We start from the raw sequence: 144,179 nt of genomic DNA on the forward strand, positions 1-144,179 counted from the left end.
TGGAAGTGATATTTGAAAAAGTTCCCGCTAAATTGAGTGTGTTGGATTACAAGAATCCATGCAACAAGTTGACTAAAGTAGATTACAAAAATTAAGTCAAATTAAAGGCAAGAGATTACATAAATCTAGACTATTAATAACTAGTCTTAATATTTGTCATTTATTTTGCTATAAAACCCCATATCTTAGAACACTCTTCTTCGTACAAATTGTTGAATGTTTTAATTCATAGAGAGGATGAGAAGTGTTATTCCATATCAGAGATAAGTTATTAACATGATATCGTATCTTATTATTTCTATGCTTTAATACCATGGTTTCATTTGTTTTCCTTAACCTTGAATTCTTGACTTAGATCTAAGTAATTAATTGTCTGAAATTTTCTTTTTTCCAGACTTCAAGCTATGGCAAAGGAGGAGGAAGTCTATAACGAAGACGATTTTGGGATTCATCTAAATTGAATCAATGAGTCACCAAGTTTTTCATGATCACGGATTCCGCTTAGGATTGAATTTGAAGCAAAACAATTAATCTTAAGGCCGGTTTTTCCCTCATATTCAATCCTAAGCGGATTTCCGTGATAAATAACTTGGTGACTTATTAAATCAATTTAGATTTTGGAAGAAGAGCACTGATCTATAATTGAATCGATGAATCAACAAGTTTCTCGTGACTACGGAGTCCACCTAGGATTGAATTTAAGGCATAACAATTAATCTTAAGGCTTGTTGATTCCCTCAAATTCAATCCTAAGCGGATTTCTGTAGCGAATTATAACTTGGTGACTCATTGATTCAATTTAGATTTTGGAAAAAGTGTTGCTTTATAATTGATAAACTTCTATGAGCAACATCTGCCATATTATCATTCCCCTCAATGACTTGGTTGTAATATCAATGTAGGAAAATAAATCTAGCCCAATTACCTCTTTGCCCTTTGTTTCTATGTATTAAAAGTTGTAGTAATATTTTTAGTAGTTGAAAATATAAATAAATAAATAAATTTTGTGTTCTCTAATAATTTTAATTTTTAGATATAATGGTCAGTTGGTCACACAATTCAACATATTATCAAAGAAAAAAGTGCAGCTCAGTGCACGTTATGCGTGGGGTATGGAGAAGGGCCGGATTACAAGGACCATAACATATCATCAAAGAAGGCAGATGTAATTCTAATCTCATTGCCTAAGAATTTTCAGGTACTTGGTCGATGCCAAAAAAAAAAAAAAAAATTGCATGTGTGGGGTTTGTTGAACATACGTAAATAAATAAATAATTAAATGCATGTGTCTCTAATAATTTAAATCTTTAAATAAGATGGTCATACACTGCGATATGAACATGTAACCATGCAGCATATATATATATACACACACATCTCTCAAGCAGTTTATTTAATTTCTATCTGTAATTAAATGCGGATATTGTTACCCATAATATCGCCGGTAAAATAAATATGTTTAATTTTCATTTATAGCTTCTATACATTTTACCAATAAGAAACTGCTAATTTAGCCTGCAGAAATTATTACCTACCAAGTATATATCATCATTTTTATCATTAGATCGTTAACTAAATAGCAGAAATAGTGTAATTAAGTTTAATTAGTTATCACTAAAGCAAGCATGTAAACTGTGATATAAATTAAGTACTGTCTGCTGATTATTTGAAAGAAAAAAAAAAGGTTCGGACTAAGAGAATGTTGTTCAGCTTGACAAAGTAGAAATAGTGTGCAGGAATTAATTTAGAACAAAAAGTAAAACATAAAAACTCATAATTTTTATAGATGGAATTAATGTAGTTTGATGTTTCTCATATTTATTTTTTTATATAATATGTTTTGTATGCTCTAATGGTTAAACACCAACAGAATTCTCTTTAACCTGCAATTTCACCACCAGTGACTTCTATTTACTTAGTGTAAAATTATAAACGAGGCTGGTAAAGGAAATTAATTCATCAAATCACTAAGAGAAGGATGACACTTAGCTGATAAGATATATGTGGTTCATTCAAATTTACTCATATTTTTCCATTTTATGATGTATCAATATTACATGTAAACCACCGTTGCTATATATATGGTCATATAAATAACTTTTATTCGGTTTATTTACTTGCTTAATTATCTTCTATACAATGGCGCGAAGCGCGCGATATATTCACTAGTTTTCTAATAAAAGAGGATATAAGTGATTATAGATAAAAGTTCCCTCTAAATTGAGTCTGTTGGATTACAAGAATCCATGCAACAAGTTGACTAAAGTAGATTACAGAAAATCCAAGTCAAATTTAAAGGCAAGAGATTACATCAGATCCAGGCTATTAATACCTAGTAACTAGTGCTAATTGTGATGACCCAAAAGGTCATCTCGTATTTTAGAACCCAATTCGGGGTTTCGAAGCCTTCAAGACCTCATTTTCTTTCTCCTCGATTTGTGTGCACAGTCATGGCGCGCTTCCGGAAAGCCTTTAGGTGAAAATTTGAGAACCTTTAAAATTGAATTTAAGTTGACTTCGGTCAATATTTTGGGTAAACGGACCCGGACCCGTGATTTGACAGTCCCGGATGGCCCGCGGAAAAATATGGGACTTGGGCGTATGCCCGGAATTGAATTTCGAGGTTCCTAGCCAGAGAAATGAATTTTTAAATAACATTGTTTAACTGAAAAATATAAGAAGTTTGGAAATTGAATAATGTTTGAATATGATGGTATTGGGCTCGTACTTTAGTTTTGTAGCATGGTACAGGGTTAAAATAATGTTTAAGACGAATCTGTAAAATTTGGTAAGAATCGGACTTGATTCGATGTAAATCGGACTCTCGGTTGTTAAAATAGTAACTTTAGGTGTTCTTGAGAATTTCATTGATTTTGATGCTAAATTCGTAGTTGTTGATGTTATTTTGATGATTTGATCATACGAGCAAGTCCGTATGATATTTTTGGACTTGCGTGCATATTTGGTTTGGAGCCCCGAGGGCTTGGGTAAGTTTTGGATAAGCCGTAGAGTATTTTGAGACATAAAGGAAATAGCTGTTGTGTTGCAGATCTGCAGACTTTGCATTTGCGAAGTCTAACTCGCGAGATCCATCGCAATTGCGATCAGCGGGCAGGGAGGGGGACCTTCGCAATTGCGACCCCAGCAGTCACCGCATTTGCGAACAATCGATCGCATTTGCGAAGTTAGCAGCCCAGACCAAGCTTCGCATTTGTGATGCTTTGGTCGCATTTGCGAGTTCGCAATTACGAACCTATTATCGCAAATGTGATAACTCCGACTGTGTAAATTATAACTTAGACCGGATTTCAACCTATTCTTTCAAATTTTCAAACCCTAAGCTCCCATAAGCTATTTTCTAAAGAAACGTTCTTCCCTAAATCATAGATACAAGTGAATTGGAGGTGAATCTAGAGGGAAAGCGATAATTGAGGCTTGATTTGTGGTCGTGGAATCGAGGTAAGTGTTTGGTCTAACCTTAGCTTGAGGGAATAGGTGTTGTGTCTTACTTGCTACGTGTTAGTGTTGTGTACGACATATAGGTGTGGTGACGAGCATCTATACATTGGTGTTGAGCATGCCCGTGAGTCTTATACTGTGATCATTGTGATTCCTATTATGTACTATTCATGCCTAAACCGATGATTATACATGTTGAACAAGACTTGTGATATTTTCCTAGTGATTGATCTTTGTTGAGTATTGGCTTAAGTTGAGATTCATTTTGTGATGTTAACTGTTAGAACGAGATTGATTATAGTTAATTTCCTTGGCGGGGTGTATTTAACTCATTTGTTGATTCCCTTGCCGGGAGGTTGTTGTTTCTAATTCTTGAGTGAGGAAAGAGTGATAAAACACGAAGGGTGATGTCGTGCACATTCATACTTATGTATATGGTAAGGAAGAGTGATAAAGCACGAAGGGTGATGCCGTGCACATTTACATTTATATTGATGCATATGGTAAGGAAGAGAGATAAAGCACGAAGGGTGATGTCGTGTACTCATTGTCTGTTTGCTGTTATTATTTATTGTTATTGGTTCAAGTGCCTTAATTGTTTCATTTCCGTTATTTCCGTACTTCCTTATTCTGGTATCCCCCATAGCATGTTGCCCTTTCCCGTTAATTTCTATTTAGCTTCTATTATTATCATTTTGTTAGATATTGTTTAACTGCACAGGTTATTATATTTGTTGTGTCCTAGCCTAGTCACTACTTCGCCGAGGTTAGGCTCGACACTTACCAGTACATGGGGTCGGTTGTACTGATACTATACTCTATATTTTTTGTGCAGATCACGGTACTGGACCCTACATATCGTAGTTCAAGGTTGTTGCCTTCAATCTAGTGGAGACCCGAGGTAGTCCTCCAGGCTTTGGCGTCCCCTTCTATCATATTTCCATTCTATTTTTTTTATCTATTCTTGAGACAGATGTATACTTTCCTTGTTCAGAGCACTATTTGTAGTATTCGTAGACAGTCCGTGAAATTGTAACACCAGTTCTAGATGGAGTTTTATTATAGTTTCGTGATTGTACTGAGTTAAACTGTTAAATTATGTTCTTCCGTATTTTATTCCACTGTTTTTCTTATATTAACTTGTAAATTGTTAAAAGATAAAGTAAAAAGGTAGGATAATCAGTAACGTTAGTTTGCCTAGCGGGTTCAATATTAGGTGTCATCACGGTCCCGACGGTGGAAAATTCGGGTCGTGACAAGTTGGTATCAGAGCTCTAGGTTTCTTAGGTCTCATAATTCACGGACAAGCTTAGTAGAGTCTGAGGGATCAGTACGGAGATGTCTGTGCTTATCCCTCAAAGGCTACGAAGTTAGGAACAGTTTCACTTCTATTCATCTTTGTCGTGCGGTTTGATTTCTCAATGCTAATTGAACTTCTACTCTGTTCTTTCGCAGATGGCGAGAACACGTACCGCTTCATCAGCTGATCAGCAGCCCGAGCCCCTAGTAGCAGCTTCTACGAAGGGTAGAGGCCGAGGCCGAGGCCATGCCAGATGCCGTGGTAGGGGTAGAGCTCAGCCTAGAGTAGCATCACCAGCGGCGGAGCCTCAGGTAGAGTTTGATTATGAGGTTCCGACCTAGAGAGTTCCAGCGGGCCCAGTCAGGTCCCAGAGGGGTTCATCGCTACCCCGGTACTCTAGGATGCTCTGGTTCGTCTAGTGGGGCTTATGGAGAGTGTCACTCAGGCATGCATACTTCTTGTGGCACTAACCATCTCTCAGGCCGGGGGAGGAGCACAGACTCCCGCTACTCGCACTCCGGAGCAATGGCTCTCCAGTTTCAGACTCAAGTAGCTCAGCCAGTTGGGGTAGTTCCACCGGGTGTTGCAGCTCAAACCGTTGATGGATCAGTTATGTCTTCAAATGCCTTGTGGAGGTTGGACAGGTTCACCAAGCTCTCCACTACTATCTATGGCGGTACATCTTCAGAAGATCCCTAGGATTATTTGGACAGTTGTCATGAGGTTCTTCGGACATGGGGATAGTGCAAACCAATGGGGTAGACTTTGCTACTTTTCGTATGTCAGGTTCTTCTAAGAAATGGTGGAGGGATTATTGTTAAGCCAGACCAGGTGGGTCACCAGCTCTCATTTGGGACTATTTCTCATAGTTATTTCTCGAGAAGTTCATTCCCGTCACTTAGAGAGAGGAGTACCGCAGGCGGTTTGAGCGTCTTCATCAGGGTTCCATAACTGTTGCCCAGTACGAGATGAGGTTTATTGATTTGGCTCGTCATACTCTTCTAATACTCCCCACCGAGAGAGAGAGAGAGAGAGAGAGTAAGGCCGTCAGGGTCAGTTTCAGGGTCAGCAGTCTCAGCAGCCAAAGTCTTGTTATACTTATGGCGATACGAGGCACATTGCTATGTTTTGCCCTCGAGCCTCGAGCAGTTCTCAGCACCAGGGTTCTCGTGTTATGGTTCCAGCAGCAGGTGTTCCATCGTCTGCTCAGCTAGCTAGAGGTAGGGGTCGAGGTGTTAGAGGTGGAGGTCAGGCAACTAGAGGTGGAGGCCAACCAGCAGAAGGTCGTCCTAGGGATGTAGTTCAGAGTGGTGGGTCCCAGCCACGATGTTATGCTATTCCTGCCAGACCTGAGGCTGAGGCCTCCGATGCAGTTATCATAGGTACGGTTTCAGTTTGCAGTAAAAATGCTTCAGTTCTATTTGATCTAGGGTCCACATATTTCTATGTGTCATCTTATTTTGCCCCTTATTTGGTTGTGCCTCGTGATTCTTTGTGTGCTCCTGTATATGTGCCTACGCCGGTGGGTAATTCTATTGTGGTAGATCGTGTTTATCGCGCTTGCGTGGTTGTTATTGGGGGTCTTGAGACCCATGTAGATCTCCTACTTCTCGATATGGTAGACTTCGATGTCATTTTGGGGATGGATTGGTTGTCACCTTATCATGCTATATTGAACTGTTATGCCAAGACCGTGACCTTAGCATTGATGAGGTTGCCTCGTTTAGAGTGGAGAGGTACTCCTGGTCATTCTACCAGCAGGATTACCTCATATATGAAGGCTCGGCGTATGGTTAATAAGGGATGTTTGGCCTATTTGGCGTATGTTCGTGATTCTAGTGCTGAGGTTCCTTTTATGGATTTTGTGTCTGTCGTTCGTGAGTTCCCAAAGGTATTTCCTTCAGACCTTCCAGGGATGCCACCCGACAGGGATATTGACTTTTGCATTGATTTGGCTCCGGGCACTTAGCCCATTTCTATCCCGCCATATCATATGGCCCCACCAGAGTTGAAGGAATTGAAAGAACAGCTGCAAGACTTACTTGATAAAGGTTTTATTAGACCTAGTGTCTCGCCTTGGGGTGCTCCGGTATTGTTTGTTAAGAAGAACGATGGATCGATTAGTATGTGCATAGATTATTGGCAGTTGAACAAGGTCACCATCAAGAACAAGTATCCATTGCCGAGGATTGATGATTTGTTTGATCAGCTTCAGGGTACCAAGGTATTTTCGAAGATTGATTTGAGGTCTGGCTACCATCAATTGAGGGTTAGGGCATCTGATGTCCCTAAAACAGCTTTTCGCACTTGGTACAGGCATTATGAGTTCTTAGTGATGTCATTCGGGTTGACAAATGCCCCAGCAACTTATATAGATTTAATGAACCGAGTGTTCATGCATTATTTGGATTGACGATTCCTTCGTAATCGTCTTTATTGATGATATTTTGATCTACTCCCGCAGCCGAAAGGAGCACGAGCATTACCTTCGAGTCGTTCTTCAGGCTCTGAGAGACAGCTAGTTGTATGCAAAGTTTTCAAAATGTGAGTTTTGGTTGAGTTCAGTAGCATTCCTGGGTCACGTTGTATTAACAGAGGGTATTCAGGTGGATCCTAAGAAGATTGCAGCAGTCAAGGACTGGCCTAGACCCACATTAGCCGCAGAGATCCTGAGTTTCTTGGGTTTGGAGGGCTATTACTGTTGGTTTATGGAGGGGTTTTCATCTATTGCAGCCCTGATGACTAGGTTGACCCAGAAGGGTGCCCAGTTCAGGTGGTCGGACGAGTGTAAGGCGAGCTTCCAGAAGCTCAAGACAGCCTTTACCACGGTGTCGGTGTTGGTTTTGCCTATGGGTTCAGGGCCATATACAGTATATTGTGACGCATCTCGTATTGGACTTGGTTCAGTGTTGATGCAGAATGGCAGGGTTATCGTATATGCTTTACGACAGTTGAAGATTCACGAGAAGAATTACTAGTTCATGATTTGGAGCTAGTAGCAATTGTTCACGTGCTAAAGATTTGGAGGAATTATTTATATGGCGTGTTATATGAAGTGTTTACAGATCACAAGAGTCTGCAGTTTTGTTCAAGCAAAAGGAGCTCAATTTGAGGCAGATGAGGTGGTTGGATGTAACGACCCGGCTAGTTGTTTCATGAGTTACTGCTCTATTTCCCCCATTTCTGCTTCTTTGTGTGTTTTTCAACTGTGTTTCATCGCATCGTGTTGGTTAGTTTGGGTTCAGAGTGGTTTTGTAGAGAAATGAGATACTTAGTCTCTTAAGTTGGCCTTCTAGTTGGAAAGGTCAACTGGAAGTTGACTTTTGAGTAAATGATCTCGGAACTTATTTTTTATGGTTCGGATAGCTTCGTGAGGTGATTTGGGACTTAGGAGCATGATCAGAATGTATTTTGGAGGTTCGGGGTAGATTTAGCCTTGAATTGGCGAAATTGAAATTTTGGCGTTTTTCGGTTGGTGGTGGAAATTTTGATATATGGGTTGGAATGGTATTTCGAAAATTTGAGTAGGTCCATTGTGTCATTTGGGACGTGTGTGCAAAATTTCAGGTCATTCGGACGAGGTTTGATAGACTTTTTGATCGAAAGCGGAATTTGAAAGTTTTGGAATTCTTAGGCTTCAATCTGATAGTGTTTTGATATTTTGATGTTGCTTTGAGTGTTCCGAAGGTTGGAACAAGTTTGAATAGTGGTATGTGACTTGTTGGCATGTTGGGTTGAGATCCCGAGGACCTCGGGATGGATTTGGATGGTTGACGGAGAGTTTTGGGTTTTAGAATTGTGCTGCAGATGTTCTCCTTCTGTCGTTTCCGCACCTGCGGATTGTGGATCGGAGGTGCGATGTCGCAGATGCGCAGAGGAGGTCGCAGAAGCGGTCTGGGGTTAACTGCAGCTTGACCGCAAGTGTAGAGCTTTTTTCTCTCCTGCGGGGCCACAGGTGCGAGTTTTAGCCACGGATGCGGAGTTGGGCCCTTAAGTGAAAATTGCAGATGCAGTTACTTTGACCGCAAAAGTGGTCCGCATATGCGTGTAAAAAGGCCACAGGTGCGGTATCGCTAGGTAGAACATATAAATAGATGCCTTCGCGAATTCTTAGCTTATTTCATCCATTTCTCATTCGGGTTGGAGCTTGTGGGAGCAATTTGAAGAGGGAATTCAAGGGAATTTCACGGAGGTAAGGTTCTTGGAACTAAAACTCGTTTTTATGGTGATATTTTACTGATTAGACATGGAGTTTATGGAAATTAGTGGCTAAAATTTGGGGTCTAGGGTTTGAAATTGGAGACTTTGATTTAGAGATTTGAGGGGTCGTTTGTGGTCGGATTCTGGTGTATTTAGTATGTATGAACTCGTGAGAGTGTAAGGATTCTAGTTTTGTGACTTTTATCGGAATCCGAGACATGGGCCCGAGGGTTGGGTTTCGCCAATTTCAGGATTTGTTTATGTAAATTGGTTATTTTTGAGTGGGCTTTGTGCCTTTTGCGGGTATTAATGATGTGAAACTAATTTTGGTTAGATTCGGAGTAATTGGAGGCCGATTCAATAGGCAAAGGCATCGCGGGTTAGAGTTTGGACCGGTTTGAGGTAAGTGATGATTGTAAATGTTGTCCTAAGGGTATGAAACCCCGAATTTTACATTGTTGCTCTACTTTGAGGTAACACACACGCTAGATGACGAGCATGGGGTCGTGCACTATTGGTGATGGTGACTTGGTCCGTCCCGTACGACTGTTAAGTTGCGTATTTGATTGAAAATTGTTTGATATCATTGTGTTTTGGAAAGTATTACCATGTTTTGGTCTGAATGCCATATTTGAGTCTCTTGCCAATTATTTTGGACCCTTAGGGGTTTTTACTACTATTCCTTACTGTTTTTGACTTCATATTTGTACTCAGTCATGTTGTATTCTATTATTTTCATAACTCAGTCGTATTTACTCCGTTTTGATATTTTAAATGATATTTTGGGCTGAGCATCATGTTCTACTGTTGCCCAAGGGGCTTGAGAGATTTCTGACTGAGTGAGGCCGAGGGCCTGTATTGTGAGGATATCATGGGATCGGGCTACGCGCTACAGCATGTGTACTGATTGTGATATATGAGAGGCCGAGGGCCTGATTTGTTATGCCACGAGATGGCTTGTGCTAGCGTTTGGGCTGTAGGAGCCCCTCCAGAGTTTGAACACCCCAGTGAGCGTGGGTGCATAGTATGAGAGATATGGTATTGCCCGAGGGGCTGTTATTTTTTCATGTTGTTGCCCTAGGGGCTGATTACGAGTGATTTTAAGGTAGCCCGAGGGGCTGGATCTGTTGATATTTTGCCCAAGGGGCATTGTGGTACATGTTTTGCCCGAGGGGCCATTTATGTTTCTATCCTTTTACTCACTGTTTTCCTCACTCGTTTGAAACTATTGAAAGATGTTTTTAAAAGGGTTTTTACTGAACTAGGTTGTTTTTACGAGTTTATTGATTTAGTGTATTGTTTTGGACATATACTGTTTTGATGTAGTGTTATGATGTGAAATTACCTATTTTCTTACTGCTCAATTGCTTTTACTTTTATTACTTACTGAGTTGGCGTAGTCACATTACTCCTTGCTTCTTGTGTGTAGATCCAGGAGTCTCGGGATGCGATAGCGAGCACTGATCAGTCTTCCAGCAGGTCTCCAGAGTTGACTAGGTAGATGTTTGGCGTTCGCAACCCAGTGCTTCTCCTTCCTATCTTATTTAGATTGTCTTAGTAGTTTATTTTCGCACTAAGTCATCCTTTCTTGTTCTTAGACGAGTTTACAGTTGCTCATGACTGGTGACACCCTGATGTCAGGCTTGTGTTAAATTTCCGCACAGCTTATTGTAACTTATATTATGGGATTTTAGCTAATTAATGGCTTAAAAATGACTTATTATGAATTTCTGGTTGGTTTTGGGGTTTGTGTCGGCTGGCCTAGTTTTACGTTAGACGCCATCACGACCAGGTTAGTTTTAGGGTCGTGACATTGAAGCTATTGAAAGACTATGATATCGCCATGTTGTATCATCTGGGGAAGGCCAATGTAGTGGTCGATGCTTTGAGTAGGAAGTCAGCCAGTATGGGTAGCATTGCGTATATTCCGGTCAGCGAGAGACTGCTTGATTTGGATATTCAGGCTTTAACCAATCAGTTCGTGAGGTTGGATGTTTATGAGCCCAACCGTAATCTATCTTGCACAGTCGCTCGTTCTTCATTATTTGAGCGTATCCGAGATCGTCAATATGAAGATCCTCATTTGCTTGTCCTTAGAGACACAGTGCGGCACAGGGGTGCCAAGCAGGTTATAGTTGGAGATGATGGAGTTTTGAGGATGCAGGGTCGTGTTTGTATGCCTAATGTGGATGGACTTCATGAGTTGATTCTAGAAGAGGCCCATAGTTCCTGGTATTCTATTCATCCGGGCGCCGCTAAGATTTAACGGGACTTGCGACAGCATTATTGGTGGAGAAGGATGAAGAAGGATATTATTGCGTATGTAGCTCGGTGTTTGAATTGTCAGCAGGTAAAGTACGAGCATCAGAGACCTGGTGGTTTATTTCAGAAGATTGGGATTCCTGAGTTGAAGTGGGAGCGTATCACTATGGACTTCATTGTTGGACTCCCGCAGACTCAGAGGAAGTTCGATGCAGTATGGGTTATTGTGGATAGGCTGACCAAGTCAGCGCATTTCATTCCTGTGGCGGTTTCCTATTCTTTTGAGGGATTGACAGAGATATATATCTGTGAGATCGTTCATCTTCATGGTGTGCCCGTGTCTATCATTTCTGATCGAGGTACGTAGTTTACCTCGCATTTCTGGAGGGTGGTGCAGCGTGAGTTGGGTATGCGGGTTGAGTTGAGTACAACCTTTCATCCCCGGACGGACGGACAGTCCAAGCGTACAATTCAAATCTGGGGAGATATGCTCCGAGCATGTGTTATTGACTTTAGAGGTTCTTGGGATCAGTTCTTGCCATTAGAAGAGTTTGCCTACAATAACAGTTACTAGTCGAGCATCCATATGGCTCCATATGAGCCATTATACGGTAGACGGTGTCGATCGCCAGTTGGGTGGTTTGAGCCGGGGGAGGCTCAGTTGTTGGGTACAGATTTAGTTCAAGATGTCTTGGAGAAGGTTAAGATCATTCAAGATAGGCTTCATACAGCTCAGTCTAGGTAGAAGAGTTATGTCGACCGTAAGGTTCATGATGTGGCATTCATGATCGGAGAGTGAGTGTTGCTTCGGGTGTCGCCCATGAAGGGCGTGATGAGATTTGGAATAAAGGTCAAGCTAAGCCCTAGGTTCATCGGTCCTTTTGAGATTCTTGATCGAGTGAGAGATGTGGCTTATAGACTTGCGTTGCCGCCGAAGTTATCAGTTGTGCATCCAGTGTTTCAAGTGTCCCTGCTTCGGAAGTATCACAGTGATCCATCCCATGTGTTAGACTTTAGAACTGTCTAGTTGGACAAGGACTTGACCTATGAGGAGGAGCCGGTAGCTATTCTAGACCGGCAGGTTCGTCAGTTGAGATCGAAGAATTTTCCTTCTGTTCATGTGTAGTGTAGAGGTCAGCCTGTTGAGGCAGTGACTTGGGAGTCCGAGTCTGATATGCAAAGCCGATATCCCTATCTTTTCCCGACTCAGGTACTTTTCTATGTCTGTTCGAGGACGAACGGTTATTTTAGATGTGGATAATGTGATGACCCAAAAGGTCATCTCGTCGATTTGCGTGTGCAGTCCGGGCGCGCTTCCGGAGAGCCCTTAGGTGAAAATTTGAGAAAATGCTAATTTTTCCTTTAAAAGTAAATTTAAGTTGACTTCGGTCAATATTTTGGGTAAACGGATCCGAACCCGTGATTTGACGATCCCGGAGAGTCCGTAGAAAAATATGGGACTTGGGCGTGTGCCCGGAATTGAATTTCGAGGTCCCTAGACCAAGAAATAAATTTTTGAAGAAAATTATTTAACTGAAAAATATAAGAAGTTTGGAAATTGAATAATCTTTGAATATGATGGTATCGGGCCTGTATTTTGGTGCCAGAGCCAGGTACAGGTTTAAAATAATGTTTAAGACGAATCTGTGAAATTTGGTAAGAATCGGACTTGATTCGATGTAAATCGGACCCTCGGTTGTGAAAATAGTAACTTTAGGTGTTTTTGAGAATTTCATTGATTTTGATGCTAAATTCATAGTTGTTGATGTTATTTTGATTATTTGATTGCACAAGCAAGTCCGTATGATGTTTTTGGACTTGCGTGCATGTTTGGTTTGGAGCCCCGAGGGCTTGGGTGAGTTTTCGATAGATCGCGGAGTGTTTTGAGACTTAAAGGAAATAGTTATTGTGTTGCAGATCTGCAGACTTCACATTTGCGAAGTCTGGCTCACAAATGCGATCATCGTATTTGCGAAGATCCATCGCAATTGCGATCAGAGGACAGGGAGGGGGACCTTCGCAATTGCGAAGTTCCATGTCGCAATTGCAACCCCAGCAGTCACCGCATTTGCGAACAATTATTCGCATTTGCGAAGTTAGCATCCCAGACCAAGCTTCGCATTTGCGATGCTTTGGTCGCATTTGCAAGTTCGCAATTGCGAACTTGTAATCGCAAATGCGATAACTGCAACTGTATAAATTATAACTTAGATGGGATTTCATCTCATTCTTTCAAATTTTCAAACCAAAGCTCCCATATGCGATTTTCTAAAGAAAAGCTCTTTCCCAAATCATAGATACAAGTGAATTGAAGGTGAAATCTAGAGGGAAAGCGATAATTGAGGCTTGATTTGTGGCCGTGGAATCGAGTTAAGCGTTTGGTCTAACCTTAGCTTGAGGGAATAGGTGTTGTGTCTTATTTGCTACGTGTTAGTGTTGTGTATGACGTATATGTGTGGTGACGAGTATCTATATGTTGGTGTCGATCATGCCCGTGAGTCTTATACTGTGATCGTTGTGATTCCTATTATGTACTATTTATCCCTAAACCGATGATTATCCATGTTGAACAAGACTTGTGGTATTTTCCTAGTGATTGATCTTTGTTGAGTATTAGCTTAAGTTGAGATTCATTTTGTGATGTTAACTATTAAAACGAGATTGGTTATAGTTGATTCCCTTGCCGGGATGTATTTAATTCAATTGTTGATTCCCTTGCCGGGAGGTTGTTGTTTCTAATGTTTGAGTGAGGAAAGAGTGATAAAGCACGAAGGGTGATGCCGTGCACATTCATACTTATGCATATGGTGAGGAAGAGTGATAAAGCACGAAGGGTGATGTCGTGCACATTTATATTTATATTGATGCATATGGTGAGGAAGAGAGATAAAGCACGAAGGGTGATGTCGTGCACATTCCTAATATTCATATGGTGAGGAAGAGTGATAAAGCACGAAGGGTGATGCCGTGCACATTTTCATTATTGATTGCATGGTGAGGGTTGAGAGTAAAAGCACGAAGGGTGATGTCGTCTACTCATTGTCTGTTTGCTGTGATTATTTGTTGTTATCAGTTCAAGTGCCTTAATTGTTTTATTTCCATTATTTCTTTGCTTCCTTATTCTGGTATCCCCCATAGCATGTTTCCCCTTCCCGTTAATTTCTGTTTAGCTTCTATTATTGTTATTTTGTTAGATATTTTTTAACTGTACATGTTATGATGTTTGTTGTGTCCTAGCCTCGTCACTACTTCCGAGGTTAGGCTCGACACTTACCAGTGCATGGGGTCGGTTGTACTGATACTACACTCTGCACTTTTTGTGCAGATCTCAGTACTGGGCCCTACGGACCATAGTTCGAGGTTGCTGCTTTCAGCCCAGTGGAGACCCAAGGTAGTCTTGCAGGCATCCGCGGGCCTTGGTGTCCCCTTCTATCATATTTCCATTCTGTTTTTTTATCTTTTCCTGTGACAGATGTGTACTTTCCTTATTCAGACCACTATTTGTAGTATTCGTAGACAGTTCGTGAAATTGTGACACCAGTTCTGGGTGGAGTTTTATTATAGTTTTGTGATTGTACTGAGTTAAACTGTTAAATTCCGTTCTTCCGCATTTTATTCCGTTCTTTTTCTTATATTAACTTTTAAATTATTAAAAAATAAAGTAAAAAGGTAGGATAATCAGTTAATGTTGGCTTGCCTATCGGGTTCAATGTTAGGTGCCACACGGTCCCGACGGTAGAAAATTCGGGTCGTGACATTAATATTTATCATTTCTTTTGCTATAAAAACCCCTATCCTAAAACTAATCAACCATTAAATTGTTGAACATTGTTTCACTTCATATATAAAGAGGGATGAGAAGTGTTAGTGTCATTGATATGAAGAAGTAGCAAAGGTAACTCAATTTACCTTTATTCCATATCTGAAATAACTTATTAACAAGATATCATATCTTGTTATTTCCATGCTTCAATACCATGGTTTCATTTTTTTTCCCTTAACCTTGATTTCTTGATGTAGATCTGAATTAATTAATTGTCTGAAATCTTTATTTTTAGGACTTCAAGCTATAGCAAGGAGGAGGATTCATCTAAATTGAAAAAATGTATTACCAAGTTTCTCGTGATCACGAAAATTCACTTAGAATTGAATTTGAGGCAAAATAATTAATCTTAAGGCTTGTTAATTCCCTCAGATCCAATCCTAAGTGTATTTCTGTGACGAATTATAACTTGATTTAATTTAGATTCTGGAAGAAGCGTTGCTCTATAATTGAATCAATGAGTCACCAAGTTTCTCATGATCACGAAAATCCATTTAGGATTGAATTTGAGGCAAAATAATTAATGTTAAGGCTTGTTAATTCCCTCAGATTCAATCCTAAGCAAATTTTCGTGACGAGTTATAACTTGGTGACTCATCAATTCAATTTAGATTCCGGAAGAAGCGTTTCTGTATAATTGAATCAATGTGTCACCAAGCTTCTCATGATCACGAAAATCCATTTAGGATTGAATTTGAGGCAAAATAATTAATCTTAAGGCTGGCTAATTCCCTCAGATTCAATCCTAAGTGGATTTCCGTAACAATTATAACTTGATGACTTATCAATTCAATTTAAATTCTCGAAAAAGCGTAGCTCTATAATTGAATCAATAAGTCACCAAGATTCTCATGATCATGGAAACCCATTTAGGATTGAATTTGAGGCAAAATAATTAATCTTAAGGCTTGTTAATTCTCTCAGATTCAATCTTAAGCGTATTTTTGTGACGAAATATAACTTGGTGACTCATCAATTTAATTTAGATTCCGGAAGAAGTATTGCTCTATAATTGAATCAATGAGTCACCAAGTTTCTCATGATCACAGAAATCCATTTAGGATTGAATTTGAGGCAAAATAATTAATCTTATGGCTTGTTGATTCCCTCAGATTCAATCCTAAGTGGATTTTCGTGACGAATTATAACTTGGTGACTGATCAATTCTATTTAGATTCCGGAAGAAGTGTTGCTCTATAATTGAATCAATGAGTTATCAAGTTTCTCATGATCATGGAGAGGATTGAACTTGAGGCAAAATAATTAATATTAAGGCTTATTAATTCCCTCAAGTTCAATCCTAAGCGGATTTCCGTGACGAATTATAACTTGGTGACTCATCATTTCAATTTAGATTCCGGAAGAGGCGTTACTATATAATTGAATCAAGGAGTCACCAAGTTTCTCGCGATCATGGAAATCCATTTAGGATTGAATTTAAGGAAAAATACCTCATCTTAAGTGTCACGACCCCAAATGCACGGTCGTGATGACGCCTATCACATTACTAGGTAAGCCAACCTAACCATATAATCATAACAAATTTCCTTTTACAAATCATTTTTCTAACACGGGTTTGAATACCAATTATCATAAAAAGTGTTTAAAACCACTGAAATATGTGGAAGTCAATAAAACATAAGAAAACACAGCCCAAACATCTGGTGTCACAAGTCTAGAGCCTCTAAATACATAACCGACTGTCTAATACATCATAAGACTAAAAATGCGGAAAAGAACAAGATAGGAAGGAGGAAGCAGGGCTGCGGACGCCATGCAACTACCTTGTAATCTTCGGCAAACTCTAGATAAGCTGAGGACCCTCACTCTACCGCTCGGGCACTTCGATCTGCGCACAAGGTGCAGAGAGTAACGTGAGTACACTAATTCAGTAAGTAACTAAAGTAAATAAGGTCTGAAAGCAGTGACGAGCAGTTAAAAATTATATAAATGAATGAACAACAAGATAACAGATCAAACTCCACATTTTAAAACCAATTTCGCCGTAAAATCATCAATTTCAGTTTAAATACTCGAAATCATATATTTAGCATTTTTTCTAATAGAGGCTTATTTTAAAAGAAGAGTGAAATTAGTGAAAATATCATTACTAGGCCCCTCGGGCAAGGTATCACTCAGAACATGGCCTCTCAGGCAGCCTCTCAGTCACTCGTAACTCAACTCTCGTCACTTAGTACTCACTCTCAACACTCAGGCTCATTAATATCTCATAATAATAGAAATCATAGTAACCGGGCGTGCAGTCGATCCATAGTTTATAGTCGACTACGCTCACTGGGGGTGTACAGACTCCGGAGGGGCTCCTACAGCCCAAGCGTCATATCACTGCGGTGCACAGCCCGATCCAATATATATATATATATATATATATATATATATATATATATATATATATATATATATATATATATATATATATATATATATATATATATATATCACTGCGGCGTGCAACCCGATCCATATAAGTATCGTTGCGGCATGCAGCCCGATCCATAATTCATACATATATAAATATCCTCACCATTAGGTTCTCAACCTCTTTCAGCCATTGACCTCACAACCTCTCGGGCACAACAGTAGAAACTAGGGAACTCAGCCCAAACAGTCCTCACATTTAAGAAGTAGGGTGATAAAACCAATTTTAAACAATAAAAAGGTAAAACATGACTGAGGATATACTTTCAAACAAGTAGAGTGAGGAAAAACAGTAAAAATGCCCCTAAGGGTCTCAACAGGTCGGTACAAGGCCTCAAACATGGCATACAACCCATAATATAGTATAAATGACTAAAGTACGGAATATCATAAGGTTCCAAATTAAATACGCGGCTTAATAGTCGCTACGGGACGGATCAAGTCGCAATCCCAATCGATGCACGCCCACACGCTCGTCACCTAGCATGTGCGTCACCGCATTTATCAAAACAAGTTAAATACCGGGGTGTTGTACCCTCAGTTCCAGTTTTACAATGGTTACTTACCTTAAACCGGTGAAAATACTACTCCGTGATGCCTTTGCCCCTTGAATAGGCCTCCACTCGCATCGAATCTATCCAAAATCAGAATCACGGCGTCAAAATATGCTAAGGGAACGAAGCCCAAGCGAAAATAATCAAATAATACTAAAAATCTCGAAATTTGCCAAACCCGACCCCTGGGCCCACGACTCGAAACTCGATCAAAATCACATCAACGGAATCCTTATCCTCCCACGAGTTCATACATACCAAAAGCATCAAAACCCATCCACAAACGACCCCTCAAATCTCACTTTCTAGGTCTCCAATTTCATGCCCTAGTTCTTCAATTTTAGGCTTAAATTCCATGATTAATTAGGTAGATTGCACATTAGAATCGAGTTTTAAGTCCATGAATCTTACCTCCAAGTGATTCCCCTTGAATCTCTCTTCAATCCTCTTCAAAAATCTCCAAAAACCATCAACAATGGAAGAAATAAACCCCAAAATCAAGGACAAGACAACTATTTAAACCTTCTACCCAGGCCTGAAATCCTTCTTCGCGAACGCGGTCAAAGTCTCGCGTTCCCGAAGCACAAAATAACTCTGACCAAAATTTTCTCTTTCGCAATCACGACCTTCCCATCACGAACGCGATGCTTTACTTAGGCCACCCTTCGCGATCGCGTTACCCCTCTCGCGAATGCGATGAACAAAATACCTCAAACCCAGCTGACCACTTTTCCTCTACGCGAACGCGGTCCACCTCACGCGAACGCGATGACCAAATATCCATCCTTCGCGAACGCATAGCCTTCCTTGCGAACGCGAAGGCTTAAATCCTAGCCTTCATCAACGGACTCTTCGCGAACGCGAGGACCACTCGCGAACGCGAAGGTGTAAACCTTCTACAACACTTAGCAGAAATTTTGCAATTCTAAACTTCATGGAATAGTCCGATTGACCACCTGAAACTCACCCGAGGCCCCCGGGATCTCAACCAAACATACCAACATATCTCATAACCTCATTCAAACTTGTTTCAACCTTCGGAACGCTCAAAACAACAAATTCGCATCGGATTCAAGCTTAAGAATTCCAAAATCTTCTAAATTACACTTTTGATAAAAAAATCCAACCAAACCACATCCGAATGACCTGAAATTTTGCACACACATCCCACATGACACAACGGAACTACTGCAACTCTCGGAATTCCATTCTGACCCCTATATCAAAATCTCATCTATCAACCGGAAATCGCCAAAATCCAATTTCTCCAATTCAAACCTAAATCTACTCCGGACCTCCAAAACTCATTCCGATCACGCTCCTAAGTCCCAAATTACCTCTCGAAGCTAATCGAACCATCGAAACTCACATTCGAGCCCTCTAACACATAAATCAATATCCGATTGACTTTTCCAACTTAAGCTTCTTCAAAAGAGACTAAGTGTCTCAAACCTTACCAAATCCTTTCCGAACCCGAGCCAACCAACCTGATCGCATATAGAACCGATAGATAAAGCAATAAAAAGCAGAAATGAGGAAAACAGAGCGGTAACTCATGAGACGACTGGCCAGATCGTCACATTTAGGCTGATTAATTCCCTCAGATTCAAGTCTAAGTGGATTTCCACGATAAATAACTTGGTGACTCGTTAATTCGCTTTAGATTTTTGGAAGAACCATTGCTTTTTAATTGATAAACTTTTATGAGCAGCATATGTCGTATTATCATTCCTCTCAATGACTTGGCTGCAATATTAATGAAGGGAAAATAGATCTAGCTTGATTAATTAATTAGGGTCAGCTTTTGCCCTTTGTTTCTATGTATAAGATGTTGTACTAATAATTTTAATAATTAAATGTAAGTTGTTATTCTATTATGGGAAACCTTGTAATAGTGCAGCTAATTTTTCTCTGACTATGTAAACATCTGTACTGGCATTAGTGTTGAAAATATAAATAAATAAATAAATAAATGTGTGTTCTTTTTACAACTTGAATTTTTAAATCAGATGGTCATACACTTAAACATGCACATATAAAGATGCAACATATATAGCATTCCTCAACCAGTTTATTTTCTATCTGTAATTAAAGGTGGATGTTGTTACCAAGATATCGCTGATAAAATTGCTATGTTTAATTTTCATTTATAGCTTCTATACATTTTACCAATAAGAAACTGCTAATTTAGACTGCAGCTATTACCTGTCAAGGATATATCATCATTTTGATCATGAGATCGTTAACTAAATAGCAGAAATAAGCAGGAGATACATATATATATATATATATATATATATATATATATATATATATATATATATATATATATATATATATATATATATATATAGGTGTGTACATACTTCATGCACATGTGATATAAATTAAGTGTCCGCTGGTTATTTGAAAAAAGGGTTCGCACAAAGAGAATGTTGTTTACCTTGACAAAGTAGAAATACCGTGTAGGAATTAATTTAGAGCAGAAAGTAAAACGATAAAACTCAAACTCACTCGAACTTATCTACAGTCGATTGTAATATGGGATTTTTACGTATTTATACCATATATCAAACTTTATTACCAAAAATGTTCATAATTTGTTATTTACCTGTGTAGTCCACACTTTTACTACAAATTATATACCAATCCAAAAATATGTAGATTTTGCCATAAAAATCTAGCTAAAATGAAGGCGCTAGATCTGCGTGTGATTCTGTCAACATCAAATTATAATTGCTGCGTAATTCTCTCCTTCCTCAACGGAAAGAGATCTCTCTTCTCTCACTCAACTACAATTCTCAAAAAATGCAAGCTACTGAAGCTCCAGTAATCAAACGAAAAGGAGATTTCTGTAGGAGATTTATGTTCTTCATATGTTCTTCCATATATTTTCCACCATTGATAGCCATTAAAAAGCTTGAAAGCTTTGAATTCAAATTTGGGTTTTCAAAAATCATTATTTGTTTGGATTGGGTGTTGTTGTAAATAATTCGGAATATGTTTAGGAGTTTATATCTCAATTTTGAGGGGTTTTGGTGAAGATTAGACTTGGTTTTGACTGAATTTTAGATTGAAACTCGAAGAAGAAGAAGAAGAAGAAGAAGAAGAAGAAGAAGAAGAAGAAGAAGAAGAAGAAGAAGAAGAAGAAGAAGAAGAAGAAGAAGAAGAAGACGTATTTCCAGAAATTGTAGATAAATTGTAGTTAAATTGTAGAATTGTAGATATATTGTAGATAAATTGTAGATAAATTGTAGATAAATTGTAGATGAATTGTAGATTGGGAAGACTAAAACTTCTACAAATCTTCTACAATTATGTCGAAAATGCCAATTATGCTACAATTGAAATGAGAATTTGGATATTAAAATTCAATGTATCTATTTTGTAGATATCTTGTAGATAAATTGTAGATTATTTGTATTCTGATTGTAGATGCATTATTTTCTGTTTTCACAAATCCAAAACGACTAAAGCTTCTACAAAATCTTCTGCAAAAAACAGTCTACAATTTATCTACAATTTTTCTAATTTGACTACAAAATATCTACAAATTCTGGAAATATGTCTTCTTCTTCTTCTTCTTCGAATTTCAATCGACTGTGTTATAGATAGGTAAAAATCCCTTAATCAAATGGATATACAATTAGTATAAGGTTAGTGTGGATAACAAATTAAAGAAGCAGCAATCGATATGTTTTGCAAGAATGACCACACCACACATGTCGTTTATTTTGGAAAGATTCTGAAGGCTACGTATGCCAAACTGCTTTAATAGGTGGTGTGGGGGGGACCCCTCCAATCACCAATTATTGAGCCAAGCAAATTAAGATGCTTTCTTAATACCAGAAGCTATTTTTTGTTTGTGCTCTTTCTTTGTGACTTTGCCCCCCCCCCAACCATACAGCTACACCTCATTACGCATGTCTTGATTACTTTTATATATGGATCTTTTTATCCGTCATGATTTTGGGTGAAATTCCTAAAGCTTATGTTTTTTAAATTCATTTGATTGAAATGTCATCTTTTAAGCTTAGAGGGTCAAATAGGTGAGTTGTATTATGGTATAGATATGCCTAATATAAATAAACCCTTAATTATATCCCTAATTTGAATTATGGTATAGAAATGGTAATTTGGTATGCTTAAATGTAATAAACACAAACCTTAAACATTGAGGGTAATAAGGTTTGATATATGGTATAAATAGGTAAAAATCTCTTGTAATATACTCCCTCCATTTAAGTTTATATGAGCCTTTTTCGTTTTTAGAGTTAATTTGGCTTGATATGGCATGAATCGGACCCTCGGTTGTTAAAATTTGAACTTAAGAGTTAATGAGTTTTTTCTTTGATTTTGATGCTAAACTCGTAGTTCGAGGCATTATTTTGGCGATTTGATCGCACGAGTAAGTCTGTATGATATTTTTAGGTTAGTGATAAGTCTGTATGATATTTTTAGGTTAGTTTGCATGTTTGGTTTGGAGCCTCGAGGGCTCGATGAGTTTCGGATAGGCCACTGGATGTTTTTACACATAGGAAAATTGCATGTTTGCTGCTTCTCGTGCACAGACCTTTTGTGCATCGCGATCGCATAGTAACTCTCGCTATCACAAAAGGGAAATTGGGACTGGGGTGGAGTTGTTCAACGCGAACGCGTAACCTGGATCGCGAACGCGGAGCACTAGGGGGTTGCTCTATGCGAACGCGACCTGTGGCACGCGAACGCGTATAGTAAATTGGAGGTGGGCTGGGAAGTCGTCGTTCTTCTGCATGAACGCGTACGCAGGTCCGCAAACGTGAAGGTTTGGGGGGCCAACCCTTCGCAACACGTAGGAGAACTCGCAATCGCGTAAGTCCTCAACCGGCAGCCCTTCGCGAACGCGGCAGGCCCATCGCGCGATGAAGGCCTGCCCAGTCTTTTAAAACAGTAGCAAAAATGGGAAGAACCCATTTCCTTCATATTTTCGAACTCCCAAGGCCTAGAGGCAATTTTCTTCACACAAATTCATCCCCAAAGTGTTGGTAATCAATTCTAAACTCTACTTTTTCAATTACCCAACTATTTTCATCACTTTTTAATCAAAAATCAAGAATTTCATGGTAGAAATTAAGAATTTGGGTAGAGTTAGGACTTTTTGAATAATTGGAATTTAGACCTCGATTTGGGATAAAATTTTGAAACTAATTGCATATTCGGGCTTGTGGGTGAATGGATGATCGGGTTTAGGTCCGAACCTCGTGTTTTGACCAAGCAGGCCCGGGGTTGATTTTTGACTTTTTGGAAAAAATGATAGAAAAACCTATAATTAAGCATTGGGTATGAATTCTTTAGCATTTATTGATGTTGTTAAATTAATTTGGGTTAGATACAAGTAAATTGGAGGCAAATTCTAAGGAAAAGCGGTGTTTGAGGCTTGAGTTGGCTGTGGAAGTTCGAGATAAGTGTTTGGTCTAACCTTAGCTTGAGGGAATAGGTATTGTGCTTTATTTTCTATGTGCTAGTGTAGTGTACGACGTATAGGTATGGTGACGAGTATCTATACGTCGGTGTCAAGCATGCCCATAATTCTTAAATTATAATTATTGTGTTCTTAATAAGTACTACAAACGCCTAAATTGTTGATTCTCTGTGTTGAGCAAGAGTTATGATTATCTTCGTGGTATTTGTTTATTGTTGAGCATTGGCTCAAGTTGAGGTTTTATTTGTGAAGTTAATTGTTGGTACAAGTTTGGTTATAGTTGATTCCCTTGCCGGGACGTATTTATTTCTTACTGCTGATTCCCTTGCCGGGATATGTTTATTCTTATTGTTGATTCCCTTGTCGGGATGTTGTTGCTGCTATTGTTTGGGTGAGAAAAGAGAGATAAAGCACGAAGGGTGATGCCGTGCATATTCATGTTTATGCATATGGTGAGGAAAGAGTGATAAAGCACGAAGGGTGATGTCGTACACATTTTCATTGATATTGATGCATATTGTGAGGAACAGAGATAAAGCACGAAGGGTGATGCCGTGCACATTTCTGACATTTACATGGTGAGGAAAAGAGATAAAGCACGAAGGGTGATGATATGCACTTATTGCCTGTTTGTTATGATTTCTTGCTATTTTCGGTTCAAGTACCTTAATTGTCTTATTCCATTATTACTGTGATTCTTTACATTGATATTTCCCCCATAACATGTTATCTCTCCCCCGCTACTTTTGAATTGCTTCTATTACTGTTATTCTGCTAGATACTGTTTAACTGCAGGTTATGTATTTGTTGTGTCCTAGTCTCGTCACTACTTCGCCGAGGTTAGGCTCGACACTTACTCAGTACATGGGGTCGGTTGTACTGACGCTACACTCTGCACTCTTTTATGCAGATTCCGGTACTGGAGCATACGGACCTTAGCTAGGGGTTGCTGCCTTCAGTCCATCATGAGACCTGAGGTAGTCCTGCAGGCATCCGTAGGCCTTGGCGTCCCCTTCCTATCTAGTTTTCCTTCTTTTCTTTACTATTTCAGAGACAGACATGTATTTATTTTGTTCAGACCTTATTTGTAGTATTCTTAGATAGTCGTGAAATTGTGACATCAGTTCTGGGTGGTTTATGTTTATGGATTCGTATTGGTATTAGCTTAATTGTTAAATTTCGTTCTTCCGCATTGTTATTTCCGATGTTTATAATATGTTAACTTGTAATTGTTAAGAGGATAAAGATGAAAAGGGTAATTAATCGGAATAGTTGGCTTGCCTGACTTTCTCTAGTAGGCGCCACCACGACTCCCGAGGGTGAAAAATCTGGGTCGTGACACAAGGGGCCATCTGTCATTATTGCTTCTCCCTCTGTGTCACCTGGTTGCAATGTAAGAAAACTGAAGAGTAGAAGTTCATCATTGAAGGTTGTTCAAAGCTTTGCTTTCGAAAATAAGATTTTTTGAGTTTGTTAGTTGTTTGGATTGGGTGTTGTTCCAATTGATTGAAAATATCAGAAAGAGCTCAAAATTTAAATTTGAAGTGATTTTGAGTAGATTTGAGCAAGATTTGAGTTAAATTTTAGAAAAGACGCAAGGAAGAAGACGAAGTCAGTTTTTAGTATAATTGTGTATAATCTTGTATAATAGTATATACGAGTGTATAAACACATCGGATACATTATTATACACTTTTATACACCTTTATACAAACGTCTGTAGACGAACTTCTTCCACGATTTTCAGTTGCAATTCTTTTTCAAAACCAGTCCAAATCTCCATTAAATTACTTCAAATTTTATATACAACCTCTTTATACTATTTCTAACAATTCTAAATAACACTCACTCCAAATTTCTCACAAAATCAAATTCGAAATCTAAACCCACATATTTAAGCTTGTTAAAAATCTAATTTTCACCATTCAAATGGATTTGGCTCCTCTTTGTTGTTTAGCAATATATACACTTTGAAATATGCTTTGATTTGATTGCGATAGATCTTAAGAGATTTGGAATCCCAAGGGAATTGATCCTTAGAGTGAATTAGGATTGATTCATTCTAACAATAAGTGTGGAGCATCCTGGTTTTGGGTCTTGATTGGCGTACTTTCTATCTGCGGGTGAATCCTCCTAAGCAGATGACCCTTGATTAATCCTTTGATTTCGGAGATTGACAGCTTTCCTTTGACGCGTATATTTAGTGATTTTGATGGGCAGAATCTCAGCAATCTCGAACTCCTCTAGTCTTGGAACTTCCTTTCTTATCTTTCCTTCACCTGAGTTGTCAGATCTTAGCAGAACTTTTTCTTCTTTTTTTTTTACTCCTTCCTTTCTTGTCTTCCTTCTTATATTGTAATAGTCTTGCTCTCTTTCTCCTTTGCTTATGAAATGGACCTACAAATAAAGATGCGATATTTTTCATTATTGAAACTTGGATCTAACACTTATAAGGTTTCAGAACAAATTCTTCATTGCTTATGTGTCCTAGTTTATTGTAATTGCCGGTTCATTATTCTAGAATCTCTATGATTTTAGCCCTATGTTTTAGTCTAATGCACGTGAGATGAATTTAAATGGAAAATATAACCAATAAGGAGTCACATAGTCGATCCCAGCTTGTTTGGAATAATATTTAGTTATGATGGTTTTCACCAAAATATCTTGCACGCCCAACGAACTCTCATCAAACTAAGTTTCACATAGTTGATTAACAAGCCCCTCGAACTAAGTTCCACGTAGCTCTCGTTACTAAGATATGGGTTAATTCCTGAGATTTGTTGTGTGTCACCCACATCGACTAAGCATTAATGCCTGTGTTATAAGCTACCTTTAGCATAGTAAAGGTAGTACATTGCCACTCCACCATCTTCATACTCATTCCGCCGAGCCATAAGTTTAGATAACAGTCTTTGGGCGAAACCACTCCAAAGACACTTGACTTGATGTGTTATTATCCGTGTTGGCCAAACTCATACAGTTTTTACGAAAAGATCTCACATTGTTAAAAATATTCATACACCTATATATAATTCATATTCTTTTCAACTACTAATATGAAACGTTATTTGCATAGCCAACAAATTGTTATATAATTGTTGTAGTTATTATTGCTATTTTAGTTCGGAGGCACTCTTAAATCTAAGTTCTCAATCCCTTTTTCGTGTTTTGAAATACAAGCTAGAGGAGTGCAGCTAATTCAAATTTTATCCGGGGGGGGGGGGATGAATTCTTTATGTATTCACGGTTAGAAATAATAAATTGTCTAAACTTTTGGTCAAACATGAAAGGATATAAATCATAAACTTTTACTAACCCTAAATACATGGAGAAAATCAAGGTACATTTTTTCCATTGATTTCTCATACTTTTTACTCCTTTCCCTTTCATCAAGCACCATTTGTTTTAGATAAAATGGTGAAAATAGCATGGGCTAGCTAGTTTTCGAACTGATAATTGAAAAATTGCCAGCGTTTGCAAAGTCATTGAAAGATAGTAATTATTTTGCTGCAACACGGAAAGTTCCAGTATAATATACTGGAGATTGGTGCACCTGTGTATGAACTTTCAGCATATTATGATGGAACTCCAACACACTGAAAGTTCTAGCATAATATACTGGAGATTGGAGCACTTGTACGTGTATGAACCTCCAGCATATTATACAGGACCAGTATATTATGTTGGAAGTCCAGTATATTATATTGGAACTCCAATATATTATGCTGAAATATTTTTCGAATTTTGAAGAGTGTTTTCGTTCATATTTATCTTTACATAAAAAGTGGCTAAATTTCAATTACTTTTGAAACTGTGGTTATGTTTCAATTACCACTTGTAAATCTAGCTATTCTTGAATTTCACCCATCAAAAGGTATTTCAACTTTATTGGATCAAGTCTCAAGGAGCAATTAAAGGTGATCTTTACCCAAATAGCCGACCAGATTAATTATTTACTATTAATGATCAGTAATATAGATTATATACTAATTATACATACTTATATACATCTTAAACATAGATTATACATATATATCAAATGTTCACCATCTATTTTTAGTTTAAGCTATTTAGTGGACGGCTATTTAGGTTAATTTTGATAGGTGATAATAACAGAATAATTGTGTTTTATCGCAAGATTTGAAATCTTGTTCAAAGAGAAAGATCCTTTCATTTACAATATTATTGAGTATAAAAAGGTGAAACAATCTTATAATCTAAGTCAGAAAATTCAGGAACAAATGAATTTATTTACCACTAAGGAGTATGTTGGGATAAATGGAATCCCTCTACTCTTATTTAGAGATTTCGAGTTCGATTAGTAAAAATAAAGAAACTACTTTAACAAGCGTCTCCTCGTCTGATGGATCCTATGTAGCAGCAGCAACAACAACAACAATCAAGTATAATCCCATAAGTGGGGTCTGAGGAGGGTAATATGTACGCAGACCTTACCTCTACCCCGAGGGGCAGAGAGGTTGTTTCCAGGAGTCCCTCGGCTCAAGAAAGCAACAAGAGATGTTATATTAGTACTATCAATAGACTCATAATAAAATAACATAAAATTACATAAAATCCATAACATAACATAAAATACCATAAAATAACAAAATAACAGCAATGTAAGAAATATAGGAAATACGAGAAAGATGTAAAGTATACTAATAACCAACAGATAAAGCCCATCATCAGTAGCTGATCAGTAGCATCCTAAGACTAACTCCTAACTGGCTAGTCTCACTCTAGTGCGCTGTAGAAATATTCACAATTTTTCCCTAATCTACAACCTTAATGTTCGACCTCCACAATTCCATGTTAAGGGCCATGTCCTCAGTAACCCTAAGTCGCGTCATGTCTTGCCTGATCACCTCTCCCAAATACTTCTTAGGTCTCCCTCTACCTCTCCTCGTACCCACCACAGCCAGTCGCTCACACGTCCTCACCGATGCATCAGTGTTCCTCCTCTGAATGTGCCCGAACCATCTGAGTCTTGTTTCCCGCATCTTGTCCTCCATGGGGGCCACACCCACCTTCTCTCGAATATCTTCATTCCTAATCTTATCCCTCCTTGTATGCCCGCACATCTACCTCAACATCCTTATCTCTGCAACTTTCATCTTCTGGATGTGTGAGTTCTTAACCGGCCAACACTCGGTCCCATACAATATGGCAGGCCTAAACACTGCTCTATAAAATTTACCTTTCAGTAACAGTGGCACTTTCTTGTCACATAGGACTCCCGTCGCTAGCCTCCACTTCATCCACCCCACCCCTATACGGTGTGTGACATCCTCGTCGATCTCCCCGGTTTCCTGAATAACTGACCCAAGGTACTTGAAACTACCCCTCTTAGGGATGACTTGCGAATCAAGCCTCACTTCCACTCCCGCTTCCGTCGGCTCGGCCCCAAATTTACACTCGAGGTATTCCGTCTTTGTCCTGCTTAACCTGAAGCCTTTTGACTCAAGGGCATGTCTCCAAACCTCTAGCCTCTCGATGACGTCACGTCGTGTCTCGTCAATTAGATGGGTCAATAAATTCGGAATAGCAAGATGAAAAAAAAAAGACTGATTGTAGTAAACTTAGTTTTAAATGCTTTTTAAAAGATGGATGATGAACTATCAACTGTAAAGATGGAAGCTAGTATATCTAGCATTGAATGAAAGAACTCAGAGTGCCTTATTTTAAGAGTCCGTATAGACATAAGAAATTTTTCCTTTTTAAAAAAATAAATAAATTCAAAACAATATTTGGTTATAAAATTTTTATATTTTTTCAAATCTAACTTGAAAATGCATTCTCGAATTTGAAAAATTGCTGAGAACTAGTTTTTCAATAGTGGTATTTTTTAAGTTTTACACCTAGGTAATACCTACAGCTACCCACCGTCTATTTGAGTGGTCTTGGACTATATTTTGATCTCCACTGTTGAGATCTACAATTTATACTTTTACGTGAAGGAATCACTACAACTTCTGTTGATTGTTTGTTTCAAGCAGGATAATCAAGTCGGGGTGGTTTTGATATTTTTTACAAATTGTGGGGTATAAATCATATTTCATGATTTTAAAAAAAGTACATCCAAATATGTTGCAAAAATTATAATCAAACACAACTTTATATTCAAATCAAATTTTAATAAAATTTCAAGTTTGAAAAAAAAAAAATCTTGAAATTTGTGTCCAAACGCCTACTAAATTAAAAACTACATAGACAAAAAGGGAATTGAATGAACCAACAACATGGTTTCAGAATCAGATATCACAAAGTTAACAAATTAAAGCTTTTGAGCAAGTGGCACCTTCGCTTGTCATACAAATTAAAAGGAAAAAAAAAAAGTCAAAAACCATTTATGAGTTCGCCAACTTGAGCTTAGTGACTTAAAATAAAAAATATATTCTAAGAAAACTATTTATGGAAGGATATTCAGTAGTAGGTAAGTCAAATAATCAAAACTTAAGAAGACACCTCAGTTTGATTGGAACTTTTTCATTTTTCACACACAGCTAATAAGCTCATTATTTTAACTTTTAGGACATTGATATTTCTTAAAAAGTAATTTTAGTTCTATAATCTTTAAAAGCGCAGCTCAGTGCACGAAGCATCCCGCGTTCACGTATGGTCCGGGGAAGGACCAGTCCCCAAGGGGTACGATGTAGATAGCCTGTTGCATGCAAGCACTAGTGGCTGATTCCACGGCTCGAACTCGTGACTTATATGTCACACAGAGACAATTTTATCATTTTTCTAACAGCTTGTTTGGATGGTTGTTACGCATCGTTTCATAATGTATCGTATCGTACTGTATTGTATTGTACTATATCGTTTGATAAATACAATGTTTGGATAGATTGTGTCGTTTGCCATCGTTTCATGATATCACGCACCAACAATATGAAGAATAAACTTGCAATATTATAAAGAAAAATTATGATACAAGGTAAAATTACTATATAAAAAAGTAAGGTAAATGATAAAATAAAATAATTTAATAATAACAAAGGGTTAGATTGAGAGAAAAACACAAGGTAACGACGCGACCACACCAAATCGGTCGTTACATAAAGTGGCACATTTCGTCGTTATATAACGATGGATTTAACGATACGATACAATAAAATTTAAGTAACAATCAAAACAAACATTGTATTTAAAGTAACAATACGATACGATACAATGAGTAACAACCATCCAAACAAGGCGTAAGGCTCTTTTTAGTTCTCTATAATCTTTGACCCAAAAAAGAGACAATTTCAGAAAAAGAAACTTTGACATTGTGTAAAGGAGATTTCCACGGTTAATAAAATTGTTTAAGAAGTCAGTCGCCACAAAGAGTTTAGGTTAGAAGCTTTAATTTGTGCAATTTTAATCTTTTCTTTTTCTAGAGTAAATGTCTCTTTTCAGGTGAACCAAACCTAACAATATGTGTTAAGAAATTTATATAGGTAGAAATCAGCAAGAAAAATAAATTATAGTAGCTGACTTTTTGTGGCATAGTTAATTTATTAGAATTTGAAAGAAACTGTGATGTTCATAGAAAATTGAATAGTAGTTCAGTGTTATAACTGCTATATTTATATCCTACTCCCTCCGTCTCAAATTATTTGTAACTTTTCGTTTCTTGAGATTCAAATTATATGATCAATATTTTAAAATATATTTTTTTATATTGGCCTGAGAAGAATTATAACTAATAGTAGTTCTCATAAAGTTTTTAAATACTTAAACTTTAATTTTAAAAATATTGAGTTAATATATATAATATAATTTAGCTTCAAAGATTAGTCAACTTGACACTCTAAAAGAAAAAGCAACAGTTATTCTGGAAAAAAGGGTGTACATATATTCATATATTTATTGTTCAACTCTTTACCAAATTTAAAAATAAATAAATAAAAAGCAAAAAATAGGCGAATTTATGAGGGACATGATACATAAATGATGGAGAGAATAAAGAGTAACGTGATTGTTTGACTTTGTAGATTTTGACTTTTGAGTTCCATATTGTCATGTTGTTGGTTTAGCAGATTAGTTGTCTTCAGATTTTATGGTTTATATTATATGTAGAATTTAATGCCCACCCAAAAATTATTATGGCGTAGCCAAAACCACAAATAGTTCACATTAATTATTATAGGTAAATATCTTCCCTCCTAACTACGTATAATAAAGGGGTATTATTATTTTTAGCTCGCGCCAAAAACTATTTATATTCAGTAACAGAGAAATATATAAAATTTGTATAATCTTTTTATATAACAAACATAATGTGTGTATATATATATATACAAAAAATATATATTTTTTCGACTAATATTTTGATAGCGGCTATATATTATCATTATCCCTATAATAATAAAGACCACAAAACTATGGTTTTTATTGTACCTAAATATCTTCCTAACTACGAAGACAAATGCTTCCTTCAATTTAAACTTTGTTGCTTTTACTTTTTTCTATTTGACCTTCTTAACATGTACTCCTCCGTTCACTTTTAGTTGCACATTTTAATTTTTCACGTCCCTTAAGAAATAATAAATGAATTGCGTAATTTACTATGATACTCATATTAATTGATTCATATTTTATTGGATTTGAGAAAATAATTTGAAATGAGTAATAAATATTGTGGGTATAATAGAAAATAATTTTTGTCTTCTCTTGATATGCGTAAAGTGACAAATAAAAATAAAAATCTATTTTTAGTATACATGTCAAATAAAAGTGACGAAGGGAGTAAATCATGACTTACTGCAACTAATTATAGAAAGTTGAACTTTCCGGAAGAAATGGACTATTAAAACTTTATGACAAAATTACTTTTAAATTTTATTTTGTAAATACGTGTTCTGGTGGATTGGTCGCTTGAGATTGTTTGATCCTGTCATGAGTCGAAATCTAAAACTAATCGTGATGAGCGAAAGTGATAATATGAAATGAAGTAAACCTAAATTTATAGTATATATAAAATAAAGTTATCTCGAAAGACCCATGATCTCTTGAAATTCACGTAGATTTAGTGAAAAATATGATACACCTTTTCATATTTTGAACTTTTTGTTAAATTTGAACAACATATTTACCCTTAATAATATATATTTATAGAAAATAAATTATTTTGGTGTGTTTAAGATCACAAATTTTAAAATCACTTTTACATATGAGCCGAAAGTCTTTCTTTTGCAAATACAATGTCAAATAAAAACTGTCCTATAAAATGCAGTTGATGAAACTAATAAATATGAATATGGACAAGCCAGTAGTAGTTCACATTCCATGCACTTTATGATCCACCGAAGTAAAAGTTGGCTTATTTTTACATTGAAATACCACAAATCCCCCTTCACCCGCAAGTAGATGTCAGTCACTATTTTCAAAAAATTCATTATTTAATTGAGCCGAGGGTCTACCGAAAATAGTTTTTACTATTCCTCGAGACAGGGATAAAGTATACGTATACCTTACCCTCCCTAGACTCCATTAGTGGAATTTCACTTAGTTGTTATTGTTGTTGTTTTCTAGTAGTTTTACACGGGGCGGAGCCAGAGTATCCGATGCGGGTTCGGCTGAACCGAGTAATTTTGGTTCAAACCTTGTATTTGTCTTAAAAAATTCATTAAATATGTACTACAACTTATTAATGTAGAATCCAGTAACTTAATACGATTATAATCTCGAACCCACAAACTTAAAATTCTCGCTCTGCCTCTGAATTTACATAGAAGCAGAGCTAAGATTTAAAATTTATATGTTCAAAATTATAATCCTTCTAAATTATCGGGTTTTAAGTTAATAATTTCTATACAGTTCAATAAATTTCTTAAGACAAAAATAATATTTGGACCAAAATTATTAAGTTCCGTCCACAATCAAAAGGCTAGTTCCGCCCTGGATATTCTACATTTATTTTATTTTAATTCCTATGATGTACTTATATTTAAACATTATATCTCCCCAATCAATAAATATACTACAAAAATAATTCTTTCAAACCATGCACTATGTTTATATACAAACATTATATATTCATTTTCTTTTCTTCGAGATCTTCATGATCTTTCACAATAAAATATTAATCTTTTTCTTTTGGTCTATACTTACCCAATCATAATATATACCATATGCTAGCTTTTGCTCTTATTTATACCCTCATCTTTATACCAAACAAAAACACAAATTTTCTGAAATTTTGTTCATGCAAAAAATTTCATGGAAATAGTTAACTCAGTAACTCGTTTGAAGGTAACTCATATTTTCTTGATTTCCATTTTTTTCACAAATTTTTACTGGTTTAATATTGGAGCTGAATCTACCAAAGAGCTTTTCAAAGGATTTAAAGCAACCCCAGATTCTCATATTTCAACTTTTCAACCTCTTCTTACTGATTCTACTGGTAATTACTCATTGAGTTTTCTCCGAGTTGAAAAAGATCAACTCACTCTTTCTATTATTCATGTTCCATCTTCTGAGTCAATATGGGTTGCTAACTTGACCCGTTTTGCAAGATGGGATGACCCGACTGAGTTGTTCTTCAATGGCAGTCTTGTGTTGTCGGATTCTCGTTCAGGGGTATTTTGGTCAACTCATACTAATGGAGACCGTGTTTGGCTTTCAAATACGTCAAATTTGCAAGTTCAAAAGGTTGATAGTGGAATGAGGTTAAATTCTGTTTTGTGGCAAAGTTTTGATTTTCCCTCAGATACCCTTGTGGAAAATCAAAATTTCACAAATAAAATGACTTTGGTTTCGTCCAATGGGCTTTATTCCATGAGTTTGGGCTTTGATTTTTTCGGGTTGTATGCCAAGTCCAAGGACGAAGCGGGTTCGGTTTCGGGTCCGGGTCGGATCTATTGGAAGCACAAGGCATTAGAAGCAAAAGCTGATGTTATTGAAGGTCAAGGACCAATTTATGCTGTATTAAAGTCAGATGGTTTTTTTGGTATGTACCAAAATGAGTCAGTTCCAGTTGATGTAGAATCTTTTAACAGTTTTCAACAACCCGTATCCGGTGTCCGTCGGATCCGGGTCGAACCGGATGGGAATTTGAAAGGATATTTTTGGGCCGGGTCAAGTTGGATATTGGACTACCAAGCAATAAAGGAAACATGTGAATTGCCTAATCCTTGTGGTATATATGGACTCTGTCAACCGGGCAAAGGTTGTTCTTGTCTAGACAATAGTACGGATTACAACTCCGGCCGGTGTGTCTCGCCGGAAAATCAAGATTCCGGCGACTTTTGTGGGGTTTATGATCATAAAAAGTACAAGGGTTTTTCAAGAAATGGTGTTGAATTGCCTAATAAGGAGTTAATGACTTACCAAAAAATGGTTTCTTTTCAAGAATGTCAAAGTACATGTGAAGGAAATTGTACATGTTGGGGTGTGGTGTATACTAATACATCTGGATTTTGCTACATACTAGACTACCCCATACAAAGTTTAGTAGGAGTAGGGGATGAATCCAAGATGGGATATTTCAAAGTGAGGGAAGGTGTAGGGAAAGATAAGGTGGAGGTGGGGTTAGGGGTAGGGATAGGGTTATTATGTGGGGCCATATTGGTATTTGGTGGGGTCATAGGGTTAGGGTTGTATAGATATAGGAAAAGAAAAAGAGGTGTGACTGGATATGTAGAAGAAGATGGAATGGTAGTTGGACCATACAAAGAAATGAGAAATGCAAGTTTTAGGTCAATTGAACTAAGTGAAAGATGAGGTAAGGGATGACATCTTTTAAGATAGAGACCTCATGATCATACTATATTTTTACTATATATGGTGGAAGTGGGGCCCATTTTGGGTTTTGGCAAGTGGGGCCTACTACTTCTCATGTGTGAAAGTGCTTATAAAATGGACACTATCTTATCACAAGGGTGGAAAGTTGATGGTCAAAGGACAAAAAGATTGGCTATATTTGCAAAAGATATGATATTATATCCTTGTAATTGCAAAACGGATGTGCTCTTTCTTTTTTCCTAGTTGTTACATGGTTTTGGTAGTTAATAGAAAATGGCAGACATTGTAAATTGTATTTCATTTGACTCTTATCTACACGACCAAGGTCACCAATTTCATTGTAGCTTTGTGACTTTTGTAAGAAAATCAGAGTGATTTCATGAATACACATTTTATCCTCACATAACTTATGTTCCATAATTTCATAGTTCTTTCTTCCCTGGAATCATAGGTGAATCCAAAATTTAATTTTACAGGTTAAAAAATTCGGTTTCGATCGTTAAAATCAATTATGTTGTTCGAGTTATGAGTTCTTCGCTCAATTTTTTAGCAATTTTAATAAATTTTATACTGAAAATTCTATGTTTAGTATAAAAGGATGAGCTATTGAATCCGCCCTTGCCTCGAAATATGTCACCTTTGACACATTGTTGTCTTTTATTCAAAACTATTATGTAGATTAGCATCAGAGTAATATATATGTAAGACTTTAATACTCTCATATTTCATTTTTGTGATTTTTTTTTCTTTTTAGTATGTCTCAAAAAGAATAACTTCTCTTTTATATTCGAATTCTTTAATCTTAAATGTTACCTTTAATAACATATTCTTACGTCATATTTTTTTTTTAAATTTTACCTTTAATAATGTGTTTTTACTCACAGAAGGTCATGACAAATTTAAACTACAAGTTTTAAAAGCACTTTTGATATATGGCAGAAATATCTCTTTTCCTTTGAATTTTGGATATGCATGGTGTTGAGAGAATTAATTTCAGAAATTACGTTGTGAATATTTGGAGGCAGGTCCACAATTTTTTGAGTGAAAACATAATTTTGCTGTATTTTATAGATTGTTCTTATATTAAAACTATATAATTAACCGGAAAAACACAAATATTGACAGCTCAAGATATAAAATACGAAAAAAATGTGGAAAGAATAGAGGAAAACTCTGCCCCCCCCCCCCACCCCCACGCACTTATATGTTATATATGAATATACATATATTCTCGACTATTTTAGTTTAAGTGGTTGAGTGAACCGCTATTTAAATTAATTCTTGGGGTATTATCACTTTTAGCTCGCGCCAGAAACTATTTACATCTGGCAGGCGAAAAAGTGGATAGATCTGTATACTTTTCGCATATAACATGCATAATATATATATACAAAATATATATAAAATTTAATGCACTTTTCGGCTATTATTTTTACAGCAGCTATACAATGTCATTTTTACTTAATTAATTCTTCAATATATAAATTGCCAGCCACATTTGAGTTGGACTCTCAAAAAGCCTTGGGGCTTGACATTAAGCTAGCGTTTGACCATAGATTCCCAAATTTGTTTTGAAAAATCTGATATAGGTGAAGTTTGGTTTAAAGATAAAAGTGTGTTTGGACATCAGTTTTCAAAACATATTTCCCAAATTTATTTTGGTAAAATATCAAACATAACTTATACCCACAAGTTCTAAAAACTATCACAAATACCCAACAGTACCATTATCAATAACATTAATTATAATCGCAAACCATAGTCCTGAACATAAATAAATTTGGTACAAAATTATCAATTTTATAATGAACTACATGATACACTATCAGATGACCGAAAAGACAAAACAATATTGTTACAAAATAATAAATGGTAGGCTCCTTTATAAAATATAAAAGTTTGGAATTTTTTTAAAAAATGTAATAATAATATTTTGGCCCAAAACCAGCTATTGGGATTTTGCCAAAATATAATCAAAATTTATGGTTAAATATGTGTTAGCCAAATAAAACTCAAATTCATTTTGGCAAAATTTATGGTCAAACGATCCTATGTAAAAACAATATAAGCCCACTGTTCCAAGTCCAATAAAACTTGGCCCCATTAGGTACACGTGTCCACCAGCAGTCAGCTTTCTCTTCTTATTGTGACTACTAGTAACAAGTTTATGATCTCACTTTAAAATATACAGTAAAAAGAGCTCAAATTGTCAAGAATCTGCAATTTCAGTTATGGTAAAGTTGATTTTTCTTCTTTTCTTGTTCTAATATTTGTTTTACACTAAAAGGTTATACTTAAGTTGAAGTATTGCATGTTGATTTAAGATAGTAATATTTTGGTGAAATTCAAATTAAAACTATGGTTTTCTTGACAATGCATAGAAATTGTTGTTTGGTTTGTAATCTTTATCAATCTTTATAGTTCAATGGCTCTCTCATTGCAGTATAGATTGCCAAATATGGTAGTTCTATAGATATACTCTTACTGTTTTTCCTTTTCCTCTTGGAGTAGAGGGGGAAAAGGAAGGAAAAGCTGAATAATAAATTTAATTTTCCTTGTTTGGTTTGGAAAAATTGTTATGTTAAAAAATAATAAGAATAAGAAAACCTCTTTAAAGAGGAGTAAAAACCAGGTGACTTCTGGTATGCGGAGCCAAGACTTTTATTAAGGGATTCAAAATATAAAGAAGTAAATACACGAGAAAGTCAAAGAGATTCAACAATCTAATATATATATATATATATATACACACACACAAGAAATAATTTTCATCTTATATATACAGTATAACTTTCCAACGAAGAATTTGGATGAACCCCTTCCGTCACCCTAACTCCGCCCATGCCGGTATATCAAAAGAGAGTTAAAAAAGTCAAGAGGATTCAACATCTACTATATATACATAAATTTTCACCTTGTATATAAAGTGTAATTTTCTGGCGAAGGGGGTTCGGATGAACCTACTTCCGCCACCCTAGCTCCGCCCATGCGTATATCAAAGGAGAGTTAATGAAAGTCCTCTAAATTGGTCACTAAGTGTCAAACAAGGAGAAACAATAGCTATAAGAGCAACAACAAAGCAAGTGAAGAATGAGAAAGAATCACCTAAAACGAGCTAGAAGGTTACAGTATATTTGTAAATGGAGCTTCAATGCTTCGGTGTGGGATAATACTGGGTATGTTGTTGTTGTATATGTTGTTGTTGTTGGAGCTTCAATGCTTGCTCTAGTTATATAACATCTACCTCGAATCTCTAATACTATAGTTCATGAGTAGCTATTATTTCCTATTGGTGAAACTGAGATTTCATTCTTATGCTAGCCTTTTTCATGTCCATTTTTCACTCCATGTTTCATCATTTTCCCTCTTTCTCTTTTCTTCCTTTTTTCGTCTTTCCATCTTTGACATCTGAATTGAATTTTATGGCTTGATAGTTACGAGTAGACAATAAAATATCCGATGGTTAGCACTAGAGGAGGTCATCGTCATAGATGCATTTGGGAGAGTGGAATAATCATTTAATAAAAGCTAAATGGATTAAAAATTCCTAGATAAATGAGGTAACACGGATGAAATCATTTATCTACTGCGGAATTTCAAGATTTGGAAGATTAAATAAATGGTTATCGCAAGAGCCAATTTGTCATATGGATAATAAGGAAATTTCTTTCCTATGTCAGTTTAATCTAAGACCATAGGTTACTAATTAATTTCACAATGTTATTAAGGAAATAACCAGATCAGTTTCTGTTTTTTGTTACATGCATATAATATCAGGTTGTTTAGTGTAGGAACAGATTATGGAATCCAGTCTTGGTTAAACTGCTTTCAGCATATGTTTCCTTGTTTTCATCTAGAAGTTAATCATACTAAAAATTTAAAGAAATCAATTTACCGGATCACATCTGCAGGTTTTTCCCTGAGGTGTTTACAATCTTTTTCGTCTTAACTTGCTCCAGCAGAGAAAAACTTAGAAATGGCAAAAGATAAAGTAGGAAGCTTCGGTACTGAAGCTTCCCGGTCAAATAAAAGGTTGGCCGAGAAAAAGCAGGTGTCGAACAGCAAGCTGATTTTTGACGAGATATTTGTTCGTATTCCTGGATCGCCATCTAAGTTTATATTAGGCCCGTGTTTTAAGACTATGCTTCCTCCGGAGCTCTCTCCTCGCTATCCCTTAGCTGAAGGAGAAAAGCTACTTCTACACTGCGTGCAACCTGATTCGTTCAAAGGTAAGACTCTGAGGTCGTGGCCTCATGTAAGTAGAACGTGGATCGATTGGGTAGATAGAGTTGAGAAGGCAAAATGGGAGGTGTGGAAATCAGCTGATATATATGATGCTATTCAGTTGTCGAAAATTGATATACCGAAGGATAAAAATCTTATTTACGCTGCCTTGTGCTATTGGTCAATCTCGACAAATTCTTTCCACTTCAGATTTGGTATGATGGGGCCAACAATACTAGATATTGTTTCCTTGACAGGACTTAGGCCGCATGGCGAAGAAGTAAGTGTCCCTCTCGCGATAGCTGAATCGACCTGTGATTTTCCCAAGTATGGCAAAATTAAAGAATGCTTAACTTACTGCAAATTTCTCGATGTGTCAATGGGAGCAATGTCTGTGACAGAGGAAGAACATATATCGTTTCTGGTTATGTGGCTTTGTAGATATCTGTTATGTAATTCTTCGATTACCATGATCGAGCAATGTACGAAACTGGCTTTTGTTCTTGCTATGGGTAAAAAGCTTGCTTTGGCACCTTTTGTGTTGTCTAATTTATATCATGGCTGTCATGACATCGTTACGGGTAAGTTTGACGATGCAACGGGTCCTTTCTGGATCTTGCAGTTATGGCTACAGTCTTACTTTCCCGAACATCAACCTTCGACTTCAGATAACGGTAATGCTCCGACCTATGGGTTTCCCTTGGCTGAAGGTGTGTTGAGACCTAAAACATTTAACCATTACTTTGTTTTCTTTCACACATGCTCATATAGACCAGCCAGCCAATTCACGCCATTTTCTTCTCGGAAGTTTGGACCTGAGTGGTTTAAGAGGTCACTTGATCCTTACTTCCAAAAACTCAACAGGACAGAGTTAAAAGACATTTGGGCTAGTTATCTTATTGCTCGAGACATCCCGTACAGTATCGTTCTAGACGAATCTTCGAAGTGGAAATGTGGGGTAGAACATTATTCTCCAAATCAGTTTGCTCGACAGTTTGGCATGAAACAGGCTGTTCCCCTCCACCGATCAGCCAATGATTTTTCAATCAGAAGGGAGGAAGATAATGTCGAAGAAACTGAATCAAGGTTTTCGCAACTAAAAAGGAAATTCTCATTTGTTCCATTTAATATTAATCCAAGTTCTAGAACGTTCTTTGATTCCTGGTGGTCCACTTATATTAAGAATCGGGACAAGACTGCTATCGATGTCCTCAGGAAGATCTCACCGTGTGATATGCCTCTCAGTCCATCTGACAGGCAAGAAGTTGCTGCTCCGAAGTCCATTGGTATTAAAGGCGATTCTCAGTCTGCAGGAAAATTTGGCCAGAATATGAAGAGAAACTATAAAGGTACGATACCCTTCTTGATGGAACGAATCATAATTTTCCTAGTTGGCTCGTATCCCTAGGAATAGAGGAATCATCGGCATTTGATTCGCCATAAAATATATGTAAACATTATGATCTGGCTTGCAATACAATGGCTTGTACATATACCATTATATTTGATTTTCGGATAATTTTCCCTAGAAGGAAGCCTTGGCATAACTCGTAAGGTTGCTGCCATGTGACCCGGAGGTCACGGGTTCGAGCCATGGATATAGCCTCTTGCAGAAATGCAAGGTAAGGCTGCATACATAGACCCTTATGGTCCGGCCCTTCCCGGACTTAGTGCACCGGGCTACCCTTTTTCAATGTTCTGCGACTTGTCTTTTTCTACCTTTGGTTTCCATTTTCTGCAATTTGATATCTAGTATTGCCTCCTTATTCATGCCTTTCAGGGGGTAATATTCCATCACAATCCTTTGTACAACAAGACGAGTACAGACAACAAAGGAACTCGTATGAGGCGGCCGAAAAGATATCTACAAGAGGAATATCATGCAAGGTAAAAGTTCCCATGCATCCCCTAAACAGGCCTCTGGGATTGTAAGGGGATTGCTTGGCCTGATTCCTTCACTTCGCTGTGGCTTTACCATTTTCAGAAGATGAAGATATCCGCAATGGAAACGCCGCTACCAGGGACAACTTCGACAAGTTGTAATCCAGCGGATGAAGATAGGAATATGGCCGACATGCATGTTTCTGGTGACGATACATCAATCTCCACCTCTTCCTCCACTGCAGAAAATGTATGTAAATTCTCCTTATTACTTGTGTCATTCGGACTAATTGCTCCATCTAAGTTTGAGAGCTTTTTCTTTTCAGGAAGGCAAAAAATGCAAGGTTTCCCCATTATTAGCTAAGACCAGAAGCAAGACATCCGATATTATTGAACCACTAGATTGTCCTGTCAAATTTGATAATCTAGACGACTTCTTTGCTGGAGTTAGTGGACAAATTAAACGAGCTCGATCTATCAGTTTTTCGACTGGCCAATCTTCTTCCATATATGACAAGATATCCGCCACGCAAAAGTCTACACCGTCAGTGGAAATGCTCGCCACAGCAAAAAATGACATCGACAGATTACTGCACATGCCTTCTCAGGACTTGCTTCTACCCGAAAACTGTTCAACATTAAGTGCAGCACTGTCAATATATGCTGAATCACCAGATTTATCGGTTGAGAGAGCGCTTTCCTTGGAGAAACTCAAAGAGAACCTTCCGCATATTTCCTCAACCTGGCGTAGAGCTAAGAAGGACAAAGAGGATTATTATAAGAATGCTGCCAAGAAAGTGGTCATCGTCGATGAGCTCACAAAAGGTCAGGAACTCTACACCAACCTCAAAGATTACGACGACAAGCTTGAACGTACAATGGATTCCATCAGAAACCAAATGAGTAAGTTGAAGGCAAGATTGAAGGATGCAAAGACAAAAAGAAAAGCAATCCAGGAGCAAAAATTGAGTTTGGCTAGGAAGTCTTTTGAAAAGTCTACTACTCTTGATGAAATGGAAGCTGAGTTTTCTCTCCTGGAGGAGATGAAGGACCTAGCTGATTCCGATATTGCCCGAGTTGAAGAAAGCTTGAAAGTCTTCAAAAGCAAGATAACCGGATCGCCTGTGTAAATCGCCCTTCATATGAATTTGCTGGCTAGTAATCCAGAGTATAAGAGCATGTAAATATCTTTTTTGCGACGTACTTTCTCTCTTTTGAATTGCATCCATAAGTATAGCCAAGTCGTCCAAACTTGTAAAGTGAACGAGTAGTGTCGATCCATGACGATATACTGGAGTTTTTGCAGAGTTGACAAAGCCATCAAAAAGATACGGAGAATGATCCGAGCTACTGTCTTTTGGTGTATATGGAACGAAATTTGATGGAATCTCAACTCCAACTCACACTTTGAAGGCCTTTTGCTTAGTTAACCTTTACAGTTGGAGTTTTCTTAAACTTGTGCTTAGTGCAGTTAATTTTTTGGATTTTGTTATCTCCCTGAACTTTAAGTGATCATTTGTCATGGAGCTGATATTATCATCTCTTTTGTACTACCTTTTGCATCTACTTGATGCCATTTAATGATAATTTGATTACTAGGAGGTCACGAGTTCGAGCCATGGAAATAGCCTCTTGCAGAAATGCAGAGTAAGGCTGCATACATAGACTTTTGTGGTCCGACCCTTTTCCGAACCTCACGCATAACGGGAGCTTAGTGCACCAGACTTCATCAACAACAAAAAGTGTAGATACACTTCTCGGACATCAGTAGTTTGGGTTAAAACTACTGGTTCTGTCGAACCCATATCTTAAAGCCTACATTTGTCCCTGCCTCCATATCTGGTGGCATAGGTTAACAGACATGGATGACTGGGTATAATGTAGGGGATTTGAAGGTTTAGTTGAACTCATTACTTTTTGCTCGAACAACGTGTATATGTATTTGATCACGCTCCGAGGCGGAGCTAGAATTTCAATCCTATGGGTTCTAAATTTTGGAACGATAACTTTAAGTACATTAATAATTGGGTTTTAAACTTAATATTTGTACATATTTAATGATTTTTTTAGCACAAATACAATGTTTGACCAAAAACTATTGGATTCGTCTCAACCTGTAGCCAAGCTACTAGCTTCGTCCCTATCATGCTCATTAAACTCACTGACTTTAGAATTCCCCTCTTGTTAATAAAAAAATATATTATATACGAGGAACTTACTATTATAAGCATGTAAAAAATAAGAGTTAGAGTGAATCAAAATCCTAAATACCATCATAGAGTTTTATGACATAATATATGATGATATTATGTTATGTATTACTAAAAAGGTGATAAAATAAAATTAAATAATCTACATAATCAAGGTTGAATTGTTTTTCCTTTTATCACATTGACTGATATGAATTGAGGTTAAATGAAGGAGATGATATTAATTTGTTTGAGATTGAGGCGTAATTATTATTGTTATTGTTATTTATCATGCTGATGCGAAATTGAGCAACTTATTGGCATGCATGAATGTCACACATTTCTCTATGCAAGTACTTTATTGTTATGGTCGGTGATAAATATGCTTCGATTTTTCCTCATTCTTGATTTAGGTTCTGGATTTACTTATAATTACATATGAATTTATTTAAAAAAATATTAACTTCTCATTTATAATTCTATAAAAGCGATTGACTTATTTAAAAAAATCCCCTTTAATTGCAAATAGCAAATGCGACTTAGAAATCGCATATGTAGCAATTGCTAATTAAATATTTCACAATTGTTTTTGCAATTTTTATTATATTGTATGGTGTGATCTATGAAAAAGAGTATGTTTTTTTTTTTGTAGGTATTGAATCAAACACCATCTTCATCACTTGAAAAAGTAAGCTCGGATGAAGTACTTCAAATGGTTGAACAGCTTTATAATCAAGCTACAACAGGTCAATTTTTTTTTTCTTTTACATTTATATGCTTATATTTGGTTTTGCTGAATTGGGCTTTATTCCATAATTATGTTTATATGCAATGTATGGGTCAATTTAATTTTTTTTATATGGAGTTTGCTACTCAAAGTTCCAATTTTTATACTTCTATGCCATCTTTGTACTTATTGTCACACCTCCTTTTTCACCCCGCGCCCGCAAGGCGCAGAGGGAGTTTTTTCAATTAAAGGACAATCAAAACGGGATTTATTATTAAAATTCAGAGTCACCACTTGGGAGATTTATGGTGTCCCAAGTCACCAGTTTAATCCCGAATCGAGGAAAAGAATGACTCTGTTTAACAGTCAGCGTACCAGAAATTCGGATAAGGAATTCTATTAACCCGGGAGAAGGTGTTAGGCATTCCCGAGTTTCGTGGTTCTAGCACGGTCGCTCAACTGTCATATTCGGCCTAATTATCTGATTTTTATACAATTATGAACCTATGTGCAAATTATAACTTTTACCGCTTTTATTATTATCATTATTTTAAAGAGAATTGCAACATCGTGAAAACGTGTCTCGAACCACGTCACATCAATTCACCTGTGGTTGTTGACACATCTCGACTTAGTTGATATTTGGATTTGGATCACATAAATATGCACCCGAGTTTAAGGAGATAACTTTATTAAATACGCTCCTAAAGATACTAACGCATTATTATTTTGGGAAGTCCGCAAAATTCGCTAAACGGCATGTCCCGAAATCTAATCATTTAAAATAACCATCTATTGAGAACCCCGTAATTTGCGTATTTTATTTGGCGAGGCTCGTCTTATTTATTATTTAAAGGGCAAACCTAAAAGCAACTACGATTCTCTACTTTATTTGTCTCTAAAAAAAGAAATCCTAATTTATTCACTAAGATTATCTAGAGCCATTATAATCGGGTTACATGAGATGCACCCCAAAAAAATTAGAAATTAAGCATCACAACTACGTCACGGGAACCGTACCCGTAATCACAATGATTTATTAATTGCACCTAATCAACGAAACTTGATTAATAACATCTACCAATTCAACCAAATCTACCTTTCATTAATTCATTAATCACTCTCACTATTCCAATGTACTAAATTAATAATGAGATGACGAAAGACATAATACATTCATTGTACTATGGATAAAATGCTCACAGTGAATCAAGGAAACACAATTATGATTTAAAATAACCACTTAGCATGCTAGTTCAGAATAAAAAATGATAGGCATATATCCAAAGGTTTAACATGAGATTTAATCATAATATTATATTCTATAACTCAAAATTAAACCAGTTCATTTTTTTCATATTCTAAATAAAGACAACAATTCAAACATAGCAATTCATTTACTAAGAATACATCAACACATAAACGATAATGTCAATCACGAGAACATTTCATAAAGTCATTCATTAGACGACAAATTTAGGAGACAAAATCGCAAGAAGAAAGGAAAAGAATTAGACCTTTCATCGATTAAAAATTACAACTTAGAATACTAACCGGAAATGACCGCAACGGAACAGAAAATCGGATAGCAACCTCGACGTACCGAATCTCGGCGAACAACGACGACCTCAACGGAAACGGAAAACTCGAACCAAGATTGGCAACGACCTCGACGGGTTGTTGGTAGTGTGGTCGACGGACTGCTGTGCGTCGTTTAACGATGGTTAGCGACGAGCTGCTCAGCTGCTGGTGGGCGACGAGGCAGCGTAAGGCTGTTGTGCGTCGTGAGATGAAACAGCAACACTGTCGAAGAAGCTGCAGCAGCAGCTGTTCGTCTGGTGGGGGTCGTTGGCAGTGTCGTCGGCGGGTGGTTTGGGTGGACGATGAGGGTCGTGACTGGTCGATGCAGCAGCGCTGCTGCTCGTCAATGGCGGACCACGGTCACCACTGCTGGTTGAGGGTCTGTCCGGCGTGACAGTAGGTGGGGGACATTGGTAGTGTCGTGGTTGTTTGGAAGTTCGCTGGTGAGGATGGAGTTTGGGCAGCGTAGGGTTTTCGTTAGTGCCCTCTCTGAAATGAAGAAGAAGACGTGAGTAGTATCCACATTTTTGGTCTCCAAAGTCTCTCTCTTTCAAAATCTATCTCCCCTTAATTTTGTCCGTGTATTCTCTTTTTATCTCCAAAGTCTGAAGAGGTCCCCCCTGTCCGTGTCTCTTATTGTGTCCGAAGAGTCGTGACTCTTCTAATGTCTGAAGAGTCATGGCTTTCTAATATTTGAAGAGTCGGTGTATTTATAAGTCTAGGTTTTAGGGTAGGTTAGTAGGTATTGGGCCTAAAAATGGGTCGTTTGAACCCAAATATTATTTCTTCCCCGTAACAGAGAATAAAAACACGACCTTATTTAATTAATCCTACGCAAGCAAAATAACTATCAAAATAAGACTGGCAATTAAAACAAAACTATTTTTGTAATTTTTGTTTTTTATAAAAAGATAAAATATAAAGTACTATTTTTGTATTTTTCAAATTTAGGAGAAATACATAAACTAAACTTCTTTTTTTTTTTTGTAATATATATTGTAATTTTTCATTTTGTAACGAAATAAAGTAAAGAAGTCAAAAATAGTTGAAATAACTATATTAGATTAAATAAAATATTTACGCTAAAAATGTGAAAATTCTTGGGGAGGGTAAAAAATCATACGTCTACAGCTGCCTCTCTTTGACTGGAAACACGAAGAGTTTTCCGACAAAGAACGACTAGACAGGTTTTTGACCCGACCCTTATTTGGAGAGACTAAAACTAAAGGAAATGAAGAGAATGTGACCGAGCTCTGGTATCTGAGCTGCCTACATATCCTTGGCTATAAAGGAATCAGGCCACGTGTAGTTCGGAGGTGAGTGAGAACATGGAGTATGCCGAGGTGGAGAGCCGATCGAGGTTCCGTTCCGTCGAGGTTCAGGTCCGCGGTCCTGCTATTACATCAAAAATCAAAACATAAAAAAGACTAACTAAGCCTATCAGCTACTAGTTACAAGATTCCTATCTATGAGTCTTTCGAAACTTGATCTTGAGTTTTAGTTGGTGCTTCATGCGGACTCTGATCTGAATCTTGATGCTTGTTAGCTACAGGTGTTGGTTCAATCTTTTTCAGCTTTTTTCAAAATCAAGACGGGACATGCAGTGCTTGTGACATTGACCATGTCTTGGGCAACCCCATCTTTTATTGACTTCTGCATTTTGGATTCATTTTTTTTCTTTATTGTGACTAACTTCTGTTGACTCGAACTTGAACTGATTACTTCCTTCTTGTGAGCTTCGAATTATTTTTTCTTCGAAGCTTGAACTACATTCTTTCTGACCTGACTAGTAGTCTTCCTTTTGATTTATGTAGTGGAATTTATGCTGGGGTATTTTGTTATAACCCTCCGCTTTACTGACTTCTGACTTGAACTTGAGTGTATTCCTCTATTCTACAGGCGGGTTCCTGACTTCAAACTTGAAATGTATTCCTCTGTTCTACAGGCGGGCTCCTGACTTCAAACTTGAAATGTATTCCTCTGTTCTACAGGCGGGCTCCTGACTTCAACTTGAAATGTACTCCTCTGTTATACAGGCGGGCTCCTGACTTCAACTTGAAATGTACTCCTCTATTCTACAGGCGGGCTCCTGACTTCAACTTGACTTTAAAAGATAATACAACCTCCATTCTCCAGGCGGGCTCCTAACTTCATCAACAATTCAAATATAATACAGCCTCCATTCTCCAGGCGGGCTCCTGACTTCATCAACAATTCAAAGATAATACAACCTCCATTCTCCAGGCGGGCTCCTAACTTCAACCACTTCTTAAAAATAACAGCTTCATTCTCCAGGTGGGATCCTGACTTCAATAACTTCTTAAAATAATTCAGCCTCCATTCTCCAGGCGGTCTCCTGACTCCAACAACTTCTTAAAAATAACACCTCCATTCTCCAGGCGGGCTCCTGACTTCAATAACTTCTTAAAATAATTCAGCCTCCATTCTCCAAGCGGGCTCCTGACTCCTTTAACTTGAATCATCTTCTTTCAACTGCTTCCCTCAAAACTGGTGTTTTATTCCTCTGTAAACTACTGGGGATAACACCGATATTTTATTCACAAATATATCATTTTCCTTCTTCAAAGACTACTTCCTTTAAAGCTGGTGCTTTCACTTCCCTGAAACCTGTCAGGAATAACACTGCTGGGGAATTATCTTCCTCATTTTAACAATTATGGGGATGATATTGATTCAAAGGCCATTACTTTTAAAACTTTGGGTTATCTTGCTTCTTCCAAGATTGCTTTTATTTTAAAACTTGTATCTCTCTTCTCGTATACTGCTGGGGATTTTACTTCCTTCAAAACTTGTGTTATCTTCTCTCTTTACCAAATGGCTATCTGATTTCAAGAAAATTTTCGTAATGAGAGAAAATTTTCTGCCCTAGTTTGATAATCTTCTTTGTGACCCTGTCTTTCTACTGTCAATAATATTTCCTTTCCCTTCTTTAAATCAAAGAAAAATTTGTTTGTTTCAAACGGGGCGAGTGGTCGTGCCACTTCTACTGGGGATGGTTTTTTCCCTTTTCTTTTCCCTGCTTTGCTATAAAACTTGCTGAGGATGATATTATTTGTTGCGGCTGATATTCTTGCTGGGGATGGTTTTTCTTTTCTCTTCCTTCCCCGCTCTGTGTTGTCCAACCATTGTGGAGCTTGGTCGAGAATCTGTCGGAGTTGTTCTTGTGTCTTGGAAATCTGTTGGGGATCTTCTTGGAATTTGATCCATAACTTTTCAACTGTTGTTCTTTCTGTTTTTCTCCGACTTCCCCTAGAAATTTAGGCCTCTTGGGATCTAGACCCATTCATCATCTGGTCTTGCAACAAACTTCTTTTCACTTTGTTACCTTATCTTTGGCCTGTCCTATTCGCATTTTTGTTTTGCCCCATTTTGGCCACTGGTAGTAAGTTCTGAAAATCCTTTTCAAAAACAAACTGCTGGGGAGGTAAAGTCTTTAAACCAAGAAATGAAAAAGTGATGATTTCAAAAAATAGAAAAAGAAGAAGTCTTTCTGAACAAATATTGGGGAAAAGGAAAGAAAAGAACTTATCTGAATGATATAACCAATCCCAACGATCATGTTGTGCATTTCGGATTGATCAACCCAGTCTATTCGTATCAATCAATCTTTCGGACGGCCTCATCTTGCTGGGGATAAACAAGTACTTAACGCTTTGCCAAATGTGGACCCTTTCCGCCAATCTTGTCTTGTCGCCTCATAGTGCCCTTCGAGGGGTTTTCACTAATAAGACTCTCTCATTTCTCTCAACTCCCGTCGCCTTATGGTGCCTGTGAAGGTTTTCACCGATAAGACTCTCTCATTTTATTTTATTTTCAGCTGGGGATTGGAGTGCTGTCGATATGAATCTCTTTGCTAGGGATTCTTTTCGGCTATCAATTCATTTCCAGCTTATGATCCTCTTCTTTGCTGGGGATCAGAGTGTTATTCCCGACTTCCATTTTCATTGAATTGGCACTTCTCAAATACTGATCGGGAAGTCTTTCTTGGACATCAATATGGGTTTTTATGTATGGCCAAAAGGAAAAGGGATATCAAAAGTTCAAAATAATTTTTATGGGTAAAACAGTACAACTCTTGGAATCAAACTTTCTTACCAAAATTATAAATGCAAACTTTTGCCCCAGTTTTTCTTGCTTGGGGATTTTTATTTGTTACACTATGTTACATTATGCACACTATGTTACAGTATACACACTATGTTACACGATGACCGAGCCGTGAGGCGCCTACGTATCCTTCTTTGAGGAATCAGGTCAAACGTAGTTCCCCTTCCTTTATTTTTCCTGTGACTTTTTTTTCTTTATCATCATTATTTTTCTCTTATTATTTTTCTTTCAATTTAATTTCTGATTCCAAAAGAGGGATATGAAAGAATAAATAAGGCTCAAAAAGGGAAGCAAAGGTTAAAGTGTTTGGATAGAAGAAAGAATTGCCTCCGTCATTTCATTCTCCGATAGATGCCAACCACAAACAAACAACAATTACAATCAAAAGAAATCATACATAATATCTCTTAACTGCGTCAGAATTGATAGCCATGTCGACGCATTTCCCGTCGATATCTGTTAAACATAAAGCACCATGGGGCAACACTCTGGTTATAATGAATGATCCTTGCCAATTCGGGGCGAACTTGTCTTTTGCTTCGGCCTGATGTGGCAGGATTCGTTTCAACACATGCTGCCCCACCTCAAATTTTCTGGGGCGCACCTTCTTGTTGTAGGATCTCGCCATTCTCTTTTGATATAACTGGCCATGACACACAACTGCCAATCTCTTTTCATCAATCAAGTTCAACTGCTCCAAACGGGTTTTGACCTACTCGTCATAATCAATCTCAGCCTCAGCGACAATCCGAAGGGATGGAATTTCAACTTTCGCCGGTATTACTGCTTCAGTTCCATATACCATTAAATAAGGAGTTTCCCCTACCGAAGTACGGACAGTGGTGCGATAACCCAACAATGCAAATGGTAATTTTTCATGCCATTGTCTGGATCCTTCTACCATCTTCCTCAGTATCTTCTTGATGTTCTTGTTGGCTGCTTCAACTACTCCATTCGCCTTGGGACGATATGGTGTGGAATTACGGTGTGTAATCTTAAACTGCTGACATACCTCTTTCATCAAATTGCTGTTAAGATTAGCACCATTATCCGTGATGATCACCTTTGGGATTCCAAATCTACAGATGATATGGGAGTGAACAAAATCTACCACTGCCTTCTTGGTTACCGACTTGAAAGTTTTAGCTTTAACCCACTTAGTGAAATAGTCGATGGTCACCAGAATGAACTTATGACCGTTGGTAGCTGCCGGCTCAATAGGTCCAATGACATCCATGCCCCAGGAAACAAATGGCCATGGCGCTGACATTGTATGCAATTCTGTCGGCGGAAAATGAATCAAATCTACGTGTATCTGACACTGATGGCATTTTCGCACGAAATTGATACAATCACGCTCTATAGTGAGCCAATAGTACCCTGCTCGAAGAATCTTCTTTGCCAATACATATTCGCTCATATGTGGCCCACAAACTCCAACATGTACCTCTGTCATAACTGTCGTGGCTTGACTGGCATCTATACATCTCAGGAATCCCAAATCTGGGGTTCTTTTGTACAACACTCATCCACTGAGGAAGAATCCACTTGACAATCGCCGAATGGCTCTTTTTTTTTATCTTCGGTGGCCTGCTCCGGGTATATCCCCATCCTGAGGTACTCCTTGACGTCATAAAACCATGGCTCGCCATCCTCTTCTTCCCCTATCATGTTGCAATAAGCATGCTGATCACGAACCTGGATGTGCAACGGGTCAACATGAATTTTGTCTGGGTGGTGAAACATCGATGCTAAAGTGGCCAATGCATCGGCAACCTCATTGTGAACTCTTGGGATGTGTCTGAACTCCACTGATTGAAATCGCTTGCTCAGATCGTGCAAACATTGTCAATATGGTATGAGCTTCAAATCCCGTGTTTCCCATTCACCCTGAATCTGATGCACCAGGAGGTCCGAGTCTCCCAAGACCAAAACGTCCTGGACATCCATGTCTGCAGCTAGTCGAAGACCCAAAATGCATGCCTCATACTCAGCCATATTGTTGGTACAATAGAAACGCAGCTGAGCTGTAACAGGATAATGACGTCCTGTTTCAGAAATAAGTACTGCTCCTATTCCAACTCCCTTCGCATTTGTGGCTCCATCAAAGAAAAACTTCTAACCTGGTTCCTCAGATAATTCCAACTCATCTATATGCATCACTTCCTCGTCAGAAAAATACGTCCTCAACTGCTCGTATTCTTCATCAACAGGATTCTCAGCCAAGTGATCGGCCAGTGCTTGGGCTTTCATGGCCGTCCTCGTCACATAGACGATGTCAAACTCCGTGAGTAATATTTGCCATTTAGCTAACCTCCTTGTGGGCATAGGCTTCTAGAAAATATACTTTAGTGGATCTTAGCATGAAATGAGATAAGTAGTATATGAGGACAAATAATGCTTCAATTTCTGGGTCACCCAAGTTAGGGCGCAACATTTCTTCTCGAGTTGAGTGTACTTAACCTCATATACTGTAAACTTTTTGCTGAGATTATAGATGGCTTGCTCCTTCCTTCCTATAATGTCGTGTTGCCCCAACACGCAACCAAACAAATTCTCCAGGACCGTTAGATAAAGAATTAACGGTCTTCCCCGCTCAGGTGGAACCAACACAGGTGGATTTGATAAATATCTTTTGATCTGGTCAAATGCCTCCTAACATTTTGCCGTCCATTCTATCGCAGCATCTTTCTTCAGTAGCCGAAAAATGGGTTCATAGGTTGTTGTGAGTTGTGCAATAAACCTGCTGATGTAATTCAACCTTCCCAACAGACTCATTACTTCTGTCGTGTTCTTTGGCGGTGGCAAATCTTGGATAGATTTGATCTTCGACGGGTCCAGTTCAATACCTCGTCGACTGACGATGAATCCCAACAGCTTTCCAGATGGAACTCCAAATGTACATTTGGCCGGGTTGAGCTTAATATCGTAACTTCGAAGCCTTTGTAAAAACTTCCTTGAGTCGGCTACGTGGTTTTCCTGATGCTTGGATTTTATGATCACATCGTCCACGTACACCTCAATTTCTTTGTGGATCATGTCATGAAACACAGTAGTCATTGCTCTCATGTACGTTGCCCCAGCATTCTTCAAACCAAATGGCATTACCCGGTAGCCATAAGTTCCCCACGGTGTAATGAATGTCGTCTTTTCCGCATCTTCTTCATCCATCAGAATCTGATGATACCCAACATAGCAATCTACAAAAGATATGATCTCACGTCTGACACAATTGTCAATCAAGATATGGATGTTGGGTAAAGGAAAGTTGTCCTTTGGACTTGCCCTGTTCAGATTGCGGTAATCAACACACACCCTGATCTTCCCATCTTTCTTCGGCACCGGCACCACATTAGCCAACCAATCAGGATATCGAGTGACACGAATAACCTTTGCTTGCAGCTGCTTGGTTACTTCCTCTTTAATCTTCACACTCATATCCGTCTTGAACTTCCTCAATTTCTGCTCGACGGGAGGGTATGTCGGGTCAGTGGGCAATTTATGAACCATTAAATCTGTGTTTAACCCCGGCATGTCATCATACGACCATGCAAAAACATCTTTGAACTCAATAAGTGTTTTGATTAATTCTTCCCTGATATTTGGTGCAATGTGGATGCTTATTTTAGTTTCCCTGATATCGACTGCATCCCCTAAATTGATGGCTTCTGTGTCATTTAAGTTGGGCCTGGATTTCTCTTCAAACTGGCTTAACTCTCTGTTTATCTCTTCGAAGGCTTCATCCTCATCGTATTCCGATTCATTATCATAATCGACCTCTTGTATAGTTAGTTTGGAATCAGATTGATCTTTTAGACTAGGTTGAATATCCGTTGTGCATGCCATATCATTAGAACCAGTATGAAAAGAACTGTTCAGAAAGAGAAAGAAGAAAACAGAATTAAAACAAAAATAAAGAGAGGAAATTTTTTTACTTTATTAAACTGCGGGATGACTTTGGGGGACTAGTTTGGTAAGGATACTATTTTGCTTCTGCTTGGTATCATGCCTCTTGATTTCATGTTGTTCTTATATATATATATATATATATATATATATATATATATGTGTGTGTGTGTGTGTGTGTGTGTGTGTGTGTGTGTGTGTGTGTTTCTTTCATATTGTTCTATGGTGTTACTAATAATGTTTCCTTTTGTTCTTTTATCCTTTTGTCTTATTGAGCCGAGGGTCTTTCGGAAACAGCCTCTCTACTCCTCCGGGGTAGGGGTAAGGTCTGCATACACACTACCCTCTCAGACCCCACTAGTGGGATTACACTGGGTTGTTGTTGTTGTTGTTGTTGTTGTAAACTGCGGGATAACAAAGTTTCACACTTTTGCAGAATACAAAGATAAAACAAAAACTGGATTACAACTCTGAATAATCCCAAAACACAAGAAAGAAAATCCAAAGCCTACTACCAAGACTCCCTCCGGGTAGGAAGATGAGTAGATGTCCAATTGTTGACCTTGGCCTTAGGACCCGCAAACTGTATGTCTGCCTTACTGGAACCCTCTCCAGCTTCTATCATGTTGACATCAGCGAACATCCTTTCAAAGCCCTCATTCAAATCTCTATCTGGCCCGATCAGGGGTCCGAGAATTTCCGGGACCGGCAACGTTCTGAACCCTGCTCTGACAAATGATATGGACAGGCGTGGGATTGGCTTAGGAAGGACCCAGACTCTTTTTTTCAACTGGCGGGCCCGCTTTACATCCGCTGCGGTAGGCTTGAATCCCAGCCCAAAAGTATCCAGGTTCTTGGGCAAAGAAACTGGTTGGACCATTCCCTGCAGATCAATCCCCAAACCTTTTTCTTGGTACAAACCCGTTGTTCAACATCTCCGAGGCTATCATGAAGGTTGCAGCTGCGATTCTGGGAAGTGGAAGGCCCCCACCCTCAGGAATTTTGTCTACTAAGACTGCGTCAAAAACCTGATAAACCCATGGGCCCTTGTCATCGTCGGTTTCTATGAAAGGCACAATGTCATCACTGACGGTATGTGTGCCGTCATCCCCGTGTACCACAATCTCTTGTCTATTCCATTCAAATTTAACCATCTGATGCAGTGTAGAAGGCACTGCTTTGGCTGCGTGGATGCAGGGTCGTCCCAATAAAATATTATACGACACCGCCACATCTATCACTTGAAATTCCATGGTGAACTCGACCGGACCAATTGTCAATTCCAGTATGATATCACCCACTGTGTCAATACTGCCCCCATCAAAACCTCGGATGCAGACGCTGTTCTTGTGGATCCTATCATCAGCAACCTTCAGTTTGTTCAAAGTGGACAAAGGACAGATATTGACACTTGACCCAATATCAATTAGTACTCGAGTGACCACCGATTCTTCGCATTTCACCGTCAGGTAAAGTGCTCTGTTGTGTTTTGTACCCTCTATCGGTAATTCATCGTCAGAGAATGTCACTCGATTTACTTCGAAGATTTTGTGCGCTATTTTCTCCAAATGGTTCACTGAGAGCTTGTCCGGGGCATGGTCTTCATTCAAAATCTTCATTAATGCCTGACAATGATCGTTTGGATGGATCAACAAGGATAGCAACAAGATCTAGGCTGGGGTCCTCCTTAACTGCTCTACAATGGAGTAGTCATGTGCCTTCATCTTCTTTAAAAACTCTTCTGCTTCTTCCTCCGTTACTGGCTTCTTTATTGTTACAGGATTGGCCATTCTCAATTCTGCGGGAACAAAACATCTTCCCGAACGAGTTAACCCCTGGGCCTCGTATACTTCTTCCACAACCTCATTCCCCTTATGCATCACTGTCACTTGACTGTAGCTCCATGGCACAGCTTTCTCATTTGTTATCGGCAACTGCATTACTGGCCTGATAACAACTGGTTCTACGTGGACCCCCTTCACCACCAACACTAGTGTGCTTGATACTCCCTGCAGCACTACCTTGACTGATTCTGGCTTCTTCGTAGCAACAGACGAACCTTTCCCCACTACCACAAATGGCTTTTCATCTTCTTTTCCCAACTGTACCACTACCTTTCTACTGGTCGACTTTTCGTTTGGACTGGCACGAATCAACATTACCGTTTGTGAGGGTGTTTTAGGTTTCCCTCCTTCGTGCACTAGTTCGATCATGTGGGCCTCATGGTGCATCGGTAACAGGTTTTCATTGATGTTGGGTGCCTCTGGTGCCTGAGCCTCGATCCTATTTGTGTCAATAAGATATTGTACGGCAGTCTTCAACTTCGAACACTTCTCAGTATCATGCCCGGGAGCCCCCGAACAATATTCACAGCTTACTGAGTGGTCCAGATTTTTGGGAAGGGGATTTGGCAATTTGGGTTCAACAGGACTTAATAGGCCTAACTGCCTCAACTTGTGGAACAAAGTAGTATAGGTTTCTCCCAGCAGAGTGAATGTTCTCGACCTCTGCACCCTCTCGTTCCTGAAAGCCTAATTTCCGCGGAAGCTTGGCCCTAAAGGATTCCTGTAGGCCCTTGGTTGTGAGTATGTGCTTTGCGGAGGTGGGTATGTGTTTTGTGGAGGTGGATATATATGTTGGGGAGCCGGTGCACGCCATTGCGGGCGAACCGGAGGCTAGGTGTAAGTTTTGGCGTGATGGACGGAGAAATGTGGCTCTTGTGGTGGATAATAGGGTTGTGGAGGGTTGTATGGAGTGTGTGGATAATTTGGGTAATGGGGTCTGGGTTGGTAGCGAGGGGAAGGATCTCTGGATTTGGACCAAGTACCTGCTTCGACTGTTGCGACCTCCTCTCTCTTCTTTTCCCGAGCGCACCTCCCGTGCCACTTTGGATAGCCTGAGTTGTGGCCTTGGTCGCCGAATAACTCATTATCTTGTTGGACTTGAGTCCCTCTTCAACCATGCCACCCATTTTTAATACTTTATTGAAAGATTTACCAACTGACGTCACCAGGTGACCAAAGTAAGTTGGCTCCAACGTTTGTAAGAAGTAGTCCACCATTTCACCTTCCCTCATTGGTGGATCGACTCTTGCTGCTTGTTCTCTCGAACGGAATCCGAATTCCGTGAAGCTCTCTCCAGTCTTTTTCTCCAGTTTTAACAGTGTGAGACGGTCGGGGACGATCTCAAGGTTATACTGGAAATGACCTGCAAATGCTTGTGCTAGATCGTCCCAGGTATACCACCTGCTAGAATCCTGCCTCGTGTACCATTCTAATGCAGACCCGCTTAAACTTTGACCAAAATAAGCTAGCAGCAACTCATCCTTTCCACCTGCCCCTCTCATCTTACTGCAGAAACCTTGTAGATGCGCCATGGGATCACCATATCCCTCATATAGATCAAACTTTGGCATCTTAAAACCTGCCGGCAATTGAACATCGGGGAAGGGACACAGATATTTATAGGACACACTGACTTGGTTTGCCAATCCATGCATATTCCTGAAGGATTGCTCCAGGCTTTTCACTTTACGGAGAACTTCATCCTGCTCCGGATTCTTAGCTGGCCTCTCAGTTTCTGTCGGGAGCTGAAGGTGAGGGGTATAAGTGTATGGCTCGGGTGCTTTGAAGGTGAGTTCAGGAGGATAGTATTGATTGTCGTGAACCTGAAACACTAGTTCATCAGATGATTTTTTCAATGTGGCGAGTGGAGGTGCCACGAAAATAGGAACAGCTGGTGGAGGAGGGTTTTGTTTGGGTGGTGAAGTATTGGGCAATGGGGAAGCTCGTTGATGGACCAGTGGAAGGGTGTTCCGGAGTCCGAGCTGGTGAAAGGGTAGGAGTAGGGGGAAGTATTGGTGGTGTTTGTCCCTTAGCCCAGGCTAGGTGCATCCCAGCTATCTCTTGTCTCAACCTGTCTACTTCCTCCTTCATCATTTGTATCTCCGTCTTTTCCTCCTCAACACTTTTGTCCGAACCAGACATACTTTCCGGAATGAGCCCTTTTGATCTTGTGTGGTAATGGTAATCTGCCAGAACGTTCTAACGAGCTAACTGTTTTGAAATCTCTTTCTCTGGTATAAACAACAAACTTGTTAGCATTAGAGTTTAACACATATTGCAATTTCACATTGGGGAATGCAATGTTCCTAGGTAGTTTAACCATTTCTAACATGTTTTTGCTTCGATTGCATGCGTCATCCCGGCTTACTCTTCCTTTTTATGTCCTTTTTTCATTTATTTTATTCACAATGCCTTTTTTTTCTTTTTAGTGATGGTCGAATCTTATGTGGATTGCCTACGTATCATATCCCCGTATGAATCAGGCCGGGCATAGTTCTGCCACAAGTAAAAATAAAGACACAATTTTTTTTTTATTTTATTACCAAAATATGCTATTACAAGCTACCCATTTGAAAAAAAAAGACAAACAAAATACAGACGCCACACTATTAACATTGTTTGATATGAAAAGAGAACAGAAAGGTAGACAACAGACTCTTAAAAACAACAAGTGCAGACTTGAACTAGGGATACATTAAGGCCTTGAATTTTGGTGCCCGCGAGGAATCGTTCGGCCTTTCCGCGGGCTTTGGTGTAAGGCCTCTTTGCAAGCTTTTTAATTCCTCCATGATCCGGTGGACATAACCCATGTCTGAGGCAAAAAGGGTATCACGGGGCATTTCCTCACAGGTTAGGCACCTCGTGGTGATGTAGTGCCTAATCTCATCGATCCTACCCCTGATTCTATCCCTTTCCATACAAAGCCGTTCTATTCGTTGATTCTTTAATCCCAATACTTGAGTGTTGTCAACGAGCCGATCTTGGAACCTCTCCATTTGTTCTTCCATTCGGGCTATTCAATCATAGCAGCGCTCCCTGTCCGTTCTAGCATCTCGGGCTTGTTTAAAGACCCGATCTCTGAGAGTGGAATTTGTTTCTCTTAATATTTCAATGCTCCCTTCATAATCCCTTCTCACTTGCCATAGGTGCTTTTTCCGCGTGGCTGCACCTTTTTCCCATCTGGACCGCATTCTTGCTATGCTAGCCTCGGATCTTTCCAAGTCCTTTCAGCTTTCAATGACCTGATTCCTTAACCCTGCTATCAGCCTTTTATCGAACCGGCTTCTCCGTTGGTTATCGGCATCTATTATCACTTGTCGGTTTTGAGCTCTAAGGGAGTCATTTTTTTTTGGGCTGATTTCTTTTTGTCCCCTTCATCGGTCGCGATCTGAATTTCTCTTTCAAACTGAAGATTTGTGACTTGCTGTTTCAACTTGCCTATTGTGGCCCTGTATTCTTCTTCTTTCGCCAACCAGTCCCAATGCTCTTGTGAGGACTTGGCAAACTCTTGAAGGTGAGGTCATTTAGCCGGCCTTCCAGATGACACTTCCCCTTTGTACCAAGCCTGATATCCGGGTGAAACTTCCCCTCTTGCCCGATTCAGTACACAAGTATTTGCCTCCAAGTATTGACATTGGCTCCAAATCTGGCGGACCCTTGGTTCAGGAAACTGGCCATCGGAACTGATCTCAGTCACTTGGGTGCTCAGGTCCTCATCTTTCGGCACTATCTGACAACTCCCAAGTTGCCTCAAAACCCGATACGGCGCATAAGGTTGAATGCTCTTAAGCCCCATCAAGAGAAAATGGGGCCTAGCTGCTGGCATATATATGATTTCTTCGATCGGTAACCATCCCAGTGTCCACTGTATTTGACTGGCGTTGAGGGTCTGAAAGTATGAGGTCCATGCCGAGACTCCTTCAGGTAAGCGGACCTCATTAATTCTGGTGTAGAACTCCTCTATGCAGGTTTTCTCAGAAGATCCATGGCTCAGGAACTGGGCTCGGTGACATAGGTGTTCAGTCATCCACATTTGCAATAACAAGTTACACCCTTCGAAAAAGTTCCCTCTGGCTTTGTAGGCCGTGAGAGCTCGGAAGACATCAGATACAATCATGGGCGCAAACGTGCTGTCATCTTGAGTGAGCAAAGTACTGACGACCCCAGCTACCTTTATGTCAATATTCTCGTCTTTTCTTAGGAACACTAAAAGCCCTAAGAAGGTTATCATGAAAGCAAACAGTCTATGTTCATCCCACTATCGACGGTTACTTTTGCTGCACAACTTGTTTTCTCGCTTGTCGAATCCTCCTACGTGGCCGTATCTTTGGTATATGAAGCTCAGAGTGCAAAAACCTTTCGCCAAGTCTGGGTTATGGATCGTTCTGACTATCTTTAACGAGTCCAAAAACCGGTGCACCGCTACGGCTCTTGGAGCAACCAGTTATTTACGCCTCAACGGAACCTCAGCACTGCCGATGTACCCGGCTATTTCCTCTAAAGTCGGGGTGAGTTCAAAGTCCGAGAAGTGGAAGACATTGTGCGCCGGGTCCCAGTAAGGGACCAGTGCCCTTATAATATCCCCTCGAGGCCTGATACCCAATAAACCCGTGAGACCTTTCAGATGTTTCTTGACTTCGTCTCGCCCTTCTTTGCCTAAATCATTCCACCATAGCCGCAACTGGAGAGGGATTTTATTCATGATTGAAAAAGGTTCATTTTGAGTCGTGCTCATCCTGCACATTTATTAATGTGATTAAACAAAAGAAAATTTATTTGACTCAAAACGATTTGATTATTTTTCATAAAAGAAAGACCCGATTTTCCGAACACGACCTTTCAGCACTTCAGGGACGAAGATTTTAAGGTTGTGTGAGTCAACCAATCAAAAATCCGAAAACAATGACAGAAGTGGCCGTTTATGTAAAGTCAGCCTTCCGGCATCCCTTTCGGGAACATTCGGCTATTTCTGACAAAAACGGCATCGCCCGACTCTATGACGATTTTAAAATTTGACATTTTTTATCTATTTTTGCAAAATGGGAGGTTGGACCCGACGAGGGTTGCCTACGTATCTCACGCCCTGTGAGAATCAAACCGGCGTAGTTCGCCCAACATAAAATAAACTTGTAAACAAGACTCCTTTCTTTTGTTTTTCAAATAAATCAAACTAAAAAAGACAATTTTTTTCATTTTTTCAAAATTTCGGCAGGGTTTTGACACTACTTGGACATTGGTTTTATTTTTCTAAAAATAAGTAGTTATCTACCTACACTGCTATTTTTCTTTTTCTCTTTTTCATAATTTTTCAAAAATTCTCGATTTCAGAAGCCGGTCAGCATGCAGATCTGAAGCAAATAAATGTGCAAAACAAACAGGATGCAGCATGATGGTCTTTTTCATTTCAGGTTGCTTGTCCTAGACGGACCCAACCCCTGTGTTGAGTCCCCTAAGTCAAATGCAACATGATGCAAATAAACGTTCCTACTAGGGATCCGGCATGAAGTCAAATTATTCTAGGTTCAACTGGGTATATGTACTATACAGTGTACCTGAACGGACAACTCGAGTTGAGGAAGGAGCTCCTTTCCGGGAACCAAAAGGCCATCCGACTTAGAAACTTTCCGAGCCTCTTTTATTTCAGGATATGACACTAACAGAATAGGGGTCTCAACTAGTAAGCACATCCCCGGAGGTGAGAAGAGAAGGTTTCGGCACAGTTTATATGTACAGTTCAAATAATATCAAAGCGGTAAAAAAGCATCATTTTGCACATTTAGGCCAAAACATGTAATAAGATCAAATAATAAATAAAGCCAAATATAACAATTCATCTAAGCTCGAATTCTGAACCCTGAACTAGAGATTCTGGGTTACGTCCCCAGCGGAGTCGCCAGAGCTGTCACACCTCCTTTTTCACCCGCGCTCGCAAGGCGCAGAGGGAGTTTTTCCAATTAAAGGACAATCGAAAGGGGATTTATTATTAAAATTCAGAGTCGCCACTTGGGAGATTTATGGTTTCCTAAGTCACCGGTTTAATCCCGAATCGAGGAAAAGAATGACTCTATTTAACAATTAGCGTACCAGAAATCTGGATAAGGAATTCTATTAACCCGGGAGAAGGTGTTAGGCATTTCCGAGTTTCGTGGTTCTAGCACGGTCGCTCAACTGTCATATTCGGCCTAATTATCTAATTTTTATACAATTATGAACCTATGTGCAAATTTTAACTTTTAACCGCTTTTATAATTATCATTATTTTAAAGAGAATTACAACATCGTGAAAACGTGTCTCGAACCACGTCATATCAATTCACCCGTGGTTGTTGACACATATCGACTTAGTTGAGATTTGGATTTGGATCACATAAATATGCACCCGAGTTTAGGGAGATAACATTATTAAATACGCTCCTAAAGATACTAACGCGTTATTATTTTGGGAAGTCCGCAAAATTCGTTAAACGGCATGTCCCGAAATCTAATTATTTAAAATAACCATCTATTGAGAACCCCATAATTTGCGTATTTTATTTGGCGAGGCTCGTCTTATTTATTATTTAAAGGGCAAACCTAAAAGCAACTACGATTCTCTACTTTATTTGTCTCTAAAAAAAGAAATCCTAATTTATTCACTAAGATTATCTAGAGCCATTATAATCGGGTTACATGAGATGCACCCCCGAAATTTAGAAATTAAGCATCACAACTACGTCACGGGAACCATACCCGTAATCACAATGATTTATTAATTGCACCTAATCAACGAAACTTGATTAATAACATCTATGAATTCAACCAAATCTACCTTTCATTAATTCATTAATCACTCTCACTATTCCAATGTACTAAATTAATAATGAGATGACAAAAGACAAAATACATTCACTGTAAAAGACAAAATACATTCAAGGAAACACAATTATGATTTAAAATAACCACTTAGCATGCTAGTTCAGAATGAAAAATGATAGGCATATATCGTTTAACATGAGATTTAATCATAATATTATATTCCAATAACTCAAAATTAAATCAGTTCATTTTTTTCATATTCCAAATAAAGACAGCAATTCAAACATAGCAATTCATTTACTAAGAATACATCAACACATAAACGATAATGTCAATCACGAGAACATTTCATAAAGTCATTCATTAGACGACAAATTTAGGAGACAAAATCGCAAGAAGAAAGGAAAAGAATTAGACCTTTCATCGATTAAAAATTACAACTTAGAATACTAACCGGAAATGACCACAACGGAACAGAAACTCGGACAACAACCTCGACGTATCGGATCTCGACGAACAACGACGATCTCAACGGAAACGGAAAACTCGAACCAAGATTGCCAACGACCTCGACGGGCTGTTGGTAGTGTGGTCGACGGACTGTTCTGCGTCGTTTAACGATGGTTAGAGATGAGCTGCTCAGTTGCTGGTGGGCGACGAGGCAGCGTGAGGCTGTTGTGCGTCATGACATAAAGCAGCAGCACTGTCGAAGAAGCTGCAGCAGCAGCTGTTCGTCTGGTGGGGGTCGTTGGTAGTGTCGTCGACGGGTGGTTTGGGTGGACGACGAGGGTCGTGACTAGTCGACGCAGCAATGCTGCTGCTCGTCAATGGCGTACCACGGTCACCGCTGTTGGTTAAGGATCTGTCCGGCGTGACAGTAGGTGGGGGACGTTGGCAGTGTCGTGGTTGTTTGGAAGTTCGCCGGTGAGGATGGAGTTTGGGCAGCGTAGGGTTTTCATTAGTGCCCTCTCTGAAATGAAGAAAAAGACGTGAGTAGTATCCACATTTTTGGTCTCCAAAGTCTCTCTCTTTCAAAATCTATCTCCCTTTAATTTTGTCCGTGTATTCTCTTTTTATCTCCAAAGTCTGAAGAGGTCCCCCATGTCCGTGTCTCTTATTGTGTCCGAAGAGTCGTGACTCTTCTAATGTCTAAAGAGTCATGGCTCTTGTAATGTCTGAAGAGTCGGTGTATTTATAAGTCTAGGTTTTAGGGTAGGTTAGTAGGTATTGAGCCTAAAAATGGGTCGTTTGAACTCAAATATTATTCCTTCCCCATAACCGAGAATAAAAATACGACCTTATTTAATTAATCCTACGCAAGCAAAATAACTATCAAAATAAGACTGGCAATTAAAACAAAACTATTTTTGTAATTTTTGTTTTTTATAAAAAGATAAAATATAAAGTACTATTTTTGTATTTTTCAAATTTAGGAGAAATACATACACTAAACTTCTTTTTTTTTTTTGTATTTTATATATATATATTTTGTAACGAAATAATGTATAGAAGTCAAAAATAGTTGAAATAGCTATATTAGATTAAATAAAATATTTACGCTAAAAATGTGAAAATTCTTGGGGAGGGTCAAAAATCACACTTCTACACTTATACTTGGCGTTGATGAAATGAGGTTTCTTCTAAATTTATGTTTATATGCAAGTTATGTTTTCTTTTTAAATAAATAATGCAATTTATGCTTAAATATTATAAATGTAAGACTAAGGTTGTCATTGGATGTGTGCTTTCCTCTTTGAGCATTTTTACTCTCTTGTGATGTTGTGATGAGCTTTCTTTTACCTAATAATACTTCTTCATTTTTTTTATATGAGATGCTATTATTCTGCTTCTGATGTGTGGATTAGGGCGCATGCAGAGGCGGACCCAGGATTTGAGCAAGAGGGAGGCACCACTGTATGCTAATCACCAGCGATAAAAAAAATAATATATGTATATATATATATATATATATATATATATATATATATATATATATAGAGAGAGAGAGAGAGAGAGAGAGATTTCTTCGCAAAATGAGTACTATGGGAAGAGAAGGAATAAAATTAATTAAGTTGACTATTGTGTATTAGTACTAAATTATAAATGAAATCAAAATAAAAAAAGAAAGATAAAAGTAAAAAAAAAAAACAATTTGCTATTAAATATAAATTATATTGTACTCAAAGAATAAAAATAAAAGGAGGAGAAAAAAGCTAAAGGGGGGTTTCAAACTAACATCCTCATCACAATTGGGAATTAAAGGGCCCAAAGCAACCACTTCTCTCATTCACCTCTTTGTTTTAGAGTACACACTTAAAATATTTAAGAGGTCCCATATATATATATATATATATATATATATACAAATATATATAATATGTATATACAGGATTTATGCCGAGGCTAACGGGGTCACGTGACCCCTCAAGCCACCATGTAGGTCCGCCTCTGGGCGCATGTTAGGAGTCGCAAACAAATGCTTGTTATTTAAGTAGAGAAGAGTAGAGGAGCGGGCACATTATCTACCGATTTTCGAACGTACCTTGGTACACCAGTGACCCTCGAACATTATACTCCAACCATAACTACTAATCATGTACTACTAGCACTAGAATTTACTTCACAGCCAATCTAACAAGAGCAACGACGTCGTTTCCTAAAGCCTTTAGTAACTACCAGGAAGCAATTGGTTTTGTGAGCTAGAAGTAATTAATTAAAGTGTAGAACTAGAAAAAAGAACAACAAAACAATAGAGAGGAAAATAGGATAAGTCTTTTTTTTTGTTTTTTTGGCAATCCGCTAGGCAAGCGCCTAGAGCTAGTTTTTTATTAATAAAAGAAAAAGAAAAAAATACAACAATTCGGAAAAGTACAAATAAGGGGGGACAATAGCACCAGTATTGTTAACCATATGTCTTGGCTATATAATCACTCATCTGCGCCTTACATTGCCTTATGATGACAGCCTCATGTAGAGGATTCATGGTGTAGCTGCCGGCAAAGTCTCACGAGGGCATATAATCTCATAGCCGTGTGGATATTTTTCCAAAGGCATAGGACCAAGGCAACTCAAACCGGGCTAAACCTTACCTTACTAATCCTATTGAGGCTTTAAATAGCCTCGCCTACTAACATGCATGTAAAAAATAAGAACTGGAAAGTACGAAATATTCAATGATCATCACAGAGTTTATAATCCAAATATTCAATGATCCTATTGTAAGTCTTTGTTTTACAATGCCAGGCATGGACAATATTTATTTCTACATTAGAGAATCTATTTCAGCCATTGTAAATTTGATATTGAGTTATATATGTTCGACACTGAAGCATTATATGTTGTAGTTAAGCTAATAGAGACCTTGGATGGATTGGGCGGGTCAAATGGGCTTGGGCTTAAATTAATACCCCTACCAGAAACCATAGTGAAAATAGCACGGGCTAGCTAGTTTTCGAATTGGTAATCGAAAAATAACCAGCATTTGCAAAGTCGTAAAAAATAGCCAATATTTTGCTGTAACACGGAAAGTTCCGGCATAGTATATTGAAGATTGGTGCACTTGTGTATGAACTTCCAGCATATTATGCTGGAACTCCAACACACGGAAAGTTCCAGCATAATATATTGGAAATTGAAGCACATGTGTATGAACTTCCAACATATTATGCTGGACCAGTATATTATGCTGGAACTCTAGTATATTATGCTGGAATATTTTTCGGATTTTGAAAAGTGTTTTCGTTCATAGTTTTCTGAACTTCCAGCATATTATGAAAGTTCAAATGGGCTTGGGCTTAAATTGATACCCCTACCAGAAACCCTAGTGAAAATAGCACGGGCTAGCCAGTTTTCGAACTAGTAATCGAAAAATAGCCAGCGTTTGCAAAGTCATTGAAAAATAGTCAATATTTTGCTACAACATGGAAAGTTTCAGCATAATATACTGGAGTTTGGTGCAACTGTGTATGAACTTCCAGCATATTATACTGGAACTCCAACACATGGAAAGTTCCAGCATAATATACTGGAGATTGGAGCACATGTGTATGAACTTCCAACATATTATGCTTGGCCAATATATTATGCTGGAACTCCAGTATATTATGGTGGAATATTTTTCGGATTTTGAAAAGTGTTTCGTTCATATTTATTTTTACATGAAAAGTGGTTAAATTCGATTACTTTTGAAATTGTGGCTATTTTTCAATTACTGCTTGTAAACCTGGTTATTTTTGAATTTCACCCCTACCGGAAACCATAACGAGAAGTACACTTCCTCGTTTCATTTTACATGTTTGGACTAACTTGGCTATGCTTAGGGATGCCATTCAAAAGAGAGAAAAGTTTGTACATAGCAAAAAAGATAATTACATGCTCTTAAACTGTGGATCACTAGCCAGCAAATTCACATGACGGATGGTTTATGCAAGCTCCTCACAAGGTAAGGGTACGGTCAGCGTACACACTACCCTCTCCAAACCCCACGGTGTGGGATAATTCTGGGTAGGTTGTTATTGTTCGATGGTTTATGCAAGCATCACTCGATTATCTTACTCTTGAATTCTCTCAAACTTTCTTCCACTCGGGCAACATCAGAATCAGCTAGCTTCTTCATCTCCTCGCGGAGAGGAAAGTCAGCTTCCATTTCATCAAGAGCAGTAGACTTTTCAAAACACTTCTTAGCCAAACTCAATAGTTGCATTTGGATTGCTTTTCTTTTTGTCATTGTATCCTTCAAGCTTGCCTTCGTCTTGCTGATTGTACGTTCAAGCTTGTCATTGCAATCTTTGAGGTTGGTGTAGCATTCCTGACCTTTTGTGAGCTCATCGACGAGGATCACTTTCTTGGCAGCCTCCTTATAATACTCCTCTTGGTCCTTCTTAGCTCTACGCAAGGTTAAGAAAAGTCGCGGAAGGTTCTCTTTGAGTTTCCACAAGGCAAGCACTCTCTCAGCCGATAAATTTGGTGTTGCAGCATATGTCGATAGTGCTGCATTTAATGTTGAACAATTTTTGGGTAGAAGCAAGTCTTCAGAAGACATGGTTAGTAATCTCTCAATGTCATCTTTCACAGTGGCAAGCATTTCTGCTGACAGTGTAGACTTTTGCGTGGCGGATATCTTGTCATCTTTGGAAGAAGATTGATCAGCAGATAAACCGCGAGATTGAGCTCGTTTAATTTGTCCACTAACTCGAGCAAAGAAGTCTTCTAGATTATGAAATTTTACAGGGCAGTCTAGTGGTTCAGTAATATCAGGTGTCTTGCTTCTGGTCTTGGCTAATAATGGGGAAACTGTGCCTTCCTCACCATCCTAAACGAAAAGGCTCCCAAAGTTAGATGGAGTAATCAGACATAATGACACAAGTAATACGGAGAACTTACTTCATCATCAGAAGTGGAACACGAGGTGGAGATTACTGTATCATCAGCAGAAACTTGGATGGATGTCTTAATCCTGTCTTCATTAGCAGGAGTAGGAACGACTGATATAGAAGGTATGGTAGGAGTTGTGCCTGGTAGTGGCATATTCCTCAGGGAAGTCTTCATCTTCTGAAAAGGTGAATTTACGGTGAAGTGAAGGAATCAGGCCAATGGATCGCATTATAATCCCAGGGGGCAGCGGCTCGTTTGGGGGTGGGAATTTTTACCTTGCATAATGTTCCCGTAGGTATCTTTACACCCGTGTCATGCGAGTTCTTTTGTTGTAAGGGCTCATCTTGCTGTGCCAAAGATTGTAGTGGAATACTATCCCCTGAAAGCAATTAAGAAATGAATAAAGAGGCAATACAAGACATCAAAATGCAGAAACAGAAACCAAACAGAGAACAGGACAAGAAGCAGAGAGAGAACATTGAAAGCTATCCGAAAATCTAATAAATACAAATATATAATGGTATATGCACAAAATCCTCAACCCTTGTCAACTAATATTATGCCAGCCTTATTGAGACCCTTGGTCTTTAGCCGAGGATCTATCAGAAATAGTCTCTCTAACCTTACAGGGTAGGGGTAAGGCTGCGTACATCCTAACCTCCCCAGACCCCACTTGTGGGATTATACTGGGTGGTTGTTGTTGTTGTTATTGAGACCATTGGGTTATCATATGAAGGATACAATCAGAACAAAGTAGTTATCTATTTAGCCTCATTGACCAACATTTTCCTTCTCTATTTACAACACAATTCAAATACCTCTGGTAGTTCCTCTATCCCTAAGGATATACCAGCCAAATAGAAATCGTATGGAGTAGTTTATTCCATGAAGAAGGTTATCATACCTTTATATTTTCTCTTCATATTCTGTCCCAATTTTACTGCAGACTGAGAATTGCCATTAACACCAATGGACTTCGGAGCAGCAACTTCTTGCCTGTCAGATGGACTGAGAGGCGCAACACAGGGTGTCAGATGGACTGAGATCTTCCTGAGGACACCGATAACAGTCTTGTCCCGATTGTTGATATAAGTGGACCACCAGGAATCAAAGAACATCGTAGAGCTCGGATTAATATTAAATGGAACAAATGAGAATTTTCTTTTTAATTGGGAAAACCTTGATTCAGTTTCTTCAACATTATCTGCCTCTCTTCTGATTGAAAGATCACTGGCTGATTGGTGCACGGGAACAGCCTGAGTCATGCCAAACTGTCGAGCAAACTGATTTGGAGAATAATGTTCTACCCCACATTTGCACTTCGAGGATTCATCTAGAAGGATACTGTATGGGAGGTCTCGAGCAATAAGATAACTAGCCCAAATCTCTTTTAACTCTGTCCTATTAAGTTTTTGGAAGTAAGGATCAAGTGACCTTTTAAACCACTCAGGTCCAAACTTCCTAGAAAAAAATGGCGTGAATTGGCTGGCTGTTCTCGATGAGCATTTACGAAAGAAGTTAAAGTATTCCTTGAATGATTTATATCTCAATGCACCTTCAGTCAAGGGAAACCCACAGATCGGAGCATTACCGTAATCCAAGGTTGCGGGTCGAAATTCTGGAAAGTAAGACTGTAGCCAGAACTGCAAGATCCATAATGGACCTCTTTCATACTGAAACTTGCCATTAATGATATCAGCGCATCCATGATATAAATTAGACAAGAGAAACGGTGCCAAAGAAAGCTTTCTACCCGTAGCAAGAGCAAATGCCAGTTTTGTGCATTGCTTGATCATGTTTACAGAAGAGTCCCAAAACAGATGATCGTAGAGCCACGCAAACAGAAAAGATATATGTTCTTCCTCTGTCACAGCCATTTCTCCCTCTGACGCGTCGAGATAATTGTGGTATAATAAGGCATTATCATAAATTTTTCCATACTTGGTAAAATCACAAGTTGATCCAGCCATCCCAAGAATCACACTGACTTCCTCGCCATGCGGTCTAAGTCCAGTCAAGGCAACAATATCTAGTACTGTTGGCCCCATCATGCCAAATCTGAAGTGGAACGAGTTTGTGGAGATTGACCAATAGCACAAGGAAGCATAAACAAGGTTTTTGTCCACGGGGATAACATTTTTTGTCAACTGAATGGCATCATATATATCCGCTGATTTCCACACCTCCCGCTTGGCCTTCTCAACTCTATCTACCCAATCAATCCAATCTCTACTTGCAGAAGGCCGTGACTTCAAATACTTACCATTGAACCAATCAGGTTCCACGGAGTGTAGAAGTAGCTTCTCTCCTTCAGCTAAGGGGTAAAGAGGATAGAGGTCCGGAGGAAACGTAGTCTTAAAGCATGGACCTAATATAAAATTAGAGGATGATCCAGGAATAGGAACAAATATCTTGTCAACAATCCGCTCTTTGTTCAACTCTTGCATTTTCTTGGCCAAACTTTTCTTTGCCTGGGAAACATTATTACCTAAGCTTGCACTCTTCTCTTTCGCCATTTCAAAATGCACTGAAGCAAGTTAAGAAGAAAAAGATTGAAAACGCCTCAGGCAAAAACCTGCAGAAAGCCTGAGTTCAATCATCTGCTCACAAACTTGAATTCCTCATAAACTTTTCTTACCTTAAACAACCTGCTATTACATGCTTGTCAAGGAAAAAAATTAAATAACACAAACTGATATAGATATTTCCTTAGCACTGTGATTTAATAAGTAACCCTAAAATCTAGATTAAATTGACATAGAAAATGTGAGTGGAAGTGCTAGTGCTAGTGCTAGTGGTGACAAAATAGATAAAAGAAAACAGTTATCCATCCATATTATCCATTAAAAAAATAGGTTGGATAATGAATTTTTTAAAAACAGGTCAAATATGGATAAGAACCATATTATCCGCTTAGAAAATGGATAACCTATGGATAACTAATGAGTTTAACTTTTACGTTTGCGACGCTTCAAATTGGGGGTTCCTCAAGTTTGGGTGACTAGGAATTCTCCCAAAAGTGATCATATTCAAGAAGTCATGGATACATGGATAACCATATTATCTACCGGTTAACCTATTTTGTATCCGTATTAAATATGCGTTAGGTCAGATAATTCATCTGTTTTTGTATTATCCGTTTTCGACCCTTACCATATCCGACCCGACCCCCCCCCCCCCCGGTTTGCCACCCCTAGCTAGTGCTATCAAAGAAGTTTCCTTAATAATGGCTTTTGGTCTAAGCCATTTGTATAATCTTCAAAATTCTGAAACTCAGCAGCAGATAAATGAATTCAGCCCTTTTACCTCATTTCTTTAGGAATCTTCATCCATTTAGTTTTTGTTAAATGGTTATTCCACTATCCCAAATGCATACATGAAAATGGCCTATAGTGCTATCCATGAAACTCATTATTGGACCAAAGGGAGTCTTGTGTTAATTTTCCACTAAAATCAAGCCATAATTTTCAGAGATTTTACAAAATAACTAATTTGACAACTTCTTATAACCATTATTAACTACACTAAGATGACATTTGATGAAAAAATGAAATCTTTCATAAAAATCAGAGATAAAATAGAATTCTCTTTCAAAATTTTCATTTGTAGCATGCATCTGATGGTCTACAGATGGAAGACTTAGCCCGTTTGGCCATAAAAAAAAAATTTCACTTTTTTTTCGAATTTTTTTTACTTTTTTTCGAAATGTTTGGCCGTAAAAGTTTCACTAAGATAAATTTTGAATTTTTTTTGAAAATTTGAAAAACTCTACAAAGGCTATTTTTCAAAATTTTCACTCAAATCACTCATAAAAATTCAAAAACACCCAAAATTATATTCTATGTCCAAACATAACTCTAATTTTTAGATACCATTTTCACTTGAAAAAAAAATTCACTTTTTTCTCTGAATTTTACAATTCTTATGTCCAAACGCCCACTTAACCTTAACAAACGAATATCTTTTTGCCAATCCAAAAAAAAAAAAAAAAAAAAATTATAATAATTGGGTACTCCACCTGTTAACAAACTTTACTTTGAGAAAAATTAACTCCCTTAAGAAAGTGACATCTGTATCTAACATTAGTTAAAGCAAAAACATTCCAAATGCAGCACACCAATTTCTCAAAGTCAAAAAAGATGAGCAGATTAAGAATAAGAAATTAGGAAACAGAGATCATGGAAAAAAATTAAATTAATTAACAAATTCACAGAGTAAAAGTAGGAGAGAAGCTAAAAACTAAATTGATTGACAAACCTATAAGCTAGACAAGAGACGTTGAAGATAGTAGCTGCCAGAAAATCAGCTATCTGCTATAACATTATTATCTGAACGTGAAGAAATACGCAGAGGGGAAATAACTAATAGATGGAGTGAACGAATAGTGATTTGGTTGAGATTAAAAATATATATAGTATTCGCTCTCTGTTCCAGTTCACGTGAACCTATTTCCTTCTTGATCCGTTCCAAAAAGAATGAATCCTTTCTAAATTTGATAACAATTTAGCTTAAAGTTACAACTTTACCCTTAATGAGAATCTTTTATAACCACACAAATACTCTGACCCCCATTTGGACTTGCTTAGGATCACAAATTCCAAAAATCTTTATTTTTTTCTTAAATTTCACGCCCAATCAAATAAGTTCACATAAATTAAAACGGAGGGAGTACTACTTAAAAAAATATTTGGGAGTTTGAATTGTACTATTTGAATGTGTTTATTTGAAGGTCTATTTCAGGAATGGATGGTACGAGAACTAGTACTAATAATTACCCTCCCATTTCCAATTGGTTTGGCACCATGCACCTCTCCAAGAGCGTGGCGTGACACCCGCTAAGATAATAAATATTTTATATACATATGTTAAAAAAAATTTAAGCTAGGTTAATGGTCTGTTTGGAGAAGCGAAAAATATCAGATTATTTTAAAAAGTATTTTTTTTCAACGGAAAAGGGTCAAAAATGTATCTCAACTATTGAAAAAGGTCTAAAAATATCCTTCATCTATCCATTGGGCTAAAAATATCACTCTATCTACCTTTTTGGTTCACTTATGCCCTTTGACTTTTAGGTCAATGTTGAAGTTAAAAAATAATTATTTAAATTCCACATATAAATTGAACTAGATGCCATAACAAGAAAAAGAAAACCACGCATTAGTAAATTTGGTCTATATGTTCGCTGCAACTTCCATGGAGCTTTTGTTCCATGGAGTTTGATAGAAGTGGGCCTCTTTTTTTTAGTTGAACTTTTTGTTCGGGTCGGATTAGTGTTTGAATCGGGTTAGTAGGAAAAATTGATAGATATGGGTAGGTCTTTCTAATGGGTTGGATTTTTTAATTTTGGCCAATAAGAAGTTGCCACGTGGAATTTAAATAATTATTATTTTTAATTCAGCATTGACCTAACGGTCAAAGGGCATAAGTGAACCAAAAAGGTGGATATAGGGATATTTTTAGCCTGATAGGTGGATGAAAGATATTCTTAAACCTTTTTCAATAATTTAGGGACATTTTTAATCTTTTTTTGTTTTTTCAAAAGTACTTTTGGAGAAAAGCAGTTTGTGTTTTGCTAATTAATTTGAAAATACTTCTAAGCAGCAATTAGTATTTGGTCAATCTTTTAAAAATTGCTTCTAAGTGTATTTTTCTCAAAAGTGCTTCTAGGAGGAAGTTACTTTTTTCTGCTTCTCCAAAATTGTTTCTGCTTATACTTAAAAGTACTTTTTTGAAAGAAAAAAAAGTGTTTTCGGCTTGGAGAAGCTTGGCCAAACATACTATAAATATCTGATCTTGTCACCCACAGTCATAACTAGACAATGGTACCATAGCTGTTAGACCTTTTTGAAAGCTTTTCTCATGTGTAAAATTCAAGTTGGAATTTATCTTGAACCTTGTCTAACTTCTTATTTTCATTGTGCTTTTTATTTTCTTTTGTCTTAGTTATTTTCCTTTTCGGCTGCCTCCCAATTTTTTATTTGTCGTTTATTATTTTTTATATTGTTTTCTATTCTATTATTTTATATATAGTCTCTAGCAAGAACATTCAATATAAAGACTCCAAAACTTCAAAATTATATAAAATAAACATTCCTCTTAATCTTAAATTTATGAGTTTTCTTCTTTCAAATCCGAAAAACTTGGGTGTTAGTGGGAATTTTGGATTGAGACCAATACTTTTTTAATTTTTATTATATCATAAAAATTTATATTATTATATAATTTTTAAATATAATTGAAATCTCTTTATTGTTAAATTACGATAAAAAGTTCGTAAACATTGCTTAAAAATATGAGATTTATAGTTTTAATTTTTGGGAACTTATATTTTATTTTATTTTATACTTATGGGGCATAGTTTACCTATTGAAGATATTATTTTAAAAAGATTTCTTATTCTGATCGATATAAATTTCTTGTTGAAGATGCTATCTTACTTGTGTAAATTTATTTTTAGTATATAGAAAAAGATGTAATTTTCTAGTGAAAATATTGATTTTACTTGTGTTGTTATAATAAAGGTGTTATTCCTTATTTAAAATACTAATTACGTTTTTTTTATATATCTGAGATGTAATTTTTATATTTGCAAATAAAAAATACCTATTAGGTTAACCCGAATAAACCCAAAATACCTGAATAAATGTTCCTAAAATTCCATATTAGTCATTACATGGTATACATTAAAGAAAATTATGGCACCTGCCACCTTCAAATCCTAGATCCGCTTTTGTATCCCGCATTTGGTCGCACCCCAAGGGGTGTAATATAGCCAATTTACCATGATGCTATTATTAGTGGTTGATTCCACGGTTCATAACCGTGACCTATAGGTCATCTCGCATTCACGAAGGGTCTCACCCCAAAAGGTGTGTATGGATACTTCTACGACTCGAACCCGTGCCCTATAGGTCATCTTGTATTCACAAAGGGTCTCACCCCCAAGAAGTGTGTATGACTGATTCCATGGCTCGAACCCGTGACCAATAGGTCATCCTGCATTCACGAAGGGTCTCACCCCAAGAGGTGTGAGTGACTGATTCCACGGTTCAAATTCGTGACCAATTTCATATAGGGTCGCATCCCAAGAGGTGTGGCGTAGGTAACCTACCCTGATGCAAGCATCAGTGGCTGATTTCACTACTTGAAACCCGTGACTTACAGGTCATACGGAGACAATTTTACTGTTACTCCAAGGTTCCACTCTCCAAAAGAATCACATATTAAAATAAATAACATTTTTTTTTATTTTGATGTTAATGAAAAGATTTTATGATAACACAAATATTATGACATGCAAGTAAAGATTTATAACAAAAAAAATCATTTTACTGATTTAATCACTTCTGATCACACAAATAGTATGACATTGAAATCCTTGTTAGCTACCAATTTCGTATTTAAATATAATAGAGATATATAAAAGCTTTTACGAAAAAATGAGAAGAAAAGGCCAATACTTGAAGGACATATTTGCCGAATGTGAAATCGCTGATAAATATGCTTCGGTTTTTTCTCATTCTTGATTTATATTCTGAATTTACTTGCAGTTACATATGAATTTCTTTAAAAAAAATTAACTTTTCATTTATAATTCTCCAATAGCGAATTATTTATTAAGAAAATTCTCCTTTTGATGGTAACCCCTTATACAATTAATGGTTGTCAATTTTTTTGATAAATGTAGAAATTCATTGATGTATATGTGTGCTCAATACTTTATGAGTTAAATTATTTTAGGCCTTTACTAACTATGTGCTATAATATAGTGAAGAATAACCCATTACTCTGTAGGAAAAAACTCTAAAAGTCATTTTTATCAAAAAATTATAAATGAAGAGATAAAATTTTGATAAAATAATTTATATGTAACGAATCAGGATCTACCAAGTGGAAAAACTTGGCTTCCATTCTGCGAACATTAATTGTAAATTGCAACATCAAGAATGCGATTTATAAATTGCATTAATAGAACGCGACTAATAAATCGTATTCAGGCGACTTATAAATCGCATTAGATAAATGCGATTTATAAGTCTCATTCTCAATATTTTTAAGTCCTCAGAGTTATAGGTCGCATTAGCTGACATTAATAACACCCAACCCAGTTCTTCAGCCTCAACTCTCTCCAAATGGAACCCTCTAGGAACTGAATCGCTAGAAAGATCTCTTCTTTCGTTTAAATCAAGTGGACCCTAAACCTCCTCGTTCTTCGTCCATTCCCGTTCGATGGAGAAAGAACTTCTTTCGGGTGTTTGGTTAGGCCGCATTAATTTGGTGAAGAGTAATATTTTGTTGCGGGAAAAAGAAGAAGAAGAAGAAGAAGAAAAACCATGCGATTGTTCATTAATCTTCTTCGGGGATGATGAAGCCTTGGTAAGCAAAGTTTTACAAATTTGTATATGTTTTCATCGGCCGAAACCTTGGTAAGTAAAGTTACCCAATATTTGCGTTAGTAGGAAGTAAAATGTATCTGATAATGTAGTTGAGGTGCATGTAAATTGGCTTAGACACCAGCGTTATCAAAAAATAATTAATAGAGAGAATGCTTCAGCACAAAAACAACCGAATCCATTATCCATCAATCTGTGCCATGAAAAACCATAACTAGAAGTACACTTCCTCATTTCACTTACACGTTTGAACTAACTTGGCTATACTTACAGATGCCATTCAAAAGAGAAAGTTTGTAAATAGCAAAAAAGTTATTTACATGCTCTTAAACTATGGATGACTAGCCAGCAAATCCACATGACAGACAGGTTTATGCAAGCGATCACTCGATTATCTTACTCTTAAAGTCTCACAAGCTTTCTTCCACTCGGGCAACATCCGAATCAGCTAGCTTCTTCATCTCCTCCAGGACAGGAAAGTCAGCTTCCATTTGATCAAGAGCAATCGACTTTTCAAAACACTTGTTAGCCAAACTCAATTTTTGCTCCTGGATTGCTTTTCTTTTTGTCTTTGCCTCCTTCAAACTTGCCTTCAACTTGCTGATTGTACATTCAAGCTTGTCGTTTGAGTCTTTGAGATTAGTATAGAGTTCCTGATCTTTTGTGAGCTCATCGACGAGGAGCACTTTCTTGGCAGCCTCCTTATAATACTCCTCTTGGTCCTTCTTAGCTCTACGCAGGGTCAAGGAAAGGTGCGGAAGGTTCTCTTTGAGTTTCTCCAAGGCAAGCGCTCTCTCAGCCGATAAATCAGGTGTTGCAGCATACATTGATAGTGCAGCACTTAATGTCGAACAGTTTTTGGGTAGAAGCATGTCCTGAGAAGGCATGATTAATAATCTCTCAATGTCATCTTTCGCTTTGGCAAGCATTTCTGCTGACGGTGTAGAATTTGGAGAACATTGATAAGCAGAAAAACCGAGAGATTGAGCTCGTTTAATTTGTCCACTGACTCGAGCAAAGAAGTCTTCTAGATTATCAAATTTAACAACGCAATCAGGTGGTTCAATAATATCAGATGTCTTGTTTCTGGTTTTAGCTAATGAAGGAGAAACTGTGCCGTCCTCACCATCCTGAAAAGAAAAAGCTCTCAAACATAGATGGAGTAGTAAGACATAATGACACATGTAATAAGGAGAACTTACTTTGTCAGAAGTGGAGGACGAGGTGGAGATCGATGTAGCATCAGCATAAACTTGGATGTCTGTCTTAGTCCTGTCTTCATTTGCAGGGGTACAACTCGTAGGAACAACTAATGTAGAAGGTATGGCAGAAGTTGTGCCTGGTAGCGGCACTTCCCCCGGAGAAGTCTTCATCTTCTGAAAAGGTGAATCAACAGTGAGGTGAAGGAATCACGCTAATGGATCCCAAAGGCTCATTTTGGGGGTGAGAATATTTACCTTGCATGATGTTGTTCTCGTAGGTATCTTTTCACCCACCTCATGTGAGTTCCTTTGTTGTATGGGCTCGTCTTGCTGTCCCAAAGGTTGTGATGGAATACTATCCCCTAAAAGCAATTAAGGCATGAATAAGGAGGCAATACAAGATATAATGCAGAAACAGAAACCAAACAAAGAAAAAGACAAGCAGAGAGAACACGGAAAGCTATCCGAAAATCTAATATAATGGTATACGCACAAATCCTCAACCCTAAAGGTCAACTAATAGTCTAATATTATACTAACCTTATTGAGACCCTTGGGTTATCATATAAAGGATTCAACGAGCCATCGCATTGGCAAGCAAGAATATAATGATTACTTATCTATTTGGCTTCATTTACCAACATTTTCCTTTTACGACAAATCAAATACAACAACAACTAACCCAGTGTAATCTCATAAGTGGAGTCTGGAGAGGGTAGTATGTACGCAAACCTTACCCCTACCTTATAAAGATAGAGAGGTTGTTTCCGAGATTTATTGCAAATCAAATGAATCTGGTAATCAAGAAGGTTATCATACCTTTATATTTTCTCTTCATATTCTGGCCAAAATTTCCTGCAGACTGAGAATTGCCTTTGATACCATTGGACCTGGGAGCTGTTGCGGAAGCCAAATGTATAGAGTGTGAATAAGTCACAACTACTATACCAAAAATTATGACAGCCACCAAATAATAAATAAGACAATAAAGCAATAATAAAGGGAACACCAGAATTTACGAGGTTCGGCTAATTTTGCCTACTCCTCGGACACAACCAATATTTTATTCCACTCCAAAAATACAAGTGAAATAATACTAAAGAGAGAAGATACAAATGCCTTAAACAGATGAGAAGGCAAATGAGAGGTGTGTTTCAATCCTAAACATTAGGCCTTCTTTTATAGGGGAAAAATCCCCCCAAACTTAACTCCCAACCAATGTGGGACTTTGGCATTTTGCCAAACTTCAACAAATCTCCACCTTGGCAAAATTCCACATTTTCAATTCTCTCTCAATAACAAATTTTGGTTGTGTCTTCATCTTCAATCTTCAGTGTTCAACAATGTTGATCAAATCCAAACAATGTTGAAACTTGACCGCAGTCACCACCTTTGTCAGCATATCAGCAGGATTCTCTGTAGTATGAATTTTCTTCACCGTGACTCCACCTTCTTCTATGATTTCTCGTACGAAATGATACCGAACATCAATGTGCTTCGTCCTTGCATGATAAACTTGGTTCTTCGCTAATTGAATAGCACTTTGACTATCACAAAAAATTGTGATACCTTTTTGTTCAACACCAAGCTCCTTTAGCAATCCTTGAAGCCAAATTGCCTCTTTCACAGCATCTGTAATAGCCATGTACTCTGCCTCTGTTGTAGACAAAGCAACTGTTGACTGCAAAGTAGACTTCCAACTAACTGGTGCCTTTGCAAAAGTAAACACATAACCAGTAGTTGATCTTCGTTTGTCCATATCACCCGCAAAATCTGAGTCACAATATCCAACTACAAACTGATTGTCTTCCTGCTCAAAAACTAACCCGACATCTACAGTATTATGAATATACCGTAGAATCCACTTCACAGCTTGCCAATGCTCCTTCCCTGGATTGTGCATATATCTGCTAATAACTCCAACAGCTTGTGAAATGTCAGGCCTTGTGCAAACCATTGCATACATCAAGCTACCAACAGCATTTGCGTATGGTACCTTTGACATATACTCTCGTTCAGCTTCATCCATTGGCGACATAGTAGTACTTAGCTTAAAATGGGAAGCAAGTGGAGTACTAACTGGCTTAGTCTTGTCATCTATGCCAAAACGTTGAAGTACTCTCTTCAAATATTCCTTTTGAGATAAACAGAGTTTCTTTGAACGTCTATCTCTAATTATCTCCATGCCAAGAATTTTCTTTGCCTCACCCAAATCCTTCATCTCGAACTCCTTCTTCAGTTGAATCTTCAACTTATCAATTTCTTCCGAATTCTTGGAAGCTATCAACATATCATCAACATATAGGAGAAGATATACAAAGGAACCATCTTTAAGCTTGTGCAAATACACACAATGATCGTATTTGCTTCTCTTGTACCCTTGCCGCAACATAAACTCGTCAAATCGCTTGTACCATTGTCTAGAAGATTGTTTCAATCCGTACAACGATTTTTCAAGTTTGCACACCATATTTTCTTTTCCAGCAACTTTGAATCCTTCTGGCTGAGTCATGTAGATTTCCTCCTCCAAGTTTCCATGTAAAAACGCAGTTTTTACATCCATCTGAACTAGTTCCAAATCCAATTGTGCTACCAAAGCCAACATAATTCTAATGGAGGAATGTTTTACAACTGGAGAAAACACTTCATTGTAATCAATTCCCTCCTTTTGAGCATATCCTTTGGCCACCAATCTTGCTTTGTAGCGAACATCTACTTGGTTAGGAAATCCTTCCTTCTTTGCAAATACTCATTTGCACCCAATTGCTTTCTTTCCCTTCGGGAGATTGGCCAATCTCCATGTATGATTCTGATGAAGGGACTGTATTTCATCATTCATGGCAATCCTCCACTTATCTTCTTCTGAACTTTGGACAGCGTCTTTATAAGTAGTAGGAACATCATCAGCTACAATTGAGGTTGCACAAGCAACCGTCTCTATGAGACGAACAGGTTTCGTTATTGTTCTTTTTGGCCTGCTGGTTGCTATTGATTCAAGTTGTTGTTGAGATTCCTGAGTTGGAATCTCCTCTACTGGCTCTCCTTCCAGAGGGTAATCTTCATTTGTTTCCTCCTCTGCTTCTTGTGTAGGAAAAATAAATTTTCCCTCAAACTCCACCTGCTTAGAAGCACCTTCATTTTGTTTGGTATCTTCTGTTACCTTATTTACCATAGCAAATTCATCAAAGGTAACATCTCTGCTGAATATTACTTTCTTTGTCATAGGGCACCATAAGCGATATCCTTTGACTCCAGAAGTAATTCCCATAAAAATAGCCTTCTTTGCCCTTGGATCCAATTTTGACTCCGTCACATGATAATATGCAGTTGAGCCAAACACGTGCAAAGAGTTATAATCTACAGCAGGTTTTCCGTACCATTTTTCAAATGGTGTTTTGCCATCAATAGCAGCAGATGGTAGACGATTAATGAGGTGACATGCATATGTAATTGCCTCAGCCCAAAATTCTTTGCCCAAGCCAGCATTGGACAACATACACCGTACCTTCTCCAGCAAGGTCCGGTTCATACGTTCTGCCACTCCATTCTGTTGTGGTGTATGTCTAACAGTGAAGTGTCGGACGATGCCATCATTTTCACAGACCTTATTGAAATGATCATTTTTGTATTCACCTCCATTGTCTGTGCGAATACACTTGATCCTCCTGCCTGTTTGATTCTCCACCATCGTCTTCCATTTGAGAAAAATTCCCAGCACTTCATCTTTGTTTTTCATTGTATACACCCACACTCTTCGAGAAAAATCATCAACAAAGGTTACAAAATAGTGCTTCCCACCCAATGAAGGTGTTTTGGAAGGACCCCAAACATCAGAGTGTACATAATCCAAAATGCCTTTAGTATTATGGATCGCTGTACCAAATTTAACCCTTGTCTGTTTCCCTTTGACACAATGCTCACAAAACTCCAAGTTGCAAGCCTTTACTCCTTTTAACAATCCTTGATCTGATAGAGTTTTCAAGGATTTTCCTCCAGCATGTCCCAAGCGCATGTGCCATAGCTTGGTTGCTTCTGCCTCTTTGTCGTCACTGGATGTCACTGTCGCTGTCCCAATAACTGTACTGCCACGATAGCGATACATATTATTATTCTTCCGATTAGCCTTCATTACCACTAGTGCACCGGAGCATACTCTCATCACTCCATTTTCTGCAATGATTTTGAACCCTTTTGATTCTAGGGCTCCCACAGAGATGAGATTCTTCTTCAAATCCGGTACATATCGAACATCTATCAATGTTCTGATCATTCCATCATGGTTCCTTAATCGTATTGAACCAATGCCATATGAGGTAAGAGGGCTGTTATCCGCTGTGTGGACGACTCCATATTCTCCTTCTTGAAATTCCACGAACCAGTCCCTGTTGGGACACATATGATAGCTACAAGCCGAGTCCATCAACCATATGTCTGAAGATGTTGATGACTCTGTTGTAACTAATGAGAAGTCTGAATCATCACAATCAGCTACATTTGAATCCATAATGGCCTTTCCATTGTTATGTTTGGCCTTATTCTTCAACTTCGGACAGTCTTTCTTCCAGTGCCCTTTTTCTCGACAAAAGGCACATTCATCTTTGCTGGGTCTGGATCTTGACTTGGATCTTCCCTTCTTTGTCCTCGTTTGATTTTGAGGACGACCCCTCACAAATAGTGCTTCTCCTTCTCCGCCCTTCTGTTTTTCTCGCTTTCTTTGTTCATAGCTGTACAAAGCCGAACAAACTTCTCTGAGAGAAACTTCGTCATTTCCATGGAGTAGAGTAGTTTCAAGGTGCTCGTACTCATCAGGAAGTGACGCCAACAACATCAAGGCCAAGTCACCATCATCATAAGTTGTATCCATATTTTGCAAATCTGTAACCAACTTATTGAAACTGGTGATATGTTCATTCATCGTGGTACCAGGAACATAGGTGAAGTGAAACAGTCTCTTCTTCATGTACAATTTATTTTGACTGTTTTTCTTCAAAAATTTATCCTCCAGTGCTTTCCATAATTTACTTGCAGAAGTTTCCTTTGTGTATGGATATTTCTGCTCTCTAGCAAGGTAGGATCGAATGGTACCGCAAGCAACACGGTTGATAATTCTCCAATCTTCTTCTCCAATAACATCTGGTTTCTTTTCTTCAATGGCCAGATCTAGCCCTTGTTGAAAAAGGACATCTAGAACCTCGCCTTGCCACATCCCAAAATGTCCGGACCCGTCAAATATTTCGACCGCAAATTTCGCATTTGACACAATTCTTGTCATAAGCGAAGATGCCAATGATGACGTATTGTTGACACTTGATGTAGATTCTTCTTGTTTATTGTCTCCCATCTTTGACACAAATATTATTTAATAGCTGACGACACAAATCAAGATTATTTCCTTTCTGGTGTGGAAGATCAGACTAAGCTGCAACCACAGAGCATACTCAGACAGAACCTTGACTCAGTTACCAAGATAAATCTTTTCTGATGTGGAAGATCAGACTATGCTGCAACCACAGAGCATACTTAGACAGTACCTTGGCTCTGATACCAATTGTTGCGGAAGCCAAATGTATAGAGTGTGAATAAGTCACAACTACTATACCAAAAATTATGACAGCCACCAAATAATAAATAAGACAATAAAGCAATAATAAAGGGAACACCAGAATTTACGAGGTTCGGCTAATTTTGCCTACTCCTCGGACACAACCAATATTTTATTCCACTCCAAAAATACAAGTGAAATAATACTAAAGAGAGAAGATACAAATGCCTTAAACAGATGAGAAGGCAAATGAGAGGTGTGTTTCAATCCTAAACATTAGGCCTTCTTTTATAGGGGAAAAATCCCCCCCAAACTTAACTCCCAACCAATGTGGGACTTTGGCATTTTGCCAAACTTCAACAAATCTCCACCTTGGCAAAATTCCACATTTTCAATTCTCTCTCAATAACAAATTTTGGTTGTGTCTTCATCTTCAATCTTCAGTGTTCAACAATGTTGATCAAATCCAAACAATGTTGAAACTTGACCGCAGTCACCACCTTTGTCAGCATATCAGCAGGATTCTCTGTAGTATGAATTTTCTTCACCGTGACTCCACCTTCTTCTATGATTTCTCGTACGAAATGATACCGAACATCAATGTGCTTCGTCCTTGCATGATAAACTTGGTTCTTCGCTAATTGAATAGCACTTTGACTATCACAAAAAATTGTGATACCTTTTTGTTCAACACCAAGCTCCTTTAGCAATCCTTGAAGCCAAATTGCCTCTTTCACAGCCTCTGTAATAGCCATGTACTCTGCCTCTGTTGTAGACAAAGCAACTGTTGACTGCAAAGTAGACTTCCAACTAACTGGTGCCTTTGCAAAAGTAAACACATAACCAGTAGTTGATCTTCGTTTGTCCAGATCACCCGCAAAATCTGAGTCACAATGAGAGCCGAAGCTCTCATTTTATAGGCAAAATATGCCTACCAACCTTGACCTTTCAACTTCTGCAGCCTGTCATTTTTGACAGAAAAATGAGAAACGTGGGCTGCCTGCTTCTGCCAACTTTGAAAATAAAGAAGAAAGGAAGAAAACAATTTCCTTAGATTAAGGGGCTGGACCTCACAAATCTCCCCCTCCAGTCTCATTCACCTGAAGGGGATAACACCGCAGTTTCTAGTTTGAGTGTATGCGGACAAGTTCTTTGCATAGCTCAAACTTGTCTCTTGGTACCACTTTGGTATGCATATCCGCAAGATTTTCGCTTGTGTGAATCTTTTTGACCTGTAAAGATTCGTTCGTCACCTGCTCACGAATCCAATTATATCTCACATCTATGTGTTTGGTCCTTGCATGGTACATAGAGTTCTTGCTAAGGTCTATTGCACTTTGACTGTCACAATAGACGACATACTCCTTCTGATGCAATCCAAGCTCTTGAAGGAACCGTTTGAGCCATATCATCTCCTTGCCAGTTTCTGTAGCGACAATGTACTCTACTTCAATTGTTGAAAGTGCAGCACACTTCTGCAACTTAGACTGCCATGATATAGCTCCCCCTGAAAATGTAAACAAATATCCAGTAGTGGATTTTCTGTTGTCAATGTCACCTGCCATATCAACATCTGTATAGCCTTTCAAGATTGGATCAGATCCTCCAAAGCACAAACAATCTCCCGTGGTACCTCTCAGGTACCTGAGTATCCACTTGACTGCTTCCCAATGTTCCTTTCCAGGATTTTCAAGAAACCTGCTGACAACACCAACTGCGTGAGCAATATCAGGTCTAGTACATACCATTGCATACATCAAGCTTCCGACTGCTGAAGAATAAGGAACTTTAGCCATGTTCCCTTTCTCCTCCACTGTTGTAGGACACATCTTCTTACTCAACTTTAGATGACCAGCAAGAGGTGTGCTGACTGGCTTAGCATTCTTCATGTTGAAGCGTTCTAGTACACGTTCAATGTACTTCTCCTGAGATAGCCACAACTTTCTACTTGTTCTCTCTCGAACTATCTTCATCCCTAGAATTTGTTGTGCTGGGCCCAAGTCCTTCATATCAAATGACTTGGACAGATCTCCTTTCAACTTTGCTATCAACCCCTTGTCTTTTCCTACAATTAACATGTCATCCACATACAACAACAATATAATAAAGTTATTCTCAGAAAATCTTTTGAAGTATACACATGGATCAGAATAGGTCTTTAGGTATGTTTGACTTTTCATGAATGAGTCAAACTTCATGTACCACTGCCTTGGTGCCTGCTTCAATCCATAAAGACTCTTATTCAATTTGCACACCATGTGTTTCTTTCCAGCTACTTCAAATCCTTCTGGCTGCTCCATATAAATCTCCTCTTCCAAATCTCCATGAAGAAATGCAGTTTTCACATCCAACTGCTCCACTTCAAGATCTAGGCTAGCTGCTAAGCTCAAAATTGTTCGAATAGAAGTCATTTTGACAACAGGTGAGAAAATTTCGTCAAAATCAATACCTTTCTTTTGTTCGAAGCCTTTAACCACCAATCGAGCTTTGTATCTGACCAGCTTGCCATTTCCATCTTTCTTGAGTTTAAAGACCCATTTGCATTTGAGTGGTCTTTTACCCTTTGGAAGTTCAACCAGCTTGTATGTGCCATTTTTCTGTAGAGATTCCATCTCTTCTTGCATAGCTTTCATCCACTGGTTCTTTTCTGGATGGGACAACACCTCCTTAAGACTTTCTGGCTCCCCCTCATCACTGATGAGGACATACTCTGTGGAAGGGTACCTGCATGACTCTACCCTTGGCCTCTCTGATCTCCTCAGAGGTTGAGGTTGTTCTTCTCCCTGAGTGGGGTGCTCCACTTCCTCGACACCTTCATCAAGTTGCTCCCCCTGCTCAATAACCTCACCAGGTTGCTCCCACTGCTCGGCAATCTCGTCGGTCGTACTTTCGGTACTTGTGGGATTGTTAGAAGTAGAAGGAATAGTAACAAGGTTAGGAATTATACCATTCTTCGCCTTTTCTGACATATCAGCAGCAGTTCCAACTTCACTTTCTCGGAAGACTACATCTCTGCTTCTGATGACCTTCTTCTTTACAGGATCCCACAGTCTGTACCCGAACTTTTCATTTCCATATCCGATAAATATGCAGGGAACATATTTATCATCCAGCTTTGTTCTCTGCTCTTTTGGTACATGTGCAAAAGCTCTGCAACCGAACACCTTCAGATGCGAGTAGGACACCTCCTTGTTGGTCCAAACTCTCTCTGGGATTTCAAACGCCAACGGAACTGATGGACTCCTATTGATCAGGTAACAGGCTGTCTGAACTGCTTCACCCCAGAATGACTTAGGCAGTTTAGCCATTCTGAGCATGCTTCTCACCTTCTCCACAATGGTGCGGTTCATCCTCTCGGCTACGCCATTGTGCTGTGGGGTTCCAGGAACTGTCTTTTCATGTCTGATCCCATGACTTGAACAATACTCTTCAAATTCCCTTGAAGTGTACTCACCTCCATTGTCACTTCGGAGACGCTTTAGCTTTCGACCCGTCTCCCTTTCTACTAGAGCATGAAACTTCTGGAAAACTTGAAACACCTGATCTTTGGTTTTCAAAATATAAACCCATAATTTTCGTGAAGCATCATCAATAAAAGTAACAAAATATTTGTTACCGCCCATTGATTCAATTTCCATTGGGCCGCAAACATCAGAATATACTAAATCAAGTATATTCAATTTTCTTTCAGACGATGTCTGAAATGAGACTCTATGCTGCTTACCAAATAAACAGTAGTCACAAGGTTTTACCGTTGTACCTTTGGCATAAGAAATGAGTGATTTCTTGGCAAGAATCTGCAATCCCTTCTCGCTCATATGACCCATTCTTTTGTGCCACAAATCTACAGAAATCTCATCTTGTGCCGCGTTCAATTCACCTTGGCATATTTCTGCATTTGTCCTGTACAACGTGCCACGAGCAACTCCCTTTGCAATCACCAATGATCCCTTAGTGAGTCTCCACTTTTGATTCGCAAAATAGTTCTCGTATCCATCTCGGTCTAAAGCAATTCCCGAGATCAAGTTCATCCGCAAATCAGGTACATGCCGCACATCCTTTAGAACCAATATGCATCCGACATTTGTCTTGATACAAATGTCACCAATCCCCGCAATCTGTGAGTAACTTGTGTTACCCATTCTCACTGTGCCGAAATCACCTGCTACATATCTACAAAAAAAGATCTCTTACCGGTGTGGCATGGTAAGATGTCGTTGTGTCAACCACCCATTCTGACTCTGGACCTGACAGGTGCATGGATTCCTCTTCCTCATTTATAAAGAGGACAACATTATCATTATTTTGCACCATGGCGGCTGTGTTGTCATCATTCTTCTGGCCACTGGTTTCACCTTTGCCCTTCCTTGGATTTGGGAAATCTCTTTTGAAGTGACCTGGTTGATCACAGTTGTAGCAATTTCTGGCTCTTGATTTGGATCGGTTCTTTGACTTCCCACGAGCTCCGGATCTACCATAGTTGTTCGAACTCCTTTGATAACTCCTGCCTCTACCTTCTGTGATGAGAGCCTGTCCTTGATTTTCAGGCTTCTTTCTCATCTTCTCATTGAGTAGAAGAGCCGATGTGACATCTTTCAACTCAATAGTAGTCTTACCGTGCAGGATGGTTGTTGCCAAATTATCGTACGAAGATGGCAACGAGTTCAATAGCAAGATGGCTTTATCTTCTTCCTCGATTTTCACTCCGAGGTTGGCAAGCTGTGTGATTAGTCCGTTAAACACATTTAAATGTGACAAAAAATTCGTACCTTCACTCATGTGTAGGGCGTATAACTGCTTCTTCAGGTACAATTTATTTGTCAGCGTTTTGGACATGTATAGGCTTTCCAACCTTGTCCAAATTCCACGTGCAGTGTCTTCATCAATGATGTTATTTACCACATCATCTGATAAGTGCAACCTGATTGCACTAGCAGCTCTTTCATCCAAGTCAGCCCAATCCTCAGCTTTCATGGTATCAGGCTTTTTGGAATCAACATCTAGAACCTTGTGTAATCCTTGTTGGATGAGCAGATCTCTCATCCTTCTTTGCCATGTTGAGAAACCGTTATCTCCGTTGAATTTTGCTACCTCGTACTTTACTCCAGACATTTTTATTTTTCACCAAGTATAGTAGTACCGACAGTGAATAGTATTTCAGTGAACGAGCAGAACCTGTGCTCTGATACCAGTTGTTGGGAATAAACCCCCTACCAAAATAATATTCACGGTAATAAAAGCGGAATAATAATGTAGCACCGAGATACGGTAATTAACAAGAATAAAAGAGTAACAATGACACCAAAATTTTTACGTGGAAAACCCTTCTGAATAAGGGAAAAACCACGACCCCGAGAGGAGCAACTGATATCACTATAGTAAGGAATTTACATTTTGTAGGCCCGAGTAAAATACTACAAAGACCACTACAATACTCAAAAGAAATAACCCTCTTTTGATATTTCACCTCATTACAATATTGCTCACACTCTCTATTTTCTTCACAGACTATTTTCTTATACCCTGTTTGTGAAACCTCACTCTTTCTTTCTAGCTCTCAGATATATTTTCCTCTGAAATTGTGATGAAAGAATGAGAGCCGAAGCTCTCATTTTATAGGCAAAATATGTCTACCAATCTTGACCTTTCAACTTCTGCAGCATGTCATTTTTGACAGAAAAATGAGAAACGTGCCAACTTTGAAAATGAGGAAGAAAGGAAGAAAACAACTTCCTTTAGATTAAGGGGCTGGACCCAGTCATGCCAAACTGTCGAGCAATCTGATTTGGAGAATAACGTTCTACCTCACATTTGCACTTCGAAGATTCATCGAGAAGGACTCTGTAAGGGAGATCTCGAGAAATGAGATAACTGGCCCAAATGTCTTGTAGCTCTGCCCTATTAGGTTTTTGGAAGTCAGGATCGAGTGACTTCTTAAACCACTCAGGTCCAAACTTCCGAGAAGAAAATGGGGTGAATTGGCTGGCTGTTCTAGATGAGCATTTAAAAAAGAAGTTAAAGTATTCCTTGAATGATTTATATCTCAATGCACCTTCAGCCAAGGGAAACCCATAGGTTGGAGCATTACTGTAATCCAAGGTCGCAGGCCGAAATTCTGGAATGTAAGACTGTAGCCAGAACTGCAAGATCCAGAATGGACCTCTTTCATACTGAAACTTTGCATTAAATATGTAAGCGCATCCACGATATAAATTAGACAAGAGAAAGGGCGCCAAAGCAATCTTTCTACCTGCAGCAAGAGCAAATGCCAGTTTTGTGCATTGCTTGATCATGTTTACAGAAGAGTCACAAAACAGATGATTGCTGAGCCACGCAAACAGAAAAGATACATGCTCTTCCTCTGTCACAGCCATTTCTCCCTTTGACACATTGAGATATTTGGGGTGAAATAAGGAATTATTATAAATATTTCCATACTTGAGTATATCACAAGCCGATTCAGACATCCCAAGAATGGCACTGACTTCCTCGCCATGTGGCCTAAGTCCTGTCAAGGCAACAATATCGAGTACTGTTGGCCCCATCATACCAAATCTGAAGTGGAACGAGTTTGTGGAGATTGACCAATAGCACAAGGCAGCATAAAGAAGATCTTTGTCGATGGGGATATCATTCTTGGACAACTGAATGGCATCATATATTCCAGCTGATTTCCAGACCTCTCCTTTGGCCTTCTCAACTCTATCTACCCAATCAATCCAGTTTCTACTTGCAGAAGGCCATGACCACAGAGTCTTACCTTTGAACCAATCAGGTTCCACGGAGTGTAGAAGTAGCTTCTCTCCTTCAGCTAAGGGGTAAAGAGGAGAGAGCTCTGGACGAAACGTAGTCTTAAAGCATGGACTTCATCGTTCAACTCTTGCATTTTCTTTGTCAAATTTTTCTTTGGCTGGGAAACTTCATTACCTAAGCATGCACTTTTTTCTTTCGCCATTTCAATATGCAGCGAACCAAGTTAAGAAGAAAAAGATTCAAAACACCTCAGGCAAAAACCTGCAGATTTGAACAGGTTATAAATTGACTTATTTAAACTTTAAGGTGAAAACAAGGACACATGGGAGAGATATGCTGCGAGCCCAATTTCAATCAACTGCACACAAACTCGTCCGAAACACATCTGAGGCTCCCGGGACCCCATCCAAACACATCATAATCTGTTCTCAGATTAAACAACCTGCTACATTATATGCTTGTCAGAAAAAAAAATTAAATAACACAAACTGCAACAGATATTTATCTAACATTAAATTAACATTGAGAATGTGCGTGGAAATGCTACTGCTTTCAAGAAGTTGGTCTAAACCATTTGTATAATCTTCAAAATTCTGAAACTTAGCAGCAGATAAATAAAAGTCATGTTACCTCATTTCTTTAGGAAACTTCATCCATTTAGCTTTTGTTAAATGGTTATTCCACTATCCCAAATGCATACATGAAAATGGCCTATAGTGCTACCCATGAAACTCATTAGTGGAACAAAGGGAGTCTTGTGTTAATTATCCACTAAAATCAAGCCATAATTTTCAGAGGTTGTACAAACTTGTCATACTTTACACGACATGGATATGATGTCATTACTTCTCATAATAGTGTGCAAACTTGAATTTTGAACTAACGGGGGTTGGAACCCAATGATGTGGCTTAGTGATCGATGAAGTGAGTGAAAAGCTTCGATATCAAGGTTCAGATTCCAGCAGGGACAAAATACATTGGTGATCTCTTCTCATTTGTCTAAGTCTAAGCCATAGTAGATCGGTACCGGGTACATTACCTGGTAGAATAGTCGATATGCGCCTAAGTCCGGACACCACCGTTATTACAGAAAAACTAATAGGATTGGATATTAATGTAGAAATCTCATCATCTGCACTAACCTAATTTTTACTAGAAGAAGATCCTTTATGTATAAATTAATTGAACCTAAAAAAGGAAGGGGATCCTAACTTGCCAGAATCCTTCACCATTACAAAATACAATAGATGTTTTAATCACAATATCTTCCCATCTCAAAATAGTGTAAGGAAGAAAGTAAACAAAGGGAAAACAATCCCTTCGTCTTGTTTATACCTCAAAAAAACAAAAATATATAAGGAGATTTGCAGCGATGAGTGACTATACAAGATTACCGCACTTCAACAATCTTACCAGAGAGGATGTGTACATCACACCCCTAGGGTGCAGCCCTTCCTCGGACCGTTTGTTCAATCAAACCAAATAAAGAACTTAATTTATCATTCAGTTTTTCCTTCCTCTTTTTCCTTTCCTCCCTCTTTTTCTTTTTCCCGATAAAAGTGGTGTCTCATCCAAGTTGGACGCACCTCGATTATTTCACCTACGACCTCCAAGCAGCAAAAGTAACTTTGTCCAATAGGGATCGTTTGGTACAATGGTGGGATATCTCATTGGATTAGTTATCACACCTTCTAAGTAGGATAACTATTAATTAATCCCACCATTTTACTGTAAAAGTTATTCCGAGATTAGCTAATATCACAAACCAAACATAGTATAAAGTTAATCTCAAACTTAATCTCGGAATATTATTCTTATCTCATGTACCAAACGACTTTACAGGGTGAAACAACAAGAATACATCTATAAAACTAATGCATTTGGCTAAAATGAGAGAGCAGTTGAACTATAAAGGCTGATAACATTACAAACTTAAAAACAATTTCATTTCATGAAAGGTATATATTTCCATTAATGTGGTGCTTATGCTTTCCTAAGTCGGTGTATTGGAAATAACCTCTATATCCTCACAAGATTGCATATTCACTAATACACTACCCTCACTGGATCCCATGGTGGGATACTACTGGGTATATTGTTGTTGTTGTCAAGAAAACCCTAGCTTCATTGTGAAGTTCAGCAAAAAATTACAATCTTGAATCAAACATACATAACTACAACGCTTAACGTCGTTTGGTAGGAGGTATTAGAAAAAACAATGCAAACATTAATTCTATGCATTATTAATACTTTGTTTGATACATTTTTTCAACTTGTGTATAACTAATACTTGCATTAGTTATACATCATTCTTGGTATTGTCCTTTGTATAAGTAATACATAGAAAACCATAGCATTAGTAATATCAAGGCTATTAATGCATGCATTAGTATGCTTAAAGACAAAATTGTCTTTAAAGTCCCTTAAAGCTAGAGAATATGGAGGGCATTTTTGTAAACAACTATTTTTCTTAAAAATTATGAAATGCATTATAATTTTAATACACCACGTCAAACAGTAAACAAGAAATAATATATGCATAACTAATGCTTGCATTACTAATCCATGCAACACTAATACACTTTATTCCGCACTATTCTTATACTCCGTACCAAACGAAGTGTAAAACTAATACGCACTTATTAAAATAAGAAAACGATAAAAATTTAACTTACCACAGTTAGCTTTTTTAGGATTACCCCATAGCTGAAAAATGATGGCCTTGACAAGGAAAGCTCTTTTCACTGTCTATATTCAAAAGTGATTAAAGACTTGTCAACAGTCAGAAGAATAAATACAGAGAAAGATGACCGCTGCTGTACGCCTATGCTTGGAAAAAAAACAGAGGCGTTTTTCATTTTGTGTACTTCATGTCAGTGAGCGCTTTCTTGAAATGCACCATTATTAAAAAATGTAAAACTTATGGCCTAAAATGTTTGTGTAATTATAAATCTTTTATTAAATATAAAATCAAAAGTTTAAAATTAAATTATTGACAAAATACATAAAGAGATACTTAAAGTTGATCTAAGATGTCTATCTGATGCTCCAACTGTTAATGATTAAGTAGACACTTCAACTTGGGGCAGGCAGGGGCGGATGCACTCTTGGTGAAGCGGTGTCACGCGACACCACTTCGTCGAATTCTTTTACTAAATATATATATTAACAATATGAGAAAATGGTTAAATAGGAAAAAATGACATCACTTGACATTAATTGTCTCTTGTTGCATTGATTATATGTTTTATTTTGCTCTATTAGGTTAGAATTTCAAACCTCAACAAGCACACTATTTTGCAAATATTTGAAAGAGTTTGTACGGTTAAAAATTGTGATGAAGTAGAATTGAACGCAAAATCTTTTCTAACTTAAAACTAACAAAACCGATAGATTAAGAATATTTCTTGTCTAGAAGTATGATAATTGAAGTTGTTATTCTTGTACTTTTATAATTTTGACACCGCTTACAATAATTCATACGTACACCCCTAGGTACAGGGTGTGTCTCGTGGACACCCCTGTGTTAAGCTTAGAGCATGAGTTACAATTGCATATGACATGAAAAGGTGACAAATAAAAAATTGATATGTGTAATTTTTATTAAAAAAGGAAAAGAAAAAGACATTTAATTTATAAAAAAAAAATATTACAAAATCCTATTTACCATCTCCTTTACCGCCCACCCTCTTTATTCTTCTCATAAATTTCCACCAAATCCTATAACCATCACCAGAAAATTCATCATTTCTATTCAATTTCATTTCCATTATTTTTAGAAAATTCATCATTTGCTTCAATAATTCATCGAAATATTGCATCATCATCTAATTACTTGTCGTCGTTTTCGTTTCCATCGCCACCACAAAAATTCAAAGGTTCCCTGTAAAATCTAAAGAACGCCAAGATTATTTCAGCATTTTGTAATTGTTACGCGTTGAGACGGAATTAGAATTTGAAGTTTATGGGTTCGAGATTCTACTCTATTTAGGTTACTAGATTCTAAATTAATAATTTGTACATATTCAATAATTTCTTAAAACAAACATAGAGTTTGGATAAAAGTTATTAGGCTCGGTCGAAACCATAACCGGTGTTCTAGCCCCCTTGGTTCCGCATATGGCGTGACCGAGATTTTTGAAATGGTGAAAAGTTTGCTTAATTCATGGATAAGCGTGTATACATACAAAATTTCCCTTTTTAACCCTTTAATACACCAAACCAAATAGTCGATAAGAAATAATATCATCATAATTAATCTCAGCATCATTAATACACCATATTTAGTATTATTTTTATGCACCCTCCAAATTGTTGCGAAAGCCAAATGTATCTAGGGTGAATAAGTCACAACTACTATACCAAAAATTATGACAACCACCAAATAATAAATAAGACAATAAAGCAATAATAAAAGAAACACCAGAATTTACGAGGTTCAGCCAATTTTGCCTACTCCTCGGACACAACCAATATTTTATTCCACTCCAAAAATACAAGTGAAATAATACTAAAGAGAGAAGATACAAATGCCTTAAGAAAATAAAAAGGCAAATGAGAGGTGTGTTTACATCCTAAACATTAGGCCTCCTTTTATAGGGAAAAAATCCCAAACAAAAGTGTCAACCACCGATGTGGGATATTTGACAACTTCAACAAATCTCCACCTTGGCAAAATTCCACATCTTCAATTCTCTCTCAATAACAAATTTTGGTTGTGTCTTCATCTTCAATCTTCAGTGTTCAACAATGTTGATCAAATCCAAACAATGTTGAAACTTGACCGCAGTCACCACCTTTGTCAGCATATCAGCAGGATTCTCTGTAGTATGAATTTTCTTCACCGTGACTCCACCTTCTTCTATGATTTCTCGTACGAAATGATACCGAACATCAATGTGCTTCGTCCTTGCATGATAAACTTGGTTCTTCGCTAATTGAATAGCACTTTGACTATCACAAAAAATTGTGATACCTTTTTGTTCAACACCAAGCTCCTTTAGCAATCCTTGAAGCCAAATTGCCTCCTTCACAGCCTCTGTAATAGCCATGTACTCTGCCTCTGTTGTAGACAAAGCAACTGTTGACTGCAAAGTAGACTTCCAACTAACTGGTGCTTTTGCAAAAGTAAACACATAACCAGTAGTTGATCTTCGTTTGTCCAGATCACCCGCAAAATCTGAGTCACAATATCCAACTACAGACTGATTGCCTTCCTGCTCAAAAACTAACCCAACATCTACAGTATTATGAATATACCGTAGAATCCACTTCACAACTTGTCAATGCTCCTTTCCTGGATTATGCATATATCTGCTAATAACTCCAACAGCTTGTGAAATGTCAGGTCTCGAACAGACCATTGCATACATCAAGCTACCAACAACATTTGCGTATGGTACCTTTGACATATACTCTCGTTCAGCTTCATCCTTTGGCGACATAGTATCACTTAGCTTAAAATGGGGAGCAAGTGGAGTACTAACTGGCTTAGTCTTTTCATCTATGCCAAAACGTTGCAGTACTCTTTTCAAATATTCTTTCTGAGATAAATAGAGTTTCTTTGAAAGTCTATCTCTTATTATTTCCATGCCAAGAATTTTCTTTGCCTCACCCAGATCCTTCATCTCGAACTCCTTCTTCAGTTAAATCTTCAACTTATCAATTTCTTCCGAATTCTTGGAAGTTATCAACATATCATCAACATATAGGAGAAGATATACAAAGGAACCATCTTTAAACTTGCGCAAATATACACAATGATCGTATTTGCTTCTCTTGTACCCTTGCCGCAACATAAACTCGTCAAATCGCTTGTACCATTGTCTAGAAGATTGTTTCAATCCGTACAATAATTTTTCAAGTTTGCACACCATATTTTCTTTTCCAACAACTTTGAATCCTTCTGGCTGAGTCATGTAGATTTCCTTCTCCAAGTTTCCATGTAAAAATGCAGTTTTTACATCCATCTGAACTAGTTCCAAATCCAACTGTGCTACCAAAGCCAACATAATTCTAATGGAGAAATATTTTACAACTAGAGAAAATACTTCATTGTAATCAATTCCCTCCTTTTGAGCATATCCTTTGGCCACCAATTTTGCTTTGTAGCGAACATCTACTTGGTTAGGAAATCCTTCCTTCTTTGCAAATACCCATTTTCACCCAATTGCTTTCTTTCCCTTCGGGAGATTGGCCATTCTCCATGTATGATTCTGATGAAGGGACTGTATTTCATCATTCACGGCAATCCTCCACTTATCTTCTTCTGAACTTTGGACTGCGTATTTATAAGTGGTCGGAACATCATCAGCTATAATTGAGGTTGCACAAGCAACCGTCTCTATGAGACGAATATGTTTCGTTATTGTCCTTTTTGGCCTGCTGGTTGCTATTGATTCAAGTTGTTGTTAAGGTTCCTGAGCTGGAATCTCCTTTACTGGCTCTCCTTCCAGAGGATAATCTTCATTTGTTTCCTCTTCTGTTTCTTGTGTAGGAAAAATAAATTTTCCCTCAAACTCTACCTGCTTAGAAGCACCTTCATTTTGTTTGGTATCTTCTGTTACCTTATTTACCATAGCAGATTCATCAAAGGTAACATCCTGCTGAATATTACTTTCTTTTTCATAGGACACCATAAGCGATATCCTTTGACTCCAGAAGTAATTCCCATAAAAATAGCCTTCTTTGCCCTTGGATCCAATTTTGACTCTATCACATGATAATATGCAGTTGAGCCAAACACGTGCAAAGAGTCATAATCTATAGCAGGCTTTCCATACCATTTTTCAAATGGTGTCTTGCCATCAATAGCAGCAGATAGTAGACGATTAATGAGATGGCATGCATATGTAATTGCCTCAGCCCAAAATTCTTTGCCCAAGCCAACATTGGACAACATACACCGTACTTTCTCCAGCAAGGTCTGGTTCATATGTTCTGCCAATCCATTCTGTTGTGGTGTATGTCTAACAATGAAGTGTCAGACGATGCCATCATTTTCACAAACCTTATTGAAATGATCATTTTTGTATTCACCTCCATTGTCCGTGCGAATACACTTGATCCTCTTGCCTGTTTGATTCTCCACCATCGTCTTCCATTTGAGAAAAATTCCCAACACTTCATCTTTGCTCTTCATTGTATACACCCACACTCTTCGGGAAAAATCATCAACAAAGGTTACAAAATAGTGCTTCCCACCCAATGAAGGTGTTTTGGAAGGACCCCAAACATCAGAGTGTACATAATCCAAAATGCCTTTAGTATTATGGATCGCTGTACCAAATTTAACCCTTGTCTGTTTCCCTTTGACACAATGCTCACAAAACTCCAAGTTGCAAGCCTTTACTCCTTTTAACAATCCTTGATCTGATAGAGTTTTCAAGGATTTTCCTCCAGCATGTCCCAAGCGCATGTGCCATAGCTTGGTTGCTTCTGCCTCTTTGTCGTCACTGGATGTTACTGTCGCTGTCCCAATAACTGTACTGCCACGATAGCGGTACATATTATTATTCTTCCGATTAGCCTTCATTACCACTAGTGCACCGGAGCATACTCTCATCACTCCATTTTCTGCAATGATTTTGAACCCTTTTGATTCTAGGGCTCCCACAGAGATGAGATTCTTCTTCAAATCCGGTACATATCGAACATCTGTTAATGTTCTGATCATTCCATCATGGTTCCTTAATCGTATTGAACCAATGCCATATGAGGTAAGAGGGCTGTTATCCGCTGTGTGGATGACTCCATATTCTCCTTCTTGAAATTCCACGAACCAGTCCCTGTTGGGACACATATGATAGCTACAAGCCGAGTCCATCAACCATATGTCTGATGATGTTGATGACTCTGTTGTAACTAATGAGAAGTCTGAATCATCACAATCAGCTACATTTGAATCCATAATGGCCTTTCCATTGTTATGTTTGGCCTTATTCTTCAACTTCGGACAGTCTTTCTTCCAGTGCCCCTTTTCTCGACAAAAGGCACATTCATCTTTGCTGGGTCTGGATCTTGACTTGGATCTTCCCTTCTTTGTCCTCGTTTGATTTTGAGGACGACCCCTCACAACCAGTGCTTCTCCTTCTCCGGCCTTTTGTTTTTCTCTCTTTCTTTGTTCATAGCTGTACAAAGCCGAACAAACTTCTCTGAGAGAAATTTCGTCATTCCCATGGAGTAGAGTAGTTTCAAGGTGCTTGTACTCATCAGGAAGTGACCCCAATAACATCAAGGCCAAGTCAACATCATCAAAAGTTGCATCCATATTTTGCAAATCTGTGACCAATTTATTGAAACTGTGATATGTTCGTTCATTGTGGTACCAGGAACATAGGTGAAGCGAAACAGTCTCTTCTTCATGTACAATTTATTTTGACTATTTTTCTTCAAAAATTTATCCTCCAGTGCTTTCCATAATTTACTTGCAGAAGTTTCCTTTATGTATGGATATTTCTGCTCTCTAGCAAGGTAGGATCGAATGGTACCGCAAGCAACACGGTTGATAATTCTCCAATCTTCTTCTCCAATAACATCTGTGTAAGCACGTGATTTTTGCCCTATATGAGAATTACTCCCAAAAAATTCAAAAATAAAATGATTTTTCTTTGGTGTGCAATTTTGTGATATTTTGTTATATTTTGAATAATTATTGGCATTTGTCTGTGCGTGTTTATTTGCTAAATTAATAAAAAATACAAAAATATGTCGCATTTTGCATGTAGGATTTAATTCTACAATTGTTAGTAATTAAATTTGTTTTACAAAAATTAAAAATTACAAAATAGGCATCGTTTGCATTTCTAGCATTTAATGTCCAAATATACAATTTTATGCTTAATTATTACTTAATTGTGCGTTAATTATTATTTGGAGTTAATTTGCGCTTTTATAACTTAATTTAGTTCTTAATAATAGTTTAAGTATTTTTATAATTTAGTTTTAAAAGAAGAAAAGAGAGCGAAAATATAAAGAAAATCGGAATTGGGCCTCTTCTTCGATTTCAAGCCACAGGCCCAAAAAATGGCCCAATCTTCCCAAACGACCCAGTCCATTTCGAAATGGGTCGACCCAGTCCATTAACCCAATACCCTTTCTTCATTTTGTCAAAACACAAAACAAAAGACAAGAGGAAAAACCCTAAAAATGGTCCGCCCCCTTCCCTTTGCTTCTTCTTCCCCAAACTCAAAAAACACACAACCATGGTAGCTTTTACCCCCAACACACACACACACACACGTCGTTGGACCACCTAAGTCCCCCCCCCCCGCTGTTGCGTCTTCAGTCGATGGACATAACCAGGCGACCAAACGACCACAGTCCGTCGACTTCCTTTCACCTTCATTTTCTTCTCCGCCATTGTTGCGTCGACCGTTGTTTCTGCCTCGACGAACAGCTGCTTCTCTCTCCGAGCTACTGCTGTCCGTCATAGCCTTCCTCCTCGACGAGCAGCTGCTCGACGTCCTTGAGCCAAACAGACCCATCGAGTTGCTTCACCATGAACGACGACAAGCAGTCCACCGAGCTGCTTCTTCTGCCTTCATCTTCCCCATCCAAATGACCATCTTTACTGCTTCGTCTTCGACTGCGAACAGTCCGAACACTGCTATCTTCTTCATGTTTCGTCTGTTCCAGCTCGTTTCCATGGCCAAGTTCATCGTCCAGTTCGAAGTCCCCCCAGCTGCCACGTCTTTGCTGTTCGTCGACCTCCCATATGGGTCTGTTTTGAAACCTCGTTGTTGTTGTTGCTTCAGTTGCTTCGTAGGTTCATGTTCGTCGTCTTCTGCTCGTGTTAGTCATCGTTGGTTCAAGCTCTGGTCGAGGCTCGTCAAGTTCGTTGTTTGTTTGGTCGTTGTTCGTCGTTTCGATCTGGTTAGTAGTTTTTGCGTTTTATTTTGTCCGTATTTGGTTTTGATATTTTCGAATCTAAAATCGGCAAATGTTTGTTTTGTTTATCGTTTGAATTAATTTTTAGTTCATGTTCATGTGTTGTTTGTTAAATTAATTTTCAGATTTCAAAATGGAAGTTTAATTAGTTGTTTTCATGTTTATTTCATGTTTGTATTATTGTTTAAGTGAATATTTGTTAGTTTAATATTAGTTAGATACAAATTGAAGTTTAATTAATTGTTTCTTCAATTTGTTTCATGTATTTTATGTATTTTTCGGAAATTGTTAATATTGTTAAGTTCAAGTTTAAATTCATAATTGTTTCTTCTTAGGTTTTGTTTTGTCATTTGCCTAAAAGAATTTAGTTGTAATAAGGGAAGTATGTTGGTTTTAATCATTTGAATCCGTCGTTTTTATTTTTAGATTTAATTCATGTTCATATTATGTTTGTTTGATCTTGAATCCGAAATGTGTATAGTTTGATTTCTTGTTTACCATTTGTGATTATTTCTTGAATTTGTCTCATAAAGTTTAATATAGGAATTGTTGGTTGTAATGTTGTTAGAATTGATTTTAAGTTCAATATGATTGAAGTTAGAAATCTAAATATACTTGTTTGTTGTAGTTGTTGAATCCGAAAATAGGATTGTTTGTTGCTAAAATATTGTTCAATCAAATTTTAGTTGTTCTTTGTTGTTCAATTTGTGTTCATGTGATTTGTTGTTGAAATGTTGTTAAAATCGTGTTCATGTGATATTGTTGTTATGATGTTCATCCGTGTTCATATTGTTGTTTGAACATTGTTAGAAATTGATCATATTGTCTATATTTTGGTTAAGTTTGATTAATTGATGTGTTATAGCTGATGGGTAGTTTGGTAATTTATAGTACTTTCGGGGGTAAAATAGTAATTTGCAATAGGGTCAGAGGGGTAGTTTAGGAATTGTACATTTTGTAATTGTTTATATGAAGCATGGGGGACAAAATAAAATGGGGTGGGTTGTGATATGGTTATTTAATATAAAGGGGGGACAAGATTTAATTTAAAGGGGGAATCTTGCATTATTTTATGTTAGGCATGGGGGACAAAATGAAATGGGGTGGTGTGATATGTTTATTTAATGTAATGGGGATGAGTGGGAAGATAATGGGTTGGGTAGAGAAAAAGTATTGATTTTAATTAATTGAAAGATTTATGGGATGAGATTATATATATGAAGTTTTGAAATCAGATTTAGGAAGAGAATATAAAGAGATAGACAGAAAAACACACACAAAAACAGAGAAAAAATACACAGATAAGAGAAACGAATCTGAAAGAAAAAATAAGAGAGAGAAAAGGGCTGAACATTTAAGAGAGAGAAAATTCCGAAAAATATTTAAACTTTCAAAATAAAAAAAACTAAAAAAATATTCTGCTTTCTTTTGTTGTTTGAAATCAGAATTAATTGTTGTTTCATCAAAGCTTGAAGTTTTTGTTTTGGGATTACTATTCCACCGGTTTACAAACTCTTTTACTGGGTTGTTACTGTTGCTGGGCTGTTGTTGTTGTGTTGTACTGTTATTACTGCTGCTGATTCTCATCTTCATTTTATTTTGCTTCCGATATCAGGTACACAACTAAAAGCTGGTTATTGTAATCCGAATATGAAGCATGAATACAAAAAAATGAAGAGTTGAAATTCTGAATTAGCTTTAATTATATTCTGAATTTTATTTGTATGTATAATTTATTTAGTTTGCAAAAAATCAGAATCGTGTAGCTATTTAATACATATAGTGGAATATCCGACGATAGCTTAACGATTGAACTACCTATATATTGCCAAAAATAAATAAATGGTGTAGTAACTTCGTCAAGTAAAAATCAAACGAATAGGCCATCTAGTAAGAACTTGGTAGAAATATTGTTTAACTAAATAATATTGGTTAATTTCAGCATGTAAATGGTCTAGGATTAAAATTAGATTGCCATGTTTTTTTTTTAATTTGACAAAATGAGAACATGCCTAGTATAATGTAACTAGGTAATAACATGTAAATAAATTAAGACATTTTCCCTTTTATTTTGTAGAGACAAATTTAATAGGAAAAAATGTAGGCACTTTAGGATTATCCTTTTATAATAAATGAGACAGCCTTGCCAAATAAAACACACAAATTGCGGGGCCCTCGATAAAAATTTAATTGATTACTTAGACTTCGGGATGAGCCGTTTAGCAAATTTCACGGCCTTCCCCAAAGTAATAAAGCGCTAATTGCTTTAGGCGCGATATAATAATAATACATTCTTAAAACACGGGTACGCATTTATGCGACCCAAATCCAAATCCCAAAATATTGAATAAAAATGTGTTCCGGATTGCGGGAGCATTTCACGTGATGTAATCCAAAGACATGTTTTAAACAATGTTCACATTCTGGTAAAAATAATAATAACAATAATAAAAGCGGTAAAAAGATAAAATTTGCACATGAGCTCATAATTGTATAAAAATCAGATATTTAAGCCAAATATGACAGTTGAGCGACCGTGCTAGAACCACGGAACTCGGGAATGCCTAACACCTTCTCCCGGGTTAACAGAATTCCTTATCCGGATTTCTGGTGCGCAGACTGTAATACAGAGTCATTCTTTTCCTCGATTCGGGATTAAAATTGGTGACTTGGGACACCCAAAATCTTCCAAGTGGCGACTCTGAAATAAATAAATAAATCCCGTTTCGATTGTCCTTTAATCGAAAAAAACTCCCATGTACCCCCCGCGGGGGCGGAAAAAGGAGGTGTGACAATCTGGTCTTTTTTCTTCAATGGCAAGACCTAGCCCTTGTTGAAAAAGGACATATAGAACTTCGCCTTGCCACATCCCAAAATGTCCTGATCCGTCAAAAATTTCTACCGCAAATTTCGCATTTGACACAATTCTTGTCATAAGCGAAGATGTCAACGATGACATATTATTGACACTTGATGTAGATTCTTCTTGTTTATTGTCTCCCATTTTGACACGAATATTATTTAATAGCTGACGACACAAATCAAGATTATTTCCTTTCTGGTGTGGAAGATTAGACTAAGCTGCAACCACAGAGCATACTAAGACAAAACCTTGACACAGTTACCAAGATAAATCTTTTCTGATGTGGAAGATCGGACTATGCTGCAACCTCAGAGCATACTTAGACAGTACCTTGGCTCTGATACCAATTGTTGCGAAAGCCAAATGTATATAGTGTGAATAAGTCACAACTACTATACCAAAAATTATGACAGCCACCAAATAATAAATAAGACAATAAAGCAATAATAAAAGAAACACCAGAATTTACGAGGTTCAGCCAATTTTGCCTGCTCCTCGGACACAACCAATATTTTATTCCACTTCAAAAATACAAGTGAAATAATACTAAAGAGAGAAGATACAAATGCCTTAAGAAAATAAAAAGGCAAATGAGAGGTGTGTTTAAATCCTAAATATTAGGCCTCCTTTTATAGGGAAAAAATCCCAAACAAAAGTGTCAACCACCGATGTGAGATATTTGACAACTTCAACACAAACAACCCCTAACATGTTAAACATTGTCAACATATATAATATAAGTTTAATTCCTTGGGGTGCGATTCTTTTTCGAATCCTGCGTGAAGGCAGAATACCTTATGTACCAGGCTGCCCCTAGCACTATGAATTATAAGGATTAATATACCACTTTTCTACTCTTGTCGAAGGGCCAAATACATATTAAATCCTACTTTTTGAATATTAAAGGACTAGTTGTCCTACATTATAAAGAACGGAAATAGAACTGCTAGTTCATCCTAAAATGTAATAAAAAGAAATCTTGAAGAAGCTCAAAAGACAAAATAAGAGAAAATCAAAGGAAAACCACATTTACATAAACAGGGTGAAGTTTAATACCTTCACATTCAATGGCATTTGCTTAGACCTTGTATTTAGATTAATAAATGCACTAAATATTTATAAATATTTTATTGTGAATCATAATAATTATTGTTGTATTAACTTGAGGTCGCCGTAGAACATATAAACTTTAAAGATCCGCATTTGTTTCAGAAACTAATCAATCAGCCACACTAGGGGTGACCTCAACCATCTTACTTCACACCACTATTAAAAGGGTAATAGCCTATTTAGCCAAGCTTCTCAAGAGGCCAAAAGTACGGGAGAAATTAAAAAATAGCCAGATTTACAAGTGATCATTCAAAAATAGCTACAGTTTCAAAAGTAATCAAAATTTAGCCACTTTTCATATAAAGATAAATCTGAACAAAAACACTGTTCAAAATCCAGAAAAATGCTCTGGTATAATATACTGGAGTTCTAGTATACTTATGCTACTAGAGTTCCAGTATAATATATCGGTCCAACATAATATACTAGAGATTGGAGAACAGATACTCCTCCAATATATTATACTGGAACTTTCCGCGTGTTGGAGTTCCAGCATAATATGTTGGAAGTTCATACACATGTGCACCGATCTCCAGTATATTATACTGGAACTTTTCGTGTTGCAGCTAAATAATTTTTTAATGACTTTGCAACGCTGGCTATTTTAGAATGACCAGTCCGAAAACTGGCTAGCTCGTGCTATTTTGACCTTTTTCCTAACTTGAGGTGTTTGGCCAAGCTTTTTTGGGAAAAAATGCTTTTGAGAAGAAGCAGAAGCAATTTATGAGAAGCAAAAAAAAGTAGCTTCTTCCCAAAAGCAGAAGCAGAAGAAGTTTTGACTTTTCTTCTTACCTAAAATACCCTTAAAAAATATAGTATATGTATAGGCCAAAATCCGACCAAGGTAGTTCAGTACGGGGAGGTGATCATCGTGAGAAGCGTAACTTACCATGGGCTGCTCGGTCGAGCACGACCAGGACGAGCTGTTGAAGAGTTCATTGAGGCTGGGGTCAGTGATAAACAGAACGAGTCATTGAGTGGCTCATCGAGATTGAGGTCTAATAGCGAGGAACAGAAGCAACGGCAAGGAACATAATATTTCCTCTACTTGTACTTTCTAGTATTCTTTGGGAATATCCCATATAAATAGTGTAAGAGACAAGAAAAAGGGATATGCAATATTCTGTATGACAAGAATTATCATAGAAAGTTGACTCTCAAGAAAAATACAAAGAACTAATTGTAAGCACGTGATTTTTGCCCTATATGAGAATTACTCCCAAAAAATTCAAAAATAAAATGATTTTTCTTTGGTGTGCAATTTTGTGATATTTTGTGATATTTTGAATAATTATTTGTATTTGTCTGTGCGTGTTTATTTGCTAAATTAATAAAAAATACAAAAATATGTCGCATTTTGCATGTAGGATTTAATTCTAAAATTGTTAGTAATTAAATTTGTTTTACAAAAATTAAAAATTACAAAAATAGGCATCGTTTGCATTTTTAGCATTTAATGTCCAAATATACAATTTTATGCTTAATTATTACTTAATTGTGCGTTAATTGTTATTGGGAGTTAATTTGCGCTTTTATAACTTAATTTAATTCTTAATAATAGTTTAAGTATTTTTATAATTTAGTTTTAGAGAAATAAAAGAAGAAAAAAGAGCGAAAATATAAAGAAAGTCGGAATTGGGCCTCTTCTTCGATTTCAAGCCATAGGCCCAAAAAATGGCCCAATCTTCCCTACGACCCAGTCCATTTCGAACTGGGTCGACCCAGTCCATAACCCAAAAGACCCAATACCCCTATCTTGCATTTCAAAGACACAAAACACAAACATCTTCTTCTCCAAGTTTCTCCAAAGGTCATCCATGGCTGCCCCCCCACAAACCCCAGCCTGCAACGTCGACCACCCTCCCCCACGAACGCCCCCTCACCCCGTCACTCACGCACACACGCACCAACAACTCCATAGTTGCCCTCCTCCATCAAGCTTCGTCATCGTCGAGTTTGAGCTCATCCATGGCTTCCCCTACTGCGTTCAGCTGCTTCTCCTTCTTGCTGCGTTCAGCTGCTTCTTCTTCTTCGTGTTTTCATCGTCATCCATGTCGCTGCTGCTTCTGTTTCAACCAAACGCGACCGAACTGCTGCTGCTCGCGCAACTGCGTTTCAGCAACCTCACGTCCAAACACGCCTATCGCCGCTGCTTCTCTTCCTTCCTCCGCCGTTGCTTCTGCTTCCTACGTAGTGCTGCTGCTGCTCGTCGCAGCAGGTGTTGGACGGACTGCTGCTGCTGCTCGTCGCGGCAGTAGTTGCATGACTGCTTCTACTTCTTTTTTTCGTCTTCGTCGTCCTTCGTTCGAGCTTTGGTCGAGGCTTGGACAGATTTGTTTACAATCGAAGTTCGTCGTTGATTCATTTCTGGTTAGTTGGTTTTTGAATCTCATTTATTGTCCGTAATTTTTGTTCGTTATTTTCGGATCCAAAATCAATAAGTGATTTAATTCTTGTTTGGTTTGTTCGTCGTTAAAATAATTTTCTAGTTTGTTCATGTTGTTTGTTTGAATTAATTTTCAGATTTCAAATGGAAAGTTAATTTGTGGTTCTTCATGTTTATTTCATGTTTGTTTTATTGTTTAAGTAAGAATTTGTTAGTTTGATGTTTGTTAGATTCAAATTGAAATTTAATTAATTGTTTCTTCAATTTGTTTCATGTGTTTATGTATTGTTAGAAATTGTTAATATTGTTAAGTTCAAGTTTAAGTTCATAATTGTTTCTTCGTCGATCTTGTTATTTGTTTAAAGAATTTAGTTGTGTTAGAAGGAAATATATTGATTTAATCATTTAATCCGTCATGTTTGTTGTGTTAAAATAGACTCATTCATGTTCATACTTTGTTTGATTGTTCTTGAATCCGAAATTTGTATAGTTTGATTTCTTGTTTATCACTTATGATTATTTCTTGAATTTGTCTCATAATCTTGTTTAAGTTTAATATAGGAATTGTTTGTTGTAATGTTGTTGTAGTTGATTTTAAGTTCAATATTATTGAATTTAGAAATCTAAATATACTTGTTTGTTGTTGTTGTTGAATCCGAAAATAGGATTGTTTGTTGCTAAAATATTGTTCAATCAAATTTTAGTTGTTCTTTGTTGTTCAATTTGTGTTCATTTGATTTGTTGTTGAAATGTTGAAGAAATCATGTTCATGTGATTTGTTGTTGAAATGTTGAAGAAATCATGTTCATGAAATTTGTTGTTTGAACATTGTTAGAAATTAATCATATTGTCTATATTTTGGTTAAGTTTGATTAATTGATGTGTTATAGCTGATGGGTAGTTTGGTAATTTATAGTACTTTCGGGGGTAAAACAGTAATTTGCAATAAGGTCGGAGGCGTAGTTTAGGAATTGTACATTTTGTAATTATTTATATAAAGCATGAGGGACAAAATGAAATGGGGTGGGTTGTGATATGGTTATTTAATATAAAGGGGGGACAAGACAAAATTTAGTGAGGGGAATCTTGCATTATTTTATGTTAGGCATGGGGGACAAAATATAATGGGGTGATGTGATATGTTTATTTAATGTAATGGGGATAGGTGGGAAGATAATGGGTTGGGTAGAGAAAAGGTAGTGGTTTTAATTAATTGAAAGATTTATGGGATGAGTTATATATATGAAGTCTTGAAATAGAAGAGGGAGAGAGATACGAAAAAAATACACACACAGATAGAGAGAAAAAACGGACAGAGAATAGAAGAAAAAAAAAGGGCTGAACATTTAAGAGAGAAAAATTCCGAAAAATATTTAAGCTTTCAAAATAAAAATAAAAACTAAAAAATCTTCTGCTTTCTTTCTTTGTTTGAAATTAGTATTAATGGTTGTTGTTTCATTCAAAGCTTTTGTTTTTGGGATTACTACTCCACCGGTCTGTTACCGGTTTGTTACTGTTGCTGGGCAGTTGTTGCTGTTGCACTGTTATTACTGTTGCTGATTTTCATCTTCATTTTCTTTTGCTTCCAATATCAGGTACATATCTTTTAAACTCATGTTGTGAAGAGCTTCAACATGGCAAGTAAATGAAGTTTGGAATTATAAGGATGTCTTCTACTCATTTAAATTTTATTAGTTTAAATTTCAGTTTTGTTTTAGTTGGTTAATATAGTATTAAATCAATTAGTAGATTAGTTCATCATTTCTCTTTTGAAATTCATATGAGCGTAGTAATAATGTTGTCTATTTCGGAATCTCATTAAAAGCATAGTTATGATTGGATTGCCAAGATAGAAAATATGGCATAAAGATTGGCCATTAACTAAGCCTTGTGGCATTGTTAGTTGAATAAAGAATAGTATGAAAATATCAAAAACCATATTGATAGTTTATTCTAATATCTGATTTAGTTGTGGATTGAACGATGTAAGTTGTACGTTCATATATGGCATGATAACAGGTATATATAGACTATAAGTGGAAGGTGATTTGATATAGCTCGTTACGATGTTAGAGTGTTATGAATGTTTCAGACGTACAATTGTGTTGCATGTAAGGCAATTTTATTCAATCGATTTGTATAATAATTCCTTTTCTTATCAACTTGATGCCTATCTACCATCATAAATAAATTAACCAAACGATTATAACTTTGGATTAAAAACAAGTAATGTAGAAGGTGATTAGGTTTATAGATTATAACATTTTGTTTAGCATTCGCTTCAAATAGAATAATGAAAATTCTTCAAAAATATCACTTCCTTTCTTACATCCATTCTTTCCCAATTTTTATACGTAATTTGCACGTTGTTTATTTGGGTAGGCAAATATTGTATTCACTAAATGGTAGTATTAATCACACGTTGTTTATTTTTACTCCTCAAATTCGAATGGTTTGAGGAATATAATTCATACGCGAAAAAATATAAATTGCGATCAACGTCCAATAAATTGTAAATTCTTTTTAAGGAATTTAGAGACTAGAAGAATATTTATTTCTCATGATGTTCACATAAAAATACGTGGATATAATAAACAATTTGTAAACAAATTTATACTACCATCAAGAATATTTTTGTGATTAGGGATACGTTCGCGTAACCTAATTATATTTCTAAAAGCAATTCGGATTATGCGTTCGCGTGACTTCGATCGAATATTTAATAAAAGGGATTTCTCGGAGAATATCATTATTAATTTCATAAAAACCCGAGATGTGAGGTTCACTACTTAATTATACCAAAAGGGCGAATGTTCTTGATTTTATTTAAAGCATAATTTCGAAAATAATTATTTTAATAAAAATATTATCTATATTATTGTGTACACGTGCGCGTGACACAACTCCGCATGTTTTAAAAAATATAATTTATAACACGAATATACGTACGCGTGATTCGATTCAAAGAAGGGTCTTTAAATCTAAATAGAAGCGGTAACAATAAAATCATGCAATAAAAATGTATTTAACAAATCAAAATAATCAAGCCGAATATAACAGTTGAGCGACCGTGCTAGAACCACGGAACTCGGGAATGCCTAACACCTTCTCCCGGGTTAACAGAATTCCTTATCCGGATTTCTGGTGCGCAGACTGTTAAATAGACAGAGTCATATTCTCCTCGATTCAGGGATTAAAACCGGTGACTTGGGACGCCTTAAAATTCCCAGGTGGCGACTCTGAAACAAACAAACAAATCCCGTTTCGACTGTCCTTTAATTGGAGAAAACTCCCCACGCGCCTTGCGGGGGCGGAAAGAGGAGGTGTGACAGCTCTGGCGACTCTGCTGGGGATAAAGATCCAGAATCTCTGGTTCAGGGTTCAAGAATTCGAGCTTAAAATAACTGCTATAGTTGGCTTTATTTATTATCTGATTTTTACATGATATATGCTTAATGTGCTAAATGATGCTTTTACCGCTTTAATATTATTTGAATTGTGTATATAAAACTGCTACGAAACCCTTCTTCTTTCTGAGTCTTCTGAATTTATGGTGTACACGTGCGCGTGGCCCACCTTTCTGTTAGAAGTCATACCAAATAAAACGAAGTTGGGACAAGTAACTAGGCCGGGCAGACTTTCGTGCTCCCGGTACGTTGCCCCCATTTCGGCTCAAGCTGTCCACTTGGGTAAGCCAGGGCTAGAACAATATGCCTCAGGTTTTTCACTTAGAATAACTCAGCTTCATGCCGGATCCCTAGTAGGAATGTTTGTTTGCATCACGTGCATTTGACTTTGGAGGCTCAACACAGAGGTTAGGTCTGTCTAGGACAGGTGTACCAAAAAAAAATGAAAATGACCATCCTGATGCATCTTACTTGCTGCTACTTATGCATTTAATTGATCCGGATTTGTGTGTTGACTGACTTTTGAATATCAGGAATAATATTTTGAAATCGAAAAAAAAGGAAAATAGCGGTTAGGGAATTGATTGTTTATTTTTGTAAAAAACCAATGCCCAAATACTGTCAAAACTCTGCCGAAATTTTGAAAAAAAAATGTGTCTTATTAGTTTGTTTTATTAAAAGCAAAGAAAAAATAGAAAAAAAAAGAGTTGTTGTTCTGTCTTGTTTTTTTTTTAAAAATAATAAAATAAAAAGAGTCGGGCTTTGAAAGTGGTTTTATTATTTGTTGCAAATATATATATATATATATATATATATATATATATATATATATAAATCCAAAAAGTTTTTCTTTATTTCCAAAAAATGTATATATATCTTTATTTGTTGCAAAAATATTTGTCCTGCCAAAAAGTCTGGAAAAGTTTTTTTTAGACTCCCAATTTTCAAAACAAAAAATCCAAAAATATTTTCCATTATTGACTTCTTTAGAAAGTCTTTTTAATTATTAAAAAAAATATATATATAATAAAATAAAACAAATTCGAAAATATTTTCCTTCTTCTTTAAAAATTGAAAAGAAAATTCAAAATTCAAAAAATATTTTTTTAGAAAGCATTTCTTTTATTAAAGGTAAAATTCCAAAAAATATTTTCTTTCTTCTTTAGAGTAAGAGAAAACAAATGAAAATTCAAACAAAAAAAATATGTTCCTTTTACTTTTGAAATTCTCAAAGTTCAAATCAAAAGAAAAGGAATTCTTAGAAGTCTTTCTTTCAAAAAGAAAATCAATCAAAAATTCAAAAAAAATATACTTCCTTTCTTTTTTTAAAACAGTTCTTTTATAAATTCAAAAATAATAATAATTACTTTACTTACTTTATTCATGATCTGCCCGAACTACGCGGGTTTGATTCTCACCGGATGTGAGATACGTAGGCAACCTTCATCGGGTCCAACCCCCCTTTTTTTGCTAAAATAGCCAAAAATCAATAAATAAATAAAAAATGTGTCAAAATTTTAATTTTTGTCATAAATAAGTCAGGCGGTGTCCAACCTCCCCTTTTGCTAAAAAATAACCAAAAAAAAATATGTCAAATTTTAAAGAGTCATAAATAAGTCAGGGTGGTGCTGTTTTTGTCAAAAATAGCCGAATGTTCTCGAAAGGGACGCCGGAAGGCTAACTTCGCATAAACAGCCATTTTTTGGGTCATGTGTAGGATTTTGGTCCAGTCGACCCACACGGCCTTAAAAATCTTCGTCCTCGAGGCGCTGAAGGGCCATGTTTGCAACACACGATTTTATTGTAATTTGAAAAAAAAACAAAGAGTCAGCGGTCAGGTGAATACCGTTTGGATTTTTGGTCAAAATAAGCCGAGCCAGCTTCGATCGCGTCTTAAACCGTTCTTGCCGAAATAGCCTTAGAGTATCTTTTAGTTATCGAAAGGCTATTTTCGTAAAAGAATGAGCAAGTTTGTAAAGTGTCATAAAATAATCCTCTCCAGCCTCCAAATTTGGAAGGGCCACATTTGCAAAAATAATCGTTCGGTTGCATTTGTCAAACGGAGAAAGGAAGCTTGCCGTTTGTTTTGGAGTTTGTAAAACTTTTGATTATAATATGTGGGTCGTTTGATTTTCAAGTTTGTAGGTCATTTTTAAACCTTTGAAACCCAATATGAAAATTGAAAAAAAAATGATTAGTATTGCTTATCTTTTATTGGTCCGAACTACGCAAGGTCTGATTCATGCGGGGTCATGATACGTAGGCAATCTCCATAAGATTCGACCACAACAAAAAATGAAAAAAAAATAAAAACAAAAAACGAAAAAAAATGATGGAAAAAAGAATGAAAAAAATGAAAAAATCGAAAAAAAAAGAAAGAAAAAAAAATGAAAAAAAAGATGTTGTTAATAATGAGGACCGACTGAGTCCATTCTAACCTGTTTTGTTTTGAATCACAAAGAAAAAAAAGGTGGTTGGTTTGTGGTAAGTCGGAAATACAAGACCCAGAAGCACACTTTGCGGGGATCAGGCTTGATAACAGAAGCACTCGAATCCTATTGGGACTTGTTGACTAAAGTTGATGATATTGAAGTTGGCAATGGTCTGGGCAATACTGATGCGAAGCTCAGTGGCTGAGATCAGTTTTGATAAAATGGGAGGACGCTCCGTTCCTTGGTTAGCAGGAGAGAAGTTTTTGGTGGCTTATTTTGTTGCCATTTCTGTTGTCCGGATTATTCTTAGGGTTGTAATCCGAATATTGTCTTGTGTCAAACCTTCTTATCTTTCCAGTTTGTCATATCAGTTTGTTTAAGTTTGTCCAGGCTGTGTTAGCATTTTATTTTGTTTGTTTTGTTATTCAAACCATCTCACCGGTAGTCTAAAGCAAATCCGGTCCTTTATTATTTCCAGTTTTCTTTTTGTTTAGTCCTTTTGTCATTTTTATGCCGATTCTAGGGACATGACATGCGCACACAATTTGGGCCTAATCTTAAAAGTTAATCATAAAACCCTGGGAAGGTGATCAAAGCATTTAAAGGAAATAAGAACGGTTTGAGATCATTTGAAGCCCGAGTCATGTGGAACTGGGGGCAAGAAAAACATAAAGAAAACCGTTAAAAGCAAGATTCACCTTTCATGATAATGAGAGTGAGAGTGTCGCCCAACAGTGCTTTAGAAATGACAAATGAAAAGCAAGTGTTTAATATAATTGTCAAGACCAGCACCATCGGAAGAGACTATAAATCTATGTTCAATTGTGTTGTTTGCACTTGGCATGTTTTGAAGACTGGAATGACGAAGGCATTTTGTTCTGCTACCTAAACACTTTATCCTTTGTTACCCCTTTTGAGCCTTATTTATTTTCTTTCATACCCCTCGTTCGGAATCAATAGCAACGACTAGGAAATACGAGCCTGGAAGGTAAAGAAAAAGAAAAGAGAAAAAAAAATCAACAAAAGAAAAATGATAACAAAAAACAAAAGAAAGTCAGAAGAAAACAGAGGAATTGGGAACTACGTTTGACCTGATTCCTCAAAGAGGATACGTAGGCGCCTCACGGCTCGGTCATAGGGTGCATAGTGTGCATGATGTGCATGGTGTGCATAGTGTAACAAAAAATTAAAAAAATATATAAATAATAAATAAATAATCCCCAAGCAAGAAACTGGGGCAAAGGTTGCGCTTGTTGTAAACAAATATGATTTCGAAGGTTGTAATTTTGAACCCCAAATTTGATTTGTTTTTGAGCCTTTAATACCCTTTCTTTCTAAGCCTATCCAAAAAACCCACATTACGGTCCAAAGAAAGACCTTCTGACCAGTCTGCAAAAGATGCCAAGTCAGACAAATGAGAGTCTTACCGGCGAACATAACATTCTGTTCCACAGCAGAAAGGACTCTAATCTCCAGCAGAGAGAGTCATACCGGCAACACTCCAAATCCCCAGCTGGAAAGTGATACAAATGAGAGAGTCTTATCGGTGAAAATCTTCACGGACACCATAAGGCGATGAAAGCTGAGAGAAAAACCAAAATGAGAGAGGCTTGATAGTGAAAACCCTTCGGGCACTACAAGTCGAATAAGATTGGGAATCAGATGGGAAATTGCCAATTGAAGGTCTTGAAAGACGATTGACGGCAGAGGATAGGCCACAGGTGCATGTCATGACCATTAGAGTCGGTATATGCGTTTGATAGGTTTTTCTTTATAGTTTCTTTTGTTAAAGAGTCATCTTTTTCCGTTGTCTTTTATTCTGTTTCCTTTTATCTTTTCCTTTCATAGAAATTTTCCCAGTAGAGTCTGTTTGGTCAGAACCAGTGGGAAATGACTTCAAAATAGGCCATCAGCTTAAGATCTGACTAGTATATAAAAATGGTATAGTCAGCAAGGAACAAGCGCGAGGCCAGTATCAAGAAAGATATCCCCAGCAAAAGGGAATTGACAGAAGGATTGACGAGTGTCAAGAGGGATATCCTTGCAAAACCAAAGGTTATAAACCTCAAGGCCAAGGCCCATGAACACAGCAAGGAGAGCAATGAGCATGATTTGAGAAATTCATGCGAGACAAAAAAGTCGGGGAAAAGCCAATTTCCGAGCTGTGCCACAAAAGAAGAGGGATATCCCCAGCAGAAATAGATTATCCCCAGCAAATAATATCATCCCCAACAAGTTGTGGGACGCAGAGCAAAGAAGGAGAAAGAGAAAACCATCCCAGTGGAGTATCACAGCCAACTACAACGCTTTAAGCTAACAAATTTTTGATTTGAAACAAGTAAAGGAAATGGCATTGATGACGGAAAGGCATGCCATAAAAAAAAAAAGATTATCAAACTAGGGCAGAAAATTTTCTTTTCAATTAGAAAATTTTCTGGAAATCAGGTACCCATCTGGGGAAGAATAAAGATAACACCAAGGAAGTGGTCTTTGAACCAGGGTTGCCCCCAACATAATAAGTTTCCAATGGAGGAAGTTATCCCCAACAGACAGAATAAAGGGATGACACTTGTGCTCAGAAAAGCAAAGAGCCATTATCATCCCCAGCAGCTTCCAAAAGAATGAAGCATCGATTTGAAGGGATAAAATTCCCCAGCAGCGTTATCCTCAACAACGTTATCCCAAGAAGATAACACTTTTATCCCCAGCAGTGTTGAAAAAAAAAACAAATTTGAAGGAGGGGAAGAAAGGACACTCCCACAGTGGTATTATCCCCAGCAAGCAAGAACAAAGCAGCGCAAAGGAAGGAGAAAAGAAAAGAAGAAATTACGAAGGTAAGTTTCTCAAATCATTGATCTTTACATTTTTCTCCTAGGATAAAAAGTCCTAGTCTGATGAATTTACCTCCCGATACAATCTTGGTCCGATGAAATTTTTCTCCCAAGATAAGATATCAAATCTTAGTCGGATGAATCTTTCTCCTAAGATCACAACAAAACGGACCTAGTCTGACGATTTATCTCCTAGAGTCAAAATCTTGGTCTGATGAAATTGTTCTCCCAAGATAAAATCTTAGTCGGATGAATCTTTCTCCTAAGATCACAACAAATGGACCTAGTCTGATGATTTATCTCCTAGAGTCAAAATCTTGGTCTGATGAAATTTTTCTCCCAAGATAATATAATAAAATCTTAGTCTGATGAATCTTTCTCCTAAGATCACAACAAAATGGACCTAGTCTGACGATTTATATCTTAGAGTCAAAATCTTGGTCTGATGAAATTTTTTCTCCCAAGATAATATAATAAAATCTTAGTCGGATGAATCTTTCTCCTAAGATCACAACAAATGGACCTAGTCTGACGATTTATCTCCTAGAGTCAAAATCTTGGTCTGATGAAATTTTTCTCCCAAGATAATATAATAAAATCTTAGTCGGATGAATCTTTCTCCTAAGATCACAACAAAATGGACCTAGTCTGACGATTTATCTCCTAGAGTCAAAATCTTGGTCTGATGAAATTTTTCTCCCAAGATAATATAATAAAATCTTAGTCGGATGAATCTTTCTCCTAAGATCACAACAAAATGGACCTAGTCTGACGATTTATCTCCTAGAGTCACAATCTTGGTCCGATGAAATTTTTCTCCCAAGATAAGATATCAAATCTTAGTCCGATGAATCTTTCTCCTAAGATAAGATATCAAATCCTAGTCTGATGAATTTTCTCCTAGGATAATTTAAAAAAGAAGAAGTTTGAATTGAAAAAAAATGGTTGAAGTCAGGAGCCCCCTGAAGAATAGAATGGCGATTTATTGGTTGAAATCAGGAGCCCCCTGAAGAATAGAATGGCGATTTATTGGTTGAAATCAGGAGCCCGCCTGAAGAGAGGAATGGCGATTATTTTCAAAGTTGTTGTTGAAGTCAGGAGCCCGCCTGAAGAGAGGAAAGGCGTTTTTAAAAGTTGTTGAAATCTTGCCAACCTAAAGAAAGGAATGACGATGTATTGGTTGAAGTCAGGAGCCCGCCTGAAGAGAGGAATGACGATTATTTTCAAAGTTGTTGTTGAAGTCAGGAGCCCGCCTGAAGAGAGGAAAGGCGTTTTTAAAAGTTGTTGAAATCTTGCCAACCTAAAGAAAGGAATGACGATGTATTGGTTGAAGTCAGGAGCCCGCCTGAAGAGAGGAATGACGCTTATTTTTAAAAGTTGTTGTTGATGTTGGGAGACCGCCCAGATAACAGAGGCATACATTTCAGTCTTTAATTTTCAAGTATTGAAGTTGGGAGCCCGCCCATACAACAGAGGCATACATTTCAAGACCAAGTCAGAGGACAATAAAGCAGAGGAGTCCAACAAAGTCCCCAGCAGGAAACAACAAGAGTCCCAAACAGAGAAAGAAAATACGGGACACAATGAAAGGGAATGCAGAATAAGCCAAATGCCCAAGAGTCACCAAGATATCAAGACAACAAGAAACGCAAGGGCATGATTTAGATAAGATTTTATAATTCATGTACCATAGTCTAGTTTAGCTTTTTGTATTACCTTTGAAGCAAGGTGTAATAAGGAGATCAGCAAGCAGTAAAAGCAGCACGAAACAGCAGTAGCATCACAGTCCCATGGTAGTCCCAGCTACCAAAATTTCCCGAACTACATTGACCTGATTCCTGTTTAGCCCAGGATATGTAGGAAACCTTTGAAGCAAAGGTTCGGTCAAATCTTTTTCAAAAAATGCTTCAACGGAGTACTCGGATGGGCAAAAATCGCTCGCTTTATCTTTGCACGAAAACCCTTCGTGTCTTCGGGCAAAGAGGGGCAGCTGTAAGCACGTGATTTTTGCCCTATATGAGAATTACTCCCAAAAAATTCAAAAATAAAATGATTTTTCTTTGGTGTGCAATTTTGTGATATTTTGTGATATTTTGAATAATTATTTGTATTTGTCTGTGCGTGTTTATTTGCTAAATTAATAAAAAATACAAAAATATGTCACATTTTGCATGTAGGATTTAATTCTAAAATTGTTAGTAATTAAATTTGTTTTACAAAAATTAAAAATTACAAAAATAGGCATCGTTTGCATTTTTAGCATTTAATGTCCAAATATACAATTTTATGCTTAATTATTACTTAATTGTGCGTTAATTGTTATTGGGAGTTAATTTGCGCTTTTATAACTTAATTTAATTCTTAATAATAGTTTAAGTATTTTTATAATTTAGTTTTAGAGAAATAAAAGAAGAAAAAAGAGCGAAAATATAAAGAAAGTCGGAATTGGGCCTCTTCTTCGATTTCAAGCCATAGGCCCAAAAATTGGCCCAATCTTCCCTACGACCAGTCCATTTCGAACTGGGTCGACCCAGTCCATAACCCAACACCCCTATCTTACAAAAAAAAAAAAAAAAAGAAGAGAAAACCCTAAAATGCTAACCCATCCGCCACCCCCCCACTTTTGCTTCTTCTTCTCCAAGTTTCTCCAAAGGTCATCCATGGCTGCCCCCCCACAAACCCCAGCCTGCAACGTCGACCACCCTCCCCCACGAACGCCCCCTCACCCCGTCACTCACGCACACACGCACCAACAACTCCATAGTTGCCCTCCTCCATCAAGCTTCGTCATCGTCGAGTTTGAGCTCATCCATGACTTCCCCTACTGCGTTCAGCTGCTTCTCCTTCTTGCTGCGTTCAGCTGCTTCTTCTTCTTCGTGTTTTCATCGTCATCCATGTCGCTGCTGCTTCTGTTTCAACCAAATGCGACCGAACTGCTGCTGCTCGCGCAGCTGCGTTTCAGCAACCTCACGTCCAAACACGCCTATCGCCGCTGCTTCTCCTCCTTCCTCCGCCGTTGCTTCTGCTTCCTACATAGTGCTGCTGCTGCTCGTCGCAGCAGGTGTTGGACGGACTGCTGTTGCTGCTCGTCGCGGCAGTAGTTGCATGACTGCTTCTACTTCTTTTTTTCGTCTTCGTCGTCCTTCGTTCGAGCTTTGGTCGAGGCTTGGACAGATTTGTTTATAATCGAAGTTCGTCGTTGATTCATTTCCGGTTAGTTGGTTTTTGAATCTCATTTATTGTTCGTAATTTTTGTTCGTTATTTTCGGATCCAAAATCAATAAGTGATTTAATTCTTGTTTGGTTTGTTCGTCGTTAAAATAATTTTCTAGTTTGTTCATGTTGTTTGTTTGAATTAATTTTCAGATTTCAAATGGAAAGTTAATTTGTGGTTCTTCATGTTTATTTCATGTTTGTTTTATTGTTTAAGTAAGAATTTGTTAGTTTGATGTTTGTTAGATTCAAATTGAAATTTAATTAATTGTTTCTTCAATTTGTTTCATGTGTTTATGTATTGTTAGAAATTGTTAATATTGTTAAGTTCAAGTTTAAGTTCATAATTGTTTCTTCGTCGATCTTGTTATTTGTTTAAAGAATTTAGTTGTGTTGAAGGAAATATATTGATTTAATCATTTAATCCGTCATGTTTGTTGTGTTAAAATAGACTCATTCATGTTCATACTTTGTTTGATTGTTCTTGAATCCGAAATTTGTATAGTTTGATTTCTTGTTTATCACTTATGATTATTTCTTGAATTTGTCTCATAATCTTGTTTAAGTTTAATATAGGAATTGTTTGTTGTAATGTTGTTGTATTTGATTTTAAGTTCAATATTATTGAATTTAGAAATCTAAATATACTTGTTTGTTGTTGTTGTTGAATCCGAAAATAGGATTGTTTGTTGCTAAAATATTGTTCAATCAAATTTTAGTTGTTCTTTGTTGTTCAATTTGTGTTCATTTGATTTGTTGTTGAAATGTTGAAGAAATCATGTTCATGTGATTTGTTGTTGAAATGTTGAAGAAATCATGTTCATGAAATTTGTTGTTTGAACATTGTTAGAAATTAATCATATTGTCTATATTTTGGTTAAGTTTGATTAATTGATGTGTTATAGCTGATGGGTAGTTTGGTAATTTATAGTACTTTCGGGGGTAAAACAGTAATTTGCAATAAGGTCGGAGGCGTAGTTTAGGAATTGTACATTTTGTAATTGTTTATATAAAGCATGAGGGACAAAATGAAATGGGATGGGTTGTGATATGGTTATTTAATATAAAGGGGGGACAAGACAAAATTTAGTGAGGGGAATCTTGCATTATTTTATGTTAGGCATGGGGGACAAAATATAATGGGGTGATGTGATATGTTTATTTAATGTAATGGGGATGGGTGGGAAGATAATGAGTTGGGTAGAGAAAATGTAGTGGTTTTAATTAATTGAAAGATTTATGGGATGAGTTATATATATGAAGTCTTGAAATAGAAGAGGGAGAGAGATACGAAAAAAATACACACACAAATAGATAGAAAAAACGGACAGAGAATAGAAGAAAAAAAAAGGGCTGAACATTTAAGAGAGAAAAATTCCAAAAAATATTTAAGCTTTCAAAATAAAAATAAAAACTAAAAAATCTTCTGCTTTCTTTCTTTGTTTGAAATTAGTATTAATGGTTGTTGTTTCATTCAAAACTTTTGTTTTTGGGATTACTACTCCACCGGTTTGTTACTGGGTTGTTACTGTTGCTGGGTAGTTGTTGCTGTTGCACTGTTATTACTGTTGCTGATTTTCATCTTCATTTTCTTTTGCTTCCAATATCAGGTACATATCTTTTAAACTCATGTTGTGAAGAGTTTCAACATGACAAATAAATGAAGTTTGGGAAATACAATTCTATTTTTCATTCGTCTAAGTTCATTATTTTAAATTTCAGTTTTGCTTCATACTGATTAACATAGTAATATGCTTGATAGAATAACTATTAGTTGATCATTTCTCTTTTGAAATTCATATGAGCGTAGTAATAATGTTGTCTATTTCGGAATCTCATTAAAAGCATAGTTATGATTGGATTGCCAAGATAGAAAATATGGCATAAAGATTGGCCATTAACTAAGCCTTGTGGCATTGTTAGTTGAATAAAGAATAGTATGAAAATATCAAAAACCATATTGATAGTTTATTCTAATATCTGATTTAGTTGTGGATTGAACGATGTAAGTTGTACGTTCATATATGGCATGATAACAGGTATATATAGAACTATAAGTGGAAGGTGATTTGATATAGCTCGTTACGATGTTAGAGTGTTATGAATGTTTCAGACGTACAATTGTGTTGCATGTAAGGCAATTTTATTCAATCGATTTGTATAATAATTCCTTTTCTTATCAACTTGATGCCTATCTACCATCATAAATAAATTAACCAAACGATTATAACTTTGGATTAAAAACAAGTAATGTAGCAGGTGATTAGGTTTATAGATTATAACATTTTTAATAGCGTTTGCTACAAATAGAATAATGAAAATTCTTCAAAAATATCACTTCCTTTCTTACATCCATTCTTTCCCAATTTTTATACGTAATTTGCACGTTGTTTATTTGGGTAGGCAAATATTGTATTCACTAAATGGTAGTATTAATCACACGTTGTTTATTTTTACTCCTCAAATTCGAATGGTTTGAGGAATATAATTCATACGCGAAAAAATATAAATTGCGATCAACGTCCAATAAATTGTAAATTCTTTTTAAGGAATTTAGAGACTAGAAGCATATTTATTTCTCATGATGTTCACACAAAAATACGTGGATATAATAAACAATTTGTAAACAAATTTATACTACCATCAAGAATATTTTTGTGATTAGGGATACGTTCGCGTAACCTAATTATATTTCTAAAGGCAATTCGGATTATGCGTTCGCGCAACTTCGATCGAATATTTAATAAAAGGGATTTCTCGGAGAATATCATTATTAATTTCATAAAAACCCGAGATGTGAGGTTCACTACTTAATTATACCAAAAGGGCGAATGTTCTTGATTTTATTTAAAGCATAATTTCGAAAATAATTATTTTAATAAAAATATTATCTATATTATTGTGTACACGTGCGCGTGACACAACTCCGCATGTTTTAAAAATATAATTTATAACACGAATATACGTACGCGTGATTCGATTCAAAGAAGGGTCTTTAAATCTAAATAGAAGCGGTAACAATAAAATCATGCAATAAAAATGTATTTAACAAATCAAAATAATCAAGCCGAATATAACAGTTGAGCGACCGTGCTAGAACCACGGAACTCGGGAATGCCTAACACCTTCTCCCGGGTTAACAGAATTCCTTATTCGGATTTCTGGTACGCAAACTGTTAAATAGACAGAGTCATATTCTCCTCGATTCAGGGATTAAAACCGGTGACTTGGGACGCCTTAAAATTCCCAGGTGGCGACTCTGAAACAAACAAATAAATCCCGTTTCGACTGTTTTTTAATTGGAGAAAACTCCCCACGCGCCTCGCGGGGGCGGAAAGAGGAGGTGTGACACTAATTTTAGTAAAGATTCCATCTTTTTGTGAATGATTCGACTGTTATTTCCATCAAATCCAAGAAAGTGTATCATATTCTCAATCACTTAGGTTATTCAAGGCTGTCGGAGAAAAGGATCATTCACCCTCTTCAATATTGGGTGAATCATTCTCTTTACATATATTTATTGCCATTTAATATAGCTATTGCCCATTACTATTCCTTTACTCACTTATGACAGTAACATTTAATATACATTATATTAAATTGGTTTAAACAAACTTTCTCGTCTAGATCTAGAATTCATTACATTTAACTAGGATTTGCCCGTTACCTTCTTATCTAATTGATTTAACAAAAGTTGTTATACTTTTTGGTAAAACAATTTGGCGTCGTCTGTGGGGATTTTCTAGTTAAAATTTTAGTTTCTTCTAGATCTATAACATAAAACACGCAACACTTCTTCGTGCACGCAAAGCTAACATGGCAGGTGACGGAGAGGAAAAGAGAAAAGCAATAGATGACCTCACTGCTAACCTCCTTCACACCATCAACGAAATCGATGAAGCGGAGGACGAGGACGTAATACCGAATGCATCTCCTCGGTGAAACATCTCGCCCCCTCCCATTGGCAACATCACAACCTCACACGGAAAAGGGGCCTCTAACATACGCAACAGAAAAGACGCCACCCGTAGTGAAGAAACTACTCGAGGCGCGGTTGACAAATACGTTGACCAGCATTCTTGACAAACCATCTCAAAGACCGAGCACATAAGGCGCAGAAGCTCGCGTTGCATCAACGCCTAACGAGCAACATGCCACCCCGTAACAAGCATTACTCACAATGTTAATGATGCATGTAACGACACCCTCACGACCATTTTGAAAAAGATGGAAGAGATGGAGAACGAAAACAAAATGCTCCATGAACAGATAAAAGAGTATCAAGAAAGGGTAGATAAAATACAGGCGCCCCAAAACTCCTACCAAAAAGAGACACCGATCGGTTTATTGAGCAGCCATACAGTGATGAAGCTGCGCCACACGCCATACCTAAAACCTTCAAAATGCTGCCGTATTTGAAAATATATGACGGCACAATGGACCCTGAGGATCACGTGACCCATTATGTCACTGCAGTGAAAGGAAATGACCTCGCCAAAGAACAAGTTTCATCCATATTACTGAAAAAGTTTGGCAAAATTCTCATCGGGGGAGCGTTGACTTGGTATCAAACAATCGCCCGGAGAGGGACTCGGGGACTTCCTCACCCGATTTAACAGAGTAAGGATGACCTTTCCAAACGTATCGGAAGGAATGGTCGTGGCAGCCTTTTAGAATGGACTAAACAAAAGCGGTTTGAGGGCGACAAGAAAGATGCCGAACTGCCTCATGAAATATCCTCATACCACTTGGGATGAAATACACAATGCTTATTGTGCCAAAGTTCGAGCTAATGAGGATGATTTAAATGGGCCGACTCAATGGCTAACTCAGTGCAAGCCGAGCCTAGAAAGGATCGAAGAAGCAAAAATAGGAGAGATCTAGCGGGACCTCAACCTAGTCGAGAAAGATATCAACATTACAATCGAGGTACCCTCATGTCGCCCCCTACCACGATGAAGGCCCATCTAGGCCACGAACAGAGACTCGCCGAGGTGAGAAAGGTATGCCCCCTACTATCTGCTCATAATTTTTGTGTTTCACCCTCAAAAATAGTCTACGCACTAGAGAAGCTTGGCTTGAAAGTAAAGTGGCCGCAAAAGATGAGGTTCGACCCAAGCAGTAGAAAGTCAAACGCCCTATGCAAATACCAGGAGCGAGGTCACAAGACCAAGGGTTGTATCACCTTAAGACAAGAGGTCATGAATATGCTTCACTATGGGCACCTTAAGGAGCTGATGAGCAACCGAGGAAGGGCCAACTTTGCCCGTGGACGTGAACAATACCAGGGACCGCCCTCTTTGACTTGAACCATTCACATGATCATCGAAGGGGGTGCCGACGCGTCAATCAACAACGTGAAGTTCACCACCACCCATAAACTCAAACGTCTGATCACTCATGAACGGTATGACGAACTCAAAGAAATTATCTTCTTCGACAAGTTAGATACCCACTATTTGGTTTTTCCTCACTATGATACCCTTGTCATTACTTTACGCATCTTAGATACTGATATAAAATGTATTATGGTCGATAATAGAAGCGGCGCGTGCATTATCAACCCTCGAGTTCTCACTTAAATGAAACTCGAGGATAAGATAGTGCCACATTGCATCACACTAACGGGTTTTAACAATGTAGTTGAGCGGACCCCTAGAGAACTCACACTGCTCGTCCTGGCCGGCGGCGTCACTTTGGAAACCACATTCCACCTCATGGATTAAGACACGACGTACAACACCATCATAGGTAGACCTTGGATCCATGCCATGAAAGGCGTTCCCTCCAACTTATACCAAGTCATCAAATTTCCCACCCCTTAGGGGATATTCAGCATCCGAGGAGAACAGTGCACCGCCCGGGAGTTCTATCGCATTGCTCAAGACTGCAGGCATACCCAACAGTTGAAAGGTAAAGCCAAAAAAGCATAGCAACCAACAGGGTTGAGGTCAAGTGATGACGAGAAGGATGTAATCAAATATCCCGAAGTAGTAGAAGCTACAGTATCTGCCATAGAGGACCTCGACCCCGGCCAACTCGATGATAACAACCACAGTAAAAGATCCTATATCGGTCGCAAACTCTAATATTCAGGTAAGTTTCATCAATTTTTAGCTAACAACAGATATTTGTTTGCCTTTTCCCATGCAGATATGCCGGGCATCCCAAAAGAGATAGCAAACCACAAGTTTAACGTCAACCCATTTTACCCCCCAGTAAGGCAAATAAGACGAAAATTCAACTTCACAATAAATTATGCGATCCGCAAAGAGGTCGGAAAACTGTTAGAGAACAGTTATATTAGAGAATCGATGTACCCTCAATGGGTCGCCAACGTGGTCATGGTAAAAAGGAAGAATGGGAAGTGGCGGATGTGCATAAACTTCACAATTTTGAATAAAGTCTGCCCAAAAAACTCATTCCCACTGACCCATATTGACCAACTCATCGACGCAACAGCCGGGCACGAGCTATTAAGCTTCTTAGATGCCTACTCGGGTACAACCAAATCCTCATGGAGGAGGAGGACCAAGAAAAGACCACTTTCATCACTCACCAGGGGACGTACTGCTATAGGGTTATGCCGCTCTGCTTGTAAAATGCAGGGGCGACATATCAGAGGTTTGGTAACAAAAAAATTTCAAAGACCAACTCGGTAAATAATGGAAGTCTATATCTGTGATATGTTGGTCAAGTCGAAGAGGAAGAAGGTGTTAGATCTAATTTTAATGATTAAAATAATATATCTGTGCAGGAAATCAGTTACAAAAGAACAAGGAATCAAGGAGCTACTTAAGAAAGAACAAGATTGTTGGAGTCAATCTGGATGCTTAAGGAAAGGAATCAATCAGCAAAGATTACGAATCAGTCATCAAATATGGATGTCTAAGGAAGGAAATCAATCAGAAAAGATTGTGATGGAAAGAATCAAGCAAGCCTAAACTTAATGCATTAATCAAGGCCAACACATTCAAATCCGGAAGATTGTAGCAGTCAAAAAGCATCGAAGATTCTATGAGAAGAGTAGCTGAGCGGCTAATTTCGGAAGGACCAACAATCAAGGAGTAAACCCTCATCATTAACAACTGTAGAAGGAAAGCTGTTAATTTCCTCTCATCAAGGAAGAGCAACGACAAGCAATCTTATTCTTGAAAAGAATAAATCTCTTTCCAAGGATCAAATCTCTTAGGTTGTCAAGTCTCATCAGAAAACGGTCTTCACCAAAGTATTTATACTCAGCATCAAGCCTTAGACAAATATACTTTGATCGAACCAAAAATCCTCTCTTTGTTCTACTACATACAAACATTGTAGTTCTCTAAGATCTACTATGTAACAAGTCAGAGGAAAAATGAGAGTACAACACTGGTGAGGCATTGTATCAAAAGAGACGAGTGTTATAGGAACTGAGCTATCACATCATTTCTATTATACTCGGAAAAACGCATTTACTAAAGAGAACTCTCTTGCAACCCAATGGTACTGGACTAGGATTCACATTGAATCCGAACCAGTATAAAATTTCGTTGTGTTTAATTCTTGCACTTACTTTCTGTGTTTTACAATCTACTATTATAACTGTTAGGTCATTGCATCTAGTCGACTAATTGGCAAACTAGTCAACTAATAAAGATTAAGTTTTAAAAATATACAATCCACCCCCTCTTAAACTTTCAATTGGTATCAGAGCAAGGCTCACATTCTACGTTTTGCTTAACAGCTTGTGAGAAAAGATCATGGCAAATCAAGTTATCATAGGAGCTCTTTTTTAGGAAGAAACTTCACAAGTTAGACCACCATACTTCAATGGACAATATTTTTCTCATTGGAAAGTGCGTATAGAGATCTTTATCAAGGCTTATGACGTTAAAGTTTGGAGAGTCATCAAAAAGGGGAACTATCCCTTACCAGCTGCTACTCCACCACTTGTTGATCCTGAAGATATAGATTTATATACAAAAGAGAAAATGGAAGTGGTACAAGTTAACAGTAAAGCGAGAAATCTGCTTCACAATGCTATAAGTGGTGAAGAATATGAGAAAATCTCTAGCTGTGACACAACCAAAGAAATGTGGGACAAGCTTGAAGTTACATACGAAGGAACCAGCAAAGTAAAATCATTGCTTATATACCCGGTATTGGCCATAATTTACAAGAACATTCTGTAGTCAAAACACATATTAACATGTTGGTTCATGATTACAAACGCTTCTCAATAAAAGAAGGAGAATCTATTGAAGAGATGTTTGCCAGGTTCAACAAAATAATTAGTGATCTAAAGGCATTTGGCAAGCCATATACTAGTGGTGATCAAGTTAGAAAAATTCTTAGAAGCCTACCAACCACTTGGCAGACCAAAGTAGTCACACTGGAATCTCAAGATCTAAACAAATTATCATATGATGAACTACGAGGAGAACTCATAGCCTTTGAAAAGACGCATCTCAAGAAAACTAGTCAATAAGAAAAAAAGAAAACAGTTGCGTTCAAGGCTTCAACTGAAATAGCTAAAAACGAAATCGATGATGATCCTGAAGCTCTACAAGAAGAGATTGCTATGCTATCGAGAAGCATAGATGGCTTAATGAGAAGATTCAAAAATACAAAGAAAGGAAGAATTCCACCAAGGCGATCCAGGCAATACAACGAACAATACAAGAATGAAGAAGAATGCTATGAGTGTGGAAGATTTGGACACATTCAAGCTGAGTGCTCAGAACTAAAAAGAAAAATTTCTAGAGGCTTTAACAAGAACAAATCTTTTGGAAGCCGGAGTGATGAGGACAGTTTAGACCACAAAGAGATAGCAAATCTTTACTTCATGATGATTCTAGAAAACGAAATGAACAAATCCTCAGGATGCTGGACAGATGAGGACACGTCAGATGACGAAAATGAAAACTGTTTCATAGCACGAGGTGAAACAAGTGAGGTAAGATCTTATGACTGCAAAAGATGTAATGAATTGCAAGATATTCTTGATTTAACTTCGAAAGAATCTCAAAAAATGATGGATGAGCTTAAGAGACTAAATAAAGAGGTTAAAGGCTAGAAACTCAAACATGAAGTATGTGAAATTGAAAAAGAAGTAATTCAAGAAGAGTTTGAGGAATTGCAAATGCAACTCAATGGCATGCGCAAATCCACCATCACAGCTCTGTCAGGTCAAACCAGACGACATACAAGTCAACTGGAAAAGGACCAGAGTCGTCTGGAAAAGGACCAGCCAGAACAAAGTCCACTAGTACTAACACTAATGAAAGACCTAAAGGTGGGTCAGAAGTTACGTGTCACTACTGTAACAAAAGTGGACACAAATATTCTTTTTGTCGCTTTCGTAATGCAAACGTTTCAGGATGGGTTTGGAAAGCAAAAAACAATTCTGAATCTAGCAAAGCTAACCCTCTAGGACCCAAGCAAGCTTGGGTACCTAAAAGAAAGTAATCACTTTGTTTTGCAGGAACACCACAGAATAAGCCGCAAAGGAAAATGGTATCTAAATAGTGTGTGTTCCAGTCATATGACAGGCGACAAAAACCTGTTCAAAGAAGTTACAAAAATTGATGGAGGAAGCATTAAATTTGGGGATGACTCAAAAGGTAAAATAATTGTACTAGAACAATTCCCTTCAATAACAACTGTGACATCACTGAAGTTTATCTAGTCGATGGACTCAACTACAACCTCCTAAGCATAAGTCAACTATGCGACTCAGGATATTAGGTAAATTTTAAGAAAACAGGTTGTGCTATTGAAGACGAATCAGGTAAAACAGTCCTTCCTGGAAAAAGATATAAAAATGTTTATATCCTTGATGGTTTTGAAAAGATAGATGGTCATATTTGCTTAACATCTATGTCTGATGATCCATGGTTATGGCATAGGAAACTTGGTCATGCTAGCAATGCATTTGATAGAAACATTGTCCAACATGAGTTAGTTGTTGGCCTACCCAAGCTGAATTTTTCTAGAACTCATATCTGTGATGCATGTGAAATTGGTAATCGGACCAGCAACTCTTTCAAAAATAAAGATATTGTATCTACTTCTAAACCTTTGCAATTGCTTCATATGGATTTATTTGGGCCTACTAGAACTGCTAGTATAGGAGGAAAGAGGTATGCCTTTGTTATTGTTGATGATTATTCACGTTTCACTTGAGTAATTTTCTTATCTCATAAGAATGAAGCATTAAGAAATTTTGAAGTTCTCTGCAAAAAGGTTGAAAGATAAAAGGGATATCTGATCTCAACAATTCAGAGTGATCATGGAGGAGAATTTGAAAGTAGAGCATTTGAAGATTTCTGTAATGATCAGGGATACACTCATAATTTCTATGCACCACGATCACCACAACAGAATGGGGTTGTAGAAAGAAAGAACAGAACTCTCCAAGATATGACAAGAACCATGCTACTAGATCATTCACTGCCAAATCATTTTTGGGCAGAAGGTGTAAGTACAACATGTCACATTCTCAACTGATGTCTCATAAGGCCCATTCTAAAGAAGACTCCCCATGAATTATGGAAAGGTAAACGTCCCAATATCAGTTACTTTCATCCCGTTGGAAGTAAGTGTTTCATTCACAATAACGGTAAGGACAATCTTGGTAAATTCGATCCAAGAAGTGATAAAGGTATTTTTCTGGGCTACTCATTAAATAGTAGATCTTTTAGAGTATATAATAAATGCACATTATGTGTGGAAGAATTCGTACAAGTTATATTCGATAAAAATAATCCCTTGGTTGAGAAAGGAATTACTGCAGGTAATGAAGATCAAGCTCAAGAAATTTAGGAGACAAGCAAATCTCAAGAGTCGACTGATATATCTGCTATGATAGAGTCAACTAATGAAACCAGCAGCAGTGTACTAGATTATCCAATAGTGCGCCCAAATGAATGGAGAAACGAGCCTGAATATCCTCAAAAATTCATCATAGGTGATCCAAATGAAGGAATGGAAACTAGAGAAGCTCTCAAAAATAAAGCAAATGTTACAATAATCTCTTAGGTTGAACCAAAGAAGATAGAGGAAGCTCTAAAAGATTCAAGTTGGGTTCAAGCAATGCAGGAAGAGTTAGATCAGTTCAGTAAAAATCAGGTGTGGAATCTGATACCCAAACCTGAAAATGTTTCTGTAATCAGAATAAATGGGTCTTCATAAACAAATTGAACGAGGATGGAAAGGTCGTAAGGAATAAAGCTAGACTAGTTACTCAGGGATACTCACAACAGGAAGGAGTCGACTATGACGAAACCTTCGCTCTAGTAGCTCACTTGGAATCCATACGAATCCTTCTGGCATACGCATCATTTAAAGGATTTAGGTTATTTCAGATGGATGTCAAAAGTGCCTTTTTGAATGGATTTATTGAGGAAGAAGTATACGTGAAACAACCGTCTGGGTTTGTAGATTCAAAGTTTCCCTACCATGTATATAAGCTCACTAAGGCATTATATGGACTAAAGCAAGCTCCACGTGCTTGGTATGATAGACTTAGTTCTTTTCTTGTTGATCATGGCTTCACAAGAGGTAAAGTAGACACTACCTTGTTTATTAAAAGAACATCAGAAGGTAATCTCATTATTCAGATTTATGTTGATGATATTATATTTGGTAGTGCTAACCCTCTTAAGTGCAAGAAATTTTTAAATCTTATACAAAGCGAATTCGAAATGAGCATGATGGGAGAGCTAACATTCTTCATTAGAATTCAACAATCTGAAGAAGGTACCTTTATATGTCAGACCAAATACACAAAGGAGCAGATTCAAAAATTTGGCATGAGAAATGCAAAATCCATTGGCACACCAATGAGTCCTTCAACAAACTAGACAAAGATGAACAAGGAATCCCAGTTGATGAAACTAAATATAGTGGAATGATTGGATCATTACTATATCTGACGGCAAGTCTACCGGATATTATGTTTAGTGTGTGTAAATGTGCCAGGTTTCAGTCAGCTCCTAAGGAGTCTCATTTGACTGCAGTGAAGAGAATCATTCGATATCTCATTAGGACTGTAACTCATGGACTATGGTATCCTCACTCTAACTCTTTTAAATTAGAATGTTTTTCAGATGCTGATTTTGCAAGTGAAGGAAGATAGAAAAAGCACAAATGGTACATGTCAATTACTTGGAAAAGCATTGATATCCTGAAATAGTAAAAAACAAGCATCAGTTGCATTATCTACTACTGAAGGTGAACACATTGCCATTGGACAATGCTGCGCACAATTACTGTGGATGTCTTATCAATTGGGTGACTATAAACTCTTTTTTAAACCTATACAAATTTTTTGTGACAATTCAAGTGCTATTTGTCTTTCAAAAAATCATGTGCATTATTCTAGAGCAAACCATATAAATATCAAGCATCACTTTATTAGAGATCATGTTCTTAAGGGAGACATAGAAATATCTTTTGTTGGAACTACTGATCAGTTAGTAGATATTTTTACTAAGCCATTATTAGAGGATAGATTTTGTGCTTTAAGAAAATTACTTGGCATTACTTGTTTAACTAATAACCTATAGGACTTATGTGTACTACAGATACTTTTACAGGTGTAATGATTTTCCTTTACACATGAATTTATTACGCCTCCGTTTTTCCCTCTCTTTTTCTCTTCTTTCACATTAGTTCGTCGTTCAAAGTTGGAAAGCCAATCATCACATCCCTTCAACTGACACCTTTTCCTTTTCTGCACTCAACCATTAGAAGGTTCTCTTCTTAAGTTGGAGAACCCCTTTCAGTCACTTTCATCTCTTTCCTCTAGCAAACCATTCTCCAAAGCTCTGATCAAACCACTTTTCTTCAATGGCCAAACAACCCAGAAATCCCTTTGCTTCCACCAGAAAAAGTACCCGCTCCAAAGCAAAACCCCATTCTATGCCCCCAGAACAGGTAGACCTAGGGTCTGACCACTCTGAGGGTTTTGCCTCTTCACAGGGAGATTTCTCTAATCACTCTCAAAACTTAGGAGAAAAAGCCCTAGGAAAACGACCCATGGAAGACCCCCCGTGTTTCCTCTACCCAAAAGAAATCCAAGTTTGATTTTTATGGCTCTCTAGAATCCGACCTAAATTTCTAGGATTCTCCAAATAGGGATTTCATCATTACTCTAAAGGACAAGGTCGTTGCTCATGGAAGGGTAGTCGACCTTGACGACATGGAAGCCCTAAATTGTAAGGTCAAAAACCTCTTTGTTCATAAATGGTGGGCTAAGTTCCTCTCTATTCCTCCGCCTAAGGTCTATGAGCCCCTGGTAAAGATGTTTTATGCCAATCTCCATTCTAGTAATCCTGACAGGTTAGAATAGTGTTAGGAAAATGCATTGTTCTTAATTGTGCCCTGTTTGATTCGCTATTTCAATGTCGATGTTCTGGTTTTCCTATGCTTTTCAAAAACACCTGGCCGAATGATTTTGAAATTTCTTTTGACCAAGACAAACATTATATTGCTGAGTGTCCCTCTGATTCCCTTCCCAACCAGTTAGGTCCCAGTGATGTTAGCTTTGAAACTCGAATTCTGGCCCACATTTTAGCAACTACTCTGCTTCCCCACACTGGTTCCTTTTCAACCTTCTCTCAAAGAGACACTTTGTTAGTATACTGCCTTGTGACCAAACTCAAAATCAAGTTATCCTCCTGGGTCATTAATTTCATGATTGAAATTGTTGAAGATTCCACCAGCCTACCCTATGGCATGACAATCACTCACATTCTGGAAGCTCATCAAATTTCCCTATCTAATTATACCTTAATCACTATTTCTAAGTCTTACAACTCTAGAGCCTTTGCAAGTATGTGATATGTGAGTATGAAAGGCTCCTAGGTTAAGAAGCACGAAGGTGAAGCAAAGCATGCTCTTATAGAGCCCAAACCTAAACCCTCTGCCTCTCATCCCAGCACCGGTGATTCTGACCTTGGTGAAAAGCTTCGTGCCATTGACACTCAACTCTCGGAAATAAAAAATCTCCTCACAGCCACTCAGTCTATTGTTGGTGACATTCATTCCATCTCCAAGAAAACAGGGTCTGATGTGTCAAAGATTAGAGTTGTTGTTCTGAGAGTTAGGTAGAATGCTGTCAAATCTTTTAAGGAGATTCATGACAGGCTGGATGGAGTGAGCATCTCAGCTAATGCTAGCTTTGAACAATTGAAGGAGGCCATCTGCAACACTCTTACTTATTTTCTGCGTCGTTAATGTGGTTGCTTAAGACAATTTTTTTGCTGTGTTATTTTGGGCTGTTATCTCAGCCATTGGATAATTTCTGTTTTTTGGGACTATAACTTTGCTCTTTAAATACTATATATTCTGTTTAGTTCTTGGTTTATTCCCTCTTTGCTGATGCCAAAATGGGGGAGAAGAGTATATGTTATATCTGTACAGGTATAGTCGACTGTGTGGCAAAAGTAGCATCCTCTATGGCAGGAGTCGACTCCAAACAAGGACGAGTCAACTGCATGAACTGAGGGGGAGTATCAACCCATCAAACTGCATACATTAAGTGGGAGTAAAACACAAGGAAGTCAACTGGTGTTTAAACATATATATTATTTTGTCATCATCAAAAAGAGGGAGATTGTTAGATCTAATTTTAATGATGCAAATAATATATCTGTGCAGGAAATCAATTACAAAAGAACAAGGAATCAAGGAGCTACTTAAGGAAGAACAAGATTGTTGGAGTCAATCTGGATGCTTAAGGAAAGGAATCAATCAGCAAATCTAGATGCCTAAGGAAGGAAATCAATCAACAAAGATTGTGATGGAAATAATCAAGCAAGCCTAAACTTAAGGCATTAATCAAGGCCAGCACATTCAAATCCAGAAGATTGAAGCAGTCAAAAAGCATTGAAGATTCTGTGAGAAGAGTAGCTGAGCGGCTAATTTCGGAAGGACCAAAAATCAAGGAGTAAACCCTCATCATTAACAATTGTAGAAGGAAAGCTGTTAATTTCCTCTCATCAAGGAAGAGCAATGGCAAGCAATCTCATTCTTGGAAAGAATCAATCTCTTTCTAAGGATCAAATCTCTAGGGTTGTCAAGTCTCATCAGAAAGCGGTCTTCACCAAAGTATTTATACTCAGCATCAAGCCTTAGACAAATATACTTTGATCGAACCTAAAATCCTCTCTTTGTTCTACTGCATACAAATATTGTAGTTCTCTAAGATCTGTTGTGTAACAAGTCAGAGAAAAAAGGAGAGTACAACACTGGTGATGCATTGTATCAAAAGAGACGAGGGTTATAAGAACTGAGATATCACGTCATTTCTATTGCACTCAGAGAAATGCATTTACTAAAGAGAACTTCCTTGCAACCCAAGGAGACTGGACTAGAATTCACATTAAATCTGAACCAGTATAAAATTTCGGTGTCTTTAATTCTTGCACTTACTGTCAGTGTTTTACATTATGCTATTATAACTGTTAGGTCATTGCATCTAGTAGACTAATTGATAAACTAGTCAACTAATAGAGATTAAGTTTTAAAAATATACAATTCACCCCCCCTCTTGAACTTTCAGGAGGATCACATTGACCACCTGAAAGAAGCCTTTGACATACTCACATGGTACGACATGAAGCTAAATCCCGAGAAGTGCACCTTCGGAGTAACCTTGGGAAAATTCCTCTAGTTCTTGGTATCACAATGAGGTAATGTACGATTTATTTTAGTTTTAACTGACTATTTTTCCAAATGGGTGGAAGCAGGTGCATTCTCCCAAATACGAGAGCAAGAAGTGATCACTTTCATATGGAGAAATATCGTATGTTGCTTTGGCCTCCCCAAAGAAATCAGTTGTGACAACAAGCCTCAATTCACCAGAAAAAAGATCATCGAGTTCTTCGAGAAATGGCACATCAAAAGAATACTCTTAACGCCATATCATCCTGCAGCCAATAGACAAGCGGAGTCCTCCAACAAGTCAATATTGAATATCATGAAGAAGAAACTCAAAAATGCTAAGGGACTATGGCCGGAGTTATTATCTGAAGTGCTATAGGCATACTGCAAAATGCCGAAATCAAGCACAAGGGAACCACCATATTCACTGGTCTATGGGACCGATGTAGTAATACCGTTCGAGGTTAGAGAACCAAACTTAAGGTAATCACACGAGAGCGGGACAGGAACAACGAAAGTAGGAGGCAAGACCTCGACGATACTGAAGAATAAAGAGATATGGCTTACATAAGAATGCTCGTTTAGAAACAACAGGCAAAGCAATATTACAACAAAAAAGCCAAGACAAGACCACTCAAAGTCGGAGATTACGTGCTAAAAGCCTTAACACAGGCAAGTAAGGATCCACGAGAAGGAAACTAGGGACTAATTTGGATGGCCCATACAAAATTACAGCGGCAACAAGCAAAGGGTTGTTCCAACTACAAACAATGGAAGGAAAACAATTACCAAACAATTGGAACATATCCCACCTCAAGCACTTCAACTTCTAAGGAAATATGTTCTCCGAGCCGTACTCTTTTTCCCTCACCTGAGTTCCCAACTGGGTTTTCTCGGGGAGGTTTTTAACGAGGAGACAAGGAGGGCATTCGAAGTTAAAGCACGAGCAGATGAGATTCCTCGTTAGCAAATTTATTGCTTGACCCCTCGAGTTCTTGTCCAGGACGAACAATAAAGGGACTAGATAGACTGGGATTGGAGTACCATCCCAGAAAATGCGTAAACTTCTCTAATATATGTATGTAAACAAATCATACAAACACATGACGTTCGCCTGTATCTGTCTTCAAGTTTTAACTCCACACCGTTCAACAAACTCACATTCAACCTTGTTCGAATCAACTAAGAGTCAGCATTCAACCTCGCTTGAATCGACTCACATTCGACCTTGTTTGAATCAACAGAGTCAACATTCGACCTCGCTCAAATCAACTCACATTTGACCTTGTTAGAATCAACAGAGTCAACATTCGACCTCGCTCGAATTGACTCACATTTGACCTTATTCGAATTGAATAAAAGTCAACATATGACCTTGTTCGAATCGACTAAAAGTCAATATTCGACCTCACTCGAATCGACTCATATTTAACCATGCTCGAATCATATTCTACCTCGCTCGAATCAACTCATATTTGACCTCTTTCGAATCAACTAAGAGTCAACATTCGACCTCGCTCGAGTTAACTCACATTCGACCTCGCTCGAATTAACTCACATTCAACCTCGCTCGAATTAACTCATATTTCGACCTCGTTCGAATTAGTATGTTAGACCTCGTTCAAATTGATTAAAAATTATATTCGACCTCGCTCTAATTCAACTCATGCTCAACTTGACTTGAGTTCGAGTTACAAGTTAACTTCGTTTTTAGTTAAGAACGACGACATGGGACTTCACCCAAATTCAATCGAAGATATACTCGACCATGTTCAAAATAGCATATACCAACACATTTCTTCTGAAGAAAAAACATTCAAAGAAAAATAAAAGGGCACAATAACACACAACAAAGGTTTGTGATCATTCCACTCCAAAAAATATATACAATATCTTACAAAGAGCCAGAAAGGCCCCCACAAAAAAGAGGAGGAGAGAAAAAACAAAAACTAAGTACAAAGCACTACATATCGTCCCCACCTTCATCGCCACTATCTCTGTCATCACCTTGTGGGTATTCATCCTCGTACCAGGCATCCTCTTCTTGATCGCCCAATTCGCCCTATTTCTCGTTGTCGCCGGACCCGGGGTAGCTGGATGATAACCACAAGCAATCCTAGCCTCACGTGCCTTGGCACGAGCATCTTTAAAATCGGCCTTAGGAACCTTTCCTACCATCATCAAGTTCCTATAAATGTCCAGCTGAGTCTCGGCATGGATCCATATCTCGTATAAGTGTCATGGAACATAAGGGAAAGCAGAAGTATGAGAGGATGATGGTTGGGCCAACAGCCTCGCCTTCTCGGCCTCAAGGATGGTGATCTGCTCCTTCGGTCCAAAACATCTTTTTCGAGACTACCAACCCGTTCGCCAGACCTTGCCTCCCTGAGTGCGGCTATCTCAGCATTGTTTGCCCGCTCAGATCAAAGGACACGAATAGCATCCTCCAATTCGGTCACCTAAACCAACACCGTGCCCTGACCTCCTGTCACGACCCGGATTTCCCACCCTCGGGAGTCGTGATGGCGCCTACAAATGGGAGCTAGGCAAGCCAAACCTTAACTACTTGCTACACCTTCATTTTTGCCTCTTTTAACAAACACAAGCCGATAATATGACAAAAGCGGAATTTTGAATAAATAAGCGGAAGTCAACAATTATATATCTTAAGGCTATGCCTATTACAACTTCTAAAACCTCAAATATCCCAAAACCTGGTGTCACAATATCACAGGCTGTCTAAGAGTTACTACATACAAGGTCTGAAGAAAAAACAAAATACAATACACTGTTTCTGAACAAAGGAAATGAAACAGGAAATAGAGATAGAGGGAGACGCCAGGGCCTGCGAACGCCTGCAGGTCTACCTTGGGTCTCCGAGTGGACTGAAGGAAGCCCTCCAACTACTATCCGAAAGCTGCTCCTAGATCTGCACACAGTGCAGAGTGTAGTATCAGCACAACCGACCCCATGTGCTGGGAAGTGTCTAGCCTAACCTTGGCGAAGTAGTGACAAGGCTAGGATCATACTACCAAATAAACCTATGCAGTTCATATATATATATACAACGAAAAAGAAATACAGAAATAACCAGTCAATGTGGGAGGGAGGAAACATGCTATGGGGGACATAATAGTTCCAAATAGAAAGGCATCAAGTAAGGAAATAAACAACATAACTAGAATATCAACAAGGAAGTAGAAATCAACAATTTGCACGGCATCACCCTTCGTGCTTTTACTCTCGTTCTCACCAAAACAATATACGACATCACCCTTCGTGCTTTACGCTATTCCTCACCCAAACAACAATCACAAGGCAAATAGGGTAAGGGGATCTATAACCTCGAAGTAAATCAAATAACAACAGGTAATGAAAGAAACAACATAACTCGGATATCAACAAAGAATCAGGAATCAACAATTGCATGGCATCACCCTTCATGTTTTTACTATCGTCCTCACCCAAGAAATCATATAATAAAAATGTGCACGGCATCACCCTTCATGCTTTTACTCTATTTCCTCACCATATAATCAATAAAATCGGCACGGAATGGTACATCGTGTGGCACGGCATCACCATTCGTGCTTTACACTCTTTTCTCACAATAACAAATAATGCACGGCATCACCCTTCGTGCTTTAACTCTCTTCCTCACCCAAACAACAATCACAAACAAAGGGGCAAGGGAATAAATAAAATAATAATAGAAATCCCAGCAAGGGAACACAATTAAATCAACAATAGCCCGGCAAGGGTGACAACATAAGGATCTCTTCTCTTTCACAATTTTACTTCACAATTCACTTCACAACTCGAGCCCATGCTCTAGAGGTTCGATTATCGCTTATACTTTCACAACGCATTTCACAACTTGAGCCAAAGCTCTAAAAGTTCAAATTGTCACTTATACTTTCACAATTTCGCTACACAACTTGAGCCAACGCTCCTCAATGTTCATAGGTCACAATTCTTTCCACAAACTTTATTCAACAATTGGAATCTTCACCAAGGCATAAATAATACAACAAAATCATGAAAATCACAATATAAGACTCACGGACATGCTTGACACCAACGTATAGATATTCGTCACCATGCCTATACATCATACTTGACAAGAAGCAAATATCAAATAGGACACAACTCCTAATTCCTCAAGCTAAGGTTAGACCAAACACTTACCTCGATGCAACGAACACAATTCAAGCCTCAATTATCGTTTTACCTCTTATTTCCACCACAACTCGCTTGTATCTAGCCACAATTTGCTTAACGATATCAATATATACTAAATGAATCAATTCTAATGCATGAAAATAGATTATATAAAGATTTTCCCAAAAAGTCAAAAATCGACCCCGGGCCAGCTTGGTCCAAATCCGAAATTCGGACCAAAACCCGATTACCCATTCCCCCTTGAGCTCAAATATGTAATTTGTTTTGAAATCGGACCTCAAATCGAGGTCCAAATCCCCATTTTTGTGAAAACCTAGGTTCTACCCAAAACACCCAATTTCCCCTATGAAAATAATTGATTTGAAGATGAAATCATGTTAAAAGATGTTAGTGATTGAAGAAAACTAGTTAAAAATGACTTACAATTGATTTGGAGAAGAAAGGTTGTTTGAAAAATCGCCTCTTATGTTTTAGGGTTTTGAAAAGTGAAAAACAATAACTGAAAAGTCCGTTTAAATATACTCCTCTCAGTAATTCTAGGTAATTGACCATTGTCGAGTATTGGTTCAAGTTGAGATTTATTTTGTGAAGTAACTGTTGAAACTAGATTGGTTATAGTTGATTCCCTTGCCGGTATGATATTATTGTTTCTATTGTTGACTCGCTTGCCGGGACGGTATTGTTTCTATTTGATGTTTCTGTTGTTGATTTCCTTGCTAGGATGTTGTCATTGCATTTGTTTGAGTAAGGAAGTGTGTAAAGCACGAAGGGTGATGCCGCGCACGATATTGTGAGTGTTAATGCACGAAGGATGATGTCGTGCCAATATTGTGAGTGTTAATGCACGAAGGGTGATGTTGTGCCATGATCATGAGAGAGTAAAAGCACGAAGGGAAATGTCGTGCTGATTCTATTGATTTTATGATGAGGACGAGAATAAAAGCACGAAGAGTGATGTCGTGCACTTGCTTTTGTGTTATTATTTCCTTTGCTTCAAGTTTGATGTTTACTTTGTCGCTTTACCATATCATTGTCATAACCTGATATCTCCCTCAGCATGTTCCCCTTTTTCCCTCATATTCTGCTAATTCTTGTTATTATTGCTTCTCGTATATGATTAAATTACACAGGTTTATATGGATGTTGTGTCCTAGCCTCGTCACTACTTCGTCGAGGTTAGTCTCGACACTTACCTGTATATGGGGTCGGTTGTGCTAATACTACACTCTGCACTATGTGCAGATCCCAGTACTTGAGCATACGGACCATAGGTTAAGGTTGCTGCCTTCAGTCCAGTGGAGACCTGAGGTAGTCCTGCAGGCGTCTGCAAGCCTTGGTGTCCCCTTCTATCTTATTTCCTTATGTTTTTACTATTTCTGAGACAGACTTGTATTTTCTTATTCTGACCACTATTTGTAGTATTCGTAGATAGTCCATGACATTATAACACTAGTTCTGGGTGGAGTTGTATTTTGGATTTCATACTAGTATTTAGTTACAATGTTAAATTTTGTGCTTCCGCATTTCATTCCGCTGCTTATGTTATGTTAACTTGTAAATTGCTAAAATATAAAGTAAATGGGTAAAAAAATCAGTAACGTTGGCTTGCCTAGCGGGTTCAATGTTAGGCACCATCACGATCCCGACGGTGGGAAATTCGGGTCGTGATAAGTTGGTATCAGAGCTCTAGGTTGCTTAGGTCTCACAATTCACGAACAAACTTAGTAGAGTCTGAGGGATCGGTACGGAGATGTCTGTGCTTATCCCCTAGAGGCTACAGAGTTTAGGAATGACTTCACATCTATTCTTCTCTATCGTGCAATTTGATTTCTCAATGTTAATTGAACTTCTACTCTGTTCTTTTGCAGATGGCAAGAACACGTGCTTCTTCATCCGTTGATCAACATCCCGAGCCCCTAGTGGCAACTCCTACAAGGGGTAGAGGATGAGGCCGAGGCTATGCTAGAGGTCGAGGCAGGTACAAGGCTCAGCCCAAAGTAACAGCACCATCGGCGGAGTCTCAGGTTGAGTTTGATGATGAGGTTCCAGCCCAGATCGTTTCAGCAAGACCAGCTCAGGTCCCAGAGGGGTTCATTGCTACCCTGGTACTCCAGGATGCTCTGGTCCGTCTACTAGGCCTTATGGAGAATGTTACCAAAGCATGTTTACTTCCTGTAGCACCAGCCGTCTCTTAGGTTGGGGGAGGAGCACAGACTCCTGCTACCCGCACTCCGGAGCAGATGGCTCCCCAGTTTCAGACTCCAGCAGCGGTATTGTAGCTCAGACCGGTGATAGGGTAGCTATATCTGCTGATGCTTTGTGGAGGTTGGACAGGTTCACCAAGCTCTTCACTACTACCTATGGTGGTACGTCTTCAGAGGATCCATAGGACTACTTGGATAATTGTCATGAGGTTCTACGGAACATGGGGATAGTGGAGACCAATGGGGTCGACTTTGCTGCTTTTCGCCTGTCAGGTGCCGCCAAGACTTGGTAGAGAGAATATTGTTTGGCTAGACCAGCTGGGTCATCGGCTTTGACTTGGGATCACTTCTCTCAGGTATTTCTGGAGAAGTTTCTTCCTATCACTCAGAGAGAGGGCTATCGGAGGCAGTTTGAGCATCTCCAGCAGGGTTCTATAACCGTCACTCAGTACGAGACCATATATATTGATTTTTCCTGTTATGCTCTTATTATACTTCCCACTGAGAGAGAGGGGGTAATGAGGTTCATTGAGGGACTATCTCATCCTATCAGATTGTAGATGGATAAGGAGGCAGGGAGTGAGATTTCCTTCAAGGATGCAGCCAATATGGCCAGGCGAGTTGAGATGGTTCTATTACAGCGGAGTGGTCAGGGGTCTGACAAGAGGCCGCATCATTCTGGCATGTTTAGTAGTGCCTCATCTGGAGGTAGAGATATTTTTTGTAGGGGCCATCCTCCTAGGCCGTTTCATTCAGCACTTCAGGCTTCTCATGGTGCTACAGGTGCCCGTGGTTCTCATATGAAGTATTCTTATCAGTTTCCCTACAGTGCACCTCCGCTCCAGAGTTTTGAGGGTGGTTACTCAGGCCGTCAGGGTCAGTAGTCCCATCATCTGAGGGCTTGTTATACTTGTAGTGATACGAGGCACAATGCCAGGTTTTACCCCAAAGCTCCGAGCAGTTCTCAGCACCAGAGTTCTCGTGCTATGGTTCCAGCACCGGGTGTTCCACCGCTCGCTCCGCCAGCTAGAGGTAGGGGTCGAGGTGTTAGAGGTGGAGGTCATGCACCTAGAGGTGGAGGCCAGCCAGTAGGAGGTCGTCCTCGGGATGTTGTTCATAGTAGTAGGGCCCAGCCCCGATATTATGCTATTCCAGCCAGACCTTAGACTGAGGCCTCTGATGCAGTTATTACAGGTACGGTTTCAGTTTGTAGTAGAGATGCTTCAGTACTATTTGATTAGGGGTCTACATATTTCTATGTGTCATCTTATTTGTCCCTTATTCGGTTGTGCCTCATGATTCTTTGAGTGCTCCTATATATGTGTCTACACCAGTGGGTGATTCTATTTAGGTAGATCACATTTATAGTGATTGTGTGTTTTTTATTGGGGGTCTTGAGACTAGTGTAGATCTCCTACTTCTTGATATGGTGGATTTCAATGTCATTTTGGGGATGGATTGGTTATCCCCTGATCATGCTACTTGGATAGTCATGCCAAGACCGTGACCTTAGCATTGTCGGGATTGCCTTGTTTGGAGTGGAGAGAGACTCTTGGTCATTCTACCAGCAAGGTTATCTCATATATTAAGGCTCGGCGTATGGTTTATAATCTATGTTTGGCCTATTTGGCATATGTTCGTGATTCTAGAGTTGAGGTTCCTTTTATGGATTCTGTGCTATTGTTCGCGAGTTTCTAGAGGTATTCCTTCAGACCTGTCGGGGATACCACCCAATAGGGATATTGACTTTTGCATTGATTTGGCTCTAGGCAGTCAGCCCATTTCTATTCCGCCATATCATATGGCCCCGCAAGAGTTGAAAGAGTTGAAAGAACATATGCAGGACTTGCTGGATAAAGGCTTTATTAGACCTAGTATCTCGCCTTGGGGTGCACCGGTGTTGTTTGTTAAGAAGAAGGATGGATCGATGGGGATGTGCATAGATTATAGGCAGTTGAACAAAGTCGCCATCAAGAACAAGTATCCATTACCAAGGATTGATGATTTATTTGACCAGCTTCAGGGTGCCAAAGTGTTTTCAAAGATTGATTTGAGATCTGTCTACCATCAGTTGAGTATTAGGGCATCTGATGTCTCTAAGACAGCTTTTCGCACTCGGTACAGGCATTATGAGTTCTTAGTGATGTCATTTGGGTTGACAAATGCCCCAGCAGCTTTCATGGATTTGATGAACTGAGTGTTCAGGCCTTATTTGGATTCCTTTATGATTGTCTTCATTGATGATATTTTGATCTATTCCCATAGTCGGGAGGAGCATGAGCAGCATCTTCGAGTTGTTCTCCAGAATTTGAGGGACAGTCAGTTATACTCTAAGTTTTTGAAATGTGAGTTTTGGTTGAGTGTAGTAGCATTCTTGGGTCGCGTTGTATCAGCAGAGCATATTTAGGTGGATCCTAAGAAGATTGAGGCAGTCAAGGACTGCCTAGACCCGTATCAGCTATAGAGATTCGGTGTTTCTTGGGTTTGGCGGTCTATTACCATTGGTTTGTGGAGGGGTTTTCATCTATTGCAGACCTGATGACCAGGTTGACCCAAAAGGGTGCCCAGTTCAGGTGATCGGACGAGTATGAGGCGAGCTTTCAGAAGCTCAAGACAGCTTTGAATACGACACCAGTGTTGGTATTGCCTACAAGTTCAAGGCCATATACAGTGTATTGTGATATAACTCGTATTGGGCTTGGTGCGATGTTGATGCATAATGGCAAGGTTATTGTATATGCTTCGCGACAGTTGAAGATCGATGATAAGAATTATCAAATTCATGATTTGGAGCTAGTAGTCATTGTTCACGCGCTGAAGATTTGGAGGCAGTATTTATATGGCGTGTCATGTGAAGTGTTCACGGATCACAAGGGTTTGCAATACTTGTTCAATCAAAAGGATCTAAACTTGAGGCAGAGGAGGTGGTTAGAGCTATTGAAAGACTATGATATCACCATCTTGTACCATCGGGGAAGGACAATGTAATAACCGATGCTTTGAGTAGGAAGTTAGCCTGTATGGCCAGCCTGGTGTATATTCCCGCCGGGGAGAGACCGATTGCCTTGGATATTCAGGCTTTTTCCAATCAGTTCGTGAGATTGGATGTTTCCGAGCCCAGTCGTGTGCTTGCTTGCACAGTCGCCCGTTCTTCATTATTTGAGCGTATCAGAAATCGGCAGTATGATGACCCTCATTTGCTTGTCCTTAGGGACACAGTGCGGCACGATGGTGCCAAACAGGTCACAGTTGGAGATGATGGAGATTTGAGGATGCAGGGTCGTATTTGTTTGCCTAATGTGGATGGACTTCGTGAGTTGATTCTATAGGAGGCGCATAGTTCCCGATACTATATTCATCCTGGCGTTGCTAAGATGTATCAAGATTTGCGGCAGCATTATTGGTGGAGTTGGATGAAGAAGGATATTGTTGCGTATATAGCTCGGTGTTTGAATTGTCAGCAGGTAAAGTACGAGCATCAGAGACCTGGTGGTTCATTTCAGAGGATCAAGATTCCTGAGTGGAAGTGGGAGCGTATCACTATGGATTTTGGTTGTTAGACTCAAACGGACTCAAAGGAAGTTCGACGCAGGGTGGTTTATTATGGATAGGCTAACCAAGTCATCGCATTTTATTCATGTGGCAGTTTCCTATTCTTCGGAGCGGTTTGCTGAAATATATATTTGGGAGATTGTTCGTCTCCATGGTGTTCCTGTGTCTATCATTTTTTATCACGGTACGTAGTTTATCTCACATTTCTAGAGGGCAGTGCAACATGAGTTGGGTAAGTGGGTCGAGTTGAGCACAACCTTTCATCCTCGGATAGATGGACAGTCTGAGCGTACTATTTATATTTTGGAGGACATGCTCTGAGCATGTGTTATTGACTTTGGAGGTTCTTGGGATCAACTCTTTCCATTGGGAGAGTTTTCCTAAAACAACAATTATCAATCGAGCATTTAGATGGCTCCCTATGAGGTATTATATGGTAGGCGGTGTCGGTCACCGGTTGGATGGATTGATCCGGGAGAGGCTCGGTTGTTGGGTACAGACTTAGTACAGGATGCCTTAGACAAGGTTAACATTATTCAGGATAGAGTTCGTACAGCTCAGTCCAGGCAAAAGAGTTATGCCGACCGTAAGGTTCAAGATGTTGCATTCATGGTCGGAGAGCGAGTGTTTCTTCGGGTATCGCCCATGAAGGCCCTGATGAGATTTAGGAAGAAGGGCAAGTTAAGCCCTAGAT

At 37.9% G+C, this 144,179-nt stretch overlaps 4 protein-coding genes across 9 annotated transcripts; 2 read left to right on the forward strand and 2 right to left on the reverse strand.

The window, feature by feature from the left end:
* The first annotated feature begins 33,547 nt into the window (after positions 1–33,547).
* Positions 33,548–35,617, forward strand: LOC104213112 (PAN domain-containing protein At5g03700). Its single transcript, XM_009762542.2, has one exon. The coding sequence runs from the start codon at positions 33,708–33,710 to the stop codon at positions 35,208–35,210; it is 1,503 nt and encodes a 500-aa protein (XP_009760844.1). The 5' UTR covers positions 33,548–33,707; the 3' UTR covers positions 35,211–35,617.
* A 1,799-nt stretch (positions 35,618–37,416) lies between these two features.
* LOC104213113 (uncharacterized) lies at positions 37,417–42,848 on the forward strand. The gene is made up of 5 exons (XM_009762543.2): positions 37,417–37,465; positions 39,143–40,804; positions 41,236–41,342; positions 41,440–41,586; positions 41,663–42,848. The coding sequence occupies exons 2-5, from the start codon at positions 39,208–39,210 to the stop codon at positions 42,464–42,466; spliced, it is 2,655 nt and encodes an 884-aa protein (XP_009760845.1). The 5' UTR covers positions 37,417–37,465; positions 39,143–39,207; the 3' UTR covers positions 42,467–42,848.
* Positions 42,849–66,717: 23,869 nt separating this feature from the next.
* Positions 66,718–72,241, reverse strand: LOC104222339 (uncharacterized). Its single transcript, XM_009773567.2, has 5 exons — positions 72,137–72,241; positions 68,784–70,454; positions 68,155–68,258; positions 67,889–68,056; positions 66,718–67,817 (listed from the first exon to the last, which is right to left on the reverse strand). The coding sequence occupies exons 2-5, from the start codon at positions 70,393–70,395 to the stop codon at positions 67,044–67,046; spliced, it is 2,658 nt and encodes an 885-aa protein (XP_009771869.1). The 5' UTR covers positions 70,396–70,454; positions 72,137–72,241; the 3' UTR covers positions 66,718–67,043.
* Positions 72,242–76,456: 4,215 nt separating this feature from the next.
* Positions 76,457–92,504, reverse strand: LOC104222341 (uncharacterized). 6 transcript variants are annotated; one of them, XM_070151056.1, is made up of 6 exons: positions 92,445–92,504; positions 89,267–90,211; positions 78,294–78,371; positions 77,730–77,836; positions 77,475–77,648; positions 76,457–77,402 (listed from the first exon to the last, which is right to left on the reverse strand). In XM_070151056.1, exons 2-6 carry the CDS (start codon positions 89,562–89,564, stop codon positions 76,683–76,685), a joined length of 1,377 nt encoding a protein of 458 aa, XP_070007157.1. In that variant the 5' UTR covers positions 89,565–90,211; positions 92,445–92,504; the 3' UTR covers positions 76,457–76,682. The 6 variants fall into 6 exon arrangements, with proteins under 6 accessions (XP_070007157.1, XP_070007152.1, XP_070007153.1 ...); XM_070151051.1 differs by lacking the exon at positions 92,445–92,504 and adding an exon at positions 91,183–91,361; XM_070151052.1 differs by lacking the exon at positions 92,445–92,504 and adding an exon at positions 91,183–91,361 and having other exon boundaries at positions 89,267–90,214.
* Between the last annotated feature and the right edge of the window lie 51,675 nt (positions 92,505–144,179).

This window comes from Nicotiana sylvestris, chromosome 7, assembly GCF_000393655.2.
Source record: "Nicotiana sylvestris chromosome 7, ASM39365v2, whole genome shotgun sequence".
In the NCBI taxonomy this organism is placed as follows: Eukaryota; Viridiplantae; Streptophyta; class Magnoliopsida; order Solanales; family Solanaceae; genus Nicotiana; species Nicotiana sylvestris.

Bases quoted from the DNA above. Each gene is read 5' to 3' on its own strand.
- LOC104213113 (XM_009762543.2), top strand. From the start codon at position 39,208: ATGGCAAAAGATAAAGTAGGAAGCTTCGGTACTGAAGCTTCCCGGTCA. The intron at 40,805-41,235 runs GTACGATACCCT...CATGCCTTTCAG, and splicing joins TATGAAGAGAAACTATAAAG to GGGGTAATATTCCATCACAA. The intron at 41,587-41,662 runs GTATGTAAATTC...TTTTCTTTTCAG, and splicing joins CTTCCTCCACTGCAGAAAAT to GAAGGCAAAAAATGCAAGGT.
- LOC104213112 (XM_009762542.2), top strand. From the start codon at position 33,708: ATGGAAATAGTTAACTCAGTAACTCGTTTGAAGGTAACTCATATTTTC.
- LOC104222339 (XM_009773567.2), bottom strand. From the start codon at position 70,395: ATGGCGAAAGAGAAGAGTGCAAGCTTAGGTAATAATGTTTCCCAGGCA. The intron at 68,259-68,783 runs GTATGATAACCT...AATTGCTTTCAG, and splicing joins TATGAAGAGAAAATATAAAG to GGGATAGTATTCCACTACAA. The intron at 68,057-68,154 runs GTAAAAATTCCC...TCACCTTTTCAG, and splicing joins CTACGGGAACATTATGCAAG to AAGATGAAGACTTCCCTGAG.
- LOC104222341 (XM_070151056.1), bottom strand. From the start codon at position 89,564: ATGATGGGGCCAACAGTACTCGATATTGTTGCCTTGACAGGACTTAGG. The intron at 78,372-89,266 runs GTAGAAAGATTG...CTTCCGCAACAG, and splicing joins GGCATTTGCTCTTGCTGCAG to CTCCCAGGTCCAATGGTATC. The intron at 77,403-77,474 runs GTAAGTTCTCCT...TTTTCTTTTCAG, and splicing joins CGTCCTCCACTTCTGACAAA to GATGGTGAGGACGGCACAGT.